The 144,179-nt window shown below is 41.8% G+C and overlaps 1 protein-coding gene across 1 annotated transcript; it reads right to left on the reverse strand.

The window, feature by feature from the left end:
• Positions 1 to 4,080: 4,080 nt before the first annotated feature.
• Positions 4,081 to 101,211, reverse strand: LOC128933540 (inositol polyphosphate 4-phosphatase type II-like; the record flags this gene model as incomplete). The annotated part of the gene is made up of 19 exons (XM_054270542.1): positions 4,081 to 4,306; positions 28,668 to 28,822; positions 30,648 to 30,760; positions 34,418 to 34,515; positions 37,064 to 37,204; positions 38,892 to 39,009; positions 39,925 to 40,049; positions 40,919 to 41,090; positions 49,169 to 49,313; positions 53,946 to 54,158; positions 58,863 to 59,040; positions 64,197 to 64,305; positions 67,538 to 67,642; positions 70,682 to 70,812; positions 86,013 to 86,160; positions 90,984 to 91,056; positions 92,668 to 92,779; positions 97,977 to 98,056; positions 101,173 to 101,211. Coding segments are annotated over 19 exons (2,388 nt in total), but the record flags the coding sequence as incomplete, so codon positions are not given.
• Positions 101,212 to 144,179: the final 42,968 nt, after the last annotated feature.

The raw sequence follows: 144,179 nt of genomic DNA on the forward strand, positions 1-144,179 counted from the left end.
TAAAAAAGAGCATAAATATAAATATCAATAGTTTCAAGTTTACAACATAACCAACTGGCACAATGTACGTATAAGACTGTTAAGTGATTACATACATTAACTCACACAAGTAATTTTGCTGCATAGTTTTCAATGCAATTCCTTTCTTTATTACACTGGTGGATGTTCAGTGCATTTCATGCTTTTTTTTAAATGGACCAAAGGATTTCTTGGAACTTGTGTTTAATCTAGAAATAAAAATAATTTTTTCCTGAAACTTTTAATAGGCATATTATAGAGTAGGCTTCAGAACGGAGTGTTGCACTTCTTTATACCAAAATTACTAATGAAGATTTAGAATATCATTACAAGTTATTCCACTGCAACTAAGTGAATTTTCATCAGGAGAGATTGATTTAGACACAAAATTGTTTGTTAATTTCCTCATTTCACTTACGTAATGGCAAAATTCAGACAGAGAAAAATTAAAATTGCATTGCAAAGGGCTTCCTTAAGGCTACTTCCCAGTTAATATTTTGTTTCAGCTGTCCTCCTAAATTATTTTTTTTTATAACACAGACATTGCTAGGATTCCATCAAAATACATAGCTTCACATAGACAAAAATCACACAACATGATTAAAAATTTTTGCTTTCTAATTGCTCCATAAAAGCCAAAGTATGAACATTAATCAGAATGCATTTTAAATTCCTCAGAAGACCTCAAAAAAAATACCCTGCCTGCTTAATGTCAGTCATAAACATGTATTATAAACAATAGATAATATAATGTCACTCATAGACATGTATTATAACAATATTACAATCATTTCTGGGGAAAAATACTTTAACATTCCTTTCCTTATGTTTTTAGTTATTTTAGGCTAGCTCTCTATTTAGTCACTACTCTGTGGTACAAAACCCCCATGGAAGTGTGTGATGCATTGTACAAATATTGAAAGCTAGAAGCCCTTATTTCAGGATTCCTCGAGACAGATCCTGATTAGATTTCTACAAATAATATCATCTCTAAGACAAGATTTGGCTTTAGATGCCAGATGTATTTTTGAATTTTCATCTTCTAGCCCTTAAGAACTGCCCTCCTCTAAAAGCAGATTATTTTATACCTTACAAAAGTTTTAAGACAGCAGTTATGGAACAGTTTTTGTGGAGCCACCATCAAAATCACTCTGCTTATGTTATCCCTCTGCAAGACAAAAAATGTAGTTTGCTCATAAAAATTAAGTAGTGCACTGAAATGCACAGTGAGCTAGAAGATAATGTGCAAGACCCCAGGGATGATTTAACTCCTCTGTCAGACACTCAAACAACCCACAGGGCTGGGAGCAGCTGCTACAAAGAGTAAATGTACTCCATGTAGCACAACCATCAACCTGCAGCAAGCCCCTCTTTGTTTCTCCATAAAAGGCAAACCAGAAAACCCCAAAATTTTGAATCCATGGCCAGCTGACGGCACAGCCTTTGCCCACAGGGACCACAGTAGCCCCAGCAGGCACTGACCAAACAACAAAATCTTTGGGCCTGTTTTGCTACTGAAGCAACGAGGTTTTTCCAGGACACTTGGAGCGCTTGTGCAGGTTTTACAAAGCTCTCCAGACCTACAACAAGATGTTCCAATCCAAATATCAGTGAGAAAAATTTCAGCACTATTTAGCACAGAGCTCAGGCAACTCTTCTGTAATGGCCCAAGCACGAGGCTTCACGGCAGCTGACTGATGTATTTGTGGTTTTGTCTAATTATCTTTAGCAAATAAGGGATTTATTTAATTTCACAAGAACATACTGTGAATGGTTGCTAAAACAAAAAGGATAGCAATCCAGTGCCATTTTTTCTTTCTCCTCATCAAATCCATGGCTTCAGCGTGAAAAACAATTTCAATGCAAAAATAACATGGTAGTGATAACAGCAATTTAGAGCCTGGGCAGGGCTAAAATGCTGAGGCACAATCTTGAAATACTATTTTCCTGGCAAGAAAATCTAGAATAATTTCATATTTTAATGTGACAGAATGCCAATGGGACTCAGATAAAGAAGTCTAGGTACCTATAGCACCCAGCAAAGAGCACCATCTCCACTGAGATTTTTACAGACAGTTTCAGAATTACTGTGCAATGGTTGGCATTCTCTACTGCATGCCTGGAGGTTATTTCAGAGACCCATAAGGAATTTATCACTATCTCTAAACTGCATATGTAGGGGTTCTTTAAGCTAATAATAAACATGTATATAGTGAGGGTTAGTGCAGCAGCCTGACACAAGAAAAATTACTTTTCTAGGAAAGATTATGTTCCATAAATTCAGAAGAAAGTTTCACACAGATCAGCTACATTATATTAATAGACAAACACTAATTTATGCACATATCCAGCCACCCAATGAGTATTGTCCCCTTCTACTGGTACATGACAAGAAGAAATCAAGGCATTATGTTCTCATGAGTCTGAGCTTATCTGTGATGCATTGTCAACTCTTCTGACATATACTGAATACATTCCAAGAAAAAGGAAGCAATTAATGACAGCATATTATATAATAGAAATAAAAAACTAATGCACCAAAACACTACTTACATTATCTACTTTTCTTGGAAAAAATAGTTCCAATTAGCTAATGTATTGTATAGGTGAATTTCTGGCTCCACTGAAGTCAATGAGTATTAGAACAAGAATCTCTTTCTGATGTTTTCCTACAAACTCCAAAGCCTGATCTTGCAAATACACAAGATGGATTTAATTTTAGGCAAATGATAGATCAGTTCCATGGATCACCCAAATAGAATTTGCAGAATCAGGCTCTTAAATTCTATTATAGTTACAGATTTATACCCAGTAATGAATATTAATGGATTAAAAAGAACTAATTAAAAGTCACGGTGTATAGAGATTTCTTTGACTTCCATAGGAGTAAGCAAACGTCTACTTCTTTATCCATGGCAATTACAATTTCCTACAGATGCTCAAATTCCCAGGGTAGTTTCATTAGGCTACATTTCTCATACTTCTGCTCTAGATATAAAAAGAAGGCATTGCATAAAGGTCAGTAACCAGTGAATACTTGGGAATTTTAAATTGTATTCCTCTCTGGGAGGCAGAAGAAGGTAAATAGAAGTAAATAGACACAATTAGAAAACACAAATGTTCTTTGCAAGACAAATTTCAGGATTAACACCAGCTGGCAGAACATTAACATTCATTTTTAAAGCTGATAGCTCTTCATCCTAGAGTGTCTACCTGCAGCATTACAAATTTGATATAAATCAGCTGCTGTGGCTAACTAGTCCTAGTACAGCAGTTTACTCATAACATTTATTTTAGGCTTTCTAATAACATACAAGTTTTCAGAGTCTAAAGATACATTAACTCCTGTATATACAACTTATTTTCCCTAGCACTAAAGAAAATTTGCTTTTAAGGGTTTACACTAAAGAGGAGGTGAAATTCAAGTCACATGACTTGTGGAATTAATCGCCCTGATTTCAGTGTGATCTATGTGAAAGTGAAATAAGTGGTATTTGGCTGGGGTACAGAAAACCAAGAGTGATACATCCAAATGAACCGCAGGGAATCAAAATGGAATTACTGAAATTACAGTCTGCAATTACTAAAAACACATTATGAAGTTACCACGCTTATGTAAAGAAGCTAATTGTAATTACCAAAATTATATTTAGCCCAGGTATTATCATTAGCATCTTTCATAAACATTTCTGTGAAGGGTTTAATCCTTAGTGATCAAGACCTCAGTGCTCTGCTGGTTACAGAAAACACCTTTTCCAGCAGTAAGATACCCCTTAAATCAAATCTCAGGGTTTGGTTTGGAGTCAGAATGCCACCTTCCAGATTACTAATCTCTGTTCCTACAGCAAATGCCATTTCCCTTTTTAATCTTCAATCAAATGACCCCAGAAACTAATTCCAGCTGGCTTATGAGTCATACTAAGCTTCAATTTCACAAAGATAAGTTGAGTATATTTGATTTTCAGAATATCCAGTCCATTGCTTTTTCATGGTTTTATTTCATGACTAATCAGATTCATTTCAGTGTAAAGTGATAAAACCTGCTAAAAATAACACCTCCACTGGTCATACATTCCCAATTCATATGTCATAAACAGCAGTTGTTATATTCACTAATTAGCATGATACATGCTCCTGATTACACTTTTGTTAAACTTAGGTGTCAGCTTTTCCATATGTCCCCTCTGGAGGTCTGTAGTACTTTGGGAAAGCCATCAGCTGTATCATGTTGAATGCATACTTTCTGCATTTGACATTCTTCAGAACATTCTCTATGCGGCATCCTTCTCTAGTGAAAGGGGGAAAAAGTACAACTTCATGAAACATAGAATAAATAAATATGCTTTATTTGTTCATTGCAGAGTTTCAGCAACAGTTGAAGTAAAAATAACAAGGATTCAACTCTACATTTTTGTTTTCCATGAGTGATGATACATCTTACAGAATTAAATCCAAGGCCAGGCCCAGTACACTTATTGCCCTCAGAAATAGGTGATAAGATTTTCCATCCCCCTAATATATCTGCCCTTGAGGTTTAAAGTTCAGTAAAAAAATTTAATACCTTTAATGATACATTTTGTTCTAATTCCAGAAATATATTTGCCTTTTAAACCTTTTCATACCTTTCTTTTTCAATTGATTTGCTATATATGTGTGAGTATACATTGCCCTAAAATGCACATTCTAGGAATAAGGAATTTTATTAAGTCTGGCCCTAGAGATTCGTGAAGGAAAGTTTCATCTCTGCTTCATTTGCTGTATGTTCAGCTTTGCAATGAAAAAAAGAGAGAATGGCTTTTCAAACAGCCCAATCCACCTCTCTGCTTTATAAAGGAAGGATGTTCGTTCACATGCAGTACAAAAGTCACAAGTGCCAAAGTGGTGCATCAAGACATAAACAGGACTTTGTTAAAAAGAATATAAAAGTGTACTGAAAGCAAAAGCAACTAAAGCAACAATTACAAACAGGCTAATTTCATTACAAAACAGAACTTAGTATATTCTATTTACTCTACAGAAAAGGGTTAGTTGTAGCAAAGTAATAATAATTTATTAAACAAAAACAATCCCGTCAGCTAGTTACAATGAAAAAACACAACGGAAGATAAGTCTCACAAACCATTGTCCTGCCATATTTGTCTAGGGGTTAGTTTGTGTTGTGCAAATTTTTTTTTTTTTTTTTTTTTTTTTTTTTTTTGTCAGACTAATTACTCTGGAAAGAGGGATTCAAGCATTCAGGATTCCACAACTTCTATACAGTGACAGCATTGTAAGTGGGCTTTCTTTGCGCTAATTACAGTGGGAAAGCTTTACCATGAACAGAAAGAGCAAATCAATTCACTCAATGCATAGTATACTTCTCGGAGTTCAGAAAAAAAGAATGAAAACACAGTACATTTCAGACATGGGAATCTTAAAGATGAATCCTTGGGGTCTGAGACTGTAGAAATATTACAACATGATTCTTTTTTCTAGAGTTAGTTCGTTGCTGTTTGTAGAAAAGAAAGGAACACAAGTAAAGTTTATTGATATTTGGCTAATAGCAAAGCAAGACTTAAAATAAGCCACACAACCAGCAGGTGTGAGCTGACAAGCAGCAAGGCGACAGGATAGAAGTGTCGAGCAGTTGGCTTGTTATCAGTTAGACAGCCTGTTTCGGGATCATCCGAGTCAGTCAGTGCTCCCTGGGTCTGTCTGCTGTTAAACAGGGAAGTTAGGAACAGATAGAACAGCATTTCAGCAGCAAAGAAAGCCAACACGCAGGCATTTTGACAAAATGAAAGTACAGAGCCATTTTGAGGAAATAGATTTATCTAAGTACTTCCAGTATAACTTTTGTGTTCTACAGCTGACAGAGGAAGCACCATCACTGGGCGGCTACTAGCATACTAATGCTACTAGGTGCCTTGGAGTAGTATTCACAAGTGAACATTAAATCACTTCCACAATGAACTACACCATCACTAAAATCAACACACACACTGAACAGAAATGAAATAAGGAGGTTGAAAAAAAAAGTTAAGGAAGCAAAGAAAAAAAGATCATGAGTACGTCATAATGCAACACTGAACAAATGATGTCTCCATGGTGCTCACAGGCTTTTCAGTCCTGCTTCAGTATCTATTAGGAAGTTTATTGGCAGAAATGAAAAGGCCACACACTAACAGCTATTCTAAAATAGTATTAAATGATGGTAAACTGACTTCAAAAATTCATCACTGCTGGTGACTCAAAGTCCATAGCAGTTCTTTTTATTCAAAGGCTCGCACCTGCATTCCTGTAAGTAAATCACCTTGTATCTTTATCAGTCAACACAGGGAGGAGCTAATCTACTTAGAAGGAAGTTCTACTGAATCACGCTGGATTGTGTGGTCCTTGTCCTACCAGAGCAACAGGGACACTTCCACTGCCAGGCTTGCCTTTTGTATTCTTGACAGATTCTCTGTAAGTACAATTACTCACACTGCAACCACACTTCTTCAATTCCTCTGAAGCTTACTTGCATACACTCAGGAGTCCTGTTTATAGACTTCCTTTGGGCAGCAAGGACTGGCAAGATTTTTTTTTTTTTTCTATTTACTATGAATATCCTGTGATGAAAAGATAACTTGCCATTTTTTAATGTGGACTTGAGAATATCCAAATATATCAGATGACAATGCAGTGCCCTTTCAGAAGGACAGGTCACAAGTATGCTCTTGCTTTCAAGAGAGAAAAAGCTGGCAGACATTATCTTTACTGTCCCACAGCTGCAGGTAAGATGAAGAGGATACTCTGAAAACAGCAGCAGCCACATCACCTTACAGAAAGCCTGCCTTCTGACTCGTGTGTTAAAGGGCAGTGCTACATTTCCTAAGCTTGGATAGCAAGAGAGGTGCAAGAGCTGCGTTTGCAGGTGGAACCCTAGGCAAGGGGGGGTTGATCAAAACCTTTCCTTGCCCAATTTCTCTTTTGAACAAGCCTTCCATAATAAGTTCTTAGTCTTAGTCTTTGCTTTGAACTTCAGTCTGTATGTTACACTAATAAAGGGATCAATACATACTATTTTGAATAGCAAAATAAGAGATAAAAAAATAAAACCCCTGCTATTTTCATCTAGGTCAAAGTAATTGCTGGTGGCAGGGTGTTTGCTGCTTTTGTTCTACAGATCTCAAGTGTCCATGGATGGAACTTGGGCAGAACTGAGACTTTGCTGTAGACATTATCTCAGAAACTATCAAGAAATTAAGCTGATTGCATGGTTTATTGGCCTTGTCAGCACTGAAATAAGTAATTCTGTGTTTCTCTATCAGACTGCTCCAGCTATGCCTCTGTCCTAGGGCCCACCTACAGAACTGCCTTCCTCTTCTGCTCACAGTGACATTACTATTTGTGATCAGCTGGGAGGACTAACTTTATTGTTCCCAGTTAATGTTGTCCTCCATTATGTATTTCTATATACTTTTTTAAGAACCTGCTGCTTGCTGGTTTTCCTTTTCTTTTTTTAATCTCCACAGCATCCCACAGGTTTGTCCCTTTGACCCTGTCCCCTTACTCCCTTCCAACTCCTCAAGGTGAGCCTGCAGGTTTCAGCTTACTCCCCTTATGCCCACAACTCATGAGAAGTCCAGCTCAACCCTCCCAGTCCCATCTCTTCCTTCCCAGTCACAGAGTCCGGGTGATTTTTGTTTGCCCTGCATCCCTTCCATCACAGACATCACGTGTGCTCCTATGCACACACCAAACTTTTTTCTTCTGGAGAAATCCATCTGGGCAGCAGTGAAGTTGAGCATTCAGTAGGGTGCACAGCCACTGCATTAATCAGATTGATTGTTTACACCAATCTGGAGAGCCCTGGCTTTGCACACCAATGGTTCATTCCAAGCAGGCTGAGTCACACACTTGCAGGTTGTTCCTACAGGGATGAACCCTCCTGCTTCTGTGGTGTGCCTTGCTCTGTTGGACTCCACATCTCAACAGTGTCTGGCTTTCATCTGCATTGCTACAAGTCACATTAGCTTCAGTGAGATTTATGCGGGAGTAATGATGGAAATACAGATAAAAGCCATTTGTTCTCTTTTTTTTTTTTTTTTCCAACAGAAAAGCCTACAGTACATTTGTTCTTTGATATGCTGAAAAGAATGATCGGTGTCTTTTAACATAAAAAGTTTATCTTCCCCCCAGGAAAGCAACCGTGAACAGCTGATGCACAGGCACTCTGTTCCACAAATTAGTCACATCATTCAATGCATGATTCAATAAGATGTCCCCAAAATAGAGCAAGAGGATCCAAGTCCATTATTAGCTTCCTAAGAACAAGCTGAGCAGAATAGCTACGCATGCTTTTAATTGAGGAGGAATATTTGATCAGGGTCAGATGCCTTGCTATAGCGTGTGCCAACATTTCTCAGTGCAGTGCAGTGACAGTGCCTTCCAACACACCCCAAAGTGTCCTCTGCAGTGACTATTGAACAAAGCAAAGACCTACACCCAGCTGTCAGCACCATAACATTGCTTCCCCTGGCTCACCCCACCCTGGAGGAGTTTCACTGCAAACAGCAGAAATCCCACTAGTGCCCTGTCAGCTGGATTCATGTGGCTTCTGACTGACAGCACAACCAGAACAGAGCGCTAAGGGTGCTACATGCTCAGGTGTGAAGGTACAGCCATAGTTTCAGACGTTATCTCCATCACAAATTGAACTTTAACAGCAAAAGGAAGGAAGAAAACTTGAAAAATAACCAGCAAGTTTCTATTTTACAAATAATTTAAACAGAAGTAGTGAAACCACCTAAGTTCGCAACATCTGGAGTCATGAACACCCCACTAACCTATCATACAATTTTTATTCATTTACTCTCAAATTGTTCATTTGAGACCTCCGGCACAGCACAAACACATTGTAGCAGCCAAGGGTTCTGTAAGTTAATGACAATATAACCATTTCAGCCTGCCTTCTATCTCATTTGATGTTTTATCATCCTAAACTCCTGTTAGGAGTTGCTACATGCTTATCAAATGAGGCAAAGGCAAAACAGCAGGTATTTTTTGTTCTTTTCAAATTCAGCTGATAAATTATTTGGACCTCAAAGTAGTGAAGCAGAGATGATGAAAATGGTGTGAGGAAAAAGCCTCTCAAGTCCTTAAGAGAGTCAAGCACACACATGAGGGCACATTCTGGCTTTCGATTGTCAGTCACACTGATGTCCCTGAGCAACGTTTTTGGAGGAGATGATTTTCACATTTTGGGATGTATGCTTCTTTTTTAGAACTTTTCCAGCTACAGTTATTAGCAACACTGGAAACGTTGAACTCTTCTACACGATTTCTTCAGGTGGAATAAACAGGCAGCTTTCTATTAACAGGTGTCCCACGTGCTAGTGGTGACTACCGTTTGAATTCATGTCCTACTGCACTTGTACTTTATGGGAATTTCCCTTTTTTTTTTTGTAGACAGATTCAAGCAAGGTTTTTCTGGTCCTGATGTGTTTTTCTTCTTAAACTTCGGTGCTGACACAGAAAATAGCAAAAGTAAGTTGCTTCTCTAGAGTGCCATCTGGTAATAGTAGAGACATTTCTTCAAATAGAAAGGATGGCTAACAGTTCTCAGTCTTACACAATTTTGATAACTTACCTATTCCTTTTATTTCAAGACAGTCAAGTTCATAAGCAGCTTTCAAGAAGCAGCTTCTCTTAAGAAGTTTTTGGAACGAAAGCATCCTAATTTCTACATGATACATGTTACTGGGATTGACTGAAACACTTCAGAGAATAATCACCTGTATCAATGTACAGCACTACAGTTCAAGAAGGCAGCCTTAACTTTTTCAAAGAGAAAATGTGGGATCCTTGTGAACATCTCCTAGCCATTACCAAGCTGCTGCACTAGCACATCTAGAAGAATAAAACATCATGCAGAAGGAAATAAACAGGTATCAGCCTAGTCCTGAAGGATTTCAGTATCAGAGCAGAACTCAGATAAAACATATAAAGGAACATCGGGAAACAAAATTTTATTTTGAAATATGAAGTTGATGCAATAAACCTCCAACAATTTTTAAGAACAAAAAATGGTTCTGCATTGTTTCAAAATGGAAGCTAAGGGAGGGGAATCAGCAGAGACATCTTTTGTATCAATGATCTTTAAAATTATTCTTTTTCTGATACGCATTTAATAACTTAAATTTTTTCCCTCAAATCCACATGGCACTAAATAAAGTAGAAGATGCTAGAAATCAATTTTTGCTGCTTACATGATCCTATAATCTCAGCTCAAAACAACGAGAATTGCTGAAACTGATAAGCAGTCTTAGATCCAAGAATACTGAGAAATTCAGTCAGTGATTTAGGAAGCTGCTATTTAAACATACACAAAAACCCCAGACTGTTTATCAAATCTGTTTTATCAAATTGTCACACTAAACTCCCTCCTCCTGTTTTAACCTTTTGTAATGCAAGTTTTTCCCTACTCTTGTTGCTAGAATAGAAATCCTCTATTTCCCCACTCCTTTCTTCTCTCCTTGCTTGGTTATAACACACGACTTTTCTAATGCAATATTTAGGAAATAGAAAGGAAAGTAGATCATACAATATGAGGCTTGACCACTGAGTTGGACCATGCAGCAGATTCATGGTGCAGTCATGATGATAGGACACCTAGATCTTGAAAATCAGCTATTGTGAAGTAACTGTGGGGTTTGGGCTCAAAACCATTACGGAGTTTCAGTCTGTACAGAGCTAAAAATTCAATTTTGAGGAGGTGGTCAGAGACAGCAAGCTACTGGAGGCTCAGTGCTGGACAGGGTACAGGTTTTCAGCACTATTATGAACAGGCCTTAACAGTTCAGTACAGAGCAAGAGATTAATAAAGAAACCCTCTTGCAGCAATATTTAATAACAGGCAAGGAGACACTTGGTCCCACAGCCACACAACCACATCCGGGAAAACCCTGTTGTCTTATGTGCTGACATGGACAGGGATCCTTTGGAAGGAATGCTGAAGTCAAAACTCAATTTACACAGTTGCTCTTTTGCTCTGCTGTGTATGTGTTCTCCTTGAAGTCAAAATAATTATAAATGTGCAAATTTATGACCTATTTTATCAGCTTAGCTGTGTTTGGATTTCCCAGAGCAAGTGAAAGAGGCACACACCCTGCACTGCAGGCAACAAAACAGCACAACTCACTCCAGCTTTGGGCCATGGAAACATCTCCCGAATTGCTGGTTCACACAGAGCAACACCCCTATATTTGTCTATGTTTACTTTTTAACATACAATTAACTCCAAAGAATAGACGGGAAAAGGGCAGTTTCAAGCTTGATATCTAATATGCATAAAACATGCTACTGGGTAATATACATCTCTACCAGTGTTCATCTTAGCACTTTAGAAATCTCTGCTGATTGCAGAAGAATTAATATTTTCCTTTTTGACTGATACAGAATGCCTTCAAGAATGGTTTTCCCTCAATGTTAAAGAGTATCTATGTGGTAAAAAAGTAACATTGACAAACTTATTATAGTGAAAATACAAGAAACATTAAGAAAAAATTCCAGTTAGAATCACAATTTTTGTCACTGGTGCATTTAGGACACCTCCATTAGCAGGCTAAATTCACCCTCAGCATCTGAACAGCAAAGCCAAGTTGACTTTCTGTGCCTGTGTCCCTTAATCTGCCAAAATGGACAGCAGATGCTGCCCCATGGGCACAGTATCCTGGTCATGCCAACTCCCAAAGTGCCCTGGAATCACTTGAGAGCACACTTAATCTGCCAAAACTGCATCCGGAAACATTTAATAATTTCACTGTATAAAATGACTGAGATCATGTTCTAGCATCTGTCCCCAGAGGTTTTCAATTTACAGCTGTGGCCAGAAGCTTCAAGTCCTGCAAAGTCATTGTGGTGACTGTGTGAGAGATTAGCTTCAGAACTGGAAAGTGATGGGTTTGCAGAGGAGATTCTTCTTTACCTGTCGAGACAGCGGAGCAGTTTCTGAAACATGATTTTCACCTCTACTGTACTCCAAGGAAAGGATTTGCTATTTCATTCTGCTTTTTACTGATAGTCCTCGGTAGTATTACACATCAATTTTACAAAGGTTTCTCTGTCTATCAAAAAGTATGGTTCTAATAATCTTCCTAGACACTCTTCTATAAAGTATTAGGATTACATGTGTATGGGAATTTCTCAGGTCAAAGTTGCGAAATCTTTCCTGACAAATTTCTCTTACAAGGTGTCAAATTCAGTCTAATGTACGACCAACACTAAAGCCAATGTGGTCTGCATCTCTGTGCAGGAAAACAACCAAGCAAAACCCCACGGGTTTGACATTCACTTGAGCTCTGAACAGATCCAACATTTCCCTTCCGTAAGGGTAGGGCACTGGCATAATTGGTTAGCGAGTCACACTTGTTTCCAGACTGTTTCTGTCACAGCAAGAGAGTTTTACTGAAGATGTAGTTACACATTTAGCTCACATAGCACAGTGAAACATAAATCCATGATAAATTCTTTCATATGTCTAATCAGGTTTAAATACTTTCTGTTGGCCATGAAAATAAATCTTTGTGAGTCATCCCTTTTCTTTTGGCAAAAATTTTTTTAGTCTTTTTCCCCATGCTGAGGACAAAGTAGCAAAGCTGATTTAAGAGGCAGAAAGGGCTTCCTACACTAGTTAACAGACACGTGTGAAAGATGAAGCTTAAAATCTGTTATTCATTTCGAGATGTCCAAATCTATGGGTAGGATGACAGAATTAAGGTCAGAGAACTGCTGGTGTAAACAGAACATCATTTAATCTATGTTGCATCCCTAATTTAGGTATTTTAAGGGAGGAGGGTGCTGAACAGAAGGAATTCTAAATTTGAATGTTGTGACTTGCTGGGTTTTCACTTTGAGATATATGAAAGGAGGAATGCAACTGCTTTTCATTAATGACACCAAGAGACATAGTCTCTTCATGGGATTAACCAAAGTGTGAGTCATAAACTGCAGACAACTGCTAGTCTCTAAATAATTCAGCTAAATAATGTCAGTTCATTAAAAAAACTTTCACCTAACACACTGATACATTTTTTAAAAACCACAAAACCAGTTTGAGATTTTATCTGTTCTGATCCCAGCTGTTCTTTCAGCAGCACACAGTCTGGGGGTATATTTATACAAGGTGAATTTGTGCACATATAGATTCCCCAGCCACAAAGAAAAATGCATCTAAATCTGATTTTAGCTGCCACCAGGAAAAAAAATGCAGCCCTGTTTTGGTTAGGTAGGGAGCTAACCAAAACAACCTATCCAAAAAATGCATAGGCTGGGATGCACACTGCAGCAACCTGAAAATTGTGTCCCAACATTACTACCAATAAACCATCTTCTCCTCTCTTCAGCAGGTAGATTGTTAGAGAACTTTGGAAAATGCAAGGAAAACTCCATTTGAATCAGAAACACACAATTTTTCCATGTACTTCCTTCAGGGCAAATGACAAGGCTGGATAAAATTCTAATTTAAATGCCTTGAATGCATTTGTCATCTTTTCTGTTAATAGGTACAATGTGGAGACTTAGAGAAATAAACCTTTCTATGAGAAATTAGGAGTGAATGTAATTCTTTCATCTTACTTGTTTTGTTTCAGTATCTTTTTAGAAGATGGCTGAAATTTTGGAGTCTGTTCTTCACTCAAGTACCAAGGAGGAGAACTGAAACTGAAATCTTTTAAACAATATTGAATACAAGCATTTTCTCTTTGGTTGTTAAGCTGCATTTGTAAGGAAATCTTTATTTGAATGCTACTGCAGATTTGTTAAGAAGTTCATTGTATCTCACAAAGACAATATTAGCACAGATTCACTTTTTAAGCAAAAATACCACTGCACTGAAAGGGAGAATAAAGAGATGAAAGCCCATACTATTTTTCCCCCAGTATCAAGAAAAAAAAAAAGACTTTCAGAAGATTTGAGATCACTAAAGACTAAAAATTCAATAAGCCATTTATTTACCTTCTGCATTCCTAAATCTTTGCTGGCAGAAAGGAGTAAATAATTTATAACACAGGAGCAAATACCTTCCTCTCTGCAATAACACTACATTTTTCTCACTGTTACAAAGAGCTGAAGGACGTGGTTTTGCTCAGTGCAGTAACAGTAATTGTCAGTTTGCCAAAGATCAAAGACGCAGTTCTCAGGATAAGCTCTATGAACTATGCTCAAGACTCCCTGAGCTCAAGAGGAGTTCACTGCACTGTCAGCAGCACTTAACCATGAGCTAAGTCTCTGACAGATGAAAAAAATGGCCATTTATTTCCTGACCTGGACTGAACTATCAGATACATATGAAGTTTCTTATAAAGTCAGTCTTTCCTGCGTTGCAGACTGTGTTCCCTCAAGCGCATGACCAGTGGTGCTGAAACATTATCACCAGAGTTTAAACTACAATGCCTTGGGACCTTCTACAGAACCTGCCAATTCCTGAAACTTTGGAGTCTCTGGGTTTGAGATATTTTAAGTATGAATGTTCCCAAGCACATGTTTAGCAAGCCACATATGCAACTGCCAAGCAGAACAGCAATGGGGCTTTCCACATTTGGTGGCAATTGCAATCACGGGGAAAAGAGGGTGTTTTCCTGTGAGAAATCCAAAACATTAAAAAAAAAAAAAAAGGAACCATCCAAGATTTTGTGGGAAACATTCATCCATTATTATTTTCTTCTGAAGAAGCAGCATGCCAATAGCAATGTTGGAGTATTCCTTCCTTCCTTCCTTCCCCAGGATGGGACACAGAAGGTAGCAAGTGGGTACAAATGTCTCACTGGGATGGTGGAGAGTGACCTTTGTCTGCAGTGCATTTTCCTACTCTATTATATGCACTGCTTATTATGTGCACTGGAAGGAAAACAGCTCAAGGTACATTTCAGAGTTTCATCATCTCACGGTGCTCCGACTTTAGCTAAACACTGCTCCAATTTTCCAGAAAAACCCTGTATTTTGAAATAACTACAAAATATTAGACTACACAGATTGAGGTTGTGCTGGAGGCAATGCCAGTGCCTCTGATTTTACACTCTCTTTATAAGAATACAGTTCTCAACTATATTCTTATACGTATATAAGATTACATTCTTATTACATTTGTATTACATTCATATATTCTGGTATGCTTATGTTTCTGGCCATGCCTTCTTCAGTCACTAGGAAAACCAATAACACTTATTCATATGCTTCAGGTGTTTGGATCAAATAAATATGAGCCAGAGGCCAGGTGTTCATACAGAAAAACCTACAGTGCAGCCAAAAAGCACACAGGTTGTTAATGAGAAACATTTCATCCTCTCCAAATGCCTGTAATGTCAGGCCTTAAGGAATTCCGCTTTCTTTTCAATTTCTAATAAATGCTAATGTCCTTCAATTATATTGCAACTCACTCCACATTAACCTCATTAGGAATAATGCTGCCTTTCCAGGTGAGTGAGGGATGTCAGCACTCACAGTCCTCTCTAGCACTTGCTCGTGGCCAGGGGACTACGAAAAAGGGCAGCCACCCTCCAAAAACATCTGAGCAGGCTGATTCTGTCCCTGGTTTTTGGATAATCCTGAGCTTCTATGTCTGTTGGACAGCACTTACAGGCTTCTGGTAACTAAACAATTTCGGTTTGGTTATTTTTTAAAGATCTCAACAATTCTTATAGCTTTATTCTCAATTACCCTTTATTAAAAACTTATTATCAGTTAACATCATCTTGTCAGAGCCTGGTTTACACATGGAAATTAGTCCACTTGTCCCTTTTTATTAATATTCAATTCTGTGTTAAATGCACTATTAATGTACAGCTACTGATAGCTTAAATAAAATCTATAAAACACAAAAGCTGCAATTAAACAGCAAAAGCAATTTTAAAAAAATTATCTTTGCAGAGCTACAGGCATCTCTTGTTATCTCATTAATGTACACATGGGACAGGGCTTGTGCTCTCTTTGTTGTTCATAATATCCTTGCTACTCTCTTAGAACACTGGAGTTGGTTAAAGCAAGCACTCTGAATTCCTTGAACTATTTCCTTTGCTTTTCCTGCTTGCATGAATAGCTAATGATGGCAGATATGAGATTCAAATAAAGCTAAAGATATGTGAGTGCAGGCCAGCAGCTGCACTTGTCAGACAAGAAGGCTCATCAATGCAGACAGAGTATTTTGATGTATGAAATAATAAATGACATTTTCCCATGTATGGTGCACAGTAATGAAGCACATGCAGAACACTACAGAATATGAGAAATATTATAATCCTCCCCAAGATGGAATTGCTCACAGATAATGGAAATTTCAATGGAAAAGTAATGGGTTTAGATTTGACCAATAATGTTCTCTCGAGTGCAGAGGAATTCAACAACCGAAGAAGCAACAGACAACCTGAGGGCAAGGAAAGAGCTCTCTACCAAACACTTGCTTCCATAAACAGGACATACTTTATTTAGAAAGCTTCCTCACCCTCCCATTCATTCAAATTATTAGCTGCATATTTTTATTAAGGAACACTGATTATAAGTTCTTTTTCAAAAATAAACACATCAAATCACAATGGTAGAAAAACTAGAGCAACATCTAACGAAATACTGAAAAAGTGTTCTTCAGTATAGAAGTATAACTTCTGCACATGTATCTACTCAAAATGGCTAAATATCTGCAGAATTTGTAATGTTGCTGAAGTTATGCAAGCTAAAGTAACTTTGTCTGGAAGAGTTATCAAATAAAGTTTTTCTATGAAAATAAACAAGAATTTAGCATAAGGGCACTATAACTACATCACTTGATGGCTACTGCTCTCTATGTAAACAAGGAAAGTAACCAAAGTGGACTTCTACCCTTATTGCAAAGCATGCAGTAGTTATCATATGAATTGAGCAAACAAGCAGCCTATATCTTGTAGCAGCTAAAGTTTAAAGAGTAACTTAACAGTACACATTTCGTTTCTTACCCATTTCTTCTTTCTAATAACTCCTGGCTTCCTTGACCTCATGATAATAAATAAATTAGTGTCTAGTGACAAGCATATGTTTAAAAGCCCATCAGGTTCTGATGTCAGCAAAATTTTCCTCAAGCTAAGTTTTGCCCTCATACCTTTATTTCACCTTCAGGTATTTACCATGACAACTACAGAATACACTTCTGAGACCTGATCCAACTCCTTTAAAAGGCAACATTCCCTAACCATGAGTGGCAAGTCTTTGGGTGCCAAATTTAACAGCCCAGGCTTCCTCTAGTTCTACAGAGCATCCCCAGGATGATTCAGGGCCCCTAAATCAGGCTACTAACCATCCTCCCCAGGACAGTATTGGGAACCTGAGTCCTTAGCTGGGATACAATAGCTATCTAAAGTTTTATGATAGAAATAGCTTGATTATAAGTGTTGCACTGAATTCAGTGGTCTTTGGAAATAACTTCTCCAATGCCAATCGCCCAAATGTTTTTTCCCTCTCATCTTCAAAGAGCTTCATAATCTCAAGTCCATACTTGCACTGCCACTGTATCCCCTAAAATATGAAGCTCACAAGCCTAGATTTTATCTCCAGCACCATAAACATAGTCAAACATGATGGATAACAACATAAACTTTCAAGCTCACTTGACGACAGAGTACTTTTGAAGGACAGACTTGATTTTTGTCTGTAGTGTAAATAAAAGAAAAACCAAGAGATTTATGAGCCAGGAATTGTCAGGTTTGGGCTACATTATGATGTGGTACAGAACATTAGGCTTTGCAACAAGATGAAATGTATTATTTCTCTTTTGGCATTCCATACCCAATGGAGTATGGATAGCGAGCTTCAAGTTTTTATTTTTGCCATATAAGATCATTTGACTTTTTCCACTCCATTGTAGTATATTTTTAATTTAATAAAACTTATAATTAAAAAACCCCTTCTAGTTTATTCAAGGATTACAATTCAGAGGGGGTTCATTTAATTCCAATAGTTTTAACATCTGTGGTTTAAGTTGCAGAAAGCTTCAAAAGTAGCTATTGAAGTAATGTATTGCTTCATTTACAAAGGAAATTGGATGCCTAATGCATTTTGTGGTGCAATAATAACGAAGCTGTAGTATTTGCATAAAGCAGCCCACAGTAGTACCAGGTGTAGGTCCTGTCTGAAGAAAGGCTTTTAGACTTTTCCTAGCCCAGTGTGGACACATTATTCCATCGGGTTACACATTAGCATAGAGTTTTGCTTTCCAAATGGCTTTGATTGGTCTGATCAGAGGATCAGCCTCTTCATCTCAACAACCTATTATTTGCTACAAGGATCTCATCCTGATAATCATGAGCCATACTTCTTCTGGGTATGAATTTATGTAGACCTAATTCAAACCTAGGAGGTGAACTCCAAACGGTGTTACCGTATTCGCTGCAACAACAAGCAAAGCAGAAAATGTCAGGGTTTAATCTGCTCAAGAGAGAAACACTCTCAGAAGAGAACTATGTCTCAAAAATATCTGTCTTGTGTTTGAACATCTGTGTAAGCATGCAGGAGGTAATCTGTACTAAGTTCAAGTTCATTACCACCTCATTGCAAGTTTTTCAGATTGGAATTAAGTTAAGACTGAAATGAGGTTTTTTTAATCCCTATTGTGCTGCACCAAAGAAGATGCTTTGTGACAGCAGGAAGAACGATTGCCTTTAGGATAGAAAATATAAAATTTGAGATACATCTGTCACAAAAAGATTTTTAAATAGTCTGCTAAGCCTACAAATACTTTTCTACACTACTGTACCCAGCATTGTCTTGCCAGTGAATACCCTTGGTGTAAAAGTAAGAAAATGTGTCTGATTTGAAAAATGTTACTGCACTCAAGTTTCTCTGAAAACCAAGAACAAGAGCTTGATCACATTGTATGAAATGCCTACATTTTCCTAGAGCTTCTATCCCACCAAAATTTTCATTTACAAACAAAGATCATCACATGAAGATAATAAATCTGGCAGCACATCTTGGGCTCCTTGCACGGCACAGGAGAGAAAATAAACAGCATCATAGTCGTCTGATATGTGCCAAATTACTTGAAAAATAAATTCAAAAAGCGTCTTCACACGGCAAATGAACGTCAAACTAACTTTAATGTGGTTATCTACAAATTTGCTGATAATATCACTGTGATAGCAAATTTTTACAGAGAAAGGTGACATAGGGAGCAGCCTTCTCCCTGAGGCTACCACACAGCAGGAAAGCCAGAGAGGATTTTATTCAGGATGATGTTGAGGGAAGATTATCCATCAGCACTCAAAAGCTTAAACACCAGTTCAGCAGTGTCCAGAAGGCAGAGAGCCTTGAATTGTGCAGCCAGCATTGCTGCATTTGCTATGTCAGCATGAACCCAAGTAGCAAGGAGGAGTGTGAAAACAGAATTAGTACTATGCAGAAAAGTGAATGTCAGTAAGGTAATGAACATTATTTACAAGCTTTGCTATTGCACACTCAAGTACAGCAACAGGACTCTTATTTAAAGCAAAACAGTCTATGAGAAGAGGCCCTTTTAAAGAAAAAGTAGATTCAAATGAAATTTCAAACAAAGGAAGGACTATGATGTCATAAAGGACTTGGCACCTCTGTACTAGTTTTCTCCCACTTTAAAATTGAAAGAGATCCAAGAGCATTTCTTTCTCTTGCCCTTTGGTTGTCAATTATAAGCTTTTTAAATCAAAAAACATTTGACTTTAAAAAGTGCAAGTGGAATAAATACTCAAACCAGTTATAGCCAATATTATCAAAGCAGTCTCTTGTGGATTTTAAGAATAATTTAATGGATCTTTGAGAATGAGATATTGTTGTAGCTGCTTGCCTCTGCCTGATGCTACTTTGATCACTTCAAAACCAGCCAATAATGCCTCTGCCACAGTGCCAGTTTACCCATTTTCATTTGCTTTCCTGAGGCTTTCAATGTAACAACCATTTAGGAGAAATAAACTTAGAACAGAGACCATGCCAGTCTTGGTTAAACACCATGAGCTAAAACCCTAAAGAAACCAAACCAAAACCATGTGAAAAACACTCCACAACAAACTACTCTGGACCCTCACATATTTTACTTACTACACACCACAAGGCAGTTTGTTGGAAGCTGCAAACCTTTCTGAGCTGATTACTTTGTATTCTGTAGATGCTCTGCTATCAACAGTTATGAAAGAATTATAAAGGAATTTAAATTAAAAAACCACCAACTTTGGAACGATGGTTGCAAATCAAATATAAAAGCCAACACTATTTTGACAGGAATTATGTATTTTCATCAGATTTTCAGTTCACCCAGGACACAAACTATTAACCAGATGATCCTACAACGGGGTTTTATAAAATACATGACTGTGTGATCAGATTGCACCTCAGTCTTTTCAATGTTTCAGTAATCTAAACAAGTTCCTCAAATCGGAAAAATGCTGAGTGGAGAGGGGCTGAAGAGTAAATATATATATTTTTTAAAGTCAGGTGTATCTCAGTGATCTATTGCAGATAATATGATGCCTTTTTAGCCTGTCTTTCTCTAGAAAGCAAAGGGCACATGCTAGCTCTCGGTGTGAGGGGAAGGAACAGCAATGTGTACATATCCTCTTTGGGCACAAGGACTGAGTTCAGCTAAACTGAAATGTGGGATAAGAAGGCTCACACATTACAGTGTTCCCACAAGGGTAAGGAGACGTGCAGCCAAGGGGAGGCTGTAGCATGAAATTAAAGCTGATGATACATCAGAAAACCCATAGGATGAATGAGAGGGACAGAAAGGAAGGTTTCTTATCTATGTACTACACAACAATTTCACGGAGCAGTAAGTGAAGTTCCTGAGCAGCACACACAGAGGCATTGTCTCCCTCAGCAAGAGGCAACCTAACAAAAGAGGCTGGTTCACATACCAAAGGATGTCATCCCTTAACAGAAGAGAGAGGGAGCAGTGATTCCCTTCCCACGCACTGATCTCCGTGGTCTAAGGGACTGTAGATCTTGGCTAAGCCTTGTCTGGAATCACAAGACTCTGCAGAGGCAGAAACGCGCTCTGGCACCTTCCTGGGGCATTAGGAGCATCTCCAACAGAGCAGAAAAGCCAAGGGCTTTTCCCACTGCTGGAAGACAACACACACATGGCAACTTGCAGGCTGGGGAGAGGAGACAGGCTGGCAGGGAAGTAAACCCAGACCAGGGCACGGGAACAGCACTGCAGATGCACAGCCAAACCAGTGCCCAGGGATTGTGGCATTAGGGGTTTGGTTAGACCCACAGGACAACTGCAGCACCACTAAGTCCCAGGGCTGCAGAAACTACTTTAACTGTTCTATCATTAGGAGTCAGCTGTGGAGCGGGCTGTGCACTTTGGCAGGACTCCAACATTTCCTTTGCATTAACTTCCTTACAAACATGTGCTTTCTATTCATACAAATTATAGCAGAGACCTCCACTACTAAGAATGCAAATTCCCCAAACTATCTCCCAGCTTTATCTCTGGATGATCTAGAGAATAGGATAGCAATATAATACTGCTGTCTCCATTCCTGGGTTTAGTTCCAGCTGACTGCAGACAACATCATGAAAGTAGGAAATACATAATAGGTACATAATGATCCAAATGGAAACTCCTCTGGTCACTGCACTGCAAACAGCTACCAGGACTTGTATTGCAGGTTAATACTGAGAAACAACTTGTTGCTGCCAGGGATTCCAGTGAAAGGTCACCAGTGGCTGCTGTAATGGTAAGGACACGCTTACAAAATGTCACTCACCAAACCAGAGCTGCCACAGAAAGCAACAAGTAGAAACTACTGCTAAAACTAAGCTGAGAAAAGCCACTGTCAGAAGAGTTTCTATAAAAATACCACACACTAAGATGTTACTGCAAGAGAGTAAGAAACAGGGAAATGCTCATTGGAAAAAGAAAAAGCAGCAGGCTGAAGGGAGAAAACCCCCATACATCAAAGACAGTTCCTCAAATTATGGTTATAAAATACGGGGGCTGATGATGACACACAATTACATCTCTCCTTTTATTTTGGTATCCAATATGATTTTAGATTCCTTCCCTAAAGAACCTGAGATAGAAAAATTCAGATCCAGTGTCTGAAGCTGAATAGGACCCTAATTATTTGAAAGCACAATTGTATAACAGAATGTGCCTGGTCACCTTATGAATGCATCATAATAAAAAATGGAAAAAGATAATGTGGAGATTGAATGCTGAATTCTCTCATGTCATGTACATCTTAAGCACTAGGCTAGCCCCCAGAGATGGTGGCTGGCCCTGAGCCAGTGTTCCATCCCAAAGGATGGGACTCAGGGAAAAAAAACCTGAAACCAGGCTGCTGGACAAGAAAAGATGATTATCTGAGCCAGAGAGCATTCCTACAATAGGAAACTAAGTTTATGAAGGGATCAAGGGAGTCTAAAATGAGAGGAAAGATAAACCTAGAAATGTATTTAGCTGCTTCCTTTACAAGGCAGCCAGAGCTATAGCCTGACACTCCGTCACCTTTCTCCTGAAGGAATGCAGGATCTGCTATCACAAAACCACCTTGTCTGGAAGAGCAGCTGGTTGCTTCATCCTTGTGTGCCCCCTCCCACCTTTGGACAGTCTGTAGGTTGCTGGGACTGCAGACAGGAAGTTATGAGCCCTCCCTGTCCAAGTTATATCACTCTGAGAAGAACACTGGTTTAGAGGCCAGTAACTTCTAGAAGAAATTTCATGTTTGATAGCTTTAACTCGCTGTTGTATGCTACTACTGCCCTCTTACTCTCATTTCCTGCTTCTTTCTTATCTACATTTTAGACTTGGCAGTGTTGTTCTTCCTGAGATTTAGCTGAACATGGCCAAAGCCATGGTAATTCAGCTGTAGGAACTGGATTTTCAATAGATAATGAACATGCATACAGGACTTTTCCCACACACTCTTCCAGGAAATCTTAATCAAAGTGAAATATAACAGGAAGAAACCTGGTATTACTCAGTCTGGTGATTATAAACATCTGGTTGTTGATTTCTGCTAAGACCGAGTTTTTCATGGAAGCTCTTAATAAGCAATAAAGCACTAGATGAATGAGAAAATTAATGAAGTTTTCCATAAGCAACTAGAAAAACCTCAAAAGTGAACACCAAACAATATTTTACAATAATCTAACTACTTGCATGCTAGCTTTGTCTAATCACAACAGGTGAATTAACTTTTAGAAAACAAGATGGATGGCAGTTCAAAGCACCAAAACTGGACCTTACCGTTACTTAATGCCCGGGCTCCTATCAGCACATCAGGTGATGCAAATCATCTACAGCTTCCACCTCCAAATAGAGATGTTAAGTTTCTAAAGAGCCATAGAATGATGTAAAAATCTATACTGGAAGTCAGGCTTGCCTTTCGAAAGTTTTGTTTGCACTGTGCTTATACTTTTAAAAGAAAAAAGAAAAGGTGGTGGAGGTCAGATATTCCTCCTCCTCAACTCACTCATTTTTAATGTCCTCAAACAGCTCTTTAAAAAAGGAGATATTTTCTTTATAATTGGCTCATCAAAAGCCCAATACTTGTTGTCCAGATCATTCATTCTTTGAACTCGTGCTTCAGGGAGATTTTTGATAGGCACTTTATCTAAGACACCCTGAAATATCCTTAACCGTTTCAAGTGGAAACAGTGTGTGCCACACTGAGTCAAATTTTGTATTCAATGTCAGAAACACGTGACAGGTGTTGTGCCCAGCTCAGAACGATGATAAGGCTGACAGCATGGAGGATTCACCATAGACAGTGGATTTGTCATGGCCTTTGTTACTGCTTTGAGGCTTTATTGGAAACATGCCCAATGACAGGAGATCCTGAGGTTATTCATGACCCACAGCCTCCAAAAGGGATCCTGTCACTGAAACAATAAAGCTAAATAGAGTCAGAAAAGAAATAAATTTTAAAAAGGGAAAAAAATCTATTTTTTTTTACAGAGCTACTTCATTATGCATTGCCCACCAGTCCATCCTCCCTTAACAGCAGTCAGCTCTAAAGACCAAAAAAATAGAACCATGTGACAGATACTGCAATGAACTCAGGTAAACCAGTTTTGTGCCTCTCTGTCTCTTGGAATAGACTTAACACTGAATGATAGGAAACATTCAGGTATGGGTGAAGGGAAAAATAAGAATATTGATGCCTGCAAAAAGAGACTTGGAAGTGGCAGAGACATTATAAACAGGGTTTTAATACGATGTGAATTACAAGCACTTGATACAGAGGGGATGATATATTGATTTTCCTCATTCTGAACTATGCCTGTCACTAAGATCAATGGAAGTCACAAACCTATATCAAGGAAATTATAATATGTGGAATTATTTATAGAATGGCTGCTCCAGGTACACATCAATTGCAGCATCATAATGGCCCGACTTATGACTGAGGACAAAGCCATCTATTACATATTGTAAATGAGAAAGTGTGCATTGCCATCATTGCTTCATTTTCCACATTTTTCATAAGTGAAAGGAAGAACTAATAGAAGCATTCTTGTACAGCCTTTTTTTATAAAGAAGCAACAAACATTGTAGAGTTTATCACTAAACGACAACAATTCCACTTACAAACTAAGTCATTAAAAGAACAGCTACAGGCAGTATTTTCCAAAACAGAGTTATGCAATGTACACCAAGGCAAATACGCTGAAACTTTGGGAATCACTTCTGGATTGCTCAAAATTCTGGGCACCCTGAAGAAGCTGAAAAGCAGCAGCACACAGGAGGGCAGCATCTCCAAGCTGCTGGTGGCAAGGAAGCATGAACCTGTAAACGCATGCTTCCTTTTTCCACTGCAAAAGCTCTGTCACCACTGGCAGACAAAGAAAAAGTCTAATGGCTACACAGGCACCTTTATAATTTTCATATCTCAAAATTATGGCATTTCCAATAAAGTCTGCTTTTGAATCACCATTTACTTCTACAGTTCACTTAGTTTCACAGCAGTCTCTACCTCCCACTGTTAACTCTTAAAAGAAGCCTTTCAAAGGTCAACCCAAACTGTTAGGATTCTAGATGGTAAAACTGAATTTTTCATGTCTACTTGTTCTTCTGAAAGGCTTAAAAGCAATTTGTGGCAATCAGCACAAAGGGATTTGATTGACAAACTTTAACAAAGTGATCTAGAGAAGATTCATTGGGAAAAAAACTGCTAAAATTGCAAATTAAATGGCAAATAGTTTTTCTCTGTCTGCCCTTGAAGGAAAATAGGTTCTCTTCTTAGACGTGAAAATTTTGAATTCGGGAGGGAAAAAGAGGAATTTGGCTGGGGTTTTTTTGTATTTTATTTTTAAACCTCTAGTATTGTGTTAGACTGATAGCAACCAGCATAGTTAGAAGATTTATTTCTTTACTATCCTGATGGTGCAAATTATTTTGTATGCTACTGCCACTACTGCAAAGCCTTTGCTTTAGTCCTCAGACAATCCTATTACCCAAGTCAAAGTAACTCATTTTTCACCTACTTTAATTCAGTTCTGAAATTCATATACAGGGCAAGAGCAGGATAAAGCTTTTGTCTGTTTGAAAGTACAGCATAACTGATAGATTTTACATTTTTGTAATGGTGCTTCAACCTCATATACCCATTTGCTTGTTTAATTTTTAAGTATTATTCTGATTTTTTTGCCTTTACAACATTCTTCTGTGACTTCAAATTACTGTTGCCTGCAAATATAACTAATGTGTTAATCTTCTCAACTTTCAAATCACTCACATGACATAAACCCACTCAAAACCATTTATATTTTGATCTACAAAAACCTACTACATTTTTTTACTAACAAGTTCAGGTTTTTTAAAATTATATTTATGTCTGTGAAAATTTTCCAATCTCCTACTCTACTCAAAGCTATTCTAACATTATGGCGATTTTATGTAATTAAATTATTTTCCTGTCTGGTAACTTACTGTAGTTTACATACTTTTGTATTTATTGGAGACATACCAGAAAAAAAAAAAAAAGCATTTGAAATGCCAAAAAACAAAATTTAACACAGAAAACTCAGAATTCATTAATGATAAAATATGTAGTTATGAAAGACTGCACAAAACTCATTCACTCACTGAATCACTACAGAGACTGAGGGATTTATGCAAGGTGCAATACATCCAAAACAATACAGCTCAGTTCAACACACCACATCTCACTGCATTAGTAGCACTTGTCAACTAAACCTACAGCTAAGCCATCTCAGCTCATTTACTCTTTATAAAATTACCTTTTCTCTTCAGAGCAGCTATCTTTGCCAAAGGACAAAGGGTTTATGTGGGCAAACCTACAGTATTAGTCTACACATTAAGCACCTATTCTGGCAATAATAAATATGAAGGTCCAGAATTACCCATTACAGACCGTAAACATGCTTGTTTACTTATTAGGATCTTTATAAAGCCACCATACAAACAATTTGTGTTTAAGAAAAGTCCAAGATATGATTCAGTTACTTCTTTGCAGGCTGACCAAAATATTTTCTATTAGTTTTGCAGTGACCTTTGTTATATGTTATTCTAGTGTCGGGGATACACATTTTAAAACTCCTCTTGACAATGTGATTAGAACTGTTACTATATGATTAAAACTATATGATTAAGCTCATTAAAACCAATGATGAAAGTTTCTTTAGATAATCTAGCATGTGGATTAATTTTATGATTGACATTTGTTTGCTCAAGAAGGTTTTTTTATTCATCAAAGACTCAGGTAATGAAAAATCTTTACATCTTTTAATTACACATTCCTGATAATATCAGCCTCAATTTCTGCATAGTTGCAATTTAGAATAAAACATGTTTTAATTCACTTCTTCTAAAGCGCAGTAAAGATTTCATCAGGTATTAGTGGCAAACACCACCAGTCCAAACCTACTTGGATGTTTCTTTTCAATAACGTGACTAGTAAGAATTGCCATGCGTAACAAATTTTTCTTTTGCTTTCTCAGTGTTTGTGTAGATGTCGAACAAAAAATTTAATGACCGCGCAAATGGTTTTTAAAATACCCTCAAAATTGAAAGATAACTTTTTTTAAAAGCAACTGCTGCTCAGACTACTGCTCATATTCTACAGTCGGTGAGCTGACCCTTGCAAGATTTCACATATCTGTCTCACAAACTGTTAATGACAGATAAAACACACCGCTGCAAAGAGCCTGCCCTGAGGTGACCCAGCAGCAGTCAGGCTGCTGCTCAGGCAGGCCTGGGCTCTGCTGGGCACTCAGAACCAGCCTCAGACCCTGTGCAGGCAGGCCTGGGCTCTGCTGGGCACTCAGAACCAGCCTCAGACCCTGTGCAGGCAGGCCTGGGCTCTGCTGGGCACTCAGAACCAGCCTCAGACCCTGTGCAGGCAGGCCTGGGCTCTGCTGGGCACTCAGAACCAGCCTGGGCTCTGCTGGGCACTCAGAACCAGCCTCAGACCCTGTGCAGGCAGGCCTGGGCTCTGCTGGGCCCTCAGAACCAGTCTCAGACCCTGTGTGCCCGTGGCCCTGGGCTCTGCTGGGCACTCAGCACCAGTCTGGGCTCTGCTGGGCACTCAGAACCAGCCTCAGACCCTGTGTGCCCGTGGCCCTGGGCACTCAGAACCAGCCTGGGCTCTGCTGGGCACTCAGCACCAGCCTGGGCTCTGCTGGGCCCTCAGAACCAGCCTCAGACCCTGTGTGCCCGTGGCCCTGGGCTCTGCTGGGCACTCAGCACCAGTCTGGGCTCTGCTGGGCACTCAGAACCAGCCTCAGACCCTGTGTGCCCGTGGCCCTGGGCACTCAGAACCAGCCTGGGCTCTGCTGGGCACTCAGCACCAGCCTGGGCTCTGCTGGGCCCTCAGAACCAGCCTCAGACCCTGTGTGCCCGTGGCCCTGGGCTCTGCTGGGCACTCAGCACCAGCCTGGGCTCTGCTGGGCACTCAGAACCAGCCTCAGACCCTGTGTGCCCGTGGCCCTGGGCACTCAGAACCAGCCTGGGCTCTGCTGGGCACTCAGCACCAGCCTGGGCTCTGCTGGGCACTCAGAACCAGCCTCAGACCCTGTGTGCCCGTGGCCCTGGGCTCTGCTGGGCACTCAGCACCAGTCTGGGCTCTGCTGGGCACTCAGAACCAGCCTCAGACCCTGTGTGCCCGTGGCCCTGGGCACTCAGAACCAGCCTGGGCTCTGCTGGGCACTCAGCACCAGCCTGGGCTCTGCTGGGCCCTCAGAACCAGCCTCAGACCCTGTGTGCCCGTGGCCCTGGGCTCTGCTGGGCACTCAGCACCAGCCTGGGCTCTGCTAGGCACTCAGAACCAGCCTCAGACCCTGTGCAGGCAGGCCTGGGCTCTGCTGGGCCCTCAGAACCAGCCTCAGACCCTGTGTGCCCGTGGCCCTGGGCTCTGCTGGGCACTCAGCACCAGCCTGGGCTCTGCTGGGCACTCAAAACCAGCCTGGGCTCTGCTGGGCACTCAGAACCAGCCTCAGACCCTGTGTGCCCGTGGCCCTGGGCTCTGCTGGGCACTCAGAACCAGCCTCAGGCTCTGCTGGGCACTCAGAACCACCCTCAGACCCTGTGTGCCCGTGGCCCTGGGCTCTGCTGGGCACTCAGAACCTGCCTCAGGCTCTGCTGGGCCCTCAGAACCAGCCTCAGGCCCTGTTCGCTGGCAGCCCTGGCCTGGCTCAGAGTTCCATGGAGCCCCACGTACCTCCTCATGCAATCCAGCGCCCGGATGAAGAAGTCTTTGTGCAGCTGGTGCTCGTCCCTCAGGATGGAGCACTGCTCCAGCGTCACTGACATGGATGTCCTGTCTTTGGCACTCTTGCAGCAGGTGAAGCGCACTCCGTTCAGCTTGCGGCAAATCTGAAACACGGGCAGGCCCCACAGGTCAGCCCTTCCTTCCTACCAGGCTGCACAGCCCTACAGCTCTGCAAGCCCAGCGAGGGCTTCCAGACAGCTACAGCACTTCTCAAGAAGAAAACATCTTCTGGAAGTTAGTACCAGTACACTGAATTCCTGAATTTGACATGGGACTTTCATAACTATAAAAGAAACAGTTCCTTCACCGTTTCCTCACTGAATGCAGCAGCTGCCCTGTTCAATGAAAGCTAAATTGTCTGAATATCTGATGAATGAAGATATGGTGAGTCTTAACTCACAAACATGAATGTAGCAGACTAACTTCTTGTGAAGGTATGGAGTCAGACACATCTAACTTACATAGTTTTTATTTTCAACAGGTGAACTGTTCAATGTATGGCTCACAATTAATAAAGTTTAACAAATTGCTGCCATGGATTGTCTACTTTCACTTATACTTTGAAAAAGTTATAACACATAAAGGAAACATGACATTTTGGAGGATGATTCCTCCTCTTAGGAATCAATCTGTGGTTGTATCATTCCATTAGTTTATACTATGGTTTCAAATGATATTTTACTAGAAAAAGAAAAATTGAAGGAGAGCTTCTGTGCCCAAATCTACCATTTCCCAGATATAACCTGTCCTGAGAAAAGGTAATACTTTGCTTACACCTATCCCTGGGGAATCACAGCTGTAATGGTACAAAACCTCAAAATGTTTGTGAGAATGCAGCAAGGCAATAAACTACAGCAGGAATCACAAAAAGAAACTTCCCGCATTGGCTATCATGGGAGAGCTCGCAGGATGAACTGGAACATGAACTGAAACATGACCAGTGTCAGTCCAGCAAATAAGTGTTTCTTCATCTAATGCTAATTGCATTCTTAGAAATTCTATTAAACAATAAATACTATTAAATTCTATAAAAATCAGAAAATACTTAGAGCCTTTAAGTTCTTTGTGATACCATGGTGAGGACAATCTCAAAAGTTTAATTTAGGGAACCAATTAAGGGAATCTTACTTAGAATCCAAAGAGGTACAGGATAGTGAAGGAGAACCTATGAGTGTTTCTTCCATCATATAATTGAAAATTTTAAAAGCTAAATCTGTTTAAAAATTTGAACAGTTGCACTGGGATTTAAAACAAGTACTATATGATAATCTGCTTAAATAATTATGTGAAAGAACTGTTTCATTGAAGAGATTAATTCTCTTTGCACTAGTATCTTTGGAAGCCCCCGATTCATTGGGGCTATTCGATGTGAATGAGTCCTAAAAAAATTTTAAAATATTAAAAAATCATTTATAAAATAAAGTAAAAAAATCCCAGGTAATTATTCTGGATGAGTGATGGGCTCATATGTGGAATCTTGTACTTCCACTGCAATAAAAAAGTGATATTGCACAGCTACTGCACTGACAAAGTTTTCTTCTTACATCTTTTTCAATAAATAAATGGAATATAGAATAACAGTGTGTAGATCACTAGGACCAGAAATACACATTTCAGAAAGTTAAAGTAAGGGAACCAAGCAATCGTGTCCCACATCATACCTCAAGGACACTAAAAAATTATTTTGAGTAATTTTATATTATCAAAGAATGGATATCAAACAAATCACTCAAATTCTAGCAGGTTCTACCAGTTTAAAAAGTGGGAAAAAGAAATTGTCTGCAAAAAACTATTACAGCACATCTGCCTCCTTTAACCAGTGAGTTTTCCAGTCATTTCCTTAAAATCCATTGCAGTTACAAAGTCAGCAAGCTTATGAAAATGAGTTTATGGTTAGTTCATCAATTTCTTTGAAACAAGAGAGCTCACCGTTGCAGCCAGCCACATGATTTCTACATTCTTTCTCTTTTTGGCCTGGATATTTTGATGAAGACTTTCTAGCAATCCCTTTAAATCATTTTGTTCTTGAAAATGTGGTAAACCTGGGGAAAAAGGACGAAAAAAGTTGCTCATTTTGATAAGGTTGGTGATATGATTGTCCCGACTAAAGAATGCTCATGGTAAAGAACAGGTCTATTATTTACAGCCTTGTTTTGGAACACAGGATAGAAATTACCAGCTAAATATTTAAGGAATAAGCAAACCTTATGTCTTTTGAGTATTGCCTTTTCCTCCCTAAGATCTTCACGTGGAAATTTGAAGTATCTTCAACCTTTATCTTATAAATGGATGGTGAAAAACAAAACCAAATCTCTGCTGTAGTTCTGTTCATCAGCTATTACAGACATTCAAAAGAAATCAGAAAAATAAAAAAAAAACTGAGTGTATTACAACCTGCTTTGATGGGATGATTATTTTTTAAAATTAAAGTAAAAAATTAGGGTTTTGTTTTCAAATTGAAACATCTAGTTTTTGTTTTAAAATATGCCTTAGATTTTTCTATAATGTAAGATAAGGGTTAAACAGCACTTAGTATCCCCTCTAAAAAGTAACAAAGTATCTTTCTCCTGAAATTAAGTGGGGCTTTATTTTGAAGTAGAAAATAATTTCAAGTTTGCTTAAAATCCAAAAATTTACCTGCTTGTTCTGGGTATGGAATTTAAGTTGAAGTTTAATTTATCCTACATCTCCAGCAAAAATTCAAGAGTAGGCAATTTAATTTCCCCCTCTGTTTCATATGTATATAGAGGAGGGATTTTTCTAATGTTGCATTTATCCTTGCTAGTTCTGAAAATCAATAAAAACATGCAGAATCTGTTTTTTGAAATTATTTCTTCTCATGGTGGCAAAGTAAAAAGAATTTAAATCATAGTTATCACCAAATAAAGGGGCCAGAATCAAGTGGAACAAAGTGAAACTAAATTGATCAATGGATTTCTTCAAGCAGAGAAAGTAAATTATCCATCCAGTGAGGGGAAAAAACCCCACAACCCAAGCCCCAAACCCAAGCCCAAAAACTTATACTCAATTGGAAGAAAAAAAATGAGGGAAGTATTAATGAAGGTCAATATCCATTCTCCTAACGTGATCCAAGTTGGAATGATCCCTCTCATCAACAGGCTTTTACCTTTTACATCTAATAAATTCTGTAGTTTCCCTTATCCATGATTCATAGGAAGAAGTACTTTAAATCTATTCAAAAAGAACTAAGTTGCTCCAGTCATACTGTGCTGTCTAAAAAAACTCACAAACAAACAAGAAAAAAAGAAAAAGGGAGGAAAACGTACATCCAGAATCTGTTTTGCAATAATTTTAATGTGGATTGTTTTACCTCTGTATCACAAGCTCTGATTGTACATTAGATAATGTAGAGCACATAAAACCACATCACACTCTGCTAGACTATTACACTTATGGGTGCATCTGTTTCTTTAAAACAGAGAGCACAAAATGGCAAAGATGCTTTGAGATGATGCAAATGTATCACTAAACATTCTATTGCTCCCAGTAGCTTTCCTTTGGGTCACAGCAGAAAACGTGACATCTCAGAGGGATGACTTCAGCACAGGTACAGCAAGAGTCTCCTAATTCACAGTACTGCCAAAGGGGTTGCACCTTGACTGGAAATGATCAATGGCCTAAACTCCTTGGGTCCCCCACAGTACCAAACCACCAAATCAGGCTGATAAGGGGGAGAAGCCTGGAAATACCAAACAGCCTTTTTGTTTTCAGGTACTTACGTACTACTAAACAACTATCTTACGTTTTTGGACCCTTACTGTCTTAGTATTTCTATAAAAGCAGTACCATTTTGAGCTATATTTGGTCAGCATTTTTGGTAGGAACCTTGCTGGAAACATGCTCTTATTTTCAGTTTCTGCTAAAAGAATTTAAGAAGTTAACAAATGGGTAAATGACGAAGTGTATGTTCATCCTAAAGACAGAAAGTCAGTGGATGCTTAGTTACAAGCAAGACTATTATTGCCAAGGAGAAATACAGACACAAGAGGAAAACTAACAGCGAAGGTGGCAATACCTTTCAGGGAGTGGGAAATTGAATTCTTTGAAAGGGAATATATGAATGAGGCAGCAGGCCAGGGAGGCTGCCAAGGGTGGATCCAACAGCCTGGCAAATAGGGCTGCAAATGCTCAAATTCTGTTGGGCTTTTTGAGCACTGTTTGGAACTGACAGCTTTGGGAACACAGTCCTGCATTGATTTTGTAGCACAGATTTGGCATTATAGGAAATTATCTGGATAGGTGGGACAAAACCATCAAAAAGCCATCAACATTGAATGCCTCTCACGTGGCCCCAGCACCAGGGTTGCTGCCAGCCTTGTATGGAGGTTTGTCTTCCAGACGAGGGGGAACAGGAGTGGGATTAAGTCCTGCCACAAATGAACAAGTTTGAGAGCTTCCCTTTTTTCCCAGGGGGCTGGTTTAAAAGGCACATTTCTCCAAGGCAAAAGACTGACTCTGTATACTGGCAGGGAGCTACTGGGAAGGGCAGTGGAACCAAAAGATGCTTTATGTTCCACAAAAAATTGTATAAAGAAGAGACTGAGTTCTTAAAGGTAAAGAAAAAAAGCAAGAAAGTTATAATAACCAGAAAATACACGATGAACTAGACACAATTAGTTCTCAAAAGCCTTCACAGTCTGAAAGAAGTCCAGGAACTGTGTGGCTCACTAATAATCCTTCAGGAAGGCAGTACAAGTTTAAATTGTGTTAATGAAAAGTAGCCAATACTGTCTGCATGCAGTATTTTATAAAATAAAATCCATTTATGAGGTAGCAGATCTACCTTAGTCCTAACCTGCATGAGGTTAGTTTTTCGAGGATGTTTTCTTAGCAAGATTCCCCTCAATTAATCACCCAACTTATTGTATGAGTTTCTCTGTAGACATCCTGGAAATAAATACTAGGTCTGTGGGGGGATGGATGGGCATCCTGCCCATCATTTAGGAAGGGCTTTTGTTTCTGTCAAAATGATTAACAAATTAAAATCATCCTGATATAAGAGATAAACATGTATACATACGCATGTGATGTATTAAAGTTTTACATAGCATTTAAACATCAGGCAGTTAAATCTCCCACATTTGGGACTATAGTTTGGGCATTAAAACTAACAGGATTCGATTGATGCAGATGTTTTCTTCAGTCCTTGCTTCTGGCAATCAGAGTAACAGCATAGTAATGCTTATGTTTATAATACAGAAGTTCTACAGAAGTGGAATACAGGGCCTATTCCAATGAAACCTTGTCGTTCATATAATGATGATGTGGCTCATTGCTTGTATTTGATCTGCAGATTTCTCCATGGTTCACCAAACCTCAACATATTTTCAGAATAAGAACAGAGGGTATGACTGAAGCTGATGAAATTGCCCACCAAGTATTTATGTAAAAATACAGTAGGTACAGACTGTCCTCTACATGAAATATTAACAAACTTATTATTTTAATAACTTAAAATAGCTGTTCAGTTCATCATTCCTCTGTTTCATTTTCTCTGTAGTTTCTGCTGTGGCACAAGGCCTGAAATCACTCCTGAGACCAGCAGGGTCATGTACAGGTACAAAATGTTTAAATTTATGGAACAAGTTATGGGATTCTGCTAATATTACTGTCTTATCACCTTCTACCTACTCAAAGCTTTTCAAACCGATTTGGACATTGCATTATTTTGTACTCACAATCAGGAGGCATTTTTTCTGTAAATAACTTGTAATATTCTTTGAGAAGCTCTAAGTTTTCCTGGTTAATGTTTTCCTGCAAAGTGGTATCTCCAAACCTATGAAAATACACAATAAATTATGAAAAAAACCCAAAACCCACAAACAACAACAAAAGATAAATTATCCTTCATAGTTATTTCTTTGCATAAAGAAATAACTTTGGTGCTAAATGCATTAGATTTTGTCAAACATGCAGTAGTTAAGTTCTTGTATGCTTTGGAATTAATTTTTGGAAACGAGATCATCGCTGATGCATACTTCTTCCAAAAGTTTATTAACAAAGCAATCTATTTACAAACATGCAATAAGGCACTTATTCTTTTCCCCTCACAAATCGTGAATAAATGGAAAGGCACTTTGGGGGAATTCCAATTCCAAAAATTGGGTACCACAGGCAGAGAACACCAACTCTCCATCTCTTAGTGCTGCTACTGCTTAAGCATACCAATTTCTGTAAGAGCTGGATAATATGGAAGTGACACAAGATGGAAGAGAAGCTTATCTACAAAATAACTGTAGCTATAAAAACAAATATCTTTCTCTCTGAGACCAAGATTTCTACAACAGCCACATTTCACATGCCAAGAAACTAAATCTCACGGTACTACAAGAGATATGATTGTAAAGACACGAATGTCCCCATGACAATTAGGGCCAAAGTTTTGAAATTCATCTTCAGAATAGATTTGAAACGGGAATGGAGGAGTACAGGAAGAGAGGCATGGGCAGATAAGTGAGAAACTCAGAGAGAAGGGGACACAGATCAGAAGATACCAAATATGCTGCTAAATTGGGAACAAGGGAAGCAAATATTTCAACAGGCCACAGGGAGAAGATGTAACTACTTCCTTAGTAGCCATTGCTGCACTGTCACATGAGAACATTTCTTTTAAATCGGAAACATTCTCAAGTGTATTCTATCAAAAAACAAATTAAAAGATTTTTTTTCTAATACAGTAACATTTCCTAGAAATTTGCCACGAAAGTGTTTTTATATTCTCAGGTTCTTTATCCCACAAACCCCTCCATGTTTTTAGCCATAAATCGTGTGTGGTGTTTTCAGTCTCAAAAACAAATGTACAACTTTAGGAGTTAAGCAGCATTTTGAATTAAGACAAAAGCAGACTGTAACTGCATGCATTAAAGCTGCTTCTGCATTGAACTTATTTTCTTGGCAGATATTAGTACATATCCATATTTATAAATATGCAGTTATTTTGTTTTCTCCTATGGCTTTCTTTGCACACAATGTAAAATGACCACTGGGAACAACACTTCCTGCCACTTCACTTGCAAGCCAGGCATCTTTTCATACCAACTCCTCTACAAGCCCCCAGGTAATCAGGCTATTTCTAAATGTTGTCAAATTTTTCCTCAGACTGTTCATAACTCAGTCCTTCCTGCCTATCTCACTCGTGTAAGCTCCCACCAGCCTGCTTCTTGCTTACCACATCATGTCTTACCTCTTATTTCTTGAGTGTCCCACTCAGAACTGTCATGACTGATTTTGTTGGTTTTGCACATTATGAGTTTGGCCACGTCACTCCTCTCAGCACTTTTCTCTTTATGTCATCAGAATAACCTATTTTCATTTTCAAGAAGTTTCCAAGTTCTCTAACCAGCTATCCAGCTCTTTCACAGTAAAATGCCAGATTTTACTGTCTTTAGATTCAGTCTATGTCTCCCATTTCAACTTTCTGCCTAAATTTTCTCACATACCACCACTCAACTTGGAGAAGTGTCCCATAAACATTCACAAAGCTACCTGATGACATTCTTTAGTAGACTTCTTTAAAAGACTGGGTTTACTTGGCTGTCTACAGTGAACAGGAGATAAAATCCTGTGGTGTTTAACTTCTTGCCTATTACCCAGGTTAAGGATTTTCACTGTATCCCTCCATTACTCCAGCTACAGCTTTGCTATAAGCTTTTGGCTTAGAGCAAATGCAACCTCAAGATAAGCATTAGGTATTTTGGACGCTCTGTTAATAAAAGCAGCTAAAAGAAAAGAAGTTTTAACAAAGTAGCTGTCTGTATTGACATCTTGACTTCTACTTTGCAGTTTTAGCCCTGCACAAATGTGGTAATTTAACATGACTGACAGATACCCTTCTCTTGGAAGAGAAAATTAATACGTTGGTGAATCCATGACTATTTTTATACTAATTAATTAGTTTCCAGCAATCTGTTGCAGAGGAGTACTAATTTCTCTAGCTTATCACTTGTTTGGTCTCTTCAAACCCATCTTCAAGATGTAAGAATTTTGAATTTTCAAACTTGTGTGAGAATTTCAGAGTACTGCATACAACCAAAATTCTGCATCTGAAATAGAAATCCATTTTGCACCTGTATCCAAGAGAAACATGGCACCAACTCTGTGAAACGGAGCCCTGCTTATGATCTTATCTTCATCTGGACTTTTTCACTGTTCTACATTGCTTCATAGCTTGTGTTTATTTCCTTTAATACCTTTGAAAATACACACTGAGTCAATGTGAGATTGTCTAAGAGCAAATAACAAAGAAGATTTGTTTCTAATCCTGAGAGATAGCCTGTACCAGCATGGAGTACTTGGACAGAAAATGCAACGTGACTTTTCCTTACCTCTCTGCCAGTGTTTGCTGCTCATTGATTCCAACATTAAAGAGCACTGGATACATGCGAAGCAGCTTTCCCTCTTTAATCTCTTGTGGCAGCAGCTGAAACATCTTTGCTGGGAGCTGGACCTCTATAATGTAATGTTCACTAGCAACAATGAAAACAAGAGTGAGGATGGGGTTCTTGAATGTCAGGAAAAGTTTCTTCAGCCAGAGAATGGTTGAGCAGGTTGAACTGGCTCCCCTGGGAAGTGTCACAGCACCAAGCCTCACAGAGTTCAAGAAGCATCTGAACTCTCGGGCACGGGGTGTGATTCTTGGGAAGCCCTGTGCAAGGCCAGGAGTTGCACTTGATGATGCATATGGGTCCCTTCTAACTCAAAATATTCTGTGATTCTGTAAAGAATGTTCCAAAAGCGCCTCTAATAAAAGAATGGCCTCTAATAAAAGCATGTGAGCTCCTGAACAGAATTTCACCTCCCCTGGGTGGCTGGTGTCTACCACCCACACCAGATGATCAGTGCACTGCTAGACAGTGCCACACACTTTGGATTGATTTGTTTGTGCACACAGAATGTCAGGTTTAAGCACTTTCCTAGAAAAAACAATTACAAGTAAATATGCTGACTCTTCAAGATAAGAATTTGTAGTTTGATTTTTCTGTCTTGCATTTCTACAGTCTTTCACTCTCATTTATTGAGCCATACCATATAACAACCAAAATAAAAATGGAGGGTTTCTAAAAAAATTATTAGAAAATAACTAGATTTTCACCTTTTCATCTTTTCTTTTTACGGTTCACTTCCAGTGCTGTTTGATAGGAGCAGTCTTATCACAGCTCTAAGAGGAATGGCACTCCTCCACATAAACCTTGTAGATTTTATTTTTAAAATTTTTTTAATTTTAATTATTCCCATTGTATTGCCTATCATATTCCAGCCTTCCTGTTATTTATTCAATCCCTTCTCAGAAAGCCCATATGATGAGAGTGAATCATCCAGATTAATTAAGTAAATCAGTGGTGAAAGCCCCCTTCAGAGGAAACATATATTTTCTAAAAGTTCCTGCTTTTAGCTGAATTTAATTTACAGTCATCTTAAGAGCAATGATACTATTAAGGAAGTGATTTTTGCAAAATAAAACTATTTGGAGCTTCAGACTAGAATAATAATAAAGATGAAAAATCCATTCCAATCTTGTTAACCCTCAAATAGCCAAAATAAACGGAGTATTGCAGTATATGTCCTGACATTCAGCAGTACTCACGTGAGATTCATAAAGGATAAGTGATTTTGTGCAAGGATTTCTGAGACTGCCTATGTCCTGTGTGATTTTCAGCAGCTAAAAAAGGCTTCCATTTTTAAAAGTGACTACTAAGTTTTTAATACTAAGTGGCATCGGAGTTTTTTGGTTTCCATCTTAAAAACAATCAAGGCCTAACTCTTGGAACTGCAGTTTCATTTCTCATGCTGAAATACAAATTCAGGACATTCAAAAGCAAAGTTTCTCAGTTAGAGACCACATTTGTAAACAATGGCCTTGTCACTTGCCCAGGGTTCAGTATCCATGTGTGAATAATGCACCAGCAGCTCTGCACAACACAGACGCTGCTCAGATTAATCTGTATTAGTAACTGGAACTTCAGCTTTTTATCAGGAGAGTAACCCAGAGCCTACTGGCTTTTAGAATCCCTACTAACTCACCTTCTAAAAAGTAAAACAATGCACTTTCAATAAAACAGAACTCAGCAACAAGAAAACCATTAGACGGGTTTCATGGGCTACAGATTAAAACTGCAGCTCAGTTTCCTGGGCTCCAAGAAACAAAGTTCTTACCGCCTTCCACTTATAATAGGCAAAAAATCTTCTGACTTGGCTTCAATTACTCTAAACATTACTTTCTGCAAATCTGAAATGCCCACAGCCATGTCTTCGAGCATCCCTGCTTCTTCACCTACATGAAAAGATTAAAGAGACTATTAACAGAGTTGGCAGATCAGTCACTGTATAGGTCAGGGCAAAGCAATATATTTTCCAGTCTGTGCATCTAAAAATCACAGTTCTAAATCCACATTACAGTAACCTACATAAAACCAGACTCATTTCTTGAACTGCTGACAATTCTGTGCCCTAAATGGTAACCATGAGTATTAAGCAATTCTGAAAATCAGCCTGCTCTATATAGACATAAAATAACCTCAGAAAAGCCATTTTTGTCTATTCTGAAAGTTTTCAAAAGGCTTTCCTGCTGATGGAGGACAAAGGTTTTGAGAATAAAAACAAGCATCATGTAAAATGAAGAAGACAGCTATCTCCAAATGAGCAACTGCATAATAAAGCTGCACAAATGCTAAATTCCTCTACTTTAGTCAAAATCTCTGATTCAGGGAATGATTCCAATAGATCTAGTTCAAAGTTTGAAAGATAAGGCAATTTCTCCCTCCAAATTTCCTTTTTAATACATATCAAATAATGGCATGTGTAACAAACTATGAAACTGTTTTCAGGCTATCTTCACATTATCAGCACTGGGGATCAGGGCCGAGGCTGATAAAAGCAGTAAGTGTTTAAATCTTCCGTTTGCATTAGTTTTATAAACCTGCTATTTTGGGTCAGGTCTGCATGGAACAATAAGCAGGCCGTGTTCTCTGAGGAACTCAGAATGAAACAGATTAATAACTTTTGCTGCAGAATTAACAACACAGTGTCAATGACTTCAGCTGTGCTATTATGTGCAAGTCTACTGTCTTGTAAGGACAAGATTTGATTCAGCAAGCCAAATAAGAGGCTTGCTGAGGTTAAAATAAGAACTTCCTGGGTAACTTCTGGGCAGGGAACATAAGGAACTTTGTCCAAGAGCAATACTTACTGTATGTGCTAAGGAGTCCTTCATACTGCACCAGCAATCCAACAGTGTGAAGCTGTTGTAAAAATCCTTGATCATGTAAACCTGTGTGCAATTTGATTGCAAAACCACAGACCAATCCAGCGAGTTGTAAAGATAATTAAAACATGTGCAAGAGTGTTACAAGACAAACAGATACAAGACATTTCAACTGTTACAAGACAAACAGTTAAAATGAGGCTTGCCATCATTATACACAACAGAGGTAGCACCTACATATTTGAGAAATCAGCATAGGTATTTCTGTTTAGTGACTAAGTACATGATTTCATAATAATGTATTTTGATGGGTTTTTTGGGGGTGTATAAAGTAGTGAAATATTCTGTTAAGGTATATTAGATAAGCTTAATTTGTTTTGTATCATTGTGTGTTATTTACACTGACATAAATAAGACCAGAACCTCACTTGTCAGGCTTCAAACATGCAAGACTGTGAATTAAACATGTGAATTCTGATGGATTTGAAAGTGGTTCAACATCTAATGTAACTGAATCTCCTAGGCAGCTGCCAACTTAAGAGAGAAATTAAGTGAAATGTTTAGAAAAAAATCTATCTGAAAAAAACATGATATACAGGAGAAGACATAAAGAGCTTCAGTTATTTGCCAAGAAAAGACAGTTCTAAGGAAAGACATGCTAATAGTATTTAAACACTTAAAACACTGCCACAAACTGAAAACAAATTGTCTTCTCCCTATTTCCAAGGTGACCAGGAGAAAAAAATCTCCCTGGCTTGGATGCTGCCTAGCCAGTACCATGGATTTCTACTTCCTATTTAATTTCTTACCACATTATAAATTATTTAGGTGAATATAATGGAAAATAAATGAAAAAGCTGTATCAAATTGTAAGGGAAAAAAAAAAAAACAATGAGAAAGAAACCCACAAACACTGGCATGAAGAGTATGCTTATAATTAGAGCAAGAGAAGGAAGTGAGCGACACAAGACAACCTACTGCTTGGCTGAAGACGATGTCTCTCCTCAGGGTCAGCATCAGGCACTGGGGCAAGCCACAGGCAAGTTCCTGGAGCAGGACAAAGGCCATGGACTGCTTGGCCCTGGTCACCACCTCTGCCATGCAGTCCTTCAGCGTGACCACCAGCGGGTACAGCTGCTCGTACCAGTCACCTACAACACGACAGGTCATCTGCTCCAGACTGGAAAACTCGCAGTGAAAAACCCTTCTTCACTAGGAAGGATGGCAGGAGCAGCTGTGCACATCACCCTTCCCTTTAAAACAACCCCTGCAGCTCTCCCCAGACCACTGTGGGACCACAAATGCCACTGGAGAACATACTTATAAGCAGGATTCCATCTTACCACTGGGAATGGGGTTAAATCCCTGGCCTGAATCCAACTGCACTCTGAAACAATGGCCTTTTCCAACAGTCCCAGCATCCCTGTAAAACTGGTATTCAAGTGTCACAAACAGAGTACACAGGGAAACACATAAAACCTCATTTAGCACACAGAGATTAATACAGTGGCGATGGAGTCTCCTTTCAGGACTCAGAACTGGCTATGTAAGAAATGAAATAGCATCAAAAATGCAAAACCAGAGAGAATAACCAAATATTTAAGAAAAGGTGGGTGCTGGAGGGTAAAACACAATAACAAATAGGTATCTGGAAGGGTATCACCTACTTAATCTACAGGCTGGAAATATAAAAAGCTTCAGACCATATTCCTTTTTTTTTAGATTCTATGTTGTTCTCTTTAAACATTTAGACATTTTGAACTCATTTTAGCTATTTCTATCAGAGAGATGCAGAGTATTTTGAAACATGTTTTTCTCTATGAAAATACACGCTAGGCATATTAAAAAAAACACTCATGAAATGATTGAAAAATGTGATTCCTTAATACATTACAAATGAAACAGTGATAACTAGGAATGGAGGAGAATTGGAACACCTTACACAAACTTGCCCAATAATCCCAGCTACTCCTGAATTTTATATGATTTAATAAAATCAGACCTGCCTGGTAGTTGCATATGGCTTTGCCTACCCCTAAGTTGAGCAAATAATAAAAACAAATAAATAAATCCCCCTCCTTCAGAATCTACATCTCAGTTTGATTGTACAGTTTGAAATGAGGGAAATCAACACTCTAGAAGAATCTATATAAAAGTTGGGAATGCAACTGACAATGCAACAGTCTATAATTGGCTCATATTTTCTGTAGGTCAGTGTAATTAAGAATCAATGATAATTAAAATCTGTTGTAATTAGGTGCAAGACAGCAGCGTGTTGTTTCAGGTAACATTCTGAGTCAGGCCAGTAAAACCTCATTAGAACTGAGGAAGTTCTTGAGGCAGAAGACAGCTGCCTGTTGCCAGTCAATTTGGCTGAGCTCCAGAAAAACACACAAATTAATAAAACTGCAGCCAAGAAGACTGGAGAGAGCTTTGAAAGCTGGGAGAAATTAGAGAAAGCAAGGAGCAGGAAAGGGGAACAAGGACAGAGCATGCACAGAGAATCGGATGAGCTCTTTGTTAACTTTGTGGTCAGACAACATGAGTTTTACCACAGTCATACATATTTAACCATGAGTAACACAGACTGAGGAAGCATTCCCTGGAAAAAAGCAGTTCTGAAGCGAGTGTCATCCTGACAAAACAGACCATGAGCCACCCCCAGGCACAAGCTCCAGGTGATTTTATACATGTCATTGGCTAACAGAGTGATGACACGCTGTGTGCCAAACGCTGGTGTACACGTTTTAGAGAGGCTGCTGGAAAAATGGAGAGCTTGCAGCGCAGAGCTACCAAGATTTAATCTCCTTAAGCTGATGAAAAAGACTGAGCAGCAACTTGATTTCCCCTCTTCCTGAGGAGAAAATAACAAGAACTAACTGTGGTGTTTATTCCAGGGAATAAAAGCAAAAGACCAACCAGAGGCTGCTGCAAAACACAGACGAGTTTAGAAATAAGGTAGACAAAAAAGTGTAATGTACTGGAAGCCAGTGTAGACAGATCAGGCAATCTAAAGTCTCAGTCAAATTACAATCCTTTATTAATTTAAGCAATATACATATGCCAATAAAAGCATCAGCAGCAAAGTAAGCTCAAAGTCTAAAGTCTAAGAGTTCTCTTAGAGTGACTCAGTAAATCATATTGTATACATTTTAGAATAAGATATTTTTCAGAATACCTTTGTAGAATCACTTCAGGAAAGGAATAATACAAATTATTGCTTTTAACACATTCATGGACTCACACACATTGAGCCTTCGGATCTCAACTTTCTTTTAAATTAAAATCACAGCGGAAAATTTTTTGAAGAAGGGGTGAAGAATTAACTGAATGAGTGACCATCTAAAAAAAGGAGATTAGAAGCAAGAACAGAAGCGACAAGGAGACTCCGGGATGACTGTCAGGTTGCTAAAATGACATGGGCAGCCTGTCAGTTTGGAACACTTAGCATCCAGAAGAACTGTCAGAGTCTCCGGATAAAGCAAAGAAACTCAGCACAAAAACAGAGCTAGTCAGCCACGGGAAACTAAAACAAGGCATGAAAACCAAACATATTAAATTAAAAAATTAAAGGATGAAACTAAAAGGACAGTACCACCGCTATGCAGTTAGAATGAGATTAAAACAAAAGTGCATGTTCCACAAAGCACTGAGTAAATATTCCATGTTCATTGCCAAGAGAGTGATGGCAGCTCAGTCTGTGACAGGATTTGCCCTTTGGTTACTGGAAAACGCCCTTCAGCCCCATGTTCCTGTAATCAACAGGCTGTGCAGGCAAATGACCTGCTTAGCACCCAGCTAGTCAGTTCTGCGTGCTCATATCCAAGTTGCAATATGTCAAACCACATGTTAAATTTTATAAACTTTGGCAGAAAAGCAAGCTTCTGGTCTTTTCAAAGTCAGGCCCACTGAAATGCTCATTAAAATATGCTGGTAACCAAAAAGGATGCTTCAGCATAGTACTCCTATCTCCTTTAGCCCTAGCAACAGATTAAAAAAGCCAATTTTGTCACTGCTATTTGTGCCACCTAAAATCCATAAATTGCTTTAAGTCACTTCAAAACTTGAATGGTATGAAGTTAAAAAACCAAACCTTAAAGAAAAAGCAGAAGAATGCATAATGTTGTGCCCTTAAAGCAAAGGGGGGCACTACAGCCACACAAATGTAAGAAACACAAATATAAATGTGACGTATAAATGTAACAGCAGATACCCACGAGGTAACGTTTCACTTAAATTAATCACTCGCTACCTGATCATAAAAATATTCCATGACAGAATTGAAATAATTAGAGGTAAAAAAACATAAATGAGTTGTCTTTATATCACAAAGTGATCATTAGACAAACTCTGTTTTAATGAAAAAGGCAGGCAAATCAAACCAACCAACCAACACAGCAGCAGTAAATCCCTAAAATCAGCATGAAATAATTAACCCAGAATTTGATTTTACTGACTTAGGAAAGGAACAGTCTTTGAATTAATGTTTTTTTTTTTTTTAAAGGGAGGTTTAAAAAGACAGAAGATTGCACATATTCAACTTTGCACCATAAAAAGGTCAGTGCCTTATTTCTTTATTTTGCCACGCAGCTCTTGGAGCTCAGCTGAACTGCAGCTGAGGGCTAAGCTCTTTGAAAAAGGAGGAGGCTTTGTACTCATAATGCTGCAGCAGTTCTTGCAGGAACAATAAAAACCTGAATAAGATTTCCTGGTGTTCCTGCACTTGAAGGTAGCAGTTTGCTTTGCACAGTTTGGGTGTCCAGAAATTTGGAATTCTTGGGATTTATTATTCCACTGCAACCATCCAAGATTTTCTCCACTGTCACATGGATTAATAGCTAAACCCAAAACCATCCAATAATACCTACATGAGCATCTCAGCATGCTTAGTCAGAGTGAGAACAGAAAGAGAGGACAAAGGTAATAAAAGACAAAGCTAAGAAAATCTAATACACTTTAAGCATAGGAAGGTTCTGTGAATGCTGTGCAACTAAATATTCTTATATCTTGTTTTAGTTTGTTGATTCAGTTAAACAGTCTTTCCCTTACATATTTTTCAGCTTCTGTTTTTAGCCAAAGTACTTAGAGAAAGTACTGCTGAAGGGGATTGTCTTGTATTCCTGGGCTACATTCAGCCCAGATAAGGATCCTATCAAAAAGAAAAGGATGACACAGAAGAGAGGGGAAAAGGGGAAAAAAAAGCATAAGTAAAACTTTTGTAAATACAAGCTTCAAAGAAAAGGAAGGAAAAATGTGAGGAAGAGGAAGGAAAGAGAAAGCTTTTCACATGTGACTGCTCTAAATAAATTATGTCTGCTGCTCAAGGACACAGACCACCGAAAAATTTTTCATCTTCATGACTAAACAATATTTTATAATAAAAGCTTTTCTGAAGATTCCAATAAAACTAGAGCACGGCTTTATTTCCCACAGAACATAGCTTTATTTCCCACTTCTACCAGCCTGCATTGGAAGGGATGCAACGAAAGATGTAGTCCCCATCCCCAGGGCAATGAAAGTCCGAAATTTTGAATCTAAACTTATATAGTCCCCAACAGGTATGAGATAATACAAGAAAAATAAACCCACATGTGTCTGTAGCAATGTGAGTATGAACAGAGGTCTCCTGTAATTCCAGCTAGGAAATGTGGCAATGTTCCCCAGGTGCTCTTTGCAAACCTATGCTGAAGGTTATCAAGGGCCAGTTCACGGAGCTCATGATTCCATAATTCACTTAAAGGCAAAATCCAGGTGCAATCACACTGGCAACTCAAATTGTTTGTGATGCTAGGTGGATCCTGTGTGTATCAAATGGGGGAGTCCTCACGCAGAGGCAGCGAGGGAACGGCTGGGTGGGAGCTCTGACAGGAGGCACGAGCAGCAGACAGAAACAGCAGCCACATGCAGCAGCCAAGCACAGACATCTGTCGGGGCTGTGCCAGCACCAGAGCCAACGCTGTGTTCCACTGGCACCTCTAATGCTGCAGGACAGGCTTTCACATCACAACTCTCACGGAAAACGAAAAGGCAAAAGTGAAAAGAATTTAATGTTGTCACATATTTCTCCAAGGCAAACCAGACTAGAGTCAGAAGAACAACAAAAAAGCCCTCTCCTTAAAAATCCTTCTACTCTTCCTGATTTATCCTGCAGAGGATTCATAATCCTGCGACTGATGAAACCATAGCATGTTACCTTGGTAACTGTAACTCAAATTCAGTCTTTAGAATACACTCAAAGGTCAGACTGCATGAAAAGTTAAGGCTAAGGAAGGTATAATTCACATTGAAAGGCAGAGTACAGCAAAAAAAAGTGCTCCAGTATCTCCAATTACAAAGATTCCAAACAACAAATATAAACATGTTTGAAAAAAGAGAGTAAGATCACACAATGCCATAGTCACTGAGACTGCAAATATCAACCTACTTTAGGAAACTCTGAATATATGTTACAACAATATCTAAATTTATATGAAAATGCTATTGCATCAAAATATTGTCATAATATTTTCTATCATCTAAAATGAACAGATGTGCATTTTTTGAAAGGTCTTTCATTGCTATATGCTACAAAAAACCAGTCAGGTTCACTAAATAAGCAAAAATTTAATCTCATACTTCAAGGCTTATTTGTTATTATTTTGTTCAAAACTCTGCATTCTTTTTCTTACAAAAGCAGCCCAATTTCTCTGAGTATCAACTAAAGCAGTTTCAGACTTAAAGATCAACCTGTGCCATATATTTGCAGTATCAATGAAATACATTATGCTCAAATATGCTCAAATTATGTATAATATATAAGCAAGATGTGGCAAGCTTTTCATTTATGTCACGTTTGTGAATTTTAAGTAGTGCAAAAGTCTGTTATTTTAGAAATGTATCTATGGGCGTACACAGTGCGATTTTGTATCTAGGAAAATGCTGTGAACTCATAATCAGGCTTCAAGTTTAAAATGAAGCAGAATTAAAGCCAAATTTGTAACTGTAAACTTGGAATCTCAACCTCTGTGTAGTTGCTTCACAGTGCAGCCTTAGGGTTTCACGTTAAATTTCAGAGAGGGAGATGCAGAGAAAAACAAACATCTACACCCACACTCTCATAGAGAAGTCAAGCATGAAAAATTCTGGCCCCAAAGTTTTGAAAATCATTAGGGAACCAACTTTGGCACACACCTGGAAAGCTCTTCGGAAAGCTCCATCTTTCAAGTTAGTCCTATAAAAGAAAGCAATTTTAAAACGTCTCCATCTCTATGTGACCTTGAAAGTCCTATAAACTGTCCAAGGCATTCCTAAAACGATGTCTTACTCAAAAAGGACATGAAAACACAGCAGTTTGCCCCACAGATCTCTGCAGCTCTCATGTGAGGGAGTGTTAGAGAACTTTCAGGACAGCTCAACAAAAGCACTGCTCTCACTGAAGGACACCTGTACTTATTCAAGAGAAATAGGGATGGCTCTGAAATGAAGAAAAAAGCAAGGATTTATTCCAGCATCATAGCAGTTGGATATTTTTTGTGTCTTTGGCCCACCAGCTCCAGAAGACAACCTCTCAGCTGGATGAAGCTCATCTAAAATTTTCTAACCATCACTATTATCATTATTGCTAAGCAAGACCTACCTTTCATTCTACTTGATGACTTGATGGCTGCCTTATTACAGTACTTTAAATGATGCAACTTTGCTTTTTCCTTTTTTGTTTTTGGCTTGTGACCTAAAAGTTGTAACCAATATTTCATTTGCCTGTGCTGGTTAAATCCATAACACGGCGTATAGCAGAGGAGATACTCAGGGGGTTGAAGAGAGTGAAGGAAATTAGGGAAAAGTCTGTAAAAGTCTGTAAAAGGCCCACCATCTAAGGATTCTCCCAAGTTCAAAACTACACCTACCTAGCTGTTGAATATTTGTACTTTCTCTGAGGAAGGCGGGAAAGGTGTAGAAAGCTGTGTTGATATTTTTCACCTGCAAGCCTTCACTAGAGAGCAGAGATTATATCACCCTCCTGTCTAACATTACATGCCTGGTAGACAGAAACTTAGAGAACCAAACAGATAAGGAATAAGCTGCTCTCTGAACAAATCACACAAAATCAAGTCCAACACATCTTGCACTGAAAACAAGGATGCCAGGACTCCAGCATAAACCTCTCACACTGGTAAAATGCAGATGTTACAGCTGCATTAAAAATCAATACTACAACCAGAATTCACAGATCTCACCAGTACTACACAAATGACATAAAACTTTAAAAGTGATTTTAATTCTTGTTGTGTAAGAAATAAATTACAAGTGAGTACTGATAACTTTAAAAGTCTTTATATAAAATGATGTAATTAAATTCCATGGAGAACATGTAAGGGAAGACACAGGATAAAATGCACAATGAAAAAAAAGAAAATTGAAACTATACAAAACTGTACAAAATAAAGCAGTTGTGTTGGTTTGTTGTTTTGTATGGGGAGTTGATTTATTTAGCCAAAGAGTGGCACAAAGGTTGGCTCTGATGTCCTTCCATTAGGACTACTACCACCATCACTAAGGATCTGTTTCATTTATTGAAACACACTTTCAGACTAGAAAATCCCATTAGACTTATTAAGCAGATATAATCTATGCATCAAGAATGCAAACATGAATCATAGGAGAAGATCAGAAGAAGATCAGAAGATGAGAAGGAGAAGATCAGAAGGTGACAAGGACCCTTGTCACAAAATTTTCTTTACATCATCCCACTGAATTATTCCATTTGACCTTTTGACACAGGCTGACAGGTATATCCAGGTAAACATGAATTTTATCAAATCAGAAAATAAAACTCAGTATATCACCTCAGAAAAGCAGAAGCATTTGCAGGAGAATGACACTGATTCAGAATGTTCACCTTTCCTTACAAATTTTCTATGGGGTAAGACACAGTCCAATTTTTTTTTTCCTCAAAATACTACACGCAAGTAAAATCTAGAGTAAATTAAATTACATCAGCCTACAAAAAGAAAAGACTGTAGTTTCAAAAGGTTTACACTCTAGCACAAACAACTGCACATGGCAAGCAGTCTGAGCACACATTAAAGCTGTACTTTGATAAATAACCTCCCACAAATGTGTAAACCTTGCCATTAGCACTCTCATCAAAGATACTATGGAGTCTTCTCTAGATGACTTTTCTGTAGCTGTGCAAATTTTTCTTTACTCTTGTCAATGACTAAAAAAAAAAAAATTAGGGGAGGTTGCTTACCGCCTGTATGCAACACCTTGCAATCTTCTGCTGAAGGCTCATTTTCACCCTCTTTGATGTTGCTGATGTTGTCCTTTTCAAGCAGCCTGTCCACCATGGCAATAAGGCAGTTCAAACTCTTTGCCACGTTGGCCCAGACCCTGTCCTGAAAAGACCAGAATTATCACTGCATGTTACTGCAGAAAAAAAACCAAAAAGGGACAATAGTAAGTTATTCATGATGTTAGCATACGACTGCTCCTCTCATCCTTCAGCCTATTACCAACCTGAGCCTTTTTCATGGAGATTCTCTTGCAGCGTAAATGAACCCAAACTTTTATGGTTTTAGACACTGTGCACAAGCGCTTCAAACTCGACATAATGCGGACAAAGTTTCAGGTCTAATAGCAAGGAACTGAGCAGCTTGTCTATTTAAATGATACCTTAAGAGTACAGACACACTCAAAGCTTGACAAATGAAACCTTGTGTGGGCCAGTTTTGTCACAGTGTTTAATAACCTCTTTTTGATAATTTAACATATCCTGTATTTTATCACATCAGTTACTCTGCTGAAGAAAATGTTAATTCAAGGACTAAAATGAGAAACTTGCTGTCATGGCATATTTATTAGCTAACACAATTTCAGTTTTGTTCCTCACCTCTCACACAAACTGCAACCGTCACACTTAACTGAGTTTACAATAGGAGAATTAGGGAAGTAATAGAGAGGTACAAAAAGTTCTGTACAAGCAGAGAGGAAAAGAAATCATGTGGAGCATAAGAAAGAGCTGTTATGGATAATCAAAGCTTTTGCACCCACTTTTGCAGCACTGAATAAGAAGGAAGAAACCAAGCCATACAAGTAATGAGGCTGTTCACAAGACAAGCAATCAGACTAAAACCAAACCATAACAAACCCACAGAAACCACCCTTCCCTCTCCAAGTATATGTTTCAATGCTGAGTCATTCTGAAAGTATTGCAGAGCAACCAGAGTTTGCTTGAGGGTTAAAAATGGGAATTTAACATCACTGCTTTGTTTTGTATTTTACAGAGCCAGAAGCATTATGTATTTGTCAGGTCTTCAGGCAGAAAAATGAAGTTGCAAAAATACCAAGAGAGAAGGTTAAAGAAAACTGAGAACTCAGAGAAATAGCATAGTTCCGTTTAAATGGCAACCCTTGGATTTTGAGTGGAGGCAAATCTAGAGCCACTGCTAAGGCAAACATTTAAATCTAATGTCGCTTTTCAACTATATGCCTCGCTTCAGCCTGACTAGAGGGATCTTATCTTATGCCCTGCTCCCTCCTCCTGAGGACACAAAAGACTGAGGGCAGGTATAGATTCCTTCAAAAGTTTCCTCCTCTATGCACTTCAAGCAATCCTGAAAAAACATTTACAATATGTGTGAAACTACTGATTTTTACCGCCCACAAGCATAATTCTGGGGAGAAGGATTCTATGAAGAATCCTCCAGAGTATAAGGGAGCTTCAGAGCTTTCAGTCACTGAAGTTGCTGAGGAATATGCAAGTGAGGTTGCTCAGAGAAGTTGGAGCAATCTAATTTCCCTTTTCTTTTGTGTGATGGGGGAACTTAATTCCTGCACAAAAAAAGCATTAAGCTCTTAAAGAGCATCTGGAGTTATTGCACAAGCAACACAAATATGAGCCCTTGTTTCACATCGGAAAGAGCACTTTTTTCAAACCAACTATTAACCCAGCATTGAGATGATTTCTATACAATATTCCCACAAACGTTCCCTGAGGGTTTAGAAGCGAAATTCATAAACATCTGTTGACAGAAAGCTCACTCTTATTATCATGTATCTGGCTTTTTTATATACAAGCAACTGAGAGGGAGCAAGGGCCTGTTTCACAGCCCCTTTTCTCCACACAGGAGGCTCCTGGGATTGTGGGCAGATAGAAAATGTAGAGGCATCTATTTATCATTCATTGAGATGTTATTCTGTCTGCACCAAAGGCAGTCACATTTATCTAAGAAGGCTGTTGAAATTCTGCAGTTTGGCAGGAACAATTTTCAAGTAAAACTGCAGTTTCCCATCACTGAAAATCAAGTGGCTTCTATGATTCTCCATGAGAAGAAATTAATCCGTTTCTTTGTTGGAGAATTTTGCTCAGACATGGCTTGAAGGAAAAAAGGTCATGAAAATATACAGCTGATTGAAAAGTAAAAGGCAGCTGTAAACAGCAAAGTTCTCAGGCTTGTTTTTAATAACAAGTAAATACCTTGTCCTTGGGTAGTGATGGGAAAGCAGTGACAAACATGGAGGCCTTGAGAACAGTTAATAACAGGATGAGAAACACAAGTTTTGGTCTCAATAACAAACCACAGGTATTGAAAACAAGAGGAGGGGTTGCTGTGTAATCTGTAGCCAATGATGAGCTCGGGTTTTGCAATATGTATGAACTTAATTAACACGGTTATAAAAATGTGCATGTTAGATCAATAAATTGGAGTTCGATGCTGATCAATTAAGATGGGCCGTCTCCCTTCACTTCGTCACTTCTTATTGTCATCTTTTATTACTTCCAGAATATTTTCCTGTAGCCTAGCACTGACCTTTCATCTTCTTAAGCAGATGAAAAGATGGAAAGGCAGGCCTTGGCATCAGTGAAAGCTGGGCACCTCTCCTAGGACAATTAAAAATGAGCCTGTAAAATAATTCTCTTTCATTCATCCAACTGAAAAAATTGTAATTAAGTTCCATCTGATCAGAAAGTATCATTAAAAACTAAGACACCTTCCTCATTTCAGAGAGCAGGAATGGACACTCCTTTCTGTCACTGCACCTGACTGGATGTCTTCCTTCTAAACACTGCCAGCCAGTGGAGTCCCAGAGGCTGTTTCTGTTTTTAAAGGATTCTCAGCCTTTCCGAATTCACCACAGAGCTCCTCAGTCACTTCTTGTCCCTCCATACACACCACTTCAGCTGTGTGCTTTGCTTGTGCCATGTATGGCACAGCATCTGCACGTCCAAGCACTCTGAAGATGCTGTGTCGCCTTCATTTCAGTGGATATTCAGATAATTCCTTAAGGCCTTTTTGAGCTCTGCTCAGAGATTAACACCCTCGTGGGCTGCTTCAAGGGTCAGCTTAAAGAGTTGTTTAAGGATGTAGATTTCAGGCAAAACTAAAGTTCCAACTGCAAAATGTAACACTAGTACTTATAATAGTACTTATAACACTTAGTACTGATAATAGTGAGGAAAAAACCTACAACAGCAAAGGAGGATAGAGCATTGTGCATACAAAGCAACATATATTAAAGTTTTTCCCTTTATAGTTGTGTTTCACAGTGGATTAAGTGTTTTTTCTAATTTTACATGCCTTTATTCTTTCTCTTTCCATCGTGCTAATCACAATTTGATTATTAAAACTCATATCACCTCTACTGACAGAAATAACTGAAAAGTTTAACCATTCAAATCCAGAAAAAATCACAAAATTTCTCCAAAATTTATACTGTCTCAAGTTTGACAATGACTCTGACTCAGCTCAATTCAGAAAACAGTGAAAGATACATTTAATTTGAATCAAGATTACTAATTCAGCAGAAAAAAATGAATGCTGTTTAAAATGACCCACTTATGCAGTTTAATAGGTGAGGACCAAGCACCTGGCGGCTTTTAGTTATGAATTACAGCAAAGCTATCTTCTCTTCAGAGATGCTGAACTGCAGTACTAAATTAAAATGCAGCTTTCACAAATGCCACTTTTTCCAGTGCAAAATTTATCTCTTTTACAAAAACTATTGTGTTATTTATATCTCTAAATGTTTCAACAGCTAAAAACAAACATTTTGGCTTTAGTTCAAGCAAAGAGCACCATTCCAGCCCCTCAGGTTGTTGAGAAAACAAGAAAAAGTGAATTAAAGGCTCTAAAACTGGAGGACAAATGAAATAATGAGTTATTCATTGTTTAAATCTCACGAATACTTAATGCATGGGGCTGGAAATAATTGCCTTTCTTCTAGAAGAAATATATTCTTCTTCCTTTATTTTTGGTGTGGAAAAAATTACAGGTTAGGTGGAATACCATAGCTCACACAAGTTATTAATTATTTACAATAGAGATGAATATGCTGACATCCTTTACGTCTATGAGAATACAGTGATGAACTCAAAGCATGAGCCTGGACTGAATAAAAATAGCTTGAGTACGTATGAAATAAAGTAACAGACCTATTAAAGAAGACATCCACCAAAATAATTGATTTATAACATTTCAGCCATATAAATAATACATATCTTTGAAAGATATGCTAAGAATGTTAAAATCCAAACACTGTATTTAATTCTTTTACAGAACCTCAGACAGTTTCTAAGAACAGAGTCTAGGGGCAATGGGCTGAGGGTTAATTCAGTGTATTTAAAATGATTACAGCCTGAGGGCTGGAGAGGGGTGTTGCAGGGGGTGGGGAAGAAAAAAAACATTTCCCTGTGAACAGCATATACTGTTCCAGTCCTTAAATCTGCCCAACTAGCAAAACCAACCCAAGTAAGAACAAAGACTATTCTTGTGTCTGGGCAAGAATACACTCAACACCTTCACTGTTCTATGCACAACTAGGCAGTCTCAGAGCAGCACACTGTACTTAGGCAAAGCCTTGCAATTTAGCTTCAAAATCTGCATATCTGCGATGCATCTGAGAAGCACAATTTTACAGTTTTGCACCCCTTTGCCCCCTGCAACGGCATGTGACAAGGACACTGAGGGCTTGAGGTGGCTTATGCTAATTTGTAGGGTTTCACTGGCCAAGGGTTTCTGTCCACTTACCCACTCCTCCTCATCATACTCAGAATGATGGGGTATGGAGTCCTGCCTTTTGACGTGAGCAGGATGGTCCTGGTGCTGTGCATCAGCCCCTTCCTCTGCACTGCTCCTGGGCACAGCTGGTTTCTTGAGCACACAGCCAGGCCGGGCCGTGTACAGCGCTAGAAGGGCACTTCTCACCAGCTGGTCCTTGAACGTGTGCACAAATAACTCCATCTAGGGAAAAAACCAAACCAATGGAAAGGTTAGAGCAAAGAATGTGGTATGGCAGCAAAGCTGTGTAACACTGAATTATCCTTAGGCAGAGCGGCTATTTGTTTCAGGCCTGCCTGGGAGGCAGAAAACAAAGTAGGCCAACAAATAATGAGGAAAATTTCAAGAGTTTTAGAGATCACATTCTACAATCCCAGTGTTCTAAGCATTAACACAGGAGCACATTATCTGTCAGAGATCACAATCTTTTCACATTTTATTTGAATTCCAAATTTCACCTCAGAGGCAAGCCTCAACAAGAACCACTTCCAAGAGTAACCAACCACAGCACAATGATTTCTGAATAAGTGTAAGATAAAACACAATTAACCAGTTCAATAATCTCTCTAAATAAAACCCACCACTCTACAATGCTGAAATAGCAGTATCTGCAAAAGCAGTATTTCCACAGATAAATTTTACTACTGGTAGGTGTCAACCCAGATATCATGGTAGGTGACACCTGATTTCAAGCTTGATTTTTTTGTATATTTTAAAGAAAGGAAACTCTGAAGTTGTCTTCTCGGGTCTTCTGAAGATGCTATTCAATCTCTGCATCATTTTTCTATGTTGACTGTTACAGCTGGCATTTTACCGTATTTTTAAAATCCTTCAACCTCCCTGCATTATTCATCTCCCTTCCACCTCAACAAGGAAAGTATGCCTTTGTGCAGACAATCTTAATTAAACAGGGATGTGGGAGGGTATGTAGATAAGAGTCAGAGGATCCAGCCTCAACCAGCAGGAAATGCCAAAAATGAGGGCTGCCCAGCCAAGCTCTCTTCAGCCCTTATGTGCTGCTTATGCAAAAACTGGAGGGAAAAGTAGCCAAAAAAACTCCAAAACAAACAAGTGCCAAGTGCCAGCACCTCCCTGGAACTCCTGAGAAGATTCCTGGAAGTCTTTTCTCCCAGTTTCTGCATTTCTTATCCTATCCCTTTCTTCATGCTACCTGTTCCTCTTTTGCACCCACTCCTACTCAACTTCTTTTTCTTGCCTTCCTGTCTCAAGACCCTCTCAAAAGTTTACAGATATTTAAGACAGAAAGGCTCTAAAAAATTAATGGTTTTCTTAAGGCTCCAGCTGCTAGGTGAGGTACTTAAATGAGAAGTTTCTGCCTTTCCCATTTTCATTATGTTTACCAAAAAAATGCTTTCTGAATTGTTTCACATGGACGGGCTGAAAATTTTACTCCAAATAAATCTCTACAGTTCTAAAAATAAGAACTGCAGGCACATCTAAGAAAAATTATTGATTTTTTAAAACCAAAATCAGACCTGACTTGGGATTCTTTAGACTTGGCAACGCTACTCATCTCCCTGGCGATATTACCAGACCCATTCCTTCTCCTCATTACCAACTTGGTGCCTGAGGGAAAGGCCATTTTTTAACAGTTTTCTCAGGACTGTCTCCTCGTTGTCCTGAATTGCTCTGCAGGACAATTGCAGTTTTCTACATTTCCAACCCAGATGGTGCATGCCTGGAGAATGACTTAGTCTCTGGGGAATAGTGCTATCACACCCCACCATTCTTTGCCTTACCATGGCACAATGAGATTTGAGGGGTTGTGTGGTAACAGCAAAGCTCCTCTTCAACACTTCTACAGTTCCATAGCAAGAGAGTTGAAACTCCATTACTTGTCTACCCTTAAAAACAGCAATATCATGGTTTTGCTGAGGTTTAATATCTACCTTCCCCACAATGTCTGTTTGAGAAAATTTCACGTTTCTGGTTCAGAATAACGCTCAAAAAAACTTTACATTTCAAAAAATTAGGAGAATTGGATAGCTTGATGTAAATAATGCCCACTAGGACTGCAAAGTTTAAGTAATATAATTGAATAGAAATATTTTATAGGGAAATTTAGTTTTTAAAAGAAAATCAGTACAGAAGTGCGACTCCATTTTTCATGCAGCAACTCAAATAATTCTGTAATTAAATTCCATTCAGAGATCCCATTGGTTTTACAGCAGTCTATGTTTTAACTTCACTTTCTAACAGCTCAGTACAGCTAAATTTGCAGAACATCACTATTTATGAAACTGCACTGAAATCACAAAACCAGTCTATACAAAGAAATAAAAACTCTGCAAATTCTTTCAGATACTCTACTAAAGAGTATTTCTGCAAACAAAGATAGGCATAGCTGGAAAATTAATTTATCAAGCCTGCTGCAAGCTGCAAATGCTGATACACTTGTCGATAGCTAAAGGCTTCCTTAATCAACTAACAAAAAGGGATGATAAAAGGTTAGTCTCAGGAAAACACTACAGGAAACTGTAAATTATATATGGAGATGCTTAACAGGAGAAAATAAGCTCCTTTTAAGAAGCAGCAGTGGAATTATTTGATTTCATTTTCCACTTTCAATCCATGCAGCCAGTCCTTCCATTTCCAACATGAACACTTTAATGTAATTCACATTATTGATAATTCAGATTTACTCACTGCTACCTAATAATTATAGAAAGAATTCTTATATATACCAAGTGATATGTTTTTTAATAAACTTGCAGAATTTAATCACCAGGCAAATAATTTTTATGGCTTCAAACAGATGTTTACTTTCTAAATATCTATCCAGTTAAAACATCAGAGCATTTATTTTTTACATACAAAAAGTGCAGGAAAGATGGAATAGCAAAGCACTACATATGCCTCAGGAGCACAAGCAGATATCATGTCATTATACTCAGCAGAGCATGTGCTACTCTGTGTTAAATGCAAGCAGGAACACTCTGGTAGTCTTGGTTCTCCAGTACTGTACCAGACTATACAGACAGAATATTTCAAGACAGCAATATAAGGCTTTGAATTAACCATGAGGGATCTAATTTCAGTATTGTGTGGGTTCACTGAGTTTAGGGCTTTGAAATTGTATTTCTCTTTCCTGAAGCTGTTTCTTGGTCTCTCTTCCCCATCTCTCCTCCCCTCTTTACAAGCAGCTGTCCCAGCACACTTGCTTCCTCAGCAATCCACCCTATTTCTCTATTGTCCACCTTTTCCTAGGAGTGCATTTGGTAATAGACAGGGAAGCAGGTATTGAACCACTCCTGCTGCAGTTGTTCAGACAACTGGATTTGTCTCTTCCAAGCAAAAGGTGGAGGCTAGACAGACATCCAAGGAGTACATGGGGTGAGACTCCTTCTTCTGGGAACCTGAGCTCATGCACTAACAGCAATTTAATCCTGGTCCTGAAAAGCTGATATGAACACACTCAACTAAGCCACCAGCTATAAATGTAAAATACCTAAGGCTTTAGCAAACTGAATGAATTGTCTTTTTTGTCCCCTTTTTATAGCCAGAGTCTCTAGCGAGCCATGGTTCAAGCAGTACTTTAGTACCATGGCTCCTGCCTCTGAAATCATCCCCTCCTCCTGTCCAGAGGCCAATGGCAGAGAAAATGCACATTGCTCAGCAACCACCCCTTGGATCTTCAGAACAAACCCTTCTTTGCCTGATTGGCTTTGCCTGTGCATACAGATTTCTTTGAACTAACCTCTAACAGAGCAGCTTCACTCTTCTATGCACAGCTAAAAATGCCCTCCTGCATCCAGAGGTACACCATAATCACTACAGTCCCCCTCCTTAAATTCCTCTGTTTCATTTCCAGGCTGAATTCTGCCTTCTTCCATCACCCCTGACGCTCAGAGCGACTCCACATTCTCAGAGCGAGTGTGGATTCACACATCTGCCGCTGAGAGCGATGTTCCTCTCCCTAGTGCTCTTCTGGAATGCCTTCCCAGCAAGTGGCCAAGCTCAATATCAATATTTGAAACCCTCCTATGGCACGAGGAGCTGCTGGGGTAATGGTGCTCAACAGACCAACAGGGCTGTCACTTCCCAATAGCTGAAGATGCATGGAAATGGTTACTGATCGTGTTATTGAGCCATACTGGGATCATACTGCTGAAGGGATGGCCCGTGGAGAAATGGGAAACTCTTCACAAGCTCTCAGGTCACAGAGTTCATATTGTTATTCATATAAGGGCTCATATTTTTATAGGGTAACATATGCTGGGAAGCACTACAGGCTTCAGCTAATCTCCATTATCAGTCTGTGAGACCAGCGGCAAACATTATCTTCTCTAATTTAGAACTAAAGGAACTAAAATGAGGAAGAGGTTACAGCTACAGACAGATATAATAGGAAAAAGAGAAATAAACTTTGAGATCTCCTAGAGCAAATTTCCCAGCTTCTCCTTCCAGGCTGCATCACCATTTCTGATCATGCTGTTATTCTAAACCTTATACACCAACCTGGCTTGAACTACCTCCCATAACCAGCAGCTTGAAATATCATAGAAAGAGAATGAAAAAAAAAGACTTCTCATACTACAAAATTATTTATAATTGTTGATATTTTCATAAACTCCACTATGTAGCCACTAGAGGATGAAGAAGCTACATGAAATTAAATTAATTACACTTTTTAATAAAGCAATCTTTATAGATTTCATTAATTTTCTATACGGAAGGCCTACAGAAATGCTAAATAACATTATTTTTCTAATAACAACATTTTGATGCTTATTTTAGCTGAGTTTATTTAACATTTCCTGATGCTGTGAAAGTCAAATGATGCAGAAACCCCCTCCCCCTTCCTCCCCAGCAGTTAGAGAGACTTGGTTACTCCATTTTCCATTGCAGTGAGGATTTGAATCTTACTTTTTCTGAAAGCATCTTTAAAGAGTTCTTCAAGCTGTCTGGAGAACGCTGGCTTGCAGAACTGAGCAGCAGGTCTGCATGGCTTGATATGAGAGGCTGCAGATGACTGATGTTGCTGAGAACTTCTTTTGCCTTGGCTGTGTTTTCAGGTGAATAGTAAATACACTGGTATCCAGTGCTGTGATAACAGAGAGTCACATCATGTCAAATTCATTTCTGCCATTAACAGCAATGCTTATGGTGCTAAAAATCTTACCACTGCTTTTGCAAAAAAAAAAAAAGCCAGATGCCTGAACTTCACAGACACCACTGATCCTGCATTTAAGGGTAAAAACAAACCTTTCCTTGAACAGTAAAAGCATAAACGGCATGAAACAGCCCACCACCACATGCTCCAAGTAATACAGTGCAAAATTCCTTTGAGTGGGTGATCTGAACATAAACCCCCATGTTTTTATGTGTTTCTTTTAAACACTGTAATTCTAGAGACAGAAAATATTTGACAAAGTCAGGTAATAATATCAAAGAGCATAAGGCTCCTTATTCTTCCAACTGAGCTCCCCAAAAGAGAATTGACTGCCTCACCGAGTCTTTCCAAGTGGGCCATTAAGGTTGAATTGATCAGTGGCCCACACTGTGTTTTGATTGGCCTCAATGATGTCCAGGAAGAGACGATAAACAGAGTTATCTCCAATAAAGAACAGGCATCTGATTTGCAAGAAGAGACCCAGCAATGGGTGCGGAAGTGAATTACTTCAAAACCACACAAATGCACACTGCAAACTTCCTACTGTCCACTGTTCAAACTACTGCAATTATTTTGCAGGACTTCTCCTATCCCTCTTTCTTCTTTTCCTCCCTACAAATTATGCAATATCCTCTTACACCACTGTTCTCAAACACCACTTCAGACAGCATGCACACACCCACTGGCTCTTGCCTGCAGCCCACAGCTCCTCACCTGAACCTCTGGTACGTAACCCTTCCTTTTATAAAGCCCTGGTTTAGTCTTTCAGAGAAACTAACCAAAATCTTCTGCAGCTTCAGATTAAAACAGGAAAAAAAGAACCCAAGCCCCTCCTGGCACATCACCAATGCCAGAGGAATGTACATGCTACTCCCAGCTGGTACTGTTTGTATCTCCCTTCTCTCCTTTTTGTCTGAAGTATTTCAGTCCCTTCAGCCATTTCACCACTTTCTTTCTTTCTTAATTTGGCATACCAAGACCAAATACTGACACTTGTTCAATCCTCTGAACTTTATGCATTCGCTTTCATTTCAGTCTTTGTCCAGATCTCTTCCCTACCCCCAGTTCCCCTTTGTGCCTTTTATTGAGTGAATTCTAGTTCCTTCTCTTTAGTTTTCTACAAATTAGAAACTAAATCTTGATCAGTCCCTTCCAATTCAGCATTTTCTATGATTCTGGCAAATAAGGATAGCTTCAAGCAGTTTTAAAATGAAGGCTCTTGCTTACATATTTTGCTGAGGTATACTCTCAATACCCAATTCTAATTTTCTATTCCCCAATATCCATTCTATTTTTCTGTCTTTCACCAATGTCTTCATTCCTAGATACAATTCTTTGTAGAAGCAATCAGGATTAATGGCATATAGCTGCCATTACTACCAGCCACATCTAAATTACGACGCATCTCCAACTTACATGAGCTACTCATGTCTATTAGACCCATGTCTAGTAGAAGTCATAATTCTGAGTATTTCAGCAAAGTGAATAATATAAACTGTCCCTCCTAATGAATTAGGAAAAACAAGCAAACCTCTGTCCCTCTGAGTAATCAAGAAACTGCCACAGTTCTGCCTTTGAGGTGGAGAGCCTGTTAGTGAGATGACTTCCAGAGTCAGATCTGGCACTACATCCACTGGAACCCTCAAGCAGCAGGCTCAGTGGATAGGGCAGGGACAAAGAGCAACAGTCTATGTTAATTGCAGTGAAGACATAGTCTTAAAAGTCTTGACACTTCTCTAATTCCCCATCAGGCTTTTCCCTCCCTTTATCAAAAAGTCCTTTTTGCAGGCTGAATCTGGCTAATGTTGTTATCAAGTTAACTCCTTTCTGGGATTTCCCTCAGTCTTTAAATCCTAGATAGTTTTCACTGATCTCCCACAGCTCTAGGCTTCACTGAATATTGCAGCAGAAAAGCTACAGACACCACTTGTAAGAAAGAGGGCAGTGACACCAAAGGTGTGGGCAGTTCTCATTGCAATTAAGTAAATCATAGCTTTTAAGTAAAGGAATTAGTGAAGAGAGAATGACTCTTCAGAATGAAGTGCACTACCAGACTGGTAATTATTTGGACAATTTAAACATTTTCAGAACCCTAGAAAGCACGACACAACTTCAAATATTTAGTTCCTCTCATAATTTGAGAGCAACTTTCTCAATCCCCCTAGAAGAATGTGTAATTATTTTTCAGAAACAACACGTTTGAAGTTTCTAACTGTTGTGTTCACACTGCTGCATGTATGACTAGCTGAGGTTTTCTGTGGCCTTAGCCTTCACAAACAGATATTCCCACTCACAAGTAAGCGACATTCCTTCCTCTGCAGCTACTTTTAAAGCTTAGTGCTGCATGCAGCTCTGGTATGTAAGCACTGTTAGGCAGAAGAGAAACTTTTCACAGGTGTCCTAAGGCACAAACTGCATGAAACTTCTGCATTAGGGTAAAGGCCGCATGGGTAGGTCCAGTGCAGAATAGCAGCAGCATAATGAAAACATACCTCTCATATGTAAATTATGACTCAGGTACCTTTTGAAAACTGAATTATAATGCTTTCTGGGAAAAGTTTGAAAGCTTTCACTAAGCATATAAAACCACACTTGACCATTTCCATATATTGGCGCCATCATTAACCATAACCACATGACTGTCAGCGGTCATTTCAGTCCTAAACTTGCTTTATGGACATTCTTCAGATCACATACCAGAAACTTTTCACTTAAAAGAAAAGCCTTTCTTGCTCTCATTTCAGGTCCTATTTTTTTTTTATAATGTGCCTTTTATAAAAATTGGATATGACATTCCTGATGGTAATAAATGAGAGAAGAATTGCAAAGCCACTGCATTTTTGTAAATATTATTATACAGGACTTTCCCTTTGTGTCTGCACAAAGATTGATATTCTGTGTAATAGAAAAGACGCCAGAACTATCTTCACATACACATTTTCCACATTCTTCTGCTTGATAAACTTTCACAAAACATATGTCTCAGTCTTGTTTTTGTTTTGCAACTGCAAATGCTACCAGATAACTGTTTCTCTTTGTCTGCAAATTCCACAAGTCTAAGACTGCGCAAGAAATATATTGCAATATGCTGACACTGTTGAATATTTTGATAAACTGCTCTAATAATCAGACTGAAGGTCAAAAACACGCAAGGCAATTCTGTCACATCTAGACAGCTGCTAGGATTGGCTGAGAACTAGTCTCTTCCCACGTCCTGCATTAGGTCTTCAGCTCAGTTAGCCTAGAGAAAACAGCTGCTGAATCTGCATTTTTCCTGTTCGTTCTGTATTCTGACTGATATCGCAAGGTGTCACTTCTTCCTTCAACAAAATCTTCAGAAAATCTAGCCCCATCATAAAACAGGAAATTCAAATTGCAGAAGGTGCCCCGGGGGACACAAGGTGTCCTCAAAACACCTTTATCCAGCAAAATAAACAGGTGCATGCAAAGTAGCACTGTTGTCGCCAGAGTGAAATAAATTTGTCCATTATAAGATTGAGAATGTAGTAAGAAATGGTTCATTTTCTGAAAGGTGAGCACTGTGAGAACTGTAATGCTACTTTATATCATATAACTTTAAAGGATTATGTCTATTATATTATTTATATCTAGCGGCTTCAGTTATAAATTTTTATGATAAAAACCCACAAATCACTATTGCAACTGCATTAATCAGATAGTAAAGGAGAAAATACTTTAAGAAGTGTCTTCAGACATTTTCTTCAACAGAAAACATGTACTTTCTAGGCCCTCATATGATGGGGATGAGGCTGCCCATACCAGTTTGCTGACAGCAGAATATTAACACCGAGTTTCTCGATGCGTCTTATGTGATCAACATGATGTACGTGTTTCATTGGCAGGTTTCAGCATCAGAGGTGGTCAGGGAAATGAAAGCTTTTTGAAGATTTAACAGGGTTTTTATACTGTGTAGGGCAAGCAAGACCCCCTCAATAATACAGCTTTCAAAGCAACTAGATCTGCTGGGTTTTGTTTGATGTTAATATTAATGCCAGCTCCTATTCAACCTAGAAGTCAACAGAAGAATTGAATAATTTCCCTTTTATTCTCTATGATATTTTATCCATGAAACTTTTTTGAGCATTGACTATAATGGAATTAATTTGCTGTGGACTGTCATGGTAATTTAGATCAGAGCACTCCCTCCCTGCTTTCCCTTTGGAATGCTGTAACACTGCAGTTGGCACCATCAGCTGGAGCACTGAGCAGTCACAACTACTGAAAAAATCTGAACAGCCACAGCAACAAACACAAATACATCCAATTCTTAGGAAAAGATGTGACTAACACTTTGGCGCATGTTCAACAGTGAACAAAGCATTTGAGCTCCACAATAAACTGAAACCTTTATTTTTGATTAGTCTTATTTTGGCTTTCTGAAGAATAAGAGTAGTTTGTTTTTTCACAGCGTACTAAAAATACTTCTACCTTAGCATACACCCAGGCCTGTCAGAAATAAAGCTGCTACCTTAAGTTACAATTTCTGTATTTAAAAATTGTCTACAGATACATTCCTCTTAGCACAAGAATTGCCAAAGAGATCGCTCATTCTGAACAGCAGGTTTTCAAGTACTGATATACCTCCAGCTTCCTAAAATACAAGGAAAAAAAATCATAATTTTGAACCATTAAGGTTGCAGAGGACCTCCAAGATCATCGAGTCCAACCTTTGACAGAACAACCCCCATATCAACTAAACCGCAGCACCGAGTGCCGAGTCCTGCCTTTTCTTGAGCACTTCCAGGGATGATGACTCCACCACAAGTCCCAATGCACAAAAACCCTTTACATGAAGAAATCCTCCCAACCTGAACACCCTGCAGCACAGCTTGAGGTAATTTCCTGTGTTTACTCAAAATTGGTCTTAACACAAGAAGTAGAGCGTGTTTCAATTTTCATCAAAGCAGGGGAAAAAAGGGGAATATTTTATGAATGCAGTGTTCAATCCTACCAGATTTTAATCTTCCATTCATTCAGCAGGATAAACTGTTTTGTTATTCAGTGAGCTTATAGCATTTTAATGCAACCTTAATGGTATTTTCCCAGCTGCTGGAAAGAATACTTACTTTCGTCTTTCAGCCTCAAATTTACTCAGCAGTTTCCGGAGACCACCATTCTTAAATCCTTGGAAATGTGCTTCTGGGGCTCCCACAGTGATAACATCATACAGAGCATCTGGAATGGGAACAGAGGAACACAGACATCTGAATGCTTCTATCCCTAAATCATGGAAACACTATGACATCTATTCCACAAAAAGTAAGGACAAGTCTATATAATTTCCAGGGAATAATTGATAATCCATGTCCCAAGAAGGCCCAAGAGCTAATCAATCTTTCTATACAGCCACTGCACACTTTAAAAAGTTCATTTGATTTATGGCTATATGTAAATTATGTGCCACTGAGTAGAAGAATATTCCAGCTCTGCAGTTTACAAAGCTGACAAGTAAATTGGCCCATTGCGTATTCCACTCTATTGCCCCTTTCATTATTTAACTTGTAGTCATGTTCAAGCATTTTAGAGTCAAAAGAGACCATTTTGATGGAATAGTCTGACTGAATAATAGAGACTACTGAATCACAGCTAATAATTCCTGCATCAAGCTTGTCTCTTGGTTGAGTGAAGGCATCTCTTTGTTTAGGCATCTAATCTTGATTAAAAGATTTCAAATGACAACAAACTCACTGCATTCCCAGAGAAGTCAATTAGGCTAGTAAAAATCCCTATTCCTTTTCTAGCTTCAATTTGTTCGGATGTAATGCTACTGTACTTTCAGATATAATGGTGTTTAATGCTGAATTGGTGAGCCCTGCTCTAGGATATACACTTCTTATATATGTTTATAAACACAAAGTCAGTTGAGAAGCTACCAGAATAGGAAATAAATCATACTAATGAAATGCTTGCTGAGAAAACAATCTGTTGTCTCTTTCTGTATATACCTGGTGCCTTATGACATAGGGGATGAATTCTTTTTGTGGATATATGCTTACAGAACTGGAGGTGAAACATCATTTTTCAAAGAGCTCGTGATTGATTCTCAGGGTGGAGATGAAGATTTAATTACATCCCACACCACATAACTATTTTTTTCTAAGTTTAAAAATTTACATTTACAGTAAGTACCTGTTTTGTACCTGAACTTACTGGAGGTACAAAAGTGCAGTTCCGAATGCCTCATCTTTAAAATGCATTTCTAAAGGAAACGTTACAGGATGTTTTTTGAGAACTGTTTTATTCCTCAAAGAAGTTTCCCATGTAAATTAAAATCTAGACCTCTCCTAAAATAGAACTTGCATTGTGATGATAAATATGCCCAGAAGCATGAGCACTGTACAAATGATTCACAGTTAATGAACTATGCCTTACTTCCTGAGCTGAATCTCAGAACACATTTGTTCAAATTGATTTGAGCTCTAATGAGTTGGTGACTCTTCAATATCCACTTAAAAGGAGAAGTGACATAATTTCATTTGCCTAAGGTGAGCCTCAAGGTTCTTAAATAGCCCATTCTTTTAGGTCTTTATACAGATTATCACTAATACATATTCTTCAGCTATTAGGACTCCACTGATACTTGACAATAAGGAGGAGGAGGAGGCAGTCAGTGTCTTAAACTGGCCAGATGCAAAACAAAAACCACTTCAGTTCACCAAATCTATTTAAAACAAGCACATATTGCAAACAGAAACAAAAGCAAAGCTATGTCAATATACAGATTTAAGTTCTCTAGTATGATGAACAGAGCACAATGTGGGGTTTATCAAATGGATAAGGATACCATTGACCCATAGGAAAACAGTATTTTTCCTCAAAGCTACTCCTACTGAAAGCTTAAGCACACTTTCTCTTCCATTTCAGTACTCAATGACAACCCAAACAAAAGTTCAGGAAAAGCAAACCTATTATTATACATGTCAAACACAAAAAAACCCACATACCAATGTGTATATACAATAGATGGGATAAAAACCTATCTTGCATTCCCAAAATTAAGATATCTGATAGTGTAAGGGCTAATGACACCTCCATGGATCATTAGCTTGTTTAAATGCCACCTCCATGAATTTTTATTCTTCCCCTTCCAGTATCATTCTCCTGGTTATATTCCAGGTGTCCTTTGATATATGCCAAGCAAAGCATGAGCTGAGAAAGACCAACTTCATATCGAAGTGCTGCCTATTCCAGATCAATTAGCAATTGCTGCAAACTGCTTAGCCTGCATATATCTAATACAAGACACAGGGAAGAACATCAGTTAACTAACAGAGGCAGAGTTTTATAATTTGAAGATCCAAATTTGGAAGACAACTAGAACAATTCTAACATTTATCTCTTCCTGTACTCTTTTTGATTATCAATTAATGATGTGTGCAAAGCAAAATGGTTTTGGAGAAGAAGGGAGAAAATTCATTAAAAAGCAAAACAAAACTCCAGTACTGTAAAAGTTGTGGGTGCTTAAGTAAGTCACAGATTTCACTCAAATTCTCTTTTTATTTAGCAAATAGAACAGTGTCCTGTTCACAAAGAGGTTTTGTTGAAAAGACAACGTTAAGCTTCTGGCCCCCATTACAAACCTAAAAATCCTTTTCAGTTAATTAATTAACTTGAAAACATTAAATTAAAATCTGTGTTATCACATTATGTCACTATAAATCCCCATCTTGTTGAAATATTTGGAGGCACAGTTTTTTAGTAAAACAAATAACAAAATATTGAACCAACAAGTATCTAACAGATAATTGGAAGCCCCTGTGTCCCAATTTAGAAGTGGATGTATACTCACACAGTACAAAACAGGAAATTTACCACTGTTTTTATTTCCTGTTTTACAATCTTAGATGCAGAGTGTATTAATAAGGCAAAAACCATATCAGAATGTAATTTCTGTGTTTGTAGTTACAGCAAATTTATCAGATCTCAATTGATCAACAAATTATTCACTGTGCCATTTGGTCATATATATGTATCAATATGATCTTTGATCTGTAAAGGAAGCTGCTAAAATCATATGCAAGTGGCAACAACAGAATTCTGTGTTAAAAAGAACCACAGACCATGTTAGAGAAAGTTATCCCCCTTTCCAGGAGATGTTGGAAGTTTGCAGTATTTTCACTCAACACTGAGCCAAAATAGCACATATTCTCCATTTACTTATTTGCTTGAAGTGTCATAGGAACAACATGAGCACATTCTTGGAATCTGTTTTTAGAAAAGAACTTGGAAGAAATTTAGTTAACCAGCCCCTAGTTTTCCAAGATGTGCAGTAATTGTCCACAACTTGTGGCATCAGAAGACGAGGCAGGGAAATTCCTTGCAGAGCTTTGACTTTGGATGTGATTTCTAGATTTCAGTGAAACTGTGTTTCAAAGCACACTTAGTCATACTTGGGGAATTTCTTTACCTTTCAATCGAGGACTATGCACATGCATTCTTTGCAGATGAAGATTTATTGGGATGAATTCTAGTGTTTTTTCTCCTTTGCTACAGCTTGATTTAAAGGAAGAACCTGAAAAACAAAAGTTTAAAGAATCATTGTCTTAACCACCCAGATGTTTTTGTATTCCTTTTAAAGGGAGACAATACTTGTATGTGAGGAGTTGTCTTTAATTTACCTTCAATGGATAATTATATATTAGGAGATGAAATGTTCACTGAGTCTCAGCATGTATCCATACTGGAAGCAGCAAAGCAGCATTTAATTCACAGAGCAATCTAACTGTTTTATTCTGGGAGACAGATACTCTTCCCTGCTGTCTGAAATCAGTCTGTAGTCTGCTGGAGACAACGCAGCAGTTAATGTGCATTGTGTATATTCTGTGCTAAAACTGCGAGGTTACAGAGCTATGATGGCACTGCATTTTTCCAAGTAAGATTATTTTCTTTGAAGAAAAGTATTGTATTGAATAGGCTATGCGTTCTTCCTAGAAAGGTCAAATAAAGAAACACAAACTATCTTAAGAAAAGCTATATATTTGTTCAGAGGAGGCATGATGCCTTGGAAAAACAAAACAAAACAAATTAATATGGCTGTATATTTCCAAAACATTAGAATTTGAGTAGTTTTTTGGTAGCGTAAAGAAAAATAATTAAAGTCCGACAGCATTAAAATATAATTTACCTGAACACATTTAATACAGAATCTGTATAAAATAAAAGGGTGTAGATTAGGAAAGAGAGGTGGCCTTGTCTTCTAACTCAGGCAGCCCAACGTTCACCTAGGCCACTTTTCCAACATTCTATCATTTCGCCAACTATTAATTACTAGAACTAAAATTCCTCTCACTCAGATGGAATTTTTAAATAAGTTTTGCCAAGGTTCAGCCTTTTTTTGAAGCAAACACATAAAAAGATAAAGAAAATATTTTAAATTGTTTTTTGCTTGCCCAATCAAGACTTGCTAGTGTTTATCTGTTGAAACTGCCACAGGACTGAGCACTGAGCCTCCCAATATAAACCACTCTGCCAGAGGGCACCAACGATGCTCCAGACCAGCCAAGCATGCTCAGGCTGCTCCCTAAGTTAGGAACTTTAAATTATAATTTAATACAGATGAAGAGCACAGCCAGGAGTCAAAATTTTAGATTAGACAGGAAATCCCATGATGCAGATTGAAACAAACAAATAATTTTCAAAGTTCCACTCCCTCCCAATATCACCAAATCTGTGCTTTAGAGTTACCTGAAATTACTGGGCTTTTTGTTTCCTAACACTTATATCTTCCTGGTATATTTCCTTACAATAAAATGCTTTACATTCTCTCAAATTCTCCCATAACTGAGGATAAAAGTGTTTGCCAAAACAACTCAAATCTGAAATAGTTTTAACTTTCTTAAACATCCATTTTCAATAAATATGCTGGTAAACCAAAATTGCTGTCTAACACTAATGTAGCTTCCTCATACTTCCACAGCAATCTCTCAACTTCAAAAAGAAATTAGGTGGTCTCCTAACAGCCTTCTCCACTAAATTCCCAAATAGTTTGGTTGAGTTCAAGTGGGTATCACTCAAAAAGCCCAACGTGAGATTATTGTGCTGGGGAAGCATGAGCATATTTTGGGGAAATTTTATTTGCAGGTGCCATCTGCCCTTCTGAACAATTCAACACAAACTCAGGCGATGTTTTAGGATGAAGAAAGACACCTGCACTGGCTACACTGAACAGCAAAATGGTTTCTGGCATGCCTTGAAATATGTTGACCTGAAAAGTCTGAATTAAAATTGTACTCACATCCCTAATCTTAGCAATTTCTACTTCAGAAGTACTTGAATTTCAACGTGCTCCCAACGGAACTATTTGTTCAACTACAGTATTAAATCAAATCTATGTCTGGCTCGCTTTTCTGATCTTGTATACAATCTTGTATTAGACTGCTTTGTTTTCTGATTAATGTCCCTTTCTCTTTTACATGTGCTGATTTGCTCCTCCCGGATGACCTCAGTTTCCCAGGACCACATTATTTCTCTCAAGACCCAATTAAGATGGGTCCTTTAACATTATAAACCCTTTAGAAAGCCACTTTGCACAACACAGGTCTTGCAGGGTTTATGTTTAAGAGATTATATTGTCTGTTTTTTAAAATCTCAAAATGTCCCCTCAATATCTTCCTGAATGTTATAATTATTACATTGGATCTGTCATTATCTGTATTTATTGGCTTGTTTACGACACTTTATGGAGCGCTTTCAAGATTAATTAGGCAAAGATTGAAAATACGTATAGATACTATTTAAAACAGAATCAGGAAGTGCCATACTGGGCTAGACAGTAGATGCCAAAATTGGAACTGGGATATTCTGATGATGACAAACAATCATAAATACAAGAAACGTCACTTCTGCCAACAAAATGGAAATAATTATACAACATTTAGTGCAACACAAGAGCTTTTTCCCCCACCAAATATTTAAGCAGCTGACCGACTGCTTTCAAAAAGGTGACTTTCAGTTAGAGACTGGTTTTTTTTAATACACTCAAATCGGATTTCTCCTTTTCTGTGACCAAGATCTCTGCATCCAGCTCTGGGCTCCCAGCGCAGGAGGGACACACACCTGCTGGAGTGAGTCCAGAGGAGGCCACAGAGATGCTGATTGGAACAGTTCAGCTTGGGAAAGAGATTTCAGGCTGATGCAATTGCAACCTTACTGCCTCAGTACCTGGAGGGAGCTTACAATAAAAGCTGGAGCGGGACTTTCTACAAGATCATGTGATGACAGGACAAGGGGATTCAAACTTAAATGAGGAGATCTGGATTAGACATAAGGAAGAAATTCTTTAATGTGGAGGGAGGTGAGACACTGGAACAGGCTGCCCAGAGGAGCTGGGGATGCCCCATTGCTGGAAGTATTCAAGGCCAGGCTGGATGGGAGTTTGAGTAACCTGGTCCAGGTGGGCTAGAACTTGATAATCTTTAAGGTCCCTTCCAATCCAAACCATCCTTTGATTCTAAGATTTTTATGTATTTTATTCCCACTGAATATGCCAGTATTTTATAGCTAACAATCTAGTAAGCTCTGAAAGGTTCCAGATAAAATCACAGATTCCCACCTGTATGCTTCCCAAGCTCTGCCAGAGTGTCCTGGTACATGCTCAGCAACTGATCACAGTGAGCAATTACACTTTTGCGCATGTTGTCCCAGTGAGGAGCAAGCTCTCCCAGGTCTTTAAGCTCCTGATTCCTGTACCAAAAAGCAAAAAGGGAAGGCGCTAATTAACTCATTAATCTATCAAGGTTCATCCAAATTAATCTAAAACAAGTTTGCTACAAAACATCAGAAAGATTTCTAATTGAAATAAAATCCGTTTTCGGACTGCTTGTGAGATCTGCTTTTCATCTCTCTTTTACAAGTAAACAATAAATTATGTCAGTAGATAATGCAGTAACTTTTGTGCTCAAAACTCATCTGGTATAAATGCAGTAACCTTCAAAATGAAATACCACTTCTTTCATGAAGGAAAGAAGGCTTCCAGGCTCCAGAGAGTTGTGCTCAGAGCAAGTAACTTTATCTCAAGAGATATTAAACAACATTGGAAAGAATATAAAGTTTCTTTTTCCTGCAAAACTTTCAGTATGGTTGTTTTGATGCACTACTCTTTGTATACTTTCATAAACATTTCATAAACACATATTTCTAGCAGTGTTTCTACAAATTCAGTTTAATCAACACATCAGCTCTCACCACATTTCTTCAGGATTCAAAACAAAATATACACAAAAAATCCCAACACCTGCTCCCTAAAATGTCATGTCCAGTGTTCATCAGGTCAAAAAAGTACTGCTGTGGTAACCAAACAGGTCACTGGAAATCCAAAAGGAAATCCTTTAGTAAATTATCAGTTTCCTGTACACTCCTGAGAGCTGACCTGAGTGAAATAGAGATCATCTGAATTTCCTGCACAAACAAGCTTAGTATTTTGGGCTTTCTGTTCGGTTTTTCCTCTTGCAGAGGAAGTTTCTCCTGTATCTCTCCCAAAGCCATTTTGTGGGACCTGCTTTTAAGGCAAATAAAAGATCTTCAGTCAGTCTTCAAACATCTGGAATTTAACAGGAGAAAATGTTTGCAACACAACCAGTTTTCATTATTTTCCTTGGAGCATCAAGAAGAGTGTTCCACTGTAATTCTTGGAAGTCTCCAAAAAGTCTTCCAGAAGACAGTTCTTGCATACAGAAAAATTATGTAAGAAAAAGCAAAAATAGGGTAGAAGAGGTGGAAAGAGGGAGGAAAGGACCAGTGAGCTTGCAGCGCAGGAACACAGAGCTCACTTATGTGAGCAGCAGATCTGACCATTAGTCAAAAAAGCCTTAAAATGACTTCTTAAATGGAACAGCAACACACTGGTGGTGCTTTCCCCATCATTATTAGCTTTGCATTAGTGTGAGCAGTGCAGTCAGAACAAGCTCCATAGGCAGACCTCTGCTCCTGGTGTAGGTGACAATCAAAACCAGAGAGACTGCACTGGAAGCGGAATTAAAGCATTGCATTTGTACATGTTCTTGAAAATATCAACATGGAAACAAAGACACAACACATGGACTTGCTGACAGTCTATGTTAACGATATTATTACTTTCTGCCATTTAATTGCTCCTGAAGCTGAACCAATTAAACTTTCCTCCAGCAATACAAACTGGTAATGCTGTAGCATAAGAACAATCTGTCACGAAGGGATTTGAGAGGATAAACCAAACATTCTCAGGGACCATTTTCTTTGCCAGTTTTTAGCAGTATAACATGAGGTTCCCTTTCAATTAAAATCTTAGGGCTTCCTTCTCAGCAAAATGTGTAAAATTTGTCAGGGTATGCAATTTTGTTTATGTGCAGCGATAATGTTTTGGCCCTTAATATTTATGGTGTCTGATTTAATAGTTTTAGCAACAATGTTTGGACCTGGCTGGCTTCCAAAACTTTACTACTCCTTCTGTATAGGAATAGAGTATTCTATCCAAGAACTACATCCCTGCCTCCATCTAAGCTCATGCCTGGAGCTGCTGGTCTCAAACTGAAGTTTGAGAGTTAACTCCACTGACATCAATAGCAATGGGAATATTAATTTTAATAGGTCTTCAAGAAATATCAAATCCTGTCCCCATTACTGGTGACAAGGTTGGTATTTGTTTCTCCTCAGAAACATGTACAAATCAATGAAGTAAAAATTCAGTCTTCAATATGTGGCAAAAAAAGACACATCAACAATGCTTAAAGTGAGAGTACAGCGCTATAGCAATCTAGAGCATACACAGCGTGGAAATTTTAAAGACTACGATTTCTGAATTTATTTGCATTTTAAACTCCAGCAAAATCAAAACCATTAGAAAACAGGATTATATGGCAGACACTTCCATAGAAAACAGTCTCATAGCCTCACTTTATATCTATTTCTTTTTCTAATGAAATTATAGAAGACAGAGCATTTAAATTGGATTTATGTCTCGTGGTCTTTTTACAGTTTATCACTGCTGTTGTTGACTCCATAAAATTCTGAGTTATGAATGAAAAAAGAGTTGTCTTTTCTATATCTAAACTCCATCAACAATACTCCACAGTACCAAGCTTTATTATTATTACATGAAAGGCCTTTTCTAAAAGTACACAGAGTGGAAAAACCATAATATTTTCCATTTTTGAAAAAGTTTACAGTTCACACTAATACAATTGTTGAAATTTTTAATAATATTTTAATACTTTAATGTTAACTTATTTCATTGAATAACTTTAAAAATCCACTTCAACCAGTAACTGTGTCAAACAACAATTGTGCTATTAAAAAGCACATAAGCTGAAAATGCTGTATGAAGGCCAAGTAGCAATTTTTTATACATACAGCTTCAAAAATCTAATGATGTGTTTCCTAGTAAAGCAAACATGACAAATTCAAAACCTAGAAGACTAAGTGATTTTGGCCTCCGCTAAGCAAAATGAGCTTCTGAAATCTACTTTTGCAAAACATCAGTGCGCGAGGGCGTACACGGCCCTAAGTCCGGCTAGCTGAAGGGGTAAAGCGGCCGACGCCCCTGCGCATCTGAGGCCAGCCCCCCTTGGCGTCCTGGCCTCGGGCTGGGCTGGATTGCGGACTTGGGTTCGCGCTGGACGAGACGAGAGAGGAGGCGACCACTTGCTGGGGGTAAAACGTCGGTTTATTGAAGAGCCCACATGCAGCACAGGGCAAACCAACAGGTGGAAAAACCCACAGCAAAAATGGCCCCGAACACGGGGGGGAGACAGAGTTTTACAGGGAAGGGGTGGAGACGGGAGGGGAAGCCCAGCTAACCAATAGGGGAACATGTGGGGAGGTACATAAGAAAACTGACACAAGAACTTATCCTATAAGGAGGGGCCCTGGGACGCCAGCCAACTATGACCCCCAGAGAGAAGAATGTTCTCAAAAGCAGGGAGGAGTGGGGGGTGATTGACTGGGCCCAGGGAGGAGGAAAACTTTACTTATATGGTGGGATAAGGGAGGAGCAGTTATGTAACTTGAGAGATTGACAAATAAGGGGGACAGCGGTAACCGTGGTAACATAACTGCCAAAGACTCTGTGGCGGGAAAACTGGAGGGGGAAGAACCATCTTACAAAGAACAGGGAGAGAATAATACCTAAAATGGGGGAACAAAACAAGAAACTTAAAAACACACTACAACATCTCCCCGTTTCTTAACAAATAAAATAAAAAGAACGGGAAGTCCACAGAAACTTAAAATTCAGGATCTCGCGGCTGGTCCGGCCAGGCCTCGCTTTCTTCGAGCTGGAATCCGCCCGCCCCTGGGTGGTCGAAGGACGGTGCGGTCGCCCCTTCCTCATCTGTAGCTTCTTCGGCCTCCGAGGAGAGGTCTTCCAGCTCGATGGGCTTGTCCGACGGGACTGCGGCATGGTTGACAGATGCTAAGGTATCTCTGACCATTAGTCTCTGGACCAAACCGCGGATCAAAATAGTGAAAACTAAAAGTACTAATTAACTCAGAACAACCTTGCAAACAGATTCTATTATGGAACCGGCCCACCCGCTGAGGCCCCAACCCTTGAAAATGTCCCCCAGCCAGTCAGAGGTTTCTTGCTTGACCTGATGGTCAAGGTCTTGCAGCCTCTTGATGGAATGTCTGGCGTCCTCGGCTCGAGAGGATAGGTTCAGGCAGCAGAGGCCCTCAAACTCCTCACAGTGATGATGATGGAGCAGCAATAGAAAATCTATTGCTGCTCTGTTTTGGAGTGTCGCCTTCCTTGTTATTTCCTCGTCTGTGAGGAGGTCGTAGAGCGCGGCCGAAGTAAAATTTGCTTGTTTAGCCACCCAACACTCTAGACAGCCCAATTCACCTAGAGCCTTCGCCACCGATACCCAAGGCAACAAGATGGTAAAGGCGACGGATTTTGAGTGTGACCAATGAGTAATTTCATCATCACAATCCTCAATGAGATCCTTGAGATCTCTTTTAGGTCTAGCCAATTTAGATGTGATGTTTGTCTTCTTCCAATTGATAATTTGAGTGACGTTGGCGGTAAACAGTGTCAGCCGGCCAAAAGTGCACGGCCCTTCCGACCAGGCCAGAGGGGATGCCTGCCCACGCCCGGTCGCCACAATTAAAAACACGCCTCGGGGAAGGGAGTAAGGGGTCCGTCTGGTAGTGGTGGGGCCGAGGATCTTTAGGACAGCCTTACACCACTGCTTAGCTTGGTATTCTAACTTGGACTGTAGCACTACCTCACTACCCCTCTCGACGGGGGTGATTGTATAATCAAACTGAAAGCAAATTGATGCATTGGTCGAACCGAGGAAATGTAACTCTGTGGGCTCGGAGGGTGCAGGATCTAACCTGCTCACTCCGTCTCTCCAGGCGTTGGAGGAATCACAACTGGGGAGGATAGTGAGGCTCTGGGCTAGGATAGCATTAAAGGCACTTTAGAAGGCAGGGAGAAACTCGCCTGGAGAGAAAGGGATCCCCACAAGGCGACATCGGGTCCTCTGCTGCGCCGGTGTCTAGGCATATACTGTCCTGTCCTAACGATTGAGCCAAGGCACGCCAGACGTTGACTTTCCGCTGGGGGATGACCCACGGCTCCGAAGGTGGCAAAAGGAGTCCGCAGGTCGTCATGATCGCCATTAGCAGGCTAGGGATGGGAGTCAGCGATGTTGAAACGGGGGCCATGGGGGAGATGTAACTGAAATGAGATAAGATAGTAAAAGTATGACGAATTCACAAAAATGGTTCTTCTCCAAACAACCAGTTTAAGTAAAACATACAGGGGGTAAGAGCTGGAGCAGGGGGTGAATGGGAGGAAACATGACATAGGAAGTCAAGGGGTGGAGGAGAAGCTGGAGGAGAGGGCTCTTCTGTAACTGGGGGAAGATCCGGAAAGAAAGACAAAGATTGATGGTGTAGTTTCCTCCGCCAACGCCAACAAGCTTGCCGGACTTGTGGTACTGCCTCCTTCTTAGTCCTCTGTTTCGGGACGAAGGGCCTGACCCACTTAGATGGAATCCACCTGGGGCCTGAGGGAGTGGACACGCAGGCATATCCCCTCCCCCAGGTCACCAGGTCAAAGGGGCCCTCCGTCCGCCAGGTCTCCGGATCTTTTACAAGAACCGGTGGCCTGGCTTTAGGCTGCAGCTGCTGGTGACTGCCAAAGTGCCGGACCACTGGAGGATTTTAGCTGTCAAAAGAGCAATTTAGAAAGTTAAGCGTGTACAATGCCCTTGACAGCTGGACGTGGGGGGTCTCCACCTTCATCGCCGGTTGTTGCCGGGATAAGATCTTCTTAAAGCTCTGGTGGGCCCTCTCCACCATGGCTTGGCCTGTTGGGGAATAGGGGATGCCAGTCGTATGGACTACTCCCCATTGCTGCAGGAAGCTCCGCAGCTCCTTGGAGGTATACGCAGGGCCATTATCTGTTTTTAGGGCCCTAAGGATGCCCAAGACAGCGAATGCCTGAAGCAGATGCTTCTGCACATCCGCTGCCTTTTCACCTGTGTGGGCAGAAGCATAGATAGCCCCAGAGAAGGTATCAACTGAGACATGGACGTAACACAATCGACCAAAAGATGGGACATGCGTCACGTCCATCTGCCACACTTCGCAGCTCGCCAAACCTCGGGGATTGGCCCCTGAGGCCACAGTAGGCATCTGATCTTGTTGGCATTGGGGACATGTGGCCACTATCGCCTTGGCCTGATCCTGTGTCAGACTGAACTGCCGGACCAGGCCAGGCGCATTCTGATGGAAAAGTTGGTGACTGATCTTAGCCTGGCCGAACACGTCTGGGAGAGGGGCCTGCGTAACAGCAGCCGCGGCCAGAGAGTCGGCACAACGGTTGCCTTCCGCAATAAACCCGGGCAGATCAGTATGTGATCTCACATGCATAACATAAAAAGGGTGCTCGCGGTGGGAGACTAGCTCGACGAGCCTGTTAAGCAACTCAAATAATCTTTTGTTGGTGACCTCTTGAAGAACCGCAGACTCAGCTTGAGACACTACACCTGCGACATATGCAGAATCTGTAACCAAATTAGAAGGCCCAGGGAACCTCTGGAATGCCCTGACGACTGCGTCCAACTCAGCAACTTGTGGAGAGCCCTCCACAACAACAACATCAGTCTCCCACTGCTGAGTCTGAGGATCTTTCCAAGTCATTACTGACTTGTGGGATGCTCCAGACGCGTCTGTGAAAACTGTCAAGGCATCCAGCAGCTTCCTGCTCTGAACCTTTTTCAGCGATAATTTAAACTCCGAATTGAATAATTTGTGGGCCGGCCGATCTACTGCGATGCGCCCGGTGTAGCTGTCGAATGCAAACTGAAGATATTCATTCGTTTGCAGCAGTTCTTCAAAGGTCTTTAATTTGAGTTGTCCTGATTCTAATTTAATTGGGATATGTATGCATGCGAAATCACACCCCGCCAGCTCCCTGATCCTCGATCTTGCTTTGAGGATCAGTTCGGCTACCAACTCCTGTGGCCGTGTCATTCTTTTGGACCGATGGTGGCTGAGAAACACCCACTCTATAATTAAGAGGGGGTCACCCAGCCCCTGGTCCTTTACACTGGTGTCCCACTGGTGTATCATGCCAGGGAGATGTGGCAATTTTCTCAGTATAATAAATTTGAACGGCAGGCCCGGATGGTAACGGTGGGCCTGCCTGGCCAAAATAACTTTCTGTATCTTCTCCAAAGCCACCCCTGCCTCTGGGGTGAGAGCCCTAGGGGAACTCAGCCCCTCTCCCCCTTTCAACAAATTGAAAAGGGGGGCTAGGTCTTCAGTTGAAATGCCTAGCCAGGGTCTCACCCAATTTAAAGACCCACACAGCTGATGGACATCCGCTAGGGTCTGGACTTTTGTCCTAATAGCCAATTCCTGCGGAACAATGGTCCGCTTTGTGATTTCGAGGCCCAGGTATTTCCAAGGTGGCATCCGCTGAATTTTGTCCTGCTGGAGCTCGAACCCTGCAGCAAGCAACGCATTGGTTGTCAGGTCAAGCGCATGGGCAAGCAGACTGTGGTCGGGTGCACACACGAGGATGTCGTCCATGTAATGGTGAATGATGACGGCATCCCCGAGGGCTGTACGTATGGGTGACAGCAGCAAAGCGACATACCATTGGCAGATCACAGGGCTGTTCTTTAGGCCTTGCGGAAGCATTCGCCAATGATAGCGCTTGGCTGGGGACTCACGGTTGATGGATGGAACCGTGAACGCAAAGCGCGGGGCATCGTCTGGGTGCAGGGGAATCTGGAAAAAACCATCTTTTATATCTATAACTGCCAAATTCCAGTTTTGGGGGAGCATTGCTGGGGAAGGCATCCCTGGCTGAAGAGGACCCATGTCCATTATTTGTTTGTTAATTTGGCGGAGGTCAGTCAGGAGCCGCCACTTGTCCTTATTAGGCTTCTTAATGACAAACACTGGGGAGTTCCAAGGTGACATTGTCTCCACCAGGTGGCCTTTCAGTAACTGCTCCTGAACGAGCTCATTGAGCGCTTTTAATTTTTGCTTGTTGAGTGGCCACTGCAAGACCTGTACTGGTTTATCTGACAGCCAATTCAGCTTCCAGGTCTGGCGCTCCTCAGTGGCCACTGCCCGAAAAACCTGGGGAGCCTTTGGGAGGTCAATTCTGGCTCCCCACTGGGCTAGTAGGTCCCTTCCCCAGAGAGGCTCGGTATAATCTAAAACGAACGGGCGTATAGAGGCCAATTGCCCATCGGGCCCCTTAATTTGCACAATGCTCTTGGATTGATTGGCCAATTGAAGGCCCCCAACACCTGAGATTGTGCCCGCAGCGCTTTGCAAGTCCCAATGTGACGGCCACTCCCGAGAGGGAATGATCGTCACATCCGCACCTGTGTCCAAAAGACCCCTCACGATCTTTCTGTCCCCTCCCAACGAGAGCTGACAAGTCAGGCGGGGCTTCTCCCTCCCCACCAGCTGTGCCCAGGCTACTGTCGGAGGCGATGTCTTCTCCACGGAGTTCTTCCAATTATCTTTATCTGGAACCGGAATAGCCTGGGCAATGATCTGTCCCTTAGGGAGGAAGAGTGGGGGTCGGACACAGTACAGCCCTACCGCGAAACGGTCCCGGTCGGTAGTTACTAGACCAGGGATGATGTGAATGTCTCGCGGTGTGTGCTTTGTGTCCCCGACGACTGTCCACCTGCAACGTCCAAGTTTCCTCCAGCGACCCGGGTGTTGCAGGTCGACAGACACCAGCTGGATGTCACTACTAGGGAGATAGAAGTCCCTAGTTAGCTGCAGCCTGTAGGGACAGAGGACATGGTGTCAAGCGCAGGTGTAGGCTGAATACCACAGGTATGGGTCAAGTCTGGTACTAAGTAAGACAAATCCGGCAGTGTGTACGGCAGCTCTCTGTCGTCTCCTCCCTCCCCGCTTGTTGTTAAGTGGCCTGCCGCATTTTTGTCTTCGCGCAGGGAGGGGCTGCGCTCCAGGCCTAGTTTTTTGTGCCCTTACTCTCCTCCTTTTCCCGCTTCCTTCTATACTCCAAATAATCTAATCGCATCTGGCATTGAGGCATCCAATGCCCTGTCTTGCCACAGAGGTGGCAGGGGTGGGTGGCTGTTGATCTTCTGCCGGACCCGGGTGTTGGGGGCCCGGCAACGGGGGCAGCTTCTATATCAAAGAAGTCCGGTTCGGGGTCCTCCGCAAAAGCCACTGAGGCTCTTTTAGGCCGCGATGGTAAGGATACCTGGCCTACCACGGCCTCTATCATGGCCTCCACCGTGGGCCGGGGACTTCGAGGGAGCCTCCTGATGGCCTTCCGACACTCTAGGTTGGCGTTGCTATACGCCATCCTCCAGAGCATCTTCTCCCTGTCGTCGTCCCCAGTCGCCTGCGCCTCCACGTATCTGTAGAGGCGCTCGATAAAAACCATGTAAGGCTCTTGCGGCCCCTGCCGGACTTCATCGTCCTCCCATTGGGAGGTCATCACCTCTAGCTTATAAAAGGCCCGCTCTGCTGCCTTAGCGGTCTCTACAAGCTGAGACGAGAACAAGGCCTTTGCTTGAGCTATCCCCTCTGCCCACTGTCCCTCGCCTAAAAGATATTCTTGGGAAATTGCCAAACCGTCCGCGTCATGAGACACTGAAGGATTCCCCCAAAGAATCGGGAGAACCTCCACTATCTCCCTCCTCCATTCCCCCACCCAGACCCTAAACTCCATGGGTCTTGTTAAACTAGAGAAAAGGGCCCTCAGGTCCGCCGGCACCAAATCTCCCTGTGCAAGGGCATTCCGGAGCATACCCCGGAAGTATTCAGACCCGCGGGAGTAGTCCTTCTGCGCCTTGCACAGTTTCTTAATCCGGGCCTGTGCTAAAGGCACCCACTGGGCCTGAGAGCTCCCCTCCCCGCTGAGGTGGTACGTAACCGGAGCGGCTTCCAATAAAGGCGCCTGCCCCGGCTTCCAGTCATCCATCCCCCCCCACCCCGAACACAAGGCGTGAGAACCGGAAGGGGGACCGTGGGAACCGGAGTTGGAGGAGGTTGAGGCGGAGTCTGGCAATGGGGCAGGGCGAGGGAGTGGGCGCGGCACACCGCCCCTCTCCGCCCCCTGGGTGGAGTTCGGAGGCGGAGCAGAGTATGAAGGTGGAGCAGGGGAGGAGTAAACAGGGGGCTGAACTGGGGGAGGAACCTGGGGAGGAGCCGACGGAGGATCGGAGGGCGGAGAAATGGAAGGAGCAGAGGAAAGAGATGGGGGAGGGACAACCGAAAAAGAGGTTCGGTCCAGGGGAAGGAAAGGGTTAGCATTAGGGAGGAAAGGGTTAGGAGGAGAAGAAAGAGCCCTGGCGGGAGCGGCCGCGTGGCCCCGCCATCTCGGGCACCAAGGGACCCCTTTTGAGGGTCGTCGCAAAACCGAACAACTTTGGGGTTTGGAACCGGGGACTTGGGGACCGGGGTAGAGGGTAAGGGAAGAGAAGGAGCCTGGCCAGGGCTCCTCGAAGGGGGAGGCCGAGCCGGTCGAGGGGGAGCAGGGGCAGGATGGACCCCCTGCCTCTGGTCGGCCCTCAAAATCCCCCTCGAGGGCTCATGCCTACGGGACGAGGGAAAGGTTTGGGGGACAAGGGCAACTGAACGAGGAGAACGAGGGGACAAACCAGAAACCGCGGGACATTTCTTAGGCTCCACAGGCACGCCGAGTGTCGCATGAACTCTGCGCGCGCAATACGCCACGGTGGCTAGTTTTGTCTCCCCGGAATTTATGGCCTCTTCTAATTTTGCCACAACGGCTGCCCAAAACCGCGGCTCTTTTACGCGTTCCGGGGAGACCTCGGGAAACCTAGAAAATACCCACTTAACTAAACATTTTAACTCCTGCTTGCGGGCTTTCTGACCACCCCCAAGCAACAAACCCTTCACAACATAATAAACCTCCTTCTGGGATTTTCCCAAGCCGGCACCCATTGCGCCTTTCTAGAGCAGAAACTGCTACCGCTAGAAAGGGGGAAAATCCTCTGATGACGCAACCGCACGCCCGGGAAACAACGAGAACTTAAACAATGAGCCGCCTGCCGCCGGCCCCTGCCCCCCCCACTGCCCCAAAGTCTGGGTAAACAGCCGGAGGGAAAAAGAGATTGGGTGATGGGTGCGGCCCCACGTCTGGGGAAATCCGGCACCCAAAAGGAAGAGAAAACAAAAACGGCGCGGGGACGAGGAAAAACCTCAAGGAGAGAAGGCGGGGGGGTAGGTCCCCAACGCAGGGCATATACCCCTAGGGAAAGTTAAAAAGGCAGAGGGGAAGCCGGAGAGTCCCCAGGACGGGGCCCGAACTCACCAATCCTGCTGCGGCGACAAAGAAAAAACCAGGCGAAGGTCACTCGTCTCGGGGAGTCGTCCTCTGAGGGTGCGAGGAGTCCCGACTCCCTTCCGCCGGGGAGCGCTGCTTCTAAAACGAAGCCTGCTACTACCCGGGGTAGTCTGGCGTCCAGAGGGTAAGTAAATCCCAACTCCGCAGGGTCCAGTCCGTGGTCAAAAGTCCACTTCGTCGGCCCCCACGTTGGACGGCAAACTGCGCGAGGGCGTACACGGCCCTAAGTCCGGCTAGCTGAAGGGGTAAAGCGGCCGACGCCCCTGCGCATCTGAGGCCAGCCCCCCTTGGCGTCCTGGCCTCGGGCTGGGCTGGATTGCGGACTTGGGTTCGCGCTGGACGAGACGAGAGAGGAGGCGACCACTTGCTGGGGGTAAAACGTCGGTTTATTGAAGAGCCCACAGGCAGCACAGGGCAAACCAACAGGTGGAAAAACCCACAGCAAAATGGCCCCGAACACGGGGGGGAGACAGAGTTTTACAGGGAAGGGGTGGAGACGGGAGGGGAAGCCCAGCTAACCAATAGGGGAACATGTGGGGAGGTACATAAGAAAACTGACACAAGAACTTATCCAATAAACATAGAACAAAGGAGGGGCCCTGGGACGCCAGCCAACTATGACCCCCAGAGAGAAGAATGTTCTCGAAAGCAGGGAGGAGTGGGGGGTGATTGACTGGGCCCAGGGAGGAGGAAAACTTTACTTATATGGTGGGATAAGGGAGGAGCAGTTATGTAACTTGGGAGATTGACAAATAAGGGGGGCAGGGGTAACCGTGGTAACATAACTGCCAAAGACTCTGTGGCGGGAAAACTGGAGGGGGAAGAACCATCTTACAAAGAACAGGGAGAGAATAATACCTAAAATGGGGGAACAAAACAAGAAACTTAAAAACACACTACAACACATCAGAAGCAAAGAGCTTAGCAGGATTCAAAACAAGAGGGGACATTTCTGCAGATTATATTTGCAAAACTTCTGTAATATTGTAACAGCTTAAAAATTCTGAATATTTATCAAACAGGAGCTTTGGAGTAAATATAAACTATAGCTTTGGGATATGACTCAATCATTCATACATAATGGAAGTTTAGAAGCTTCTAAGGAAAGGAGCACAGGAATTATTCTTCCTAACAAAGTTCACTTTAAAATGTATGGATAACCACTTCAATTTTTTTTTTTTTTTTAAAGAACAGAATCAGATAAAATTACTCTCATTTTTCTTTGCTACAAGATATGCTTCTGTGATATATAGGCAATAAACTCCAGACAAACAATATAACATTCCCTCCAGAAATAAAATACTCATAGCTTTTTCACTCTGTTGTTTCCAAACCAGGCAAATAATTATTACGGAGGAGTCAATAAGAAAAAAAAAAGAAAAAAAAGAAAAAAAAAAGGCATGTTTTTCTTTCTCTACTAATAATCTCATTTTAGACTCTCTTGAAAACAGTTGCAATTTTTGTCTCCTTACAGAATTTCCCAAAATTATTTCAAGTTTTGGTGAGCCTGACCCGACAGGCAACTAAAAACTTCAATGTGAGTTGTGCTTACCTTTGCATGCCCTGAACAGTTGTTTAGAAACAGAAAAAGAGAAAACAAAGCAGAAAAAAGAGACAAAAGAAACCCCACCAGAACCCCATGAGCAAACTACCCACCCCAAAAATGGCAACAAATACATTTAAAATTATTTTAAAGCCTCTTTTCCTATGCATGTGAGGAGAATAGACTGGGATTTGCAAAGCCATGATACGATTTTATATGGTTCCTAAGAGATGAAAACTTTAAGTTCCTTTTAAATTTCTATCCACTACACTTTTTATTATACAAAAGTGTAGACAATTATAAGCTAAATTTAACTTGTTTCTCCCTTCCTACTTTAAGATCATTTTGCTTCCATTCCTGCTTTAAATTCTTTCCCTTAAAGTTAAAATAAAGTCAAATACTGTTAGAAGTTACAAATTTCAAAGCATCATGTCAATAAATGAAAGGGTTTGGTTAACAATGAACACTGAAGTTTTATCAAGAGACAATCAATCTCAAGATGGCGAGAAAAGGGAATTTAAACTACAATTTTTAATGAATACTGAATAGCATTAACACTTACTGGCACATTTTTATAGATAATTGCTTCAGGCCTGACTATATTGAAGCCACAATAAAAAAAATGAAACAGGCTGAGTATGATAAGTGGCTTCTGAGACAGAAATATTTATCCTTTTATACTAACAGAGGGGAAAAGACACAGAGAAGAATACTTGAGCCCACACCGAATATAGCAGCATCCTCCTCACACGTTCTACTAGACTACAAGTGTAAGGACTCCACAAGAACACACATCTCCACAATTGCTTTTCTTGAAAAAGAAAGGCCAGACAAAGCAGAAGCTCCAACTCACACTCTTATATGATGGTAGATGACACAGATGCTCCTGTTCCCACCATCTGCTGGTATTCTACATAGTGTTGCTCATTTTGGTTAGTCTTATCTCCTCCTCCAGACTGCATCAATCACTTGGTCTCTTTCTTTCACACCCACACTTTCAACTAGGCTTGAACAGCTCAACCACACCGGCAGTCAGGAAAATCAGAGGCACTTATCTCAATCTTTGTGCCACTGTTACTTCTGTTTCTTTTTCAAATCTTTATTTTGGTGAAGAGAAAACCCCACCATGGTGAATTCTTACTAGGAGTTTGTCCAGGGAGGTGAATTCTATAATATGATACAACAACAAGGGCTATTACTTGTATTATGCCTTTGGAGAGAATAATGCAGAAGTAGTAAAAGTGGTTCAAGTAATCCTCTAACATTTAAAAGGCACTTACCCATGAGGCAAATGAAAATATGGGAAGTGCATGAACTGTGAGACTCAGTATAATCTATTTTTATTGCTTACTGCAAAAACCTTGCCCATAAGTATTCTCAAACAAGATGAGGCCATAAATGCCTAAACACAGTACTAAATGAATAAAATAAACTATTATAACAATTCATAGGAATTTTATAACCCATCATCACCATGCATAAGGATGTATCAGTCCAGTGACTTTATTAAAATCAAGATTCCAGCCTCCCACATGCTGTTCTATTGGCATATAAACATCACAGGGAAGCAACAGATGGGGTAAATAAAAAAAGGAAAAGAAGCTTGATACTGCAGAACAAACAGCCACAACAGGTTGTTTTGGGATGTGACACAACAGGAAGGAATTTCCTCAAAGCGCACAGGATGGCTTTGGAATGCAGCACTGGGTCCCAGCATCACTCTTACACATGAGACCAGCTGCCCATCTATGTGTTAAGTAACTTGCATGAGGAAGGAGGCAATATCTTCTACATCATCCATTATCGCTGGAAGAAGAAGGAGGCACTGTCTTCAGGGTAGCCCTGGGTTACTTAAAAAGATGTTTCCCCAAATTTTATCAGCACAGCTTACAAGGGTTCAAGGACAGGCTCCATTTTAATCACTGCAATGGCAAATTGGACATTCAAAGGCTTTTGGGACACCTGTGTTCTCTATTCTCCTTTTTCTCCAGGCCATACACATTGTTATGATTCTCAGATATCTCTCTGGGTTATGAGGCCAAACGTTAGGGTTTCAAACAAACATTACTTTGGAATCCTTTTCTTATGCCAACTAATTTAGATTAGCTAAAGGAATGTCCATTTTATCCTCATTGCTCCTTTATTCACTATAAACTTGTCATTTTTCATGGCATAATGTTTGTCTATGTTATTAACTCTACCCAGACACATAGCCAAACACAGCACAATGTTGCTCAGCCCCCTGTCATTTTCTGATCCTTTATAAAATGCTAATGTTCCAGAATATTTAAATTGTTAATCAAACGGTGGTGCTAACAGGTTTAAAGCCATGACTGCACTTTAGCACAGTTCATTGCTCAGAACTTATGAGGTCACTGGAGTCCTATTGAGCAATCAATTCTGTTCAGTTACAGCTGTAAATTCTTAGCAGCTATAAAAGTGCCCATTTCATACTACAAATAAATATATTTTAGCTCCTCGTCTGCATGATTCAAAGTCAGAAAAATATAATTTATATTGCTGCCTCTTCCTTACCTTCTCATGTCCTCCTTTATGTGCAGATTTATTAGTTCTTTAGGAACGTGGAAGGAGAGGGTGGTCTCAGCCATCTGCTCCCGGATCCGCATCCACTTGTTGTCAGAAGTAGGGAATCTATACAACTTACAAACAGGGTTTCTCAACACTGCAAAGAGCAAAAATAATATCATTGCTTTCATGTGCTTATATGAGTCCAAACATTTATGACAATAACCTGCATAATTATTATATTATTTCCCCCTAGCTTACAAAATTAATTTTAGTATCATTAAAATTCCACTAAAAACATTTAATATCTATTTCATTTTTATACCAGCATGTGGAGGGCAAAGTATTACTAGTACATCAATAAATCGCATTTTACCAGCAGAGTAGCTAACTTTTGAATTTAGGTCTTCAAAGTAGTGAGAATGTCAATCAGACTCTCTTTTCTTGCATTTCAGCTGGAGTTAGGAAAACCAGAGAGCACAAATGAACAATGAACTCAGTACAGCCACCACCACAGCTTGCCAGCACCACTCACAATTCCAATAAATTGCACAGGACTCAGGGTTCAGCTGCATCTTCCCCTGGACATGCACACACAAATCATTAATGCAAATTGGAGGTGTGCTTCTGCATTAAAGGAAACTTGAACATATTAGAGTTACCTGGAACTTTGATGGGGTCAAGACACTGCCACTACATAGAAATAAATGTAACAGCCCTGTCGATATGTTACACACACAGTTTTCAGATCACTATTGCAATGTGACATAAGAACATCACTTGACTTGGAATGAGTGACAGCTACTAACAGTGACAGCTACTAACAGACATTTCACAGACACCATTAATGTTTATGTAGTCTGATTTATAGAGAATTAAAAATAAAAGGTACCCAAACTGCCTTGTCTATCTAAGCAATCAGGATTTTTAACAAATATCCTTTAGGAAAGGCCTAAAAGAAGACCAGAGATTTAAATACACTGATAATAAACCCACTGCTTGCAACCCGAAGAAAGGAGCAATGTTTAAGTGGTCGCACTGCTCTATATTCCCATCACTCCACTGAGATGTCTTTCATCAGCAATCTTGGATGAAAAACTGTTGTTGGATTATGCCCTTTTCTGATCCAGAGATGGAGCAACCGAGTCTTAAAAAACTTTTATTCTATTTTCAATCTCTTGGGAAGGGTGAGACAATACAGATGTTATAATTTACGCCTTTACAATCAGAAGCCAACTATTTCTTAATTACAGTACATTATAAGCACTTCTTGCCATTTTATTGTCATTTTATGAGCCTTTTTAGAGTAATTTTGCCTTTAGTTCTTAGTGATTTTACTTTCAAAAACTAAATTTTCACTCAGTATTGTGAAATAAGCGAAAGAGATGCTTAATTTCTCTGACATATTAAAAAGAGCAATTTTTCTTTACTATCAATACCCAAAATATCTCAATGTTCAAACCTCAGGAAACTAAGGGCTAATTCAAGGGCTAATTCAAGTCTGGCCTTAAACAGAAAACTGCCAAACCAGATGATAATTTTGAGTTGGTACTGTTTTTTCTGTTGTGCCCCCCGATCAGCATATTACCTGGACATTTTAAATGATGATGCCCCTGACACAAAAGATTCTTTATTTTACCTTTTTATATCTACTTCCTAAGGAGTTTATCAAGGGATTTTTTCCAAGAGCAGCCCTTAAATTCACACTCAGAATCGACTACACTGAAAAATGCACATTAATCTGTGAGAACCTAATGCAAATATGTATCTGAAAAATCTCTTTCCTCCCATCTCCCCAATGTTGCCACCATCACAAAGTAAAACAAAGCCCAGAAAACCCATCACAACTGCATCAAGGGACAAAGAACACTAAAAATATGGATTCAAAGTTGTGACTTTTATTGTGGCTAGAATTATTAAACTCCTCTCCAGGTACTGGCTTCATCTTCAGGTCTTTGATTCAGGTCTGAATTTTCAGATGGGGATAATCTCAAGTGTGTTGTAAGTTTTTTAAATGGTCAAATCCATGGGTTTAAGAAGAAAATTTCATTTACAAAGTCAAAAAAAGCCTGGGCATTTTTCCCAAATAATCCCAATATGCAGTATTGCTAAAGCTTAAGATTTAAGGCCAATAAAAGCTGCATAAGTACTTGATGTTTTTTCCTTATAAACAGAACTACTGAAGGCATGCAACTCCATAAAAATCTCAGAAGTATCTTCCCCTCCAACTGCAACAATAATTAATTTCTACCTGTAACAAGTTGTCTAGAACCAAATTCTAGAGGGCATGTACAATAAGAAGGGTGAGACTAGAATTGGTTTTCATAAAAAGTAGTGATTAAAATGAGTGGAAGTTTCATAAAGATAATCCTTGCTGTACTCAGACAGTGATCATGAGAGGCATTGAAGAAAACCCAAAATCCACATGAACTGCAGTGGTTAAAAAAGAGAAAACTCTGTTTTAAAAGCTTTTCTCCACAGCATCAAGCCTGAAAGCCAATGCCATATATTTACCCATGAATATTTTTGGACATTGTCATTTTTAATATGAAGAACCTCTGTGCTTTTTATTCCATGCAATATCCTTCACATTGCTTCCCCTGAAAGTACAATAAAAATAATAAAAGATTGAATACTCTGGTTTTATTTTCATTCCCTATTGAACACAGATCAAAGCATATCTTTGCCATATATTAATTTGCTAACAGTGTTCCTATTTATATCTTTCTTTGTAGCATAGGAATATGATGTGTATTACCTCAGGAATAATAATTAAAGCTTTCCTAATTTTGCTTAATTTCAATTACTTTTCTTATCTTTCTTTTTTAATTTAGAATGCAATTTGTTTACATGTAAACAACTGGCAAACTCTCCAGCATTATAAATAAGTAACTGAATTTTGAGACGTAAATTCAGTCTCTGGAGGTATAGAAGCAATAGTGATAAGGCTCTGAAACACACTGCTTATTCCCACTCGCTCAACAAGCATCTCATAACTCACTGGAGGGCTGAGAGTTCCCTATCCTAGGATTTAAATTTCACAAGAATGCCAGCATGCTTCTATGCCTACAAGCTTAAGGATTCACAGAGGCAGCTTTTTTTTTCAGTTTCATCATTTTGAAGGCCTGATAAACAACAAGAAAATACCAGAAAGCTTTACAGCAGCATACACGTCAACTAAATATGAATGTATATGGAAAACGTACTGTTCTGGGGGCAGTTCTGTATGAGCACAGCATGTCAGCAGGAAAGTGGAGGTGATGCTGCACGAGAAGAGAAAGTCACAAATACAGGAAACAGACTGAAGACTAATTATTTATCTGAGAAAAACTTCCTGTGAGTGCAAACTCTTCCCAATAGCCTGCATGCTGTCATTTCTTGCATATGCACCTCTTTCCCCTCAATTCTTTAAAAAAAGCCTGACAACCCAAAAAATGACAAAAAAAAAAAAAAAAAAAGCTCTTCAAGGTGTGTTTGACTTTATAACTTTATAAACCCGAGTAGTGTTGGGTGGGCTTTGGTTTTATATTGTGTTTGTATATGACAATAACAAATGTGAAAACGCTGCCTAGATACACTGTAGAATCACATGGAAATATTCTTGACAAATTGATCGAGACTTCAATATTCCTAAAACTGACATCTACCTTGGAAGTTCCAACAAAACATATTCACAACCTACAGCATTTTCCTATACAAAAGAAGTCAACAAAAAACCCCAATCAGACCTATACAAGGGAGGCAACAAACAGAAAACAATCTGTTGTGAATCAGCATCGTTCTCTGGCAGAAATGTCATTTCTTCAAGTCTCACTAATCTGGATGACATACAGAATCACAACCAAAGAACTGCACTGGGCTAGATGAAATCCTTCACCTGGCCTCTGTATCTTGTGCCCAAGAAAAGCCATAAATACACACCTGGAGACACAGGATACCCTCCATGCCTCCAGCTATTTCCAGTTCAGGAATTTCTGGAGCCGGATGTAGCTCCGGCACATTCAGAAATTCTCAATTAACATCTTTCTCACTTTGAATTGATGAAAATAAATGGTATTTCTCTAGAACATATTTTTTCTGATTCTGATCTAATCTCAACAACTCACAGAAAAAAAATGCAATATTCACACACATATGGAAGAACTTAATTTTTGGCAGTTTTTAGGGCTTCCTTCAGACTGCAAAGCAGATTCAGAAAGTCTGCCCTATCAGAGAAATCAGATTAAAAAGTTTCAAGAAAGATTTTAAAAAGTTGTAAAAGTTTGGTAACATTCCTCCTCAACGGTATGTAGCAAACACAGAATTCTTGACAGTGCTGTGGTTTTAGATGACCCATATAACTTATTTGTGACATTGTTATTGCCGAGTAATGGAGATTCATAAACTCGGGCTAATAAAGGTTTTATGGCACAGCACATCAGCATGTAATACTCCTCAGATAATGAAAGAAAAACAGATCTAGTTTAACACCATGCACTCAAGCCCAAGCTGGCCTAGAATTGAGAATGCCTTGCCAACAGCTCCCTTCATTCTAGGACAGACAGTTTCCAGATCAATCTGAAACTGCCACTTCACCAGTTATGAATGAGAGAGATTGATTGTCCTGGGTATTCACTTACAAATAATGCAGAATTATTTTACAGAATGCCGTGCAATGACACAACAGAAACTAATGATGGTAATTCCATGCCCATGGAAGTCACTGACAGTGATTTTTAGTCACTGAAAATCACTGAACAGTAAAGATGCAGGAGATGGAGATTTCAGCACTGCTTCAGAAAGCGCAATTGACACACACTTATTCAAACTTCTCCGTGAAATGATAATGCCAAACATGTATAAAACACTAAAATATTGAACTTGAACATCTGTGCAGCATTTGAAGAGACATTGATGAGCTCTGCCACGAATCTGTGTGATTTCTACAGGACCAGAGGTGGAGTTGCAAGAGCTGTCTCTTACAGATATTGGAATTCTTACCTGCATTTAAGGAAGGCAGGTTGTCCTTCCCACTTATGCCCTCAGTGGCTGTACACTCACGAACCAATGCACACTGCAAAAAAATACAATACAGATGTGACACATTCAGGGGGTCTGAGATAAATCCATGGCAGTTTATAAAAGGTAGGCTGAAAACCATGAGTGATAATAATACAAACTTCCAAAGTCTTACTTAGAATTTACATTTTTCTTTATATTTCTGTTCCAAGATACTGAAACACAATCAGAATTATAGCCAAGAAAATGAAAAAAATATGATCAGCTGTTCCATAACAAAACAGAAATGTTTCCTACCAGTATTATGGCAGAAATGTTGAGAGATAGTAATAGTTTAGCTTAATACGTTTTACTATAAAAATAAGGCACTTTAGTTTAAAACCATTTTTGACAAGTTCCATACTTTCGAAGAGGTTTCTTTAGACAAAGCAGTTTTCACATGCACAGTGCAAGAAAACCCTTCATTAATTTTTAAACAAGGGAAAAGCAGGAAGCACAAAAAAGTCCTTAAAATGTGCTCAGATTTTGTGATTCACCAGTTCAAAACTTATTTATTTTTTATTAATTCAATGACTCACCATTCTCACAATTGCATCCTCACTATCAACATATAATCCAAGACTGTGTTGCCACTGATTTGTACAAACCAAGGACTCCTTTAAAGACCATACATTGGTCATGAGTCTGGTCTCTCTTTACAAGTATTAGAAACCCCTAGAAAGCTGCTATTAAAGCCTTCTGTGTCCCCCAGGCCCAACAGAGCTCAGTAACTACATCTCCAATAACTGCAAGGAGTCTCATTCCACATTCTGCAGTGGAAGAAAAGCCAAATAAAAGAGAAGGCTGAAAAAAACAGCTCATGTTGCCTATATTGTGCAAGTTTTATGGGTCAAAGTCAGGAAGATTTCACAGCATTTGTTGCTTTTTTGGAACTGGTCACACTCATCTAAGGCATTGAAGTTCTCTGAGATAAGCAGTGAAAAAAAAGTGTGAAATTTACCCTCAGACTGATTTTGCTATGCAGAAAAGATACTGAAAATAATGTCCTCTGCTCAAAAAATAGTTTTATATGTAACTTCCAAACAAAAAAATCCTGCATTCCCTGTAGCAATATTTCCTTTTATTCAGGAAGAACAGGATACACCACAGTGTTAAGCAGTGAACTGTTGTATTCTGGCTGCAAAAATTGTGTGCTCCCATTTAATGCAGATGAACCTGCCCCTTTGCAAGGGAATTTACCTCTTCTTTGCTTTGCCTGTCTGTCATTCTTCCAGCTTTTCAGTATTGTGGGCACAGATTGCACATAAAAATCAACATAAACAGGACTTCAAGGGCAGAAACCAGACCAGCTGTCCAAGGAAAAAAGAAGCTGTATTTATGGCATCTCTCTGGACAGTTTTTATCAGAAGTGATCAAATATATTCAGTTGAGATAAAAATAAGCTATTTTTTTCTTCAAGAAGGAGAGGGCCTAGGAAACTCAGGTTAGGATATTACTCTGTACATCTTCATGAATTTGGTTTTTTTGGATGAGGGAGATAAGTTTACACAGCACTTGCGCCACAAATTTTGTTTTAAGTTCTTAACCCAATTTGGTAATTAGTATTTTAGACATCTGGTACAACAGATCATTCTAATTAACTTTGTGCAATAAACTGAGTTTCTACCTTTTGATCCTGAGCATCTGCTGTGATGTGGTCTGTTTCCCCCTCATCCAGCTCTCCCATCTTCATAAGATTGACTTCAATGGTACCAACTGTCTTTCCACCATCAGATGTCCTGGGAAAAAAACCAACCCATGACACCGGGTCACTTGCAGCATCAAATCCTTTCAATTAGAATAACATCAGTAAATATTTAGTGCCCTCTCCATTCTGTAAAGTGCAGCCACCGCTACTGAGCTGGCTATTTACCATCACAAACCAAATGTTAACAACAATGAGGCAACTTCTTCAGGACAATGAAAGCTCTCATCACAACACTGAGGACAGGTAAGTGCTATGAATGGTGCATGAATCCATGAACACTGCCAGGTTCTCATTCTAGACCTTATCCTCTTTGTGGACCATTGGATAAAGGGCTGTAACACTGCACCAATATTCCACTTAGGATCTGCAATCCCAATGCAGAGTACATGGCTTTGTTTCCTAACAATCTGCAAAGAAAGGACAGAGTGTATTAACAGAATCCCTGCAAAACCAAAACAGTGAAGCTAATCTGAATATCACGTTTCCCTTTGTAATCCCTCCACAGAGAAATTATTCAGAATCCATCCCATTTCTTGAACTATATGGGAATGGTAGTATAGTTACAGGTGAATTCCTTCATTATCATCCCCATAAATAGTTTACTTTCAATTAATCAAAAACAAATAATTTAGATGTACATCACCGAGGGAAGAGCATTGCTGACTTCCTGTAGGAAGAAACAAGGATTTAAACTCCTGAAAGATACCAAATGCTTTTTCAGCTTTCACTGGCAGCACAGCACCAAGTTTATCTCCCTGACTTCTTCTGAACAGCTAGATTTTTTTTTTTTAAAGGAAGGAAAGAAGAGTAACTGATAGTTTCATAATAATGAGGAAAGGGTAACAAAAGGCACCAAGCAAAAATAGGCAAAAAGGAAATGACGAGAATAAGTTCAGCACAATTACAAAAACACAGCGAGGAAGGAGAATCAAAACAAATACGTGTGGGGCAATACTGTGTCTTTTCTGAGCAGTGGAAATGAAGAGTGATGAATCAAGAAAAAAGAATACATAGAAAACTTCAATGTCATAAAATCATTAAACCACAGAATTATTGAATATGCTGAGTTGGAAGGGACCCATTAAACAAGTTCAGCTCGTACAGTAAAGTCTCAAAAAATAGTTATCCCCAAGCTTTCAAATTAAATAATTATCTTCCTTGAAAACCATTAGGCTTTACTATGCACTCAGTAGAATACACTCATCTTGCAACTACACAAATCTGGTCTTCTATAAAACCTTGCAAAATAAACATAATTCTTCATATTTTACATGTGTAAAACTTCATCTGCTCTAAGCCAAATTAATTACTGACAATAAAGAGACTATTAAAAATGAACCAGTTCCAGATATTTTTGCAATTGAAGAAGCCTGTATTAATTTAAGAAGTATCCAGAAGAAAAGCAGTAAGGGTTCAGTGTCCAAATTATGAGCAGAAATACATAATAATATTGAAAGGGCCTTCTGAATGAAGAACTTTCCCTGGAGTTGCTACAGCCGTGTGGCTTGACTGCTCCTTCTTGTGTCAAACCAGCACCCAAACTAGGCTCTGTCAACAAATGCACTGCAGCATCCCCAGCAGAAAGGGAATACAGCAGATGTCAGCAAATCACATATCTTTAGAAGCCAAAGTGTGTGGTTATGAGACTGACAATTTTTCAGGAGCTTAAGGTGTTCCGATCAAAGTGCCAAGCAAATGAACTGATCCAAACCAACAGGGCCTGTTGCTCCAGTAAAATGGAAATGCTAACTACACTTTCTCATCCTTGTCTCCTGTTCTTTAGAATCCTAAATATTTCCCTTGGTGCTATTATTAAAAGCTTGGCCTCAGTATGATAACGAGCATTGCCCTGTTTGCCTGCACAAGGAGCAATATGTATTTTGTATGGGTTTAAAAACAGTGATTGATATAATTCCACTTTTATATATTTTTTTATTATTATTTTCTTCTCAAAATCACTCCTGTTCTGGTCTAATACATATTTAATACTACAATCTGTTACAGGTGTTACCTGTAAGAGAAGGTAATGCAACACAATAAAACTAAACAGTGGGACTTGTTGCACTGTAGTTGCACTCCTTTCTCCAGTTCTTATCTTCCCACACAGAAATACGAAGACACATTTTAACGAAAAAGGCAACAACAACAAAATCAACAAATCCCAAACCCAAAGTTTCTTTTGAATGCTACAGGCATACAAATCAACAAAGAGCTCTGTAAATGCCCAGGGTAAAACTGTCAGACTGATTTTAAAACACCAGCAGTGCTTGAGAGTCTTCAGCTACTTGAAAACACGCATTTCAAACTTTCCAGCAATACCATGAGATTAAAATTTCATTTGAAAGAAAATTTAAAAAGAGAAACAGAAGTGACGGAGTGGGAAAAAAAAAAAAGCTTAGTGATCATACCTTAGTAGGATAAAACCCTGCATAATTTTACTTTGCACTAACAGTATTGAGCACACACACACATTATGTATACACCTCATGTCCTTTGCTTGTAGAGATGTAAAAAGTCTCACACAGACACACTGTTCAACACAGCACCAGATAAGGAATCAATTGGTTTTAGGATACTTCACAATGCATTAGAATGAGATCAGCTTATTTGCTGTAGTTTAATAAAGCTGAGAAGGGCACTCTGCACTCACACGGTGCAGTGAAGACGGTCCCTGCACCAAATTGCTTTCAGTCATGAGTGAGGAGACACATCCCCACAAAACAAAGGACTGCACCTTGACAACCTGCTTAGGGCGAGTTGGGATGGGGAATCTGGCCAAGAGAATAAACTCAGCATCAACATAAGAAGCCCATACACGGGACAAAACCCACCTGGCTTATGGAGATGGAAAATTGCTGATATTTTTTGGCACCCTGGGACAAGGATCAGCACTCATCTGATACCTGTCAGCAGAGCACCTGCATTTGAAACAGATTTCTCTACTATCCCAGGTCCTTAAGGATCCCCAGGTCAGTATTAGTTCCCCCAAATGTGAGGGAAGGAGATAGCCAGTAACACCACGAGCAGCAGGAATCTGTGCCCACCTTACTCCTTCTGGCCATAAAATGCTGACCAAGGCATCCAGGGAGAAAAAAGGTAACAAGCTAGTGATGGAAAAGTAAGTGAACAAGATGGACTGAGAACAGCAGGCATTTGCCTCCAATCTTCTAAAAAAAAAAAAAAAAAAAAAAATCAGCTTTTATTGCTAAATTAGCAACCAGTATACCTAGCTCTTATTTAGAAAGGAAAAAAAAAAGTGTGATTTTATTTTTTTCATCAGACACACTGTATCATACACTCAATATTAAGAAACATTCTCCTACTGAAAAATACTTCTGTTGCATTCAACAGCCCATTTTTTGCCATTCATCATCACAACTGTATGAGAAAGCTGGAAGCAAGTGACATTGCGTTATCACTGCAAAATGAAACATGCAAGTCTATAGAAAACCTCTCTCTTCTTATAAATTCCATATTGAAAACTGCAATCCCAAATCTCTAATAACTAAATTCCTCTCCCAACACCTGTTGTGTACACTGAAGTAATTCTGCAAATCAATCTTTTTGTGTTTTGATGATTACTGCATAGATCTACCAGAAACACTCAGCCACCAGTTTAGGACACCTTTATGGAGAAGAAAGGACAATCAAAATAAAAACTTCTTTTGCAGAGGTTTTGTAACTTGTGTCCCTAATCACTATTTGGGCACAATGGTAGAAAAAAAGGGAAGTAGAGCACTGTGTGTCAGCAGTAAGAATTTGTAGACACAAGCCAGCTCTCCACAAAATAACAGAAAAACACAAGAATGCTCCTTTGAAAACACTTTTATATTGTTCCATTGTACCTCAGAAAGATAAAGGAAAAACATAACTAAAAAAAAGGAAAAGAAAAAGAAAACTCAGTTAAAAATTAAGCAGATTCTATAATTACACCAATCTTTACAGGGCACACCACAGAGCTATTTCTGGGTCCTTAAATCTCTACTTTAAATCTAACAAAGGAGTATCTCAATCACAGGCATGCCCTGATAAACTCCTATCCAAAGAATATCAACAAGAATTAAATAGAATTTATTGCTCTGACAAGTCCCTTGATATATCCTCTATCCTCCTGAGAGGTACTAATATTGCAGGGTAATTAGAGGAAAGCAAGCTTAAATAAGTAGACTGCTCTGGTTAAATTGCCATCAAAGAAATGTGGATCATTTCTACTGACATTCTGCTGCCCAATAGTCATAACCAGAAAACAAACCCACTTTTGAAAGGTTAGGATGTTTTTCTTAAAAAATATCCAACTGACTAAACCCTACCATTTAATGTGTCTGCAAATTAAATTTCATTGGTACATTTGTATTTTAGTGTTAGCTGAACAAAGAGGGCAACCAAGACTAAAAATATTAATGAAAACCAATTTTTTCATCTATTTCTTATGAGTTTTCCATCTTAACTTTTTGCTTACAAATTGGATGGCTGAGATACAAAATATTTACTCTGAAACCGAAGCTTTCCGTTCTGTCAATTACTGTGCCACCTGTTGGAGACAATCTTCCAGATCAAATTTTCAATATGTCAGTTAGGGAAACCAAATTTATCCCAAAGAGCTGAAGACAACTTGAATTCCTGTAAGAACAGATTCTTACGATCACTAAGCTGGAGTTCATCAACCTAGGTCTGTACCCTGTCACTGATTAGAGTTCTGTATCACACCCCCTGCAGTCTCAGTGTAGCTGCATACAACGAGTTCAGGAGACCACAAGCATTTTCATGTGGGAGACACCTTCAATAATTAGGACCACCTTCTTTAAACGTGCCTAAAAAAACCTGTACACTGCTAATTCTTTAAACCACACACACCAAACAAAACTGACAATTTTATGCTCCTTTCTAAAGGAAACTTTGAATGAATATTCCCTATGCCAAGTTCTCTACAATTCTTCCATAGGTTATCATGGTATAAAATGACCTTTTCTAATCTGGCACATGGGAAGCTCCCTTGCTACCTCTTGGGAGAAGAGACCAACCTGCATTTCTCAACATGGCCTTTCAGTTAACTGTGGAGGGTGACAGGGTCTGGCTGAGCCTCCTTTTCTGCAGGATGAACATGCCAGCTCCCTCAGCCATTCCTTGTTCGACTCGTGCTGCAGACCCTTCCCTATCTCTGCTGCCATTCTTTGGATGAGAAATGCCAAAGGTTAGTACTTAGAAAAACCCTGATTTACAACACTTACCTGAGGGTGAGGGTCAACTGCTGCTCCTTTGACTTTACCAGATCACCCACTCTAAAAGTTGCACAGCCCAGGAAGCTTCGCTACAAATCAAAGCAGAAAGAAAAGATAACATATTCATTCATTTTTGTTATTTCTTTTGCTCACACACTTGAAAATCTTTCTTTGCTACAAAGAAAAATATTGCATTTCAATATAACAGTTTGATACTTAATCCTCTAGAATTTTTTTTGTGCAGCATGATTATCAGTAAACTGTTAAAAACTTTGGTTTTATGGGCAGGAACCTTTCTCATTTCCATTAAGAACAGTCTAACAACCTGACAAAATAACAGGTTGTAAGATGTACAGCCACAGGAAGATTTTCATTCAGTACCAGTATTTGCATTTTGCATCTGTTCCTTCCTATTTTTCTAATTTCTGGATTACAAAAAGTGCTAAGTTTTCAGTGTTATACCAAAGTTGTTCTTGTTATGGTTTTTCCTCAAGCCATTGGCACTACCATCCACGTATTCAAAATATGAATGTATGTGCTAGGAAGGCATTCTTAAATTGAGTTCAGCACAAGTTTATTAATAGAAATGTTTTATTTCTCTAGTTCTTGGCAATGTTTTAAGTAGTGTTTTCCTCTATTTCCATTGTAAGGTGAACTTATTTACTGCATTAAAATTGCAGAGAAATGTGGTAATGTAACTAGAATGCCTAAAGTTAAATTAGGCTACACCACTGTATCTTTTTCTTCTATAAAAATCACTCTTCACGCATAACAAAGTACAAAGAGGAAAAAGGGTTAAATCTTCTCTTGCACTTGGGCTATTTTTTAACCTCTGCTCATATCCTGCTGAGATCCCATTTTGTCAATTTGGCCAGCAGTAGTATTCTTGCCTTGGGAACAATGGGCAAGAAACTAACAGCCATCTTCTACCAATTTATCTTTCAAATGTACAACACAACATCACTTGCTCTAAATAAATTGTAAGAAGATCATGACATTATGTTTAATTTTTAGCAAAAAAAAATAAGAAGGGCACAAAGTTTGGTTTTTCTTACATAACACTAAGTTTACTGTTGGAATGGCAAATTAGAATTCCAGGCTAAATTATATACATTCTTGGCTATACAAATGAAAGAAGAATCAAGTTGCTCTGAGTCAACAGAGGCTGCCTACAGAGAGCAATGTTCTCTTCAAGGAAAACAGAAAAGAATTTGTCACTGCTGAGAAGAGTTACTTCTCTGGTAAAAAAAAAAACAAACCTTCAGCCTGCTTTCTTTCAGGAAAGCCAGCAGGATGTTGTGTGCTTGAATGCAAACAATAAAGCTTTACACTAAGATAAGTTTTCTTCCATACACAACGTACAGTTCAAACACCAACTCTGAAATTGGGCAAGCACCCACAGTGCAGTTAGTAAACTGCAAACTGCATGTCTGCAGTTCAATAAACTGAGTCATGAGGTAAGGCTTGTTCCCATAAATGGCACAGCCTTAGATTTCCTAAGCAGCATGTAAGCAGCAATGGAACAAGGACATGAGTGTCTAGGGCAGGCTGGAAAAACATTGAATTTGGGAAGCGATGAACAGGAAGAAAGGAAGAAAAATAACACAGCCACACAAGCAAAGAGCACAGTTAGTTTTCAATGCCAAAATTAAAGGCACTTCTACAAAAAAAGACATCCAGGTGCAACACATGGTGATGCACAGCCTTGCTGGAGTGAACACACAGGTGGTTCTGTCTTCCTTTGGATGAGTCAGTGTGAGAGTGTTTCCACACTAAAACTCTGTGGTCACACACACTTAGCCCAGATTATTCATCTTCTTCCAAGAGCATATCCTTCTCCATGCTGCAAGAACGCATTCCACAGCACTGTCTCTCCACAGCAGCCTTTATTCTGGCATTTCATGACATTTGAGTGTTTGTATTTGAAACCTGACCGCTTGGAAAGGGGAAGAGGGCTATTTGGAATGAAACTGATATAAGGTTTGGTCACCTGGGGCTTCTTTCTGCAGCAAAATAGAACCATAAATATATTTAAGAATCCTAAGTCAGAATCCTCAAGTGACCAGGGCCAAGAGACAACTACACTGCTCTCTCATAAAGCCAAAGAGCTTTGGTCATTGTACCCACTAAACATGTCTGAGCATCAGATCTACTTCTTCTGTGTCATGAAATTAAAGGTGAATGATTTTATCGGCTTAAAATGTTCTACTTAGTTCTCTGTTTCATATTCATATGCTTATTTAGAAAAAAAGAAATTCTTTGCTTGACAGCACAGAGCTATGTGCAAAATCAAATAAAATTTCAAATGATCCCATGACCCAAATTAAGAGAGTTATGCTAATGTTCAAGGGGTCTAATATCAAACTGGAGAATACTTTTTCTATACTGATTCAGATACCAATAGTCCACCCTGGGGCCTGAACTGGCAGTCTACAAACCAATTTAACTTTGCCCACATGACTTGGAAAGGTTTGAAAAGTAGGCTTTAGAACAAAATTTGTGCTGTAATCCTAATCGCAGAGTAATGCTCCTTCGGAATTTTGCTAGTGTTCCAGACACAAATCTAAAGACACTCGCCTTGAGTAGTTTGATGAATAATCTCAACTAGCCAAAGAGAAAAGTCTCTATAATAGCTATATGGAAAGCTAAAACACACTGATTATTTCACTAAGATTGAACTTGCTGCCAAGCTACAGGTTTTTCAAACACTAGCTGAAGTCTTGAAAACCATGCCAAGGAAGCCCTTGTAAGGCAGAAAAGTCAAACCCTTAGGCTAAAAAATTGAAGCCTCCAGGCATTTTCCATATTTGCAGACAGATCTGACACCTGCACCAGGTGAGCTTTGTTCTTCTACTCAGCTCGAGCAGGACCAACATTTCCCACTCCCACCAGGGGCCCATATTATCCATGAGGTTTTAGCCCTCTCAGAAAATGACTTCCCATCCAGACTGCTTGCTTGATATTAGCAAGGACTTTACAGGGTTATGCTGGTCTCAGGATAGCTTCAGTTGAAAGAGGTTTTCAAAAAGATGTGAATGGGATTACATCAATCCATGAGACTGCCACTCCTGCCTTGATTATTTTATTCATTCCACCAAAAACTTTCGCTATTAAAAAAGCTTTTCAGCTCCTGTTGAGCACTGAGTGTTAGTGCCTTCCAATGAGATGGAAAAAAAAAAATCAATTACTGAAAATGATTTCTTACCCCAACATCTGCTCTTGGTTCCTTGTGGTCAGGTAGGACACTGGTGTGGACCTGAGAGAAGGGAGGGGAAAAAAAGGCAAGAAATAATCAAACTCCTTCTGTAAATCTCTCTGCAAAAGACTCATTTTTTTTCCCATGCCCTCAAAAGTGACCCTCAATTCTTCTATTCTAGCTGCAACTTAGTGCACAAAAAGAAACACTCCTTTAATGTAAAGATAATTTAATTGTCTGTTTGTTATTCTAAATACATGTTGTTATAAAGCACCAATATAAAGGCTACCACAAAGACTTGACAAAGCAGAACCACAGCTTTTCTCAGCCAGCTCTTATCCCTTGATTTCCTACAGTGAGAACTTTGATTTTTCCACAAAAGCCTGGAGATAGTAAAAAAAATGCTATAATTAATTTATTAAGGGACAGCATACTTTAGAAATCTGTGGGAGTCCTCATATGGATGCAATTTTACATTTCGATTTTCCACACTAATACATTAGCAACTCCAAAGCATTTGGAAATCTACAGAAAGCTAGTATAAAATGTTCAATCATGATATTTTTATCTAAAATTAACCTTTAAATGCTTCACGCCCTGAATGAAAATGAAATTACTGGCATTTTCTTGTTGGTGATACCCATCTTTCCCTTTTGAAGCTGAGGAAATAACTTAGAGCAATCTGTTTCTTAAAAGAAAGATGGAGTATCAACACCAAACCAAAAATGCTGTGTCATTTTAAGATGCTAAAAAGCTGCTCTATGTGCCAGCCTCAAAGAAGTGACATCTGGCCCAACAACTGAGGTATTTATATTTTATAATTATTATTATGGCTATTTATTCAAGAGAAATAAACTAATAATGTAAGAATTAACACTCCTTTTCATAATTTACTTATGTATTTGTAACCCAACAGCAGTTCATATTTTTAACAGTGTATGCGTTTTTATATGAGACTACGTTGTATTTCACAGCAAGAGAAAGCTAATGTTTCTTTTACACATACTGAAATCAAGGAAATTCAACATTAATTTAGAATCAAAGAATATTAATTCCTTCTTTTGCTGGATAAAATATCAATTCAGGAGAACATATTTCAGCTTTTCTGACCCAACACAGGAGCAGAAAGGGATGTCAACACCTGACTAACCTAGAGTCTTCCATATAATAAAAGCATATTCCTGAATTTCAAATGGACTTAAAATACAGAAAAAACTTCTGCTGCATTTTGCAATACTTTTTGGTTCAGCTATGTTTATTTGTTTTCATTGGGTTTTAACCCCTTTAAATTAGACTGTACATTAGACCGTACCTCTCTTCTTCCCAAAGTATATTTTGTTTGAAATTAAATCTAGTGCCTTGATCCAAGTGTGTGCAAATATCTGCAATTTCGGAAGCAGTTTTACTATTTGACATTTATCAAAAGAGAAGCCACATATGTGTATGTAAATACATACATGGGTGGTACAGGCTGAACACTATCAGGCTGTCTGTTGGTTGAGTTCCCGAACAAACTCTCTGAATGCTGCAATTACTGGGGTATCATTATGGGGTGTTCACACAGGCCTCATTATAAACATCAGGTCAGCTCATAAAAACTTATAAAACATAAGAAACGAGTCAGTTTTAGTCCCAGTCCACAAAATGGAAGAGAAAAAATGGGAGATAAATACAGAGGATTTGACAGGTCAAATATCCTCCCAGCGCATTTCTTGATTAAACAAACTGCCACACTTTTTAAAACCACGTCATAAATCAACTTTTCCCCTCTGGCCCCATCCAGAACAACTATAAAATCTAAAAGCAAACAGAAAGTCAGATTTTATTCCCAAACCTCCACTACTCTGTTAGAATTTCAGTTTTCCCATTACTCTCTCTAGGTTTTCCTGTGCAAAATGCAAACCTCTGAGTGGGGAGGTCATTCACAACCGGGGTAAGCCCATGCCTGCAGGGAATAGCACCACTACTGCTTTACCTTTGTGACACAAAGAGATCACAAAGGCACACAAGAAACACAGCTTGTGACCTGGACTAAATGCAGCAAAGGTTTTGGCATCTATCCATTCCTGTAATTTTGTGTGTAGAACAACACAGTTACCTTTTTACACCACAGTGGAGGCCTGTGAACCCACTGGGAAAAGGGCAGTGTGATGAAGGTTCGTGCAAGTGAAAGATGCACAAGAGTAGAGTTAGTTTTCAATGCCAAACACATCAGAGTCCAGGAGTTATGACTCCCTGGAATTTCCCAGTCAAACAAATTGCAGCTTCGTGTGTTTGTGCTGGGTGAGCCTAAAATGCCAAAACTGTTATGGGGTTCTGCCACAAAACCAATCAGTTTTTCCTACAGTCCATATAAAACAAAAGAGAAAATCTTTTCAAAATGGACATGCACGTGGTATTGCGGGATTCTACAGTTCCAATGGAAAACCTGATAGGCAGCGAAACTAATAAATGTTAAAACTTCATTAAAGATGAAAACTAATAAAGGGAATATAAGATTTATCAAATTACTGCAACATTGCATAATAACTGCATGATTTTTATTATATATTAATTAGTTTAAACTTACAAAATATTTTTATATATATATATATATATATATATATATATATATGTGCCTGTGTGTGTATATATATATATATATATATATTTCCTACTACAGATAGTAGGGAAAATATGTATGCCCCTATCACTTGCTGTATAGCAACTGATATGGCACGAGAGAAGAATCACGAGATCCCCCAAGCAAAGACTGAGTTTAACATAAATCTAAATAATTTTAATATGTTTTTAGTGTATGCAACGAAAAAAATGGAAGGAAGGAAGAGTTTATTTACCTTCTTAACACAGCACACAGCGTGAGACTGGATTCAATTTTTTTAACCAATTTGAAACAGCATTTTTTCTGCAGAGAAAGCTTTGTCACGTAAGGTTATGCCACAGATAAAAAGTGACAAAGAAAAACGTGTATAACTGTGACAGGGACACTCAGGCATCCCAGTGCCCCACAGTGATGAGTGCTGACTGGCACAGACCCACTGGGGTTTTTTTAAGCAGTTGAATTTTTGCAATCCATGACCACTGGTAGCAAGCTAATGAGCCACAGGCTTTTTCTGCCATTTTTCAGGCTTTTTTGAACAAAGCCCAATGATGCAAAGTAGCCTTCTAAAGTCTTAATAGGTACTGAATATTCTAAGCATTTGGTCAGTTATAATTTTAATGAAATAGAGCAGAAAATCACATTTAAGTCTGTAGCTGTTACAATCAGCCAGTTAGCCTTGCCTCCTCCCCATAATAATTCCCAGGAATGAACCTGTTGAAGTCTGTTTTATGCTGGGAACAATCTGCAAAATTTGAAGAGTAAAAATACCCTTCAAAGTGCTTGTGGTGCCTCCTCTTTCCAGCTTTCTTCCACTGTGAAATAAAATTCACAAAAAGCAAATTCTGGCTTCTGTCAGCAAGCTACAGCTGGAGCATTCCTAAGCTCTTCTGGCTCTTCATTTACATGGAGCAGGCAATGGGGACCTGTGTTCCCAGATCCAAACACCTCAGCCTAGTCACTGCAATGGCACTATTCAAAAATCCCCGAGACAGACTCCACAGTCCAAACAAGGCAGCAGCTAATGGCAGCCAAAGAAATCCAGATGTTCTGACAAATTATATCCCAAAAAATACTCACTCTAGTGAGATGAAGGAAATAGGAAACTTGAGAGGATGCAAGCCCAAGCTGGTAAAAAGCTCCTACAGTTGTCTGATGAACACTCAGGTCAGCTCCACCTCGCTTCAGTGTATGGCAGACAACATGAATTAAAGCAAGTATTACTGGAGTGATCAGATGAGCTCAATGGCATAACAAAATTTCCAGAACATGATCTTCTGCCTAAAAACTTCAGCAAAATTTAAAATTTGACTGTGAATATCTGACAAAATAAACTGAAATCCTATATTTTGATTTACTGAATAAACAGCCTTTTTTGAATATGCTAAAGTCCACGTTTCGTAATTTGCATCTATTACCATAGAAGCTGCAGTAAGAAATCTTAGTATAAATTAAGCATGATGCCATTTCCACTGACGAACCAGTTACAAGAAACAAGATTGATTTTATTCATTTTTTAGAGGTATATCCAAGTGTTCCAGTTCCTTACCAGATTGCAACATCTACTCAAGTGACAAAAGATTATTCACATATTAAACACAGAAAAAAAGTCTTGCTGCCTTAAACAAGTCCAGACCCTTCAAGACTCCACACAAAATACCCCTGTCTTCTGACTCATGGCAGAAGCTGAAATGAAGAACTCAGAATTTAACTTGCTGGAGCAGTCCATGAACCTCCAAAGTTCCCTTGAGGAGCTTGTATTATCCCTCTGCCAAGAAGACCTAAGTGCATTTCCAGCTGGGGGCCTTGAGTTCAATATTTTGAAAGAGTTATTTTCATGTGAGGTACCAAACTAACCAAATATAGAAGCAAACAGTGGTTTTAAGATCACCCCCAAAAAACAGTGAAGATTTTATCCCCCACTCCATGTTTTATGGTAACTTTTTAACATAAATTTTTAGATTCTAAAGTGAACACTTTCTAACTACACATTGAAATTATTTTAATTTCCTATTTCCTCTGCCTCTCTTCTGACTGGAAGGTCATTCAAAACACAGGATTGCAATGATAGCTCAGAGTCCTTTCCTAATCTACAGCCCATCATTATTCATGGCAAGTTTATACTCCTTTGCTCTTCTGCCAACATGGTGTCTTAGATAAGTAATTCTTTTCTGTTCCTCATACTGGTCTCCTGATGAATCAATGAGAAAGGAATCATATGCCCTCTTGTACTTCATTTTGTTAGGATAATAAGCCAATCTTTTCCAGTACACTGTCATACCATAAGCTCTGCATTCCCCAAATCACATCATCTGCTCCAGTCCTATGTCACACTTTGAACAACTAATTTACCTTTTTTTTTCCTTCACACCATTTGTTTCTGATGTATTAAGTCTTTGTTCACCCAAAAAACTTCATGTTATTAGAAAAGCACAGAGGCATGTACTGAGAGTCTACTTTATTTCATCCTGTTTGCATTGTTCCAGCTGGCAAACGCTTTTTTTTTAGGAGAACTAAGGGAAATTTCTGCACACACCAAACTTTTCTCTAACACATAGAAGCTGAAGGACTCTCGCACAAACATCCACAAAAGCAAAGAAAATTATATTTGCCAAGAAGGATTTTTCTTTTCTTCTCCTGACAGTTTGTGATAATGTTTAAAAAACAGCTGAGGCTGAGGTCTGGTGCTAGCATTACCTAATGGATAGGATTTCACTTCTCCTTTACAGAATTAGGGGTAAAATTGCTCATCAGATTTACTGTGGCAGAAGGTGTATTTTAGACAGATGAGAGGGAGGAAAATATTCGGGGCTTCCTACAAGCTCTGTTTTTTTTTGCCTTCATAGACAGGATCTATTTATTCACAAAAGTCTGTTCTAGCAAGATTATAGCTGCACTTCCATAGTGAATGTCCCTTCCAGCCTGTGGAACTGCAGCATGAGAATTCATGAGAATTACTGCTCTGTCCAGGGCTCCCACATGCTCCGTCCACATTTCTAACAATCCGCGCTCGAGGGGAGCAAGGAATTTTCTCTAAAGAGCCTCCAGAAGATCCTGGGAAAATAAATGTTGCCAGCTATCCAAATATAAACACTCCCAACTACCCAAATATAAACATTTCTAAAGCTATCTAAAAAGAAAAAATGTACAATTTTTTTTTTCATTTGAGAAAGCATTTTTTCTTGGGTTAAAACAGTTAAACCTGCATAGCAAGAATTAAATTCTTAAGTACACAAACACTAAAACCCATAACCTCCTGATCAGCTATCTTTAAATAGTTTTTGCTAGTGCTCTGCCCTTTGCTCCCTGTCTTCTGAGATGAGAAACTGAAAGGAGTTTTATTTATTTATTTATCAAATAAATTCACTGCTGGCTTTGGAAGAAGTTTCCAGACAAATGTGTCATCTGTCCCACAATCTAAATTAGTTTCTGTTTTAAAGGAAGGAGGAGGTATCACTGGGAACAAGTATCTCTGTGGGACTATTTCACTATGCAGCAACCCAAAAGAAACTTTGTGCCTACAAGCGAAGGTAAAAAGCAGTTTTCACACAGCACCTTCTCTCTCCTGTACCAGACACAGGTTTGTGTGAAGAGAAGTTCATTTTCCCATCAGTGATACTGTATTCATGGCTACATCCCCATTAAACACACGTGATTTTGCTCTCCAAACCATTTCACAGGAAGAGCAGCTTTCCTCACCAGAGTGTGCGTCATTGTGCCTGACTGCCACACAAAGATAAACCCTTTCCCTCCTCTACAGCGTCAATTCTACTTTTTTTAAAGCACAACTGCAATCTGCAAGACATGGTAATCCTCTTCTGCAAGCATGATCAAGCTCTTGCAGAGATGTTACTTAAAACCAGGTAAGAAATGAGCTCCCTACTTTCAGACTGATAAGCAGGCTCAGGAAAGTTCATAGTCACAGCTGCCTGAGATAAGTAATTAAACTCTGATTCTTACGAAGCACAAGGTGTGAATAAAGACATTAGGTGTATGTTTTTAAGCAATCATTTTGCCTCTTTCAGAATTAATGCAGAAAGATGCTAAGGCTCAGAGAGCCAAATATATTTCAATATTTTCACTGCTTAGAAAAAACAAAATAAGAGTTTTTTCAGAACCTGAAAAGTGGCCTTTTTTTGGGGAACTGTTTCAGTGATGCTTTTTCTGCAAATAAAAGGATCTATTAGGAACAATATTGTTGGCAAAGCTGCTTAGGTCTGAAATTTGACCACCACACTTCTATTTCTAGAAATTACTTACAGATTCTTTCTTCCTTTTTATATTGCATCTTCTTATTTGGAAATTCAGCATGACATTGTTTTCTGGGAAAGATAGGATCTGTTATCAGACAAGCTGATGTAAGATGGAAACAGGCACTTTTTTCTTGGCCCAAGGTTCCTTCAGGAACTAAAGAAAGCTCGTGCTTCTGAAAATTTCTGTGTTTTCTCCATCATACCGCAAGAATAGGGGTTGAAAAAAGCACGTGCACATTTCCACAGCAAGGATTTTATGTAATCTAAATTAGATGACAGAGTTGATTTCTCTCTAAATAAAGTGAAAGGAACAGATACATTTTGCCGTAGACAAATCTAAATTTACATAACTTGAAATGGGTCACTACAGATAATGCAACATCTTGAGGAGGGACTTCTGAAAAACAGTGAGAGATTCTATCCGTTTAATAAACCACATAGTCTGTGCTTCCAAAAATGTGTTGGTGGCCTCATGTATCATAAGGCCACAGGCCACAAGTTGTAGGTATCATAATTCAGCCAAGTACAGAGCAGCTTCACTCCTTCCACATGGAGCAGAACCTCCTTCCCTGACAAAGGGAGTCATTATTTGTAAAAGAAAACCATTTTAACACATGATGGATGATATGAACAGTAACTTTACATGTGAAAATATGGTAACCTCCTCAGCCTGAGGACAGCTGGTGATATAGCATCCCCAATAGCACAGCATCCCATGTGCTGGCAGGATAATGGTAGTTCTGGAAAATTAATGTTTAAAGGCTTCCCCTTCCACAACTCAACTAAAAGGGAAAAAGATATATGCAACAAGGAAGAGCTTATATGTGAAATAATGTTGTATTCACAGAACATCGCACAACTCATGCCATAAATTCTCCGTAAATTATTGCAGACCCACATTGCATCCAATATTACTATTATGGTGGAATCATAGAATCATCAGTGTTGGAAAAGCCCTCCAAAAGGAGTCCTCCAACTCAACCATCTTACACATGGGTCCTTCTGACAAAAATCAAAAGCAAGACAAAACTCCATTAGATAAAAATGCATTCATTTTTATCTAATTAATTCCAGGAAACATTTCAAGATATTAACTAAGCTAGCATGAATGCCAAGGGTCACGTGCCCAGTTTTCTAATAAAACCCATTCAATTTCCAATGTTAAAAAAGCCATATCCAGCAGCTGAATTGTCCAAGTTAATTCAGAATCAAACCCCAAAAATACAACCCCAAAAACACAACCCAAAACACCTCCTACACACAGATTTATGACTTTTATTTGTCATACCACAAATAAAGAGTCCAAGTCCTCATCCACAACAGCAACAGCCACACTGAAAAATGACAAACAAAACATGAGGATGTAATGAGGTCAATGAACACTGGAGATGAGTAGAGAGTCTAACCTTAAAGGGAGACAGACAGTGTCTGTTTCACACACATCATTTGAAACACCCCATATAAAAGTTTATCACATCTTTCTGAAGACAGAAAAATCCCATTCTCACATATATGCCCCAACTTAGTCATTATTTTGTACAGTACCAGTATCATCAGAATTATTTTGAAATTAATCCTGAGTCTTCTCTCCATCTTTAAAACTTCCATAAAGTTGGCCAAAATTAATTTTGTCACTTCTAGCTTATTTCACAAAGGAAAGAATAAAAAGGCTCAAAATGCTTTTCAATATTTTGGCTAGCAAATCAAAAAAATATTTTTAAAATCTAAGAAGCTAATAATTTAACTTTAAAAAGAACCAAACACCAGCAAAATCACAATAAGTATTTCCATACACATCTCCTAGAATTCGCTACAATTTCCTCTATTTGCACATAAATATTAGCACCATTAAAAACCATCTTTATTCAGATGTACAAGAACGAAAATGGGCAGTTAAACCAAAGTATACCAATTGTTTATTTATGCACCTTCAATAGACATGGCCTAAACGAGAATAATTTCTTTTTGTTGCAGTCTGTGATTTCATTAAGTCACTCTGCTCAGCTTTAAGCACTAAAGATCTTGAAATAATACCTAATTTAATACTGCTGCAAGAACCTTAGCTCCAAAGCTATCAGCACAGACCTCATCAGAGAGCCATTAATAAAATGCTCTTTATTGAAGTCTATCTTTTGGTTTTGAAAAGATCAGAGTGGAATAAAACCCACATTAATGATCTTCAGTAATCATTCCCTGCAAAAACTAAAACATGCTTGGACTTGAAAGCACACATTTAAAAATAATAGCTGAGCATTCTTTTAAAAGGAAGGCCCAGCACTGATCTAAATTTCATGTGAGGCTTCAGCTCAAGATTATGTTAGGATTAACAAAGTGTGCATGACAGGTGTGATTTAAAGACTGCAGCTTAAAATTCTCCTCCTTCCACACAAATCTCATGGCACAGAAAGGCAGTGATTTATGTACCACTCTCTACCACAAACCTTTGAGCAATCCACAATTGCAAATACCTTGAGAGGGACAGTTTCAGGGCATGTGAAGGTCCTCAAAAACGCCAAGAATTCTCAAGGTTGGTCTGAGTTAACAATACTTCCCTTTTCCCTTGTGCATGTAAGAATAAACCAAGAGCCCTTGAATGAAGCCCATGAAGAACGTTTTGCAAACACAAGAGTGACAGACTTGCAGACCTCTGCAGGAAGGTTGATTGTGTGAAATAGCAAGCTCAAAAGCTAGACATTTATGGAAGCCGTTTTCTGGTCAATATTCATCTCATAAAAGCCATCCATGTCTATGTAAAACTAAATGCCTTTGTCCTGCAGAATGGAGGACCTAAGATGCTGGAGCCAGGACATCAATTCTCTGCTCCACCTGTCCTCTCGTTTCTGTCATGGTAGTTTTTGTTTCCCCTACCCCAATTTAATTCAACTGTTAATTTATTTTCTACCTAGCATCTTTGTCCTTAGCACACAGCAATTCCTTCCATGCTGCCACAGTGAAACACGTCCTTCCTGAGGCAGCACTTCCCTTAATTCCTCACCATGACTCACAACAGGACAAAGAATGACATTTTCAGCCTCTGTCAGAGGGAAGTCAGACTGCACAGCACTCAGCACCCAGACCCTTCTTTTCTTCAAAAGCCATGTGCCAACCCAGGCATATTTTCTCCTGAGATATTTCTCTCCTGGAAGAGAGAATTGCTTTTCCTGCCTAACAGTGAGCTGAACACAGTGATCTACAAAGCCCTGCTGAGGAAAGCTGGTATTTAACACCTCAACCTGGACAGCACCAGGATGGATCACATGTCATAAGCATCCTTCCAGGATTCCTGGACTCCCATGATCAGAAACTTCTATTTGCTGGTAGGCCAAACTTCTACTCCTTTCCATTCTTCACTACCAAGAATTTGATAATAAAGTTTGCTGCAGAAGTTTCCTTTTCATGTAAGTCATTATGACGTTTTACCACTGGCATATGAAACAAAAGTTAAGTTGGTTACTCTTTTTTATTTTATGGACATAAAAAGGAAACTCATGCAAATAAATGCCTTCATTTAAAAAAATTACCATTCCCTCTTTTTAAGTTTCATTTGTGAACATAGCTGGTAGAAGCCTTGGGAAAAGGCACACAGCTGCTGAAGGACTACTTTTTGGCACATGTCTCTTCCAAGTTCTTCCAAATGACAGAACCCATTTTACTCCTAACTTCAGTTTCTACTTAAAAATACCATACCAGTTATCCATAACATATAATCACAGAAACTTGGTTCTTCCAAAGACAACATTAAGAAGCAGCAGCTGGAAATGTCAGCATCATGAGAAGTATTATTAGTCTCACGGCCAAAAAATTCCTGTTGGTTCTTCTGGTTTGCCATGTATTGATGATCATTTTACAATCATGCACTTCACCTGCCTACACACAAGAGAGCTCCTGCCAGTACTATAGCTACCATAACCCCACAAATCCAAGTGAAGTCTGGAAGATATTTTTTTTTCCCTGCTAAAAAGTGATCTTCAAATGACAAAGAATTATTCAAGGTTTAACCTTTTTGTTCATCTACTGTGTTGTGGATGCTAAAGATCTCTCAAGGGCAGAGCTACTGTTCTTGTTCCATTTCACCAAAGACATAAGCACAGTGTCATCCCAGCAAACTACACTTTCCAGGAAAGAACGTCTGTAGGCTGGCTTCCATTTTGTCTTGCATATTTCTCTGTAAAGATAAGCACCAGTGCCTGGTGAACATCGTTTAAGAACACCAAACTTCCTGAGCAGATGCTCAGTTTGCTTCCAGCACTGCCTCCATATAGCAAAGCAACGACAAAAGCCACTTCCAGTTATGCAGCTCAATTGTATTAACAGCAGTATTTCTTCCTCTCCCTTTTTTTCTCCCCTAAATTTCCCACATCCTGTGCTGATAATAAACAGCTCCAATGCATTCTGTATAAATCCTGCTCTGTTGGCAACCCATGAATCATGTGGCAGTATAATTCCTCGTGCCTGCAGGGCACAGATAAAGGCTGCCCCGTGGCACGGGGCCAGTGCAGCACATTCACTGGTTCCAGACACCAGGAGTCGGCATGGTCACGCTGAACCCAGAAAAGGGTTTTACTCTTTTCTCTGTATATCTTATTCTTTTGTTAGTAACCACAAATCAAACTAGGCTCTGTGCTTGACTCGGAGCAACCAGCTCACTGGCCACCAAGTTTGCATCACAAAGGAAAGTCATCTCTGCTTTTCTAAACTCCCACATTCACAGCCTTTTTATATTAAGGCCTTAACAAACTCCATCTGCAAAGTTTCAAATTCAAAATTATCAAAGTTCGCATACATGTCTTTTAACTTTCACTTACATGTCTTTTAACTTTCTTTTAATCCTTACCGTAACATTGGCAAATATATTCCTGGGTGTGATCTACTAGCATTTATAATAGGATTTCACAGAAATTTTTTCTTGTACAAATATTTTAATATACACCACTTTCCATGAGGAGACACACACACATTAGACTGCACTAAACAACTGTTTGGTTATCTACTCCTGACTTTCCTGCTCTTTATTTTCTGAGAATAAGATTTGCTCTCTCCATATATGAAAGAAAATTATTCATAAACGGTCTCATGCTCCTGCAAACTTCAGTAATTTCTGTACAACAGTAGATCAGTAGATCAGAAAAACCTGACACCCACATTTCAAATTTTAAAGAAACAAACAAAAAACCTCTCCACTTGTTTGCATATTAAAACAAGCAACACCACCATACTCAAAATAAGTGAAAACAAGCTGCAGTGAATAGTCAGGGTGAAGCCCCCAGAGGCTGACTGGCAGCCAAGCAGGACAACACAAAATATTTCAGCAAAGGTTACACACAGTAACATTTAAGTTAAAGGCAGCTCAGTCGGGTAACTAAACGAAATGCCAGCTCAAATCACATTCCTGACCATCACACACAGTAATATTCCATGGAACTCACTCCAGTGTATCTGCAGCTGCAAAAAAGGGTTAATAAACCAAGAAGCTATGGAAAAGCTTTGGATCCCTATTCATTTCAGGTAGACAGATGAACTCTAGCTACAAAAGCATTAAAAGAAAAAAATCTGTTTCTATTACCTTGATTGCTGTGTATTTATATACCTTTGTGAAAGAAAAAGAAGGAAAAAAGAAACACACTATAGGTTTTTTACTTGGTTTAGCTGTTCAGAAACTGTTTTAAATTATGGCACTCTTCCTCCATTCTGGTCAGAATTCACCACACAAAAGAGTTTGGGCTGAAATGAGTAACTTTGCCTTCTCCCACAGCCCAAGACCCCCAGAGATAAAATGAATTACTTATGAGGAATTTACCTGCAGAAAACTAAAACCATTCCTCTCCACGAGTGATACTTTCACAAGGGGCATGAATAATACTGCTTCAGAACTCCTCACTGGAGTCAGGAACTGCCTTTGGCAGTGGAATGCACGCTGGTTTGGGGAAGAGGTGAAAAAATTATGCGCAAACAAGTTGTTGCACCAGGATGGAAAATAAATTCTAAAGCCGCTGGTAGCCCCCTGGCATCCCAAGGAAGAAACTCAACTTTTCTACTTAGTTAGAATGCAGATGGCTAATATCAGTAGAGTCTAAAAGCTGGGGTAGTCTTTAACCAAAAGCAAAGAACTGAAGCTTTTGGAACATCCCAAACACTATGCCACAGCACGTGGGGACACCCAAACCAGACAGATAGCAGTGTATTAAAGACTCCAAGCAGGTCTAAGTTTCTCAGCATCCCTCTATTTAGAACTAGTGACAAGAAAAGTGGCAGAACCTTACAAGAAAAAGTGAACTTCCTTGCATCCAAATGCAAATAGATAAAAATAGATACAAGTCACTGTTTAAAGACTGAATAATACCAAAATAATTTAAACAAGAGATCCCCTTGTGACTCAGCATAATTATTTTTCTTTCAGAAAAGATTAGTTTTGAACCTAACTGAATCCTATCTTCCAAACGACCATATCTTCAAATGTAATTGAAAAATTGCAAATTCCTTTTGGGCTGTACTCCTCTTGAATTCTTTTGGGCACTCCATGACTGCTGCTATGCTTGCACTGCCCTGGGGACCATGACTGCTATTCTGGGCCACAGCAGACACACTCAGCTAAGAATCTGGCACAGTTTTAACCACCTGGCCTGGATTCAGTGGCACAGGCTCAAAGCACCCAAAATTCCTGTTTTGTCCTGAGGTGTGTAAAAGAGTAAGAGCATTGCCTTGCTTAAAATAGTGACAGTATTGTTGTCCAAATTACATACATCCAGCTGCTCCTACGCGCAAAGACGATTCTGCCGCTCACAGTGCTCTGCGGTGTGTGTCTTCTGCTGAAAGAGGCCCGGGAGCGGTGCTTAGCTCTGCAGAGCACCGTACCTTCGTCTTTACCCTCTCTTCTCGTCTACATCTTAGCAAAAAGCTTTTCCACTCTGTCTGGCAAGGAGAAACTGTGCCAGCACAAAAAACATCTTCCATCGTGTTCTAGAAGCTGCACGGAGGTCTGCCGAGTGTTTTGCAAGAAGAGAAAGAAAGTTGTCTAAAACAGCTTGCAATCGAATGTTCATGTGAATAGAAAAGGCAGCAGAGTGGTCAGGTACTGTTTTCTCTCAGTTGGCAAGCTGCGCACACAATCGCAGTGTTGTACAGCTTGTTTCATCACCTTTGCGAAGCTGCCGCTCTCTCCGGCTCCCGGAGACGAAGAAGCTGCTTCTTCGCGCAAAGACGATTCTGCCGCTCACAGTGCTCTGCGGTGTGCGCCTTCTGCCGAAAGAGGTCCGGGAGCGGTGCTTACCTCTGCAGAGCACCGTACCTTCGTCTTTAGCCTCTCTTCTCGTCTACATCTCAGCAACAAGCTTTTCCACTCTGTCTGGGAAGGAGAAACTTTGCCAGCACAGAAAACATCTCCCATCGTGTTCAAGAGGCTGCACGGAGGTCTGCCGAGTGTTTTGCAAGAAGAGAAAGAAAGTTGTCCAAAACAGCTTGCAATCGAATGTTCATGTGAATAGAAAAGGCAGGAGAGTGGTCAGGTACTGTTTTCTCTCACTTGGCAAGCTGCGCACACAATCGCAGTGTTGTAAAGCTTGTTTCATCACCTTTGCGAAGTTGCCGCTCTCTCCGGCTCCCGGAGACGAAGAAGCTGCTTCTTCGGGCAAAGACGATTCTGCCGCTCACAGTGCTCTGCGGTGTGCGCCTTCTGCCGAAAGAGGCCCGGGAGCGGTGCTTACCTCTGCAGAGCACCGTACCTGCTTCTTTAGCCTCTCTTCTCGTCTACATCTTAGCAAAAAGCTTTTCCACTCTGACTGGCAAGGAGAAACTGTGCCAGCACAAAAAACATCTCCCATCGTGTTCTAGAGGCTGCACGGAGGTCTGCCGAGTGTTTTGCAAGAAGAGAAAGAAAGTTGTCCAAAACAGCTTGCAATCGAATGTTCATGTGAATAGAAAAGGCAGGAGAGTGGTCAGGTACTGTTTTCTCTCAGTTGGCAAGCTGCGCACACAATCGCAGTGTTGTACAGCTTGTTTCATCACCTTTGCGAAGCTGCCGCTCTCTCCGGCTCCCGGAGACGAAGAAGCAGCTTCTTCGCGCAAAGACCATTCTGCCGCTCACAGTACTCTGCAGTGTGCGCCTTCTGCAGAAAGAGGTCCGGGAGCGGTGCTTAGCTCTGCAGAGCACCGTACCTTCGTCTTTAGCCTCTCTTCTCGTCTACATCTTAGCAAAAAGCTTTGCCACTCTGTCTGGCAAGGAGAAACTGTGCCAGCACAGAAAACATCTCCCATCGTGTTCTAGAAGCTGCACGGAGGTCTGCCGAGTGTTTTGCAAGAAGAGAAAGAAAGTTGTCCAAAAGAGCTTCCAATCGAATGTTCATGTGAATAGAAAAGGCAGGAGAGTGGTCAGGTACTGTTTTCTCTCAGTTGGCAAGCTGCGCACACAATCGCAGTGTTGTACAGCTTGTTTCATCACTTTTGCGAAGCTGCCGCTCTCTCCGGCTCCCGGAGACGAAGAAGCTGCTTCTTCGCGCAAAGACGATTCTGCCGCTCACAGTGCTCTGCGGTGTGTGTCTTCTGCCGAAAGAGGTCCGGGAGCTGTGCTTAGCTCTGCAGAGCACCGTACCTTCGTCTTTAGCCTCTCTTCTCGTCTACATTTCAGCAAAAAGCTTTTCCACTGTCCCTGGCAAGGAGAAACTGTGCCAGCACAAAAAACATCTCCCATCATGTTCTAGAGGCTGCACGGAGGTCTGCCGAGTGTTTTGCAAGAAGAGAAAGAAAGTTTTCCAAAACAGCTTGCAATCGAATGTTCATGTGAATCGAAAAGGCAGGAGAGTGGTCAGGTACTGTTTTCTCTCAGTTGGCAAGCTGCGCACACAATCGCAGTGTTGTACAGCTTGTTTCATCACCTTTGCGAAGCTGCCGCTCTCTCCGGCTCCCGGAGGCGAAGAAGCTGCTTCATCGCGCAAAGACGATTCTGCCGCTCACAGTGCTCTGCAGTGTGTGTCTTCTGCCGAAAGAGGCCCGGGAGCTGTGCTTAGCTCTGCAGACCACCGTACCTTCGTCTTTAGCCTCTCTTCTCGTCTACATCTTAGCAAAAAGCTTTTCCACTCTGTATGGCAAGGAGAAACTGTGCCAGCACAAAAAAAATCTCCCATCGAGTTCTAGAGGCTGCACGGAGGTCTGCCGAGTGTTTTGCAAGAAGAGAAAGAAAGTGGTCCAAAACAGCTTGAAATCGAATGTTCATGTGTATAGAAAAGGCAGGAGAGTGGTCAGGTACTGTTTTCTCTCACTTGGCAAGCTGCGCACACAATCGCAGTGTTGTACAGCTTGTTTCATCACCTTTGCGAAGCTGCCGCTCTCTCCGGCTCCCGGAGACGAAGAAGCTGCTTCTTCGCGCAAAGACGATTCTGCCGCTCACAGTGCTCTGCGGTGTGCGACTTCTGCCGAAAGAGGTCCGGGAGCTGTGCTTAGCTCTGCAGAGCACCGTATCTTCGTCTTTAGCATCTCTTCTCGTCTACATTTCAGCAAAAAGCCTTTCCACTGTGCCGGGCAAGGAGAAACTTTGCCAGCACAAAAAACATCTCCCATCGTGTTCTAGAGGCTGCACGGAGGTCTGCCGAGTGTTTTGCAAGAAGAGAAAGAAAGTTGTCCAAAACAGCTTCCACTCGAATGTTCATGTGAATCGAAAAGGCAGGAGAATGGTCAGCTACTGTTTTTTCTCAGTTGGCAAGCTGCGCACACAATCGCAGTGTTGTACAGCTTGTTTCATCACCTTTGCGAAGTTGCCGCTCTCTCCGGCTCCCGGAGACGAAGAAGTTGCTTCTTCGCGCAAAGACGATTCTGCCGCTCACAGTGCTCTGCAGCGTGTGTCTTCTGCCGAAAGAGGCCCGGGAGCTGTGCTTAGCTCTGCAGAGCACCGTACCTTCGTCTTTAGCCTCTCTTCTCGTCTACATCTTAGCAAAAAGCTTTTCCACTCTGACTGGCAAGGAGAAACTGTGCCAGCACAAAAAAAATCTCCCATCGTGTTCTAGAGGCTGCACGGAGGTCTGCCGAGTGTTTTGCAAGAAGAGAAAGAAAGTTGTCCAAAACAGCTTGCAATCGAATATTCATGTGAATAGAAAAGGCAGGAGAGTGGTCAGGTACTGTTTTCTCTCACTTGGCAAGCTGCGCACACAATCGCAGTGTTGTACAGCTTGTTTCATCACCATTGCGAAGTTGCCGCTCTCTCCGGCTCCCGGAGACGAAGAAGCTGCTTCTTCGCGCAAAGACGATTCTGCCGCTCACAGTGCTCTGCGGTGTGTGTCTTCTGCCGAAAGAGGTCCGGGAGCGGTGCTTAGCTCTGCAGAGCACCGTACCTTCGTCTTTAGCCTCTCTTCTCGTCTACATCTTAGCAAAAAGCTTTTCCACTCTGTCTGGCAAGGAGAAACTGTGCCAGCACAGAAAACATCTCCCATCGTGTTCTAGAGCTGCACGGAGGTCTGCCGAGTGTTTTGCAAGAAGAGAAAGAAAGTTGTCCAAAACAGCTTGCAATCGAATGTTCATGTGAATAGAAAAGGCAGCAGAGTGGTCAGGTACTGTTTTCTCTCAGTTGGCAAGCTGCGCACACAATCGCAGTGTTGTACAGCTTGTTTCATCACCTTTGCGAAGCTGCCGCTCTCTCCGGCTCCCGGAGACGAAGAAGCTGCTTCTTCGCGCAAAGACGATTCTGCCGCTCACAGTGCTCTGCGGTGTGCGACTTCTGCCGAAAGAGGTCCGGGAGCTGTGCTTAGCTCTGCAGAGCACCGTACCTTCGTCTTTAGCCTCTCTTCTCGCCTACATTTCAGCAAAAAGCTTTTCCACTCTGTCTGGCAAGGAGAAACTGTGCCAGCACAGAAAACATCTCCCATCGTGTTCTAGAGGCTGCACGGAGGTCTGCCGAGTGTTTTGCAAGAAGAGAAAGAAAGTTGTCCAAAACAGCTTGCAATCGAATATTCGTGTGAATAGAAAAGGCAGGAGAGTGGTCAGGTACTGTTTTCTCTCACTTGGCAAGCTGCGCACACAATCGCAGTGTTGTACAGCTTGTTTCATCACCTTTGCGAAGTTGCCGCTCTCTCCGGCTCCCGGAGACGAAGAAGCTGCTTCTTCGCGCAAAGACGATTCTGCCGCTCACAGTGCTCTGCGGTGTGTGTCTTCTGCAGAAAGAGGTCCGGGAGCGGTGCTTAGCTCTGCAGAGCACCGTACCTTCGTCTTTAGCCTCTCTTCTCGTCTACATCTTAGCAAAAAGCTTTTCCACTCTGTCTGGCAAGGAGAAACTTTGCCAGCACGGAAAACATCTCCCATCGTGTTCTAGAAGCTGCACGGAGGTCTGCCGAGTGTTTTGCAAGAAGAGAAAGAAAGTTGTCCAAAACAGCTTGCAATCGAATGTTCCTGTGAAAGGAAAAGGCAGGAGAGTGGTCAGGTACTGTTTTCTCTCACTTGGCAAGCTGCGCACACAATCGCAGTGTTGTACAGCTTGTTTCATCACCTTTGCGAAGCTGCCGCTCTCTCCGGCTCCCGGAGACGAAGAAGCTGCTTCTTCGCGCAAAGACGATTCTGCCGCTCACAGTGCTCTGCGGTGTGCGACTTCTGCCGAAAGAGGTCCGGGAGCTGTGCTTAGCTCTGCAGAGCACCGTACCTTCGTCTTTAGCCTCTCTTCTCGTCTACATTTCAGCAAAAAGCTTTTCCACTCTGTCTGGCAAGGAGAAACTGTGCCAGCACAAAAAACATATCCCATCGTGTTCTAGAGGCTGCACGGAGGTCTGCCGAGTGTTTTGCAAGAAGAGAAAGAAAGTTGTCCAAAACAGCTTGCAATCGAATGTTCATGTGAATAGAAAAGGCAGGAGAGTGGTCAGGTACTGTTTTCTCTCAGTTGGCAAGCTGCGCACACAATCGCAGTGTTGTACAGCTTGTTTCATCACCTTTGCGAAGCTGCCGCTCTCTCCGGCTCCCGGAGACGAAGAAGCTGCTTCTTCACGCAAAGACGACTCTGCCGCTCACAATATTCTGCAGTGTGCGCCTTCTGCCGAAAGAGGTCCGGGAGCGGTGCTTAGCTCTGCAGAGCACCGTACCTTTGTCTTTAGCCTCTCTTCTCGTCTACATCTTAGCAAAAAGCTTTTCCACTCTGTCTGGCAAGGAGAAACTGTGCCAGCACAGAAAACATCTCCCATCGTGTTCTAGAGGCTGCACGGAGGTCTGCCGAGTGTTTTGCAAGAAGAGAAAGAAAGTTGTCCGAAACAGCTTGCAATCGAATGTTCATGTGAATAGAAAAGGCAGGAGAGTGGTCAGGTACTGTTTTCTCTCACTTGGCAAGCTGCGCACACAATCGCAGTGTTGTACAGCTTGTTTCATCACCTTTGCGAAGCTGCCGCTCTCTCCGGCTCCCGGAGACGAAGAAGCTGCTTCTTCGCGCAAAGACGATTCTGCCGCTCACAGTGCTCTGCGGTGTGCGCCTTCTGCCGAAAGAGGCCCGGGAGCGGTGCTTACCTCTGCAGAGCACCGTACCTTCGTCTTTAGCCTCTCTTCTCATCTACATCTTAGCAAAAAGCTTTTCCACTCTGTCTGGCAAGGAGAAACTTTGCCAGAACAAAAAAAATCTCCCATCGTGTTCTAGAGGCTGCACGGAGGTCTGCCGAGTGTTTTGCAAGAAGAGAAAGAAAGTGGTCCAAAACAGCTTCCAATCGAATGTTCATGTGTATAGAAAAGGCAGGAGAGTGGTCAGGTACTGTTTTCTCTCAGTTGGCAAGCTGCGCACACAATCGCAGTGTTGTACAGCTTGTTTCATCACCTTTGCGAAGCTGCCGCTCTCTCCGGCTCCCGGAGACGAAGAAGCTGCTTCTTCGCGCAAAGACGATTCTGCCGCTCACAGTGCTCTGCGGTGTGCGACTTCTGCCGAAAGAGGTCCGGGAGCTGTGCTTAGCTCTGCAGAGCACCGTACCTTCGTCTTTAGCATCTCTTCTCGTCTACATTTCAGCAAAAAGCCTTTCCACTGTGCCGGGCAAGGAGAAACTTTGCCAGCACAAAAAACATCTCCCATCGTGTTCTAGAGGCTGCACGGAGGTCTGCCGAGTGTTTTGCAAGAAGAGAAAGAAAGTTGTCCAAAACAGCTTCCACTCGAATGTTCATGTGAATCGAAAAGGCAGGAGAATGGTCAGCTACTGTTTTTTCTCAGTTGGCAAGCTGCGCACACAATCGCAGTGTTGTACAGCTTGTTTCATCACCTTTGCGAAGTTGCCGCTCTCTCCGGCTCCCGGAGACGAAGAAGCTGCTTCTTCGTCCAAAGACGATTCTGCCGCTCACAGTGCTCTGCAGCGTGTGTCTTCTGCCGAAAGAGGCCCGGGAGCTGTGCTTAGCTCTGCAGAGCACCGTACCTTCGTCTTTAGCCTCTCTTCTCGTCTACATCTTAGCAAAAAGCTTTTCCACTCTGACTGGCAAGGAGAAACTGTGCCAGCACAAAAAACATCTCCCATCGTGTTCTAGAGGCTGCACGGAGGTCTGCCGAGTGTTTTGCAAGAAGAGAAAGAAAGTTGTCCAAAACAGCTTGCAATCGAATATTCATGTGAATAGAAAAGGCAGGAGAGTGGTCAGGTACTGTTTTCTCTCAGTTGGCAAGCTGCGCACACAATCGCAGTGTTGTACAGCTTGTTTCATCACCTTTGCGAAGTTGCCGCTCTCTCCGGCTCCCGGAGACGAAGAAGCTGCTTCTTCGCGCAAAGACGATTCTGCCGCTCACAGTGCTCTGCGGTGTGTGTCTTCTGCCGAAAGAGGTCCGGGAGCGGTGCTTAGCTCTGCAAACCACCGTACCTTCGTCTTTAGCCTCTCTTCTCGTCTACATCTTAGCAAAAAGCTCTTCCACTCTGTCTGGCAAGGAGAAACTTTGCCAGCACAGAAAACATCTCCCATCGTGTTCTAGAAGCTGCACGGAGGTCTGCCGAGTGTTTTGCAAGAAGAGAAAGAAAGTTGTCCAAAACAGCTTCCAATCGAATGTTCATGTGAATAGAAAAGGCAGCAGAGTGGTCAGGTACTGTTTTCTCTCAGTTGGCAAGCTGCGCACACAATCGCAGTGTTGTACAGCTTGTTTCATCACCTTTGCGAAGCTGCCGCTCTCTCCGGCTCCCGGAGACGAAGAAGCTGCTTCTTCGCGCAAAGACGATTCTGCCGCTCACAGTGCTCTGCGGTGTGCGCCTTCTGCCGAAAGAGGTCCGTAAGCTGTGCTTAGCTCTGCAGAGCACCGTACCTTCGTCTTTAGCCTCTCTTCTCGTCTACATCTCAGCAAAAAGCTTTTCCACTCTGTCTGGCAAGGAGAAACTGTGCCAGCACAGAAAACATCTCCCATCGTGTTCTAGAGGCTGCACGGAGGTCTGCCGAGTGTTTTGCAAGAAGAGAAAGAAAGTTGTCCAAAACAGCTTGCAATCGAATATTCGTGTGAATAGAAAAGGCAGGAGAGTGGTCAGGTACTGTTTTCTCTCACTTGGCAAGCTGCGCACACAATCGCAGTGTTGTACAGCTTGTTTCATCACCTTTGCCAAGTTGCCGCTCTCTCCGGCTCCCGGAGACGAAGAAGCTGCTTCTTCGCGCAAAGACGATTCTGCCGCTCACAGTGCTCTGCGGTGTGTGTCTTCTGCAGAAAGAGGTCCGGGAGCCGTGCTTAGCTCTGCAGAGCACCGTACCTTCGTCTTTAGCCTCTCTTCTCGTCTACATCTTAGCAAAAAGCTTTTCCACTCTGTCTGGCAAGGAGAAACTGTGCCAGCACAAAAAACATATCCTATCGTGTTCTAGAGGCTGCACGGAGGTCTGCCGAGTGTTTTGCAAGAAGAGAAAGAAAGTTGTCCAAAACAGCTTGCAATCGAATGTTCATGTGAATAGAAAAGGCAGGAGAGTGGTCAGGTACTGTTTTCTCTCACTTGGCAAGCTGCGCACACAATCGCAGTGTTGTACAGCTTGTTTCATCACCTTTGCGAAGCTGCCGCTCTCTCCGGCTCCCGGAGACGAAGAAGCTGCTTCTTCACGCAAAGACGACTCTGCCGCTCACAATATTCTGCGGTGTGCGCCTTCTGCCGAAAGAGGTCCGGAAGCGGTGCTTAGCTCTGCAGAGCACCGTACCTTTGTCTTTAGCCTCTCTTCTCGTCTACATCTTAGCAAAAAGCTTTTCCACTCTGTCTGGCAAGGAGAAACTGTGCCAGCACAGAAAACATCTCCCATCGTGTTCTAGAGGCTGCACGGAGGTCTGCCGAGTGTTTTGCAAGAAGAGAAAGAAAGTTGTCCAAAACAGCTTGCAATCGAATGTTCATGTGTATAGAAAAGGCAGGAGAGTGGTCAGGTACTGTTTTCTCTCAGTTGGCAAGCTGCGCACACAATCGCAGTGTTGTACAGCTTGTTTCATCACCTTTGCGAAGTTGCCGCTCTCTCCGGCTCCCGGAGACGAAGAAGCTGCTTCTTCGTCCAAAGACGATTCTGCCGCTCACAGTGCTCTGCAGCGTGTGTCTTCTGCCGAAAGGGGCCCGGGAGCTGTGCTTAGCTCTGCAGAGCACCGTACCTTCGTCTTTAGCCTCTCTTCTCGTCTACATCTTAGCAAAAAGCTTTTCCACTCTGACTGGCAAGGAGAAACTGTGCCAGCACAAAAAACATCTCCCATCGTGTTCTAGAGGCTGCACGGAGGTCTGCCGAGTGTTTTGCAAGAAGAGAAAGAAAGTTGTCCAAAACAGCTTGCAATCGAATATTCATGTGAATAGAAAAGGCAGGAGAGTGGTCAGGTACTGTTTTCTCTCAGTTGGCAAGCTGCGCACACAATCGCAGTGTTGTACAGCTTGTTTCATCACCATTGCGAAGTTGCCGCTCTCTCCGGCTCCCGGAGACGAAGAAGCTGCTTCTTCGCGCAAAGACGATTCTGCCGCTCACAGTGCTCTGCGGTGTGTGTCTTCTGCCGAAAGAGGTCCGGGAGCGGTGCTTAGCTCTGCAGAGCACCGTACCTTCGTCTTTAGCCTCTCTTCTCGTCTACATCTTAGCAAAAAGCTCTTCCACTCTGTCTGGCAAGGAGAAACTTTGCCAGCACAGAAAACATCTCCCATCGTGTTCTAGAAGCTGCACGGAGGTCTGCCGAGTGTTTTGCAAGAAGAGAAAAAAGTTGTCCAAAACAGCTTCCAATCGAATGTTCATGTGAATAGAAAAGGCAGCAGAGTGGTCAGGTACTGTTTTCTCTCAGTTGGCAAGCTGCGCACACAATCGCAGTGTTGTACAGCTTGTTTCATCACCTTTGCGAAGTTGCCGCTCTCTCCGGCTCCCGGAGACGAAGAAGCTGCTTCTTCGCGCAAAGACGATTCTGCCGCTCACAGTGCTCTGCGGTGTGTGTCTTCTGTAGAAAGAGGTCCGGGAGCGGTGCTTACCTCTGCAGAGCACCGTACCTTCGTCTTTAGCCTCTCTTCTCGTCTACATCTTAGCAAAAAGCTTTTCCACTCTGTCTGGCAAGGAGAAACTTTGCCAGCACAGAAAACATCTCCCATCGTGTTCTAGAAGCTGCACGGAGGTCTGCCGAGTGTTTTGCAAGAAGAGAAAGAAAGTTGTCCAAAACAGCTTGCAATCGAATGTTCCTGTGAAAGGAAAAGGCAGGAGAGTGGTCAGGTACTGTTTTCTCTCACTTGGCAAGCTGCGCACACAATCGCAGTGTTGTACAGCTTGTTTCATCACCTTTGCGAAGCTGCCGCTCTCTCCGGCTCCCGGAGACGAAGAAGCTGCTTCTTCGCGCAAAGACGATTCTGCCGCTCACAGTGCTCTGCGGTGTGCGACTTCTGCCGAAAGAGGTCCGGGAGCGGTGCTTAGCTCTGCAGAGCACCGTACCTTCGTCTTTAGCATCTCTTCTCGTCTACATTTCAGCAAAAAGCCTTTCCACTCTGTCTGGCAAGGAGAAACTGTGCCAGCACAAAAAACATATCCCATCGTGTTCTAGAGGCTGCACGGAGGTCTGCCGAGTGTTTTGCAAGAAGAGAAAGAAAGTTGTCCAAAACAGCTTCCACTCGAATGTTCATGTGAATCGAAAAGGCAGGAGAATGGTCAGCTACTGTTTTTTCTCAGTTGGCAAGCTGCGCACACAATCGCAGTGTTGTACAGCTTGTTTCATCACCTTTGCGAAGTTGCCGCTCTCTCCGGCTCCCGGAGACGAAGAGGCTGCTTCTTCGGGCAAAGACGATTCTGCCGCTCACAGTGCTCTGCAGCGTGTGTCTTCTGCCGAAAGAGGCCCGGGAGCTGTGCTTAGCTCTGCAGAGCACCGTACCTTCGTCTTTAGCCTCTCTTCTCGTCTACATCTTAGCAAAAAGCTTTTCCACTCTGACTGGCAAGGAGAAACTGTGCCAGCACAAAAAACATCTCCCATTGTGTTCTAGAGGCTGCACGGAGGTCTGCCGAGTGTTTTGCAAGAAGAGAAAGAAAGTTGTCCAAAACAGCTTGCAATCGAATATTCATGTGAATAGAAAAGGCAGGAGAGTGGTCAGGTACTGTTTTCTCTCACTTGGCAAGCTGCGCACACAATCGCAGTGTTGTACAGCTTGTTTCATCACCTTTGCGAAGCTGCCGCTCTCTCCGGCTCCCGGAGACGAAGAAGCTGCTTCTTCGCGCAAAGACGATTCTGCCGCTCACAGTGCTCGGCGGTGTGTGTCTTCTGCCGAAAGAGGACCGGGAGCGGTGCTTAGCTCTGCAGAGCACCGTACCTTCGTCTTTAGCCTCTCTTCTCGTCTACATCTTAGCAAAAAGCTTTTCCACTCTGTCTGGCAAGGAGAAACTTTGCCAGCACAGAAAACATCTCCCATCGTGTTCTAGAAGCTGCACGGAGGTCTGCCGAGTGTTTTGCAAGAAGAGAAAGAAAGTTGTCCAAAACAGCTTCCAATCGAATGTTCATGTGAATAGAAAAGGCAGCAGAGTGGTCAGGTACTGTTTTCTCTCAGTTGGCAAGCTGCGCACACAATCGCAGAGTTGTACAGCTTGTTTCATCACCTTTGCGAAGCTGCCGCTCTCTCCGGCTCCCGGAGACGAAGAAGCTGCTTCTTCGCGCAAAGACGATTCTGCCGCTCACAGTGCTCTGCGGTGTGCGACTTCTGCCGAAAGAGGTCCGGGAGCTGTGCTTAGCTCTGCAGAGCACCGTACCTTCGTCTTTAGCCTCTCTTCTCGCCTACATTTCAGCAAAAAGCTTTTCCGCTCTGTCTGGCAAGGAGAAACTGTGCCAACACAAAAACATCTCCCATCGTGTTATAGAGGCTGCACGGAGGTCTGCCGAGTGTTTTGCAAGAAGAGAAAGAAAGTTGTCCAAAACAGCTTGCAATCGAATATTCGTGTGAATAGAAAAGGCAGGAGAGTGGTCAGGTACTGTTTTCTCTCAGTTGGCAAGCTGCGCACACAATCGCAGTGTTGTACAGCTTGTTTCATCAACTTTGCGAAGTTGCCGCTCTCTCCGGCTCCCGGAGACAAAGAAGCTGCTTCTTCGCGCAAAGACGATTCTGCCGCTCACAGTGCTCTGCGGTGTGCGCCTTCTGCCGAAAGAGGCCCGGGAGCGGTGCTTACCTCTGCAGAGAACCGTACCTGCTTCTTTAGCCTCTCTTCTCATCTACATCTTAGCAAAAAGCTTTTCCACTCTGTCTGGCAAGGAGAAACTTTGCCAGCACAGAAAACATCTCCCATCGTGTTCTAGAAGCTGCACGGAGGTCTGCCGAGTGTTTTGCAAGAAGAGAAAGAAAGTGGTCCAAAACTGCTTGCAATTGAATGTTCATGTGAATAGAAAAGGCAGGAGAGTGGTCAGGTACTGTTTTCTCTCACTTGGCAAGCTGCGCACACAATCGCAGTTTTGTGCAGCTTGTTTCATCACCTTTGCCAAGTTGCCGCTCTCTCCGGCTCCCGGAGACGAAGAAGCTGCTTCTTCGCGCAAAGACGATTCTGCCGCTCACAGTGCTCTGCGGTGTGCGCCTTCTGCCGAAAGATGTCCGGGAGCGGTGCTCAGCTCTGCAGAGCACCGTACCTTCGTCTTTAGCCTCTCTTCTCGTCTACATCTTAGCAAAAAGCTTTTCCACTCTGTCTGGCAAGGAGAAACTGTGCCAGCACAGAAAACATCTCCCATCGTGTTCTAGAGGCTGCACGGAGGTCTGCCGAGTGTTTTGCAAGAAGAGAAAGAAAGTTGTCCAAAACAGCTTCCACTCGAATGTTCATGTGAATCGAAAAGGCAGGAGAGTGGTCAGGAAATGTTTTTTCTCAGTTGGCAAGCTGCGCACACAATCGCAGTGTTGTACAGCTTGTTTCATCACATTTGCGAAGTTGCCGCTCTCTCCGGCTCCCGGAGACGAAGAAGCTGCTTCTTCGGGCAAAGACGATTCTGCCGCTCACAGTGCTCTGCGGTGTGCGACTTCTGCCGAAAGGGGTCCGGGAGCTGTGCTTAGCTCTGCAGAGCACCGTACCTTCGTCTTTAGCCTCTCTTCTCGTCTACATCTTAGCAAAAAGCTTTTCCACTCTGTCTGGCAAGGAGAAAATGTGCCAGTACAAAAAACATCTCCCATCGTGTTCTAGAGGCTGCACGGAGGTCTGCCGAGTGTTTTGCAAGAAGAGAAAGAAAGTTGTCCAAAACAGCTTGCAATCGAATGTTCATGTGAATAATGTGAATAGAAAAGGCAGGAGAGTGGTCAGGTACTGTTTTCTCTCAGTTGGCAAGCTGCGCACACAATCGCAGTGTTGTACAGCTTGTTTCATCACCTTTGTGAAGCTGCCGCTCTCTCCGGCTCCCGGAGACGAAGAAGCTGCTTCTTCGCGCAAAGACGATTCTGCCGCTCACAGTGTTCTGCGGTGTGCGCCTTCTGCCGAAAGAGGCCCGGGATCTGTTCTTAGCTCTGCAGAGCACCGTACCTTCGTCTTTAGCCTCTATTCTCGTCTACATCTCAGCAAAAAGCTTTTCCACTCTGTCTGGCAAGGAGAAACTGTGCCAGCACAGAAAACATCTCCCATCGTGTTCTAGAGGCTGCACGGAGGTCTGCCGAGTGTTTTGCAAGAAGAGATAGAAAGTTTTCCAAAACAGCTTGCAATCGAATGTTCATGTGTATAGAAAAGCCAGGAGAGTGGTCAGGTACTGTTTTCTCTCAGTTGGCAAGCTGCGCACACAATCGCAGTGTTGTACAGCTTGTTTCATCACCTTTGCGAAGCTGCCGCTCTCTCCGGCTCCCGGAGACGAAGAAGCTGCTTCTTCGCGCAAAGACGATTCTGCCGCTCACAGTGCTCTGCGGTGTGCGCCTTCTGCCGAAAGAGGTCCGGGAGCGGTGCTTAGCTCTGCAGAGCACCGTACCTTCGTCTTTAGCCTCTCTTCTCGTCTACATCTCAGCAAAAAGCTTTTCCACTCTGTCTGGCAAGGAGAAACTGTGCCAGCACAGAAAACATCTCCCATCGTGTTCAGGAGGCTGCACGGAGGTCTGCCGAGTGTTTTGCAAGAAGAGAAAGAAAGTTGTCCAAAACAGCTTCCACTCGAATGTTCATGTGAATCGAAAAGGCAGGAGAGTGGTCAGGTACTGTTTTTTCTCAGTTGGCAAGCTGCGCACACAATCGCAGTGTTGTAAAGCTTGTTTCGTCACCTTTGCCAAGTTGCCGCTCTCTCCGGCTCCCGGAGACGAAGAAGCTGCTTCTTCGCGCAAAGACGATTCTGCCGCTCACAGTGCTCTGCAGCGTGTGTCTTCTGCCGAAAGAGGCCCGGGAGCTGTGCTTAGCTCTGCAGAGCACCGTACCTTCGTCTTTAGCCTCTCTTCTCGTCTACATCTTAGCAAAAAGCTTTTCCACACTGACTGGCAAGGAGAAATTGTGCCAGAACAAAAAACATCTCCCATCGTGTTCTAGAGGCTGCACGGATGTCTACCGAGTGTTTTGCAAGAAGAGAAAGAAAGTTGTCCAAAACAGCTTGCAATCGAATATTCGTGTATGTAGAAAAGGAAGGAGAGTGGTCAGGTACTGTTTTCTCTCAGTTGGCAAGCTGCGCACACAATCGCAGTGTTGTACAGCTTGTTTCATCACCTTTGCGAAGTTGCCGCTCTCTCCGGCTCCCGGAGACGAAGAAGCTGCTTCTTCGCGCAAAGACGATTCTGCCGCTCACAGTGCTCTGCGGTGTGCGTCTTCTGCCGAAAGAGGTCCCGGAGCGGTGCTTAGCTCTGCAGAGCACCGTACCTTCGTCTTTAGCCTCTCTTCTCGTCTACATCTTTGCAAAAAGCTTTTCCAATCTGTTTGGCAAGGAGAAACTTTGCCAGCACAGAAAACATCTCCCATCGTGTTCTAGAGGCTGCACGGAGGTCTGCCGAGTGTTTTGCAAGAAGAGAAAGAAAGTTGTCCAAAACAGCTTGCAATCGAATGTTCATGTGAATAGAAAAGGCAGGAGAGTGGTCAGGTACTGTTTTCTCTCACTTGGCAAGCTGCGCACACAATCGCAGTGTTGTACAGCTTGTTTCATCACCTTTGCGAAGCTGCCGCTCTCTCCGGCTCCCGGAGGCGAAGAAGCTTCTTGATCGCGCAAAGATGATTCTGCCGCTCACAGTGCTCTGCAGTGTGTGTCTTCTGCCGAAAGAGGTCCAGGAACGGTGCTTAGCTCTGCAGAGCACCGTACCTTCGTCTTTAGCCTCTCTTCTCATCTACATCTTAGCAAAAAGCTTTTCCACTCTGTTTGGCAAGGAGAAACTTTGCCAGCACAGAAAACATCTCCCATCGTGTTCTAGAAGCTACACGGAGGTCTGCCGAGTGTTTTGCAAGAAGAGAAAGAAAGTTGTCCAAAACAGCTTCCAATCGAATGTTCATGTGAATAGAAAAGGCAGGAGAGTGGTCAGGTACTGTTTTCTCTCAGTTGGCAAGCTGCTCACACAATCGCAGTGTTGTACAGCTTGTTTCATCACCTTTGCGAAGCTGCCGCTCTCTCCGGCTCCCGGAGACGAAGAAGCTGCTTCTTCGCGCAAAGACGATTCTGCCGCTCACAGAGCTCTGCGGTGTGCGACTTCTGCCGAAAGGGGTCCGGGAGCTGTGCTTAGCTCTGCAGAGCACCGTACCTTCGTCTTTAGCCTCTCTTCTCGTCTACATCTTAGCAAAAAGCTTTTCCACTCTGTCTGGCAAGGAGAAAATGTGCCAGCACAAAAAACATCTCCCATCGTGTTCTAGAGGCTGCACGGAGGTCTGCCGAGTGTTTTGCAAGAAGAGAAAGAAAGTTGTCCAAAACAGCTTGCAATCGAATGTTCATGTGAATAATGTGAATAGAAAAGGCAGGAGAGTGGTCAGGTACTGTTTTCTCTCAGTTGGCAAGCTGCGCACACAATCGCAGTGTTGTACAGCTTGTTTCATCACCTTTGTGAAGCTGCCGCTCTCTCCGGCTCCCGGAGACGAAGAAGCTGCTTCTTCGCGCAAAGACGATTCTGCCGCTCACAGTGTTCTGCGGTGTGCGCCTTCTGCCGAAAGAGGCCCGGGATCTGTGCTTAGCTCTGCAGAGCACCGTACCTTCGTCTTTAGCCTCTATTCTCGTCTAAATCTCAGCAAAAAGCTTTTCCACTCTGTCTGGCAAGGAGAAACTGTGCCAGCACAGAAAACATCTCCCATCGTGTTCTAGAGGCTGCACGGAGGTCTGCCGAGTGTTTTGCAAAAAGAGATAGAAAGTTTTCCAAAACAGCTTGCAATCGAATGTTCATGTGTATAGAAAAGGCAGGAGAGTGGTCAGGTACTGTTTTTTCTCAGTTGGCAAGCTGCGCACACAATCGCAGTGTTGTAAAGCTTGTTTCGTCACCTTTGCCAAGTTGCCGCTCTCTCCGGCTCCCGGAGACGAAGAAGCTGCTTCTTCGCGCAAAGACGATTCTGCCGCTCACAGTGCTCTGCAGCGTGTGTCTTCTGCCGAAAGAGGCCCGGGAGCTGTGCTTAGCTCTGCAGAGCACCGTACCTTCGTCTTTAGCCTCTCTTCTCGTCTACATCTTAGCAAAAAGCTTTTCCACTCTGACTGGCAAGGAGAAACTGTGCCAGAACAAAAAACATCTCCCATCGTGTTCTAGAGGCTGCACGGATGTCTACCGAGTGTTTTGCAAGAAGAGAAAGAAAGTTGTCCAAAACAGCTTGCAATCGAATATTTGTGTATGTAGAAAAGGCAGGAGAGTGGTCAGGTACTGTTTTCTCTCAGTTGGCAAGCTGCGCACACAATCGCAGTGTTGTACAGCTTGTTTCATCACCTTTGCGAAGTTGCCGCTCTCTCCGGCTCCCGGAGACGAAGAAGCTGCTTCTTCGCGCAAAGACGATTCTGCCGCTCACAGTGCTCTGCGGTGTGCGTCTTCTGCCGAAAGAGGTCCCGGAGCGGTGCTTAGCTCTGCAGAGCACCGTACCTTCGTCTTTAGCCTCTCTTCTCGTCTACATCTTTGCAAAAAGCTTTTCCACTCTGTTTGGCAAGGAGAAAATTTGCCAGCACAGAAAACATCTCCCATCGTGTTCTAGAGGCTGCACGGAGGTCTGCCGAGTGTTTTGCAAGAAGAGAAAGAAAGTTTTCCAAAACAGCTTGCAATCGAATGTTCATGTGAATAGAAAAGGCAGGAGAGTGGTCAGGTACTGTTTTCTCTCAGTTGGCAAGCTGCGCACACAATCGCAGTGTTGTACAGCTTGTTTCATCACCTTTGCCAAGTTGCCGCTCTCTCCGGCTCCCGGAGACGAAGAAGCTGCTTCTTCGCGCAAAGACGATTCTGCCGCTCACAGTGCTCTGCAGCGTGTGTCTTCTGCCGAAAGAGGCCCGGGAGCTGTGCTTAGCTCTGCAGAGCACCGTACCTTCGTCTTTAGCCTCTCTTCTCGTCTACATCTTAGCAAAAAGCTTTTCCACTCTGTCTGGCAAGGAGAAACTGTGCCAGCACAAAAAACATCTCCCATCGTGTTCTAGAGGCTGCACGGAGGTCTGCCGAGTGTTTTGCAAGAAATGAAAGAAAGTTGTACAAAACAGCTTGCAATCGAATATTCATGTGAATAGAAAAGGCAGGAGAGTGGTCAGGTACTTTTTTCTCTCAGTTGGCAAGCTGCGCACACAATCGCAGTGTTGTACAGCTTGTTTCATCACCTTTGCGAAGCTGCCGCTCTCTCCGGCTCCCGGAGACGAAGAAGCTGCTTGATCGCGCAAAGATGATTCTGCCGCTCACAGTGCTCTGCAGTGTGTGTCTTCTGCCGAAAGAGGTCCAGGAACGGTGCTTAGCTCTGCAGAGCACCGTACCTTCGTCTTTAGCCTCTCTTCTCATCTACATCTTAGCAAAAAGCTTTTCCACTCTGTTTGGCAAGGAGAAACTTTGCCAGCACAGAAAACATCTCCCATCGTGTTCTAGAAGCTACACGGAGGTCTGCCGAGTGTTTTGTAAGAAGAGAAAGAAAGTTGTCCAAAACAGCTTCCAATCGAATGTTCATGTGAATAGAAAAGGCAGGAGAGTGGTCAGGTACTGTTTTCTCTCAGTTGGCAAGCTGCTCACACAATCGCAGTGTTGTACAGCTTGTTTCATCACCTTTGCGAAGCTGCCGCTCTCTCCGGCTCCCGGAGGCGAAGAAGCTGCTTCATCGCGCAAAGACGATTCTGCCGCTCACAGTGCTCTGCAGTGTGTGTCTTCTGCCGAAAGAGGCCCGGGAGCTGTGCTTAGCTCTGCAGAGCACCGTACCTTCGTCTTTAGCCTCTCTTCTCGTCTACATCTTAGCAAAAAGCTTTTCCACTCTGTCTGGCAAGGAGAAACTGTGCCAGAACAAAAAACATCTCCCAACGTGTTCTAGAGGCTGCATGGAGGTCTGCCGAGTGTTTTGCAAGAAGAGAAAGAAAGTTGTCCAAAACAGCTTGCAATCGAATGTTCATGTGAATAGAAAAGGCAGGAGAGTGGTCAGGTACTGTTTTCTCTCACTTGGCAAGCTGCGCACACAATCGCAGTGTTGTACAGCTTGTTTCATCACCTTTGCGAAGTTGCCGCTCTCTCCGGCTCCCGGAGATGAAGAAGCTGCTTCTTCGCGCAAAGACGATTCTGCCGCTCACAGTGCTCTGCAGCGTGTGTCTTCTGCCGAAAGAGGCCCGGGAGCTGTGCTTAGCTCTGCAGAGCACCGTACCTTCGTCTTTAGCCTCTCTTCTCGTCTACATCTTAGCAAAAATCTTTTCCACTCTGTCTGGCAAGGAGAAACTTTGCCAGCAGAGAAAACATCTCCCATCGTGTTCTAGAGGCTGCACGGAGGTCTGCCGAGTGTTTTGCAAGAAGAGAAAGAAAGTTGTACAAAACAGCTTCCACTCGAATGTTCATGTTAATCGAAAAGGCAGGAGAGTGGTCAGGTACTGTTTTTTCTCAGTTGGCAAGCTGCGCACATAATCGCAGTGTTGTAAAGCTTGTTTCATCACCTTTGCGAAGTTGCCGCTCTCTCCGGCTCCCGGAGACGAAGAAGCTGCTTCTTCGCGCAAAGACGATTCTGCCGCTCACAGTGCTCTGCAGCGTGTGTCTTCTGCCGAAAGAGGCCCGGGAGCTGTGCTTAGCTCTGCAGAGCACCGTACCTTCGTCTTTAGCCTCTCTTCTCGTCTACATCTTAGCAAAAAGCTTTTCCACTCTGTCTGGCAAGGAGAAACTGTGCCAGCACAAAAAACATCTCCCATCGTGTTCTAGAGGCTGCACGGAGGTCTGCCGAGTGTTTTGCAAGAAATGAAAGAAAGTTGTACAAAACAGCTTGCAATCGAATATTCATGTGAATAGAAAAGGCAGGAGAGTGGTCAGGTACTTTTTTCTCTCAGTTGGCAAGCTGCGCACACAATCGCAGTGTTGTACAGCTTGTTTCATCACCTTTGCGAAGCTGCCGCTCTCTCCGGCTCCCGGAGACGAAGAAGCTGCTTCTTCGCGCAAAGACGATTCTGCCGCTCACAGTGCTCTGCGGTGTGGGCCTTCTGCCGAAAGAGGCCCGGGATCTGTGCTTAGCTCTTCAGAGCACCGTACCTTCGTCTTTAGCCTCTCTTCTCGTCTACATCTTAGCAAAAAGCTTTTCCACTCTGTCTGGCAAGGAGAAACTGTGCCAGCACAAAAAACATCTCCCATTGTGTTCTAGAGGCTGCACGGAGGTCTGCCGAGTGTTTTGCAAGAAGAGAAAGAAAGTTGTCCAAAACAGCTTGCAATCGAATGTTCATGTGAATAGAAAAGGCAGGAGAGTGGTCAGGTACTGTTTTCTCTCAGTTGGCAAGCTGCGCACACAATCGCAGTGTTGTACAGCTTGTTTCATCACCTTTGCGAAGCTGCCGCTCTCTCCGGCTCCCGGAGACGAAGAAGCTGCTTCTTCGCGCAAAGACGATTCTGCCGCTCACAGTGCTCTGCAGTGTGTGTCTTCTGCCGAAAGAGGCCCGGGAGCTGTGCTTAGCTCTGCAGAGCACCGTACCTTCGTCTTTAGCCTCTCTTCTCGTCTACATCTCAGCAAAAAGCTTTTCCACTGTGCCTGGCAAGGAGAAACTGTGCCAGCACAGGAAACATCTCCCATCGTGTTCTAGAACTGCACGGAGGTCTGCCGAGTGTTTTGCAAGAAGAGAAAGAAAGTTGTCCAAAACAGCTTGCAATCGAATGTTCATGTGAATAGAAAAGGCAGGAGAGTGGTCAGGTACTGTTTTCTCTCAGTTGGCAAGCTGCGCACACAATCGCAGTGTTGTACAGCTTGTTTCATCACCTTTGCGAAGCTGCTGCTCTCTCCGGCTCCCGGAGACGAAGAAGCTGCTTCTTCGCGCAAAGACGATTCTGCCGCTCACAGTGCTCTGCAGTGTGCGCCTTCTGCAGAAAGAGGTCCGGGAGCGGTGCTTAGCTCTGCAGAGCACCGTACCTTCGTCTTTAGCCTCTCTTCTCGTCTACATCTTAGCAAAAAGCTTTTCCACTCTGTCTGGCAAGGAGAAACTGTGCCAGCACAGAAAACATCTCCCATCGTGTTCTAGAGGCTGCACGGAGGTCTGCCGAGTGTTTTGCAAGAAGAGAAAGAAAGTTGTCCAAAACAGCTTGCAATCGAATGTTCATGTGAATAGAAAAGGCAGGAGAGTGGTCAGGTACTGTTTTCTCTCACTTGGCAAGCTGCGCACACAATCGCAGTGTTATACAGCTTGTTTCATCACCTTTGCGAAGCTGCCGCTCTCTCCGGCTCCCGGAGGCGAAGAAGCTGCTTCATCGCGCAAAGACGATTCTGCCGCTCACAGTGCTCTGCCGTGTGTGTCTTCTGCCGAAAGAGGCCCGGGAGCTGTGCTTAGCTCTGCAGACCACCGTACCTTCGTCTTTAGCCTCTCTTCTCATCTACATCTTAGCAAAAAGCTTTTCCACTCTGTCTGGCAAGGAGAAACTTTGCCAGAACAAAAAAAATCTCCCATCGTGTTCTAGAGGCTGCACGGAGGTCTGCCGAGTGTTTTGCAAGAAGAGAAAGAAAGTTGTCCAAAACAGCTTGCAATCGAATGTTCATGTGTATAGAAAAGGCAGGAGAGTGGTCAGGTACTGTTTTCTCTCACTTGGCAAGCTGCGCACACAATCGCAGTGTTGTACAGCTTGTTTCATCACCTTTGCGAACCTGCCGCTCTCTCCGGCTCCCGGAGACGAAGAAGCTGCTTCTTCGCGCAAAGACGATTCTGCCGCTCACACTGCTCTGCGGTGTGCGACTTCTGCCGAAAGAGGTCCGGGAGCTGTGCTTAGCTCTGCAGAGCACCGTACCTTCGTCTTTAGCATCTCTTCTCGTCTACATTTCAGCAAAAAGCCTTTCCACTGTGCCGGGAAAGGAGAAACTTTGCCAGCACAAAAAACATCTCCCATCGTGTTCTAGAGGCTGCACGGAGGTCTGCCGAGTGTTTTGCAAGAAGAGAAAGAAAGTTGTCCAAAACAGCTTCCACTCGAATGTTCATGTGAATCGAAAAGGCAGGAGAATGGTCAGCTACTGTTTTTTCTCAGTTGGCAAGCTGCGCACACAATCGCAGTGTTGTACAGCTTGTTTCATCACCTTTGCGAAGTTGCCGCTCTCTCGGGCTCCCGGAGACGAAGAAGCTGCTTCTTCGGGCAAAGACGATTCTGCCGCTCACAGTGCTCTGCAGCGTGTGTCTTCTGCCGAAAGAGGCCCGGGAGCTGTGCTTAGCTCTGCAGAGCACCGTACCTTCGTCTTTAGCCTCTCTTCTCGTCTACATCTTAGCAAAAAGCTTTTCCACTCTGACTGGCAAGGAGAAACTGTGCCAGCACAAAAAACATCTCCCATCGTGTTCTAGAGGCTGCACGGAGGTCTGCCGAGTGTTTTGCAAGAAGAGAAAGAAAGTTGTCCAAAACAGCTTCCAATCGAATGTTCATGTGAATAGAAAAGGCAGCAGAGTGGTCAGGTACTGTTTTCTCTCAGTTGGCAAGCTGCGCACACAATCGCAGTGTTGTACAGCTTGTTTCATCACCTTTGCGAAGCTGCCGCTCTCTCCGGCTCCCGGAGACGAAGAAGCTGGTTCTTCGCGCAAAGACGATTCTGCCGCTCACAGTGCTCTGCGGTGTGCGACTTCTGCCGAAAGAGGTCCGGGAGCTGTGCTTAGCTCTGCAGAGCACCGTACCTTCGTCTTTAGCCTCTCTTCTCGTCTACATCTTAGCAAAAAGCTTTTCCACTCTGTCTGGCAAGGAGAAACTGTGCCAGCACAGAAAACATCTCCCATCGTGTTCTAGAGGCTGCACGGAGGTCTGCCGAGTGTTTTGCAAGAAGAGAAAGAAAGTTGTCCAAAACAGCTTGCAATCGAATATTCGTGTGAATAGAAAAGGCAGGAGAGTGGCCAGGTACTGTTTTCTCTCAGTTGGCAAGCTGCGCACACAATCGCAGTGTTGTACAGCTTGTTTCATCACCTTTGCGAAGTTGCCGCTCTCTCCGGCTCCCGGAGACGAAGAAGCTGGTTCTTCGCGCAAAGACGATTCTGCCGCTCACAGTGCTCTGCGGTGTGTGTCTTCTGCAGAAAGAGGTCCCGGAGCGGTGCTTAGCTGTGCAGAGCACCGTACCTTCGTCTTTAGCCTCTCTTCTCGTCTACATCTTAGCAAAAAGCTTTTCCACTCTGTCTGGCAAGGAGAAACTTTGCCAGCACAGAAAACATCTCCCATCGTGTTCTAGAAGCTGCACGGAGGTCTGCCGAGTGTTTTGCAAGAAGAGAAAGAAAGTTGTCCATAACAGCTTGCAATCGAATGTTCCTGTGAAAGGAAAAGTCAGGAGAGTGGTCAGGTACTGTTTTCTCTCACTTGGCAAGCTGCGCACACAATCGCAGTGTTGTACAGCTTGTTTCATCACCTTTGCGAAGCTGCCGCTCTCTCCGGCTCCCGGAGACGAAGAAGCTGCTTCTTCGCGCAAAGACGATTCTGCCGCTCACAGTGCTCTGCGGTGTGCGACTTCTGCCGAAAGAGGTCCGGGAGCTGTGCTTAGCTCTGCAGAGCACCGTACCTTCGTCTTTAGCCTCTCTTCTCGTCTACATTTCAGCAAAAAGCTTTTCCACTCTGTCTGGCAAGGAGAAACTGTGCCAGCACAAAAAACATCTCCCATCGTGTTCTAGAGGCTGCACGGAGGTCTGCCGAGTGTTTTGCAAGAAGAGAAAGAAAGTTGTCCAAAACAGCTTGCAATCGAATGTTCATGTGAATAGAAAAGGCAGGAGAGTGGTCAGGTACTGTTTTCTCTCACTTGGCAAGCTGCGCACACAATCGCAGTGTTGTACAGCTTGTTTCATCACCTTTGCGAAGTTGCCGCTCTCTCCGGCTCCCGGAGACGAAGAAGCTGCTTCTTCGCGCAAAGACGATTCTGCCGCTCACAGAGCTCTGCGGTGTGCGCCTTCTGCCGAAAGAGGCCCGGGAGCGGTGCTTACCTCTGCAGAGCACCGTACCTGCTTCTTTAGCCTCTCTTCTCATCTACATCTTAGCAAAAAGCTTTTCCACTCTGTCTGGCAAGGAGAAACTTTGCCAGCACAGAAAACATCTCCCATCGTGTTCTAGAGGCTGCACGGAGGTCTGCCGAGTGTTTTGCAAGAAGAGAAAGAAAGTGGTCCAAAACAGCTTGCAATCGAATGTTCATGTGAATAGAAAAGGCAGGAGAGTGGTCAGGTACTGTTTTCTCTCACTTGGCAAGCTGCGCACACAATCGCAGTTTTGTACAGCTTGTTTCATCACCTTTGCCAAGTTGCCGCTCTCTCCGGCTCCCGGAGCGAAGAAGCTGCTTCTTTGCGCAAAGACGATTCTGCCGCTCACAGTGTTCTGCGGTGTGCGCCTTCTGCCGAAAGAAGTCCGGGAGCGGTGCTCAGCTCTGCAGAGCACCGTACCTTCGTCTTTAGCCTCTCTTCTCGTCTACATCTTAGCAAAAAGCTTTTCCACTCTGTCTGGCAAGGAGAAACTGTGCCAGCACAGAAAACATCTCCCATCGTGTTCTAGAGGCTGCACGGAGGTCTGCCGAGTGTTTTGCAAGAAGAGAAAGAAAGTTGTCCAAAACAGCTTGCAATCGAATGTTCATGTGTATAGAAAAGTCAGGAGAGTGGTCAGGTACTGTTTTCTCTCAGTTGGCAAGCTGCGCACACAATCGCAGTGTTGTACAGCTTGTTTCATCACCTTTGCCAAGTTGCCGCTCTCTCCGGCTCCCGGAGACGAAGAGGCTGCTTCTTCGGGCAAAGACGATTCTGCCGCTCACAGTGCTCTGCAGCGTGTGTCTTCTGCCGAAAGAGGCCCGGGAGCTGTGCTTAGCTCTGCAGAGCACCGTACCTTCGTCTTTAGCCTCTCTTCTCGTCTACATCTTAGCAAAAAGCTTTTCCACTCTGTCTGGCAAGGAGAAACTATGCCAGCACAAAAAACATCTCCCATCGTGTTCTAGAGGCTGCACGGAGGTCTGCCGAGTGTTTTGCAAGAAGAGAAAGAAAGTTGTCCAAAACAGCTTGCAATCGAATATTCATGTGAATAGAAAAGGCAGGAGAGTGGTCAGGTACTGTTTTCTCTCAGTTGGCAAGATGCGCACACAATCGCAGTGTTGTACAGCTTGTTTCATCACCTTTGCGAAGCTGCCGCTCTCTCCGGCTCCCGGAGACGAAGAAGCTGCTTCTTCGCGCAAAGACGATTCTGGCGCTCACAGTGCTTTGCGGTGTGTGTCTTCTGCCGAAAGAGGTCCGGGAGCGGTGCTTAGCTCTGCAGAGCACCGTACCTTCGTCTTTAGCCTCTCTTCTCGTCTATATCTTAGCAAAAAGCTTTTCCACTCTGTCTGGCAAGGAGAAACTTTGCCAGCACAGAAAACATCTCCCATCGTGTTCTAGAAGCTGCACGGAGGTCTGCCGAGTGTTTTGCAAGAAGAGAAAGAAAGTTGTCCAAAACAGCTTGCAATCGAATGTTCATGTGAATAGAAAAGGCAGGAGAGTGGTCAGGTACTGTTTTCTCTCAGTTGGCAAGCTGCGCACACAATCGCAGTGTTGTACAGCTTGTTTCATCACCTTTGCGAAGCTGCCGCTCTCTCCAGCTCCCGGAGACGAAGAAGCTGCTTCTTCGCGCAAAGAAGATTCTGCCGCTCACAGTGCTCTGCGGTGTGCGACTTCTGCTGAAAGAGGTCCGGGAGCTGTGCTTAGCTTTGCAGAGCACCGTACCTTTGTCTTTAGCCTCTCTTCTCGCCTACATTTCAGCAAAAAGCTTTTCCACTCTGTCTGGCAAGGAGAAACTCTGCCAACACAAAAAATATCTCCCATCGTGTTATAGAGGCTGCACGGAGGTCTGCCGAGTGTTTTGCAAGAAGAGAAAGAAAGTTGTCCAAAACAGCTTGCAATCGAATATTCGTGTGAATAGAAAAGGCAGGAGAGTGGTCAGGTACTGTTTTCTCTCAGTTGGCAAGCTGCGCACACAATCGCAGTGTTGTACAGCTTGTTTCATCACCTTTGCGAAGTTGCCGCTCTCTCCGGCTCCCGGAGACGAAGAAGCTGCTTCTTCGCGCAAAGACGATTCTGCCGCTCACAGTGCTCTGCAGCGTGTGTCTTCTGCAGAAAGAGGTCCGGGAGCGGTGCTTAGCTCTGCAGAGCACCGTACCTTCGTCTTTAGCCTCTCTTCTCATCTACATCTTAGCAAAAAGCTTTTCCACTCTGTCTGGCAAGGAGAAACTTTGCCAGCACAGAAAACATCTCCCATCGTGTTCTAGAGGCTGCACGGAGGTCTGCTGAGTGTTTTGCAAGAAGAGAAAGAAAGTTGTCCAAAACAGCTTGCAATCGAATGTTCCTGTGAAAGGAAAAGGCAGGAGAGTGGTCAGGTACTGTTTTCTCTCAGTTGGCAAGCTGCGCACACAATCGCAGTGTTGTACAGCTTGTTTCATCACCTTTGCGAAGTTGCCGTTCTCCGGCTCCCGGAGACGAAGAAGCTGCTTCTTCGCGCGAAGACGATTCTGCCGCTCACAGTGCTCTGCGGTGTGTGACTTCTGCCGAAAGAGGTCCGGGAGCTGTGCTTAGCTCTGCAGAGCACCGTACCTTCGTCTTTAGCCTCTCTTCTCGTCTACATCTTAGCAAAAAGCTTTTCCACTCTGTCTGGCAAGGAAAAACTTTGCCAGCACAGAAAACATCTCCCATCGTGTTCTAGAAGCTGCACGGACGTCTGCCGAGTGTTTTGCAAGAAGAGAAAGAAAGTTGTCCAAAAGAGCTTCCAATCGAATGTTCATGTGAATAGAAAAGGCAGGAGAGTGGTCAGGTACTGTTTTCTCTCAGTTGGCAAGCTGCGCACACAATCGCAGTGTTGTACAGCTTGTTTCATCACCTTTGCCAAGTTGCCGCTCTCTCCGGCTCCCGGAGACGAAGAAGCTGCTTCTTCGCGCAAAGACGATTCTGCCGCTCACAGTGCTCTGCGGTGTGCGTCTTCTGCCGAAAGAGGTCCCGGAGCGGTGCTTAGCTCTGCAGAGCACCGTACCTTCGTCTTTAGCCTCTCTTCTCGTCTACATCTTTGCAAAAAGCTTTTCCACTCTGTTTGGCAAGGAGAAAATTTGCCAGCACAGAAAACATCTCCCATCGTGTTCTAGAGGCTGCACGGAGGTCTGCCGAGTGTTTTGCAAGAAGAGAAAGAAAGTTTTCCAAAACAGCTTGCAATCGAATGTTCATGTGAATAGAAAAGGCAGGAGAGTGGTCAGGTACTGTTTTCTCTCACTTGGCAAGCTGCGCACACAATCGCAGTGTTGTACAGCTTGTTTCATCACCTTTGCGAAGCTGCCGCTCTCTCCGGCTCCCGGAGGCGAAGAAGCTGCTTGATCGCGCAAAGATGATTCTGCCGCTCACAGTGCTCTGCAGTGTGTGTCTTCTGCCGAAAGAGGTCCAGGAACGGTGCTTAGCTCTGCAGAGCACCGTACCTTCGTCTTTAGCCTCTCTTCTCATCTACATCTTAGCAAAAAGCTTTTCCACTCTGTTTGGCAAGGAGAAACTTTGCCAGCACAGAAAACATCTCCCATCGTGTTCTAGAAGCTACACGGAGGTCTGCCGAGTGTTTTGCAAGAAGAGAAAGAAAGTTGTCCAAAACAGCTTGCAATCGAATGTTCATGTGAATAGAAAAGGCAGGAGAGTGGTCAGGTACTGTTTTCTCTCAGTTGGCAAGCTGCTCACACAATCGCAGTGTTGTACAGCTTGTTTCATCACCTTTGCGAAGCTGCCGCTCTCTCCGGCTCCCGGAGGCGAAGAAGCTGCTTCATCGCGCAAAGACGATTCTGCCGCTCACAGTGCTCTGCAGTGTGTGTCTTCTGCCGAAAGAGGCCCGGGAGCTGTGCTTAGCTCTGCAGAGCACCGTACCTTCGTCTTTAGCCTCTCTTCTCGTCTACATCTTAGCAAAAAGCTTTTCCACTCTGTCTGGCAAGGAGAAACTGTGCCAGAACAAAAAACATCTCCCAACGTGTTCTAGAGGCTGCATGGAGGTCTGCCGAGTGTTTTGCAAGAAGAGAAAGAAAGTTGTCCAAAACAGCTTGCAATCGAATGTTCATGTGAATAGAAAAGGCAGGAGAGTGGTCAGGTACTGTTTTCTCTCACTTGGCAAGCTGCGCACACAATCGCAGTGTTGTACAGCTTGTTTCATCACCTTTGCGAAGTTGCCGCTCTCTCCGGCTCCCGGAGACGAAGAAGCTGCTTCTTCGCGCAAAGACGATTCTGCCGCTCACAGTGCTCTGCAGCGTGTGTCTTCTGCCGAAAGAGGCCCGGGAGGTGTGCTTAGCTCTGCAGAGCACCGTACCTTCGTCTTTAGCCTCTCTTCTCGTCTACATCTTAGCAAAAATCTTTTCCACTCTGTCTGGCAAGGAGAAACTTTGCCAGCAGAGAAAACATCTCCCATCGTGTTCTAGAGGCTGCACGGAGGTCTGCCGAGTGTTTTGCAAGAAGAGAAAGAAAGTTGTACAAAACAGCTTCCACTCGAATGTTCATGTTAATCGAAAAGGCAGGAGAGTGGTCAGGTACTGTTTTTTCTCAGTTGGCAAGCTGCGCACATAATCGCAGTGTTGTAAAGATTGTTTCATCACCTTTGCGAAGTTGCCGCTCTCTCCGGCTCCCGGAGACGAAGAAGCTGCTTCTTCGCGCAAAGACGATTCTGCCGCTCACAGTGCTCTGCAGCGTGTGTCTTCTGCCGAAAGAGGCCCGGGAGCTGTGCTTAGCTCTGCAGAGCACCGTACCTTCGTCTTTAGCCTCTCTTCTCGTCTACATCTTAGCAAAAAGCTTTTCCACTCTGTCTGGCAAGGAGAAACTGTGCCAGCACAAAAAACATCTCCCATCGTGTTCTAGAGGCTGCACGGAGGTCTGCCGAGTGTTTTGCAAGAAATGAAAGAAAGTTGTACAAAACAGCTTGCAATCGAATATTCATGTGAATAGAAAAGGCAGGAGAGTGGTCAGGTACTTTTTTCTCTCAGTTGGCAAGCTGCGCACACAATCGCAGTGTTGTACAGCTTGTTTCATCACCTTTGCGAAGCTGCCGCTCTCTCCGGCTCCCGGAGACGAAGAAGCTGCTTGATCGCGCAAAGATGATTCTGCCGCTCACAGTGCTCTGCAGTGTGTGTCTTCTGCCGAAAGAGGTCCAGGAACGGTGCTTAGCTCTGCAGAGCACCGTACCTTCGTCTTTAGCCTCTCTTCTCATCTACATCTTAGCAAAAAGCTTTTCCACTCTGTTTGGCAAGGAGAAACTTTGCCAGCACAGAAAACATCTCCCATCGTGTTCTAGAAGCTACACGGAGGTCTGCCGAGTGTTTTGTAAGAAGAGAAAGAAAGTTGTCCAAAACAGCTTCCAATCGAATGTTCATGTGAATAGAAAAGGCAGGAGAGTGGTCAGGTACTGTTTTCTCTCAGTTGGCAAGCTGCTCACACAATCGCAGTGTTGTACAGCTTGTTTCATCACCTTTGCGAAGCTGCCGCTCTCTCCGGCTCCCGGAGGCGAAGAAGCTGCTTCATCGCGCAAAGACGATTCTGCCGCTCACAGTGCTCTGCAGTGTGTGTCTTCTGCCGAAAGAGGCCCGGGAGCTGTGCTTAGCTCTGCAGAGCACCGTACCTTCGTCTTTAGCCTCTCTTCTCGTCTACATCTTAGCAAAAAGCTTTTCCACTCTGTCTGGCAAGGAGAAACTGTGCCAGAACAAAAAACATCTCCCAACGTGTTCTAGAGGCTGCATGGAGGTCTGCCGAGTGTTTTGCAAGAAGAGAAAGAAAGTTGTCCAAAACAGCTTGCAATCGAATGTTCATGTGAATAGAAAAGGCAGGAGAGTGGTCAGGTACTGTTTTCTCTCAGTTGGCAAGCTGCGCACACAATCGCAGTGTTGTACAGCTTGTTTCATCACCTTTGCGAAGTTGCCGCTCTCTCCGGCTCCCGGAGATGAAGAAGCTGCTTCTTCGCGCAAAGACGATTCTGCCGCTCACAGTGCTCTGCAGCGTGTGTCTTCTGCCGAAAGAGGCCCGGGAGCTGTGCTTAGCTCTGCAGAGCACCGTACCTTCGTCTTTAGCCTCTCTTCTCGTCTACATCTTAGCAAAAATCTTTTCCACTCTGTCTGGCAAGGAGAAACTTTGCCAGCAGAGAAAACATCTCCCATCGTGTTCTAGAGGCTGCACGGAGGTCTGCCGAGTGTTTTGCAAGAAGAGAAAGAAAGTTGTACAAAACAGCTTCCACTCGAATGTTCATGTTAATCGAAAAGGCAGGAGAGTGGTCAGGTACTGTTTTTTCTCAGTTGGCAAGCTGCGCACATAATCGCAGTGTTGTAAAGCTTGTTTCATCACCTTTGCG

The sequence above is a fragment of the Melozone crissalis genome, unplaced genomic scaffold (assembly GCF_028551555.1).
Source record: "Melozone crissalis strain CALT ecotype California unplaced genomic scaffold, PUWL_Pcris_2 ptg000010l_1, whole genome shotgun sequence".
In the NCBI taxonomy this organism is placed as follows: Eukaryota; Metazoa; Chordata; class Aves; order Passeriformes; family Passerellidae; genus Melozone; species Melozone crissalis.